This window comes from Stegodyphus dumicola, chromosome 10 (genome assembly GCF_044657685.1).
Source record: "Stegodyphus dumicola isolate Sdum_Otavi_A_Nest chromosome 10, ASM4465768v1".
Taxonomy (NCBI): domain Eukaryota; kingdom Metazoa; phylum Arthropoda; class Arachnida; order Araneae; family Eresidae; genus Stegodyphus; species Stegodyphus dumicola.
The window spans coordinates 4,775,869-4,898,414 of NC_140777.1; the positions used below are offsets into that span (position 1 = coordinate 4,775,869).

The 122,546-nt window shown below is 34.3% G+C and overlaps 1 protein-coding gene and 2 long non-coding RNA genes across 9 annotated transcripts; 2 read left to right on the forward strand and 1 right to left on the reverse strand.

The window, feature by feature from the left end:
• Positions 1 to 7,495: 7,495 nt before the first annotated feature.
• LOC146994854 (uncharacterized) lies at positions 7,496 to 83,493 on the reverse strand. Of its 5 annotated transcripts, XR_015043265.1 has the most exons (5): positions 83,274 to 83,493; positions 49,455 to 49,536; positions 11,581 to 11,690; positions 9,836 to 9,878; positions 7,496 to 7,720 (listed from the first exon to the last, which is right to left on the reverse strand). It is a non-coding gene; the product is annotated as an uncharacterized LOC146994854 (long non-coding RNA). The 5 variants fall into 5 exon arrangements; XR_015043266.1 differs by lacking the exons at positions 49,455 to 49,536; positions 83,274 to 83,493 and adding an exon at positions 24,464 to 24,609; XR_015043269.1 differs by lacking the exons at positions 49,455 to 49,536; positions 83,274 to 83,493 and adding an exon at positions 24,464 to 24,590 and having other exon boundaries at positions 11,581 to 11,677.
• Positions 19,119 to 19,594, forward strand: LOC146994855 (uncharacterized). The gene is made up of 2 exons (XM_085826070.1): positions 19,119 to 19,405; positions 19,482 to 19,594. Exons 1-2 carry the CDS (start codon positions 19,192 to 19,194, stop codon positions 19,592 to 19,594), a joined length of 327 nt encoding a protein of 108 aa, XP_085682196.1. The 5' UTR covers positions 19,119 to 19,191.
• On the forward strand, positions 19,719 to 20,574 carry LOC146994856 (uncharacterized). Of its 3 annotated transcripts, XR_015043271.1 has the most exons (5): positions 19,719 to 19,841; positions 19,960 to 20,017; positions 20,126 to 20,204; positions 20,305 to 20,341; positions 20,505 to 20,574. It is a non-coding gene; the product is annotated as an uncharacterized LOC146994856 (long non-coding RNA). The 3 variants fall into 3 exon arrangements; XR_015043272.1 differs by lacking the exon at positions 20,505 to 20,574 and having other exon boundaries at positions 20,305 to 20,352; XR_015043270.1 differs by lacking the exon at positions 20,505 to 20,574 and having other exon boundaries at positions 20,126 to 20,352.
• Positions 83,494 to 122,546: the final 39,053 nt, after the last annotated feature.

Below are 122,546 nucleotides of genomic sequence, written 5' to 3' on the forward strand. Positions count from 1 at the left end.
ACAAAGTTTAATATTTTGTGTTTATACCTTTTGCACTCATAACGGCTCGTAATCTATTTCTCATAGAGAAAACCGAAGTTCTGGTTGTTGAGAAGGTTCTATTGGGAAAAAACCAAAGTCCTGATGGAAATTCTGTGACACTCGTGCAGGAGTACCACTCCTCATTATACAAGTTCATTATTACGAAATTTATGATTACTGACTTCTAGGTCCAATTTGTGCCATAAATTTTAAATTGAATTTATGTCGGACGATTCAGGTGGTATCTTTAACTCGCGAGTAACGATTGCCAGGTTAAGTTCACTATACCTTTAGGGTCCCCCCCGGGGGTCGACGCAGAGAACTCTGCGAAGCTACTGGCTAGGATCTGTACCTAGGCAGTCTCGGCCACGGGGGTATATCATTTTTGAACTTGGCGGTTCCAGAACCCCTGAGGGAAGACTGTTTGTACGGTTGGACCAAAGGGGGGAAAGGCTATAGGCCACTGGGCAGGTGGCGTCGCTTGCGAGCCATGGTATTGGTAGCGGTAATGTGGTGGCTATTAGACTACGACTCTGGTATTCCATGTCAAACCTTCTGCTTAGTGGTCTGCCCGGTAGTACTGGTAGGGGCGCAAACGACCGGTAGAGCGGCCAAGATTATAGGACCACACCTCATGGTGGTCTCGGTTCGCGGGGAGTGGTGACCCCCGTTGACCCGTTCAGACGTGAGAAATGAGAGCAACTTTTTGATCCGTCGCCCGTAAGTGTGGGACGAGGGGGCGGTGTATCGTTACATTTCTAAGCTCTTCCTGGGCACTTTAGTCTGTTAAACCACCTCCCGCCTGATACGGAGACATTGAGGGTGACAGACCCGGTAGTACGGTTGGAAGGCGACTGTGGAACCGGTAAATTTAAATACCTTTAGGGTCACCATCCAAAATTCGTCTGATAAATTAACATGAATGAGGTTTAACAAAATCTAATCACTTTCTCCTATTTATTTCTGAAATGAAAGGTTTCTTTCTAGCTGCCCTTACGTAATAACTTCCTCCATGTCAGCCATTCCGTAGAGTCTGTACACTAAAAGTGTGATGTGAAGTATTAGCAACATCTTTGGCCAACTGCATATAATGAAAGAATTTCTTTCTTAACCTCTTTGATAATGCAAAGTTTTCCCTTGTAGAAAACATTTGGAAGTAGTCCACTTTTAATTTTATTTTCTGTCGACAATGTCTCTTTGAACTTTTTGACAACACTTCTAACAGTTCTAACACTTCTCACGTCCAGTTGTATTCTTGGTGAATCTTTACATTATGGTAACTTGGCGATTTTTTGGCGAAAATTTTGCGACCAACCCTGCTACAGCAATTTTCTAGTTTTTTTGACGCCATTTTGTTTTCACGAAGTAAAGGCATTTTTTTTAACTCAACATTTTTTTCCAACAATCTACTAGCCGAATTACGCTTATACTAGAACTTTTATGGAACAAAAATGCTTAATCATGACGAAGATTAGGTGCGAAATTGGGAGATAGTGAAGAATAGCAAACTGCTTGCCGCGTATTTAAGAATTGCACATACACAGTATCCATGTACACGTCGACCTAATTTCACTTAAAAAAACATCCCAGAATCGCACAAAAATGGCATTGCGCACACACTTGACTTTATCTATCGACATATTTTCACTTAAAACGTCAAAGAAAATTGACAAAAATCCAATTCTTCTTACTCTTGTAAAAAGCGCCAAACAAATCAGTGGGCGATCCTGCACTTTAGCAGCAAAATTGTTTCTAAGTATTATTAGCTAAAAAATCACGACCGGAATTTTCCGGAAAAAGTCACGTTACATGTCTCATGATCTTTCATTTCTCTGAGACAAAATAATGTGTGATTCGAACTGTGTAATCCTCAGATTATTGCTAAACTCCTAGCTAGTAAGCTTTATCGCCTTACCAAAATATAGCCAAACTACCTGTTACCATATTCTTAAGATTAGCCAAAAAATTGCCCCAACAGGATTGGGAATGGTAAAAAAATTGCCCCAACTGGGGTGGGAAAAAATTGACCCAACTCATGTGGGAAAAAATTGCCACAACTGGGGTGGGAAAAAAATTGCCCCAACTAGGGTGGGAAAAAATTTGATCCAACTCACGTGGGAAAAATTGCCACAACTGGGGTAGGAAAAAATTGCCCCAACTGGGGTGGGAAAAAAATTGCCCCAACTGGGGTGGGAAAAAAATTGCCCCAACTAGTGTGGGAAAAATTGCCCCAACTGGGGTGCGAAAAATTGCCCCAACTGGGGTGGGAAAAATTGCCCTAGCCGGGGTGGGAAAAAATCGCCCCAACTAGGATGGGAAAAATTGCCCCAACTAGGGTGGGAAAAAATAGCACCAACTGGGGTGGGAAAAAATTGCCCCAAATGGGTTGGGAAAAATTGCCACAACAAGGGTGGGAAAAAATTGCCCCAACTAGGGTGGGAAAAAATAGCCCCAACTGGGGTGGGAAAAAATTGCCCCAACTAAGGTGGGAAAATAATTGCCACAACTACTTTTCCCCCTTCGCAATAAAGGAAATGCTTCATAATTTTAGCTGGTCATAAGGAACACAAGAGATAATAAACATGCAAATCTAGTCAAACTTTCGTTTTAATATGCCTTTCACAAAATATACAACAAAATCGTAAATTTGGATGTCAAAAATGTATTGCCAAAGATCATACAGCAAAATGAGGAAACAAAATTTAATATTTTGTGTTTATACCTATTGCACTCATAACTTTCTCATAGAGAAAACCGAAGTTCTGGTTGTTGAAAAGGTTCTATTGGGAAAAAACCAAATTCCTGATGGAAATTCTGTGACACTCGTGCAGGAGTACCACTCCTCATTATACAAGTTCATTATTACGAAATTTATGATTACTGACTTCTAGGTCCAATTTGTGCCATAAATTTTAAATTGAATTTATGTCGGACGATTCAGGTGGTATCTTTAACTCGCGAGTAACGATTGCCAGGTTAAGTTCACTATACCTTTAGGGTCCCCCCGGGGGTCGACGTAAAGAACTCTGCGAAGCTACTGGCTAGGATCTGTACCTAGGCAGTCTCGGCCACGGGGGTATATCATTTTTGAACTTGGCGGTTCCAGAACCCCTGAGGGAAGACTGTTTGTACGGTTGGACCAAAGGGGGGAAAGGCTATAGGCCACTGGGCAGGTGGCGTCGCTTGGGAGCCATGGTATTGGTAGCGGTAATGTGGTGGCTATTCGACTACGACTCTGGTATTCCATGTCAAACCTTCTGCTTAGTGGACTGCCCGGTAGTACTGGTAGGGGCGCAAACGACCGGTAGAGCGGCCAAGATTATAGGACCACACCACATGGTGGTCTCGGTTCGCGGGGAGTGGTGACCCCCGTTGACCCGTTCAGACGTGAGAAATGAGAGCAACTTTTTGATCCGTCGCCCGTAAGTGTGGGACGAGGGGGCGGTGTATCATTACATTTCTAAGCTCTTCCTGGGCACTTTAGTTTGTTAAACCACCTCCCGCCTGATACGGAGACATTGAGGGTGACAGACCCGGTAGTACGGTTGGAAGGCGACTGTGGAACCGGTAAATTTAAATACCTTTAGGGTCACCATCCAAAATTCGTCTGATAAATTAACATGAATGAGGTTTAACAAAATCTAATAACTTTCTCCTATTTATTTCTGAAATGAAAGGTTTCTTTCTAGCTGCCCTTACGTAATAACTTCCTCCATGTCAGCCATTCCGTAGAGTCTGTACACTAAAAGTGTGATGTGAAGTATTAGCAACATCTTTGGCCAACTGCATATAATGAAAGAATTCCTTTCTTAACCTCTTTGATAATGCAAAGTTTTCCCTTGTAGAAAACATTTGGAAGTAGTCCACTTTTAATTTTATTTTCTGTCGACAATGTCTTTTTGAACTTTTTGACAACACTTCTAACAGTTCTAACACTTCTCACGTCCAGTTGTATTCTTGGTGAATCTTGACATTATGGTAGCTTGGCGATTTTTTGGCGAAAATTTTGCGACCAACCCTGCTACAGCAATTTTCTAGTTTTTTTGACGCCATTTTGTTTTCACGAAGTAAAGGCATTTTTTTTAACTCAACATTTTTTTCCAACAATCTACTAGCCGAATTACGCTTATACTAGAACTTTTATGGAACAAAAATGCTTAATCATGACGAAGATTAGGTGCGAAATTGGGAGATAGTGAAGAATAGCAAACTGCTTACCGCGTATTTAAGAATTGCACATACACAGTATCCATGTACACGTCGACCTAATTTCACTTAAAAAAACATCCCAGAATCGCACAAAAATGGCATTGCGCACACACTTGACTTTATCTATCGACCTATTTTCACTTAAAACGTCAAAGAAAATTGACAAAAATCCAATTCTTCTTACTCTTGTAAAAAGCGCCAAAACAAATCAGTGGGCGATCCTGCACTTTAGCAGCAAAATTGTTTCTAAGTATTATTAGCTAAAAAATCACGACCGGAATTTTCCGGAAAAAGTCACGTTACATGTCTCATGATCTTTCATTTCTTTGAGACAAAATAATCTGTGATTCGAACTGTGTAATCCTCAGATTATTGCTAAACTCCTAGCTAGTAAGCTTTATCGCCTTACCAAAATATAGCCCAACTACCTGTTACCATATTCTTAAGATTAGCCAAAAAATTGCCCCAACAGGATTGGGAATGGTAAAAAAATTGCCCCAACTGGGGTGGGAAAAAATTGACCCAACTCATGTGGGAAAAAATTGCCACAACTGGGGTGGGCAAGAAATTGCCCCAACTAGGGTGGGAAAAAATTTGATCCAACTCACGTGGGAAAAAATTGCCACAACTGGGGTAGGAAAAAATTGCCCCAACTGGGGTGGGAAAAAAATTGCCCCAACTAGGGTGGGGAAAAATTGCCCCAACTAGTGTGGGAAAAATTGCCCCAACTGGGGTGGGAAAAATTGCCCCAACTGGGGTGGGAAAAAAATTGCCCCAACTGGGGTGGGAAAAAATTGCCCCAACTAGGGTGGGAAAAAATAGCCCCAACTGCGGTGGGGAAAAAATTGCCCCAAATGGGGTGGGAAAAAAATTCCCCAACTGGCGTGGGGAAAAATTGCCCCAACTAAGGTGGGAAAATATTGCCCCAAATACTTTTTCCCCTTCGCAATAAAGGAAATGCTTGATAATTTTATCTGGTCATAACGAACACAAGAGATAATAAACATGCAAATCTAATAAAACTTTCGTTTTAATATGCCTTTCACAAAATATACAACAAAATCGTAAATTTGGAAGTCAAAAATGTATTGCCAAAGATCATACAACAAAATGAGGAAACAAAATTTAATATTTTGTGTTTATACCTTTTGCACTCATAACGGCTTGTATTCTATTTCTCATTGAGAAAACCGAAGTTCTGGTTGTTCTGAAGGTTCTATTGGGAAAAACCAAAGTCCTGATGGAAATTCTGTGACACTCCTCATTATACAAGTTCACTATTACGAAATTTTATGTTTACTGACTTCTACCCAGGCAGCATGCATTCGTAAATTGCACGAGAAAAATACGTGCAATTTACGAATGGCCTTTCGTATAAAAAACGTTCAAGTTGAACGTAAAAATATCATAAAAAGTGTCCAGTGGCAATTACTAAATATTTACGTATATTTTTACGTTTTACTATACGTAACTTTTACGTAAAATTTAGGTATATTTACGCGAGAGACTACTGTTCATTCGCATCTTTTACGTATAATATACGTAAATTTCAGGGATTTACGTATATTTTTAGTAAAAATTTACGTAAATTTCCCCGATTTTTTACTGTATATAAACGTATATATTAGGTAAAAATTAAGGTAGATATTCCCCGTAATTTCATAATTTTAAATTTAGTAAAAAACTGTAGCAAACAGTTGTTTACTAAATAACACTTTAAATAAATTATTTGCTTTTCTGAAGGACATTTTCTTATGCCATGTAAATGAACAATAGCATTAATTGATTTAAAACATAGAACTCAGGTTTACAAAATTTATTGCATATTTTGTAGTCACTTTAAAATGAAATATTAAAAGTGATTTTCAGCCTTTTAGTGTTATGTAATTTTTGAATAGAAATTAATTTTTTTGCATTTAAATTTTCTAGTTATATATATTCCATATTGCTGTACATACCTAAAAGGTGGATATGTAAAAATTTGATATTAATTTTATCTTTTAATCATAATATGCAGAACATTTTTGCATAGATTTATATAAAAAAATAAGAGATTAAAATAAGCACATTTTACGAAAAATGCAGTAAATAGGTAATTGGAGATTTATGCAAATTTTTTACCAAAAATGTGCACTTATACACAGTAAAGAGGAGAAGACATCGGACTAAATTTTTACCAAAGTCATTCGTATATGCAAAGAAAACAGGGAAGATTTAGGTCAATTATTATCAAATATATAAGTTTTTGTACCGTAAAATACAGGGAATATCTACGTTAATTTCTATCTAAAGTACAATATAGTTAATTAACAAATTCAGTAAACGAATGTAGCACAAAAGAAAACATCATACGTTTAGATTATTTGAATGAGTGTGCTAAATTTTAAAATTGTTAAATATAGACCAGGAAATTGTAGAAAACTTTTCCAATAGTTTACCAAGTTGACTTTGTTATTTTCCTTGAAGATGAATGTTTAATGTCACAAATATTTCATTCATATCTTCAGATAATACACAAATCTATACATATTTATTTATGAAAATTCAGTTTATCCCAAACATGTTAAAGAAAATATTAATTTGCATGCAAGTTAATCGAGTAACTTCTGTTTTAATTACACACATAATTATGATATGTAAAAATTTTGCATTTATCAGTCAATCTTGCAATGTATTGTAATCTATTATTGTTGTCTTTTTCAGTTTAAAATCTTATAAATATATTAGATCAGTACTAAAAGTTCACCTCTACAAAAGAAATGCTTTACTGAGGTATTTTTAAAAAGTTCCCTTTTACAATGTATCTGTTAATTTCATAAATAAGTTCATAAAATTATGCAAATTCAAAATTACCTAAATATGTTCTTTATTTTATCTTATATACCAGATAAAATTTTAAAAAGTTAATTTGTTTAGGAATATTTAAGTTTTTAAATATTTATCTCGTGACTTTTTCTATAACATCATTATAAATATACATGTTGATGTGCACATACCAATTATTTTTTTTTCATCAAATAACTTTATGGTATTAAATGATTTAAAAAGAGGTAACTGGATAAAAGAAAGCAATTAGAAGTTGGCTAATTTTTTATTAATTTGTTGTCAAATGCTGTGCATTTTAGATTATGCTCATATGATGACAATGAGTTATTTAAATTATAAATTTATTATGAACATATCCCACATAAATTAACAAGTCTAAAATTTCAAGTTGTTTGAAGTATTATGAACTGTAATACTTGCAAAAGAAATACACATGAAATTAATTTAAGAATTAGGTTTATTTTACAGGTATTCGAAAACTGCAATTACTGTTAAACAATAAAAACTAACATTAAATCTGAAGAGCATATTTTTTTCAATAATAAAATTCCACATAGACTTCATGTAGCTTCGCCATATTTTTTCCATAGTTCGCTGTCTTTAATATCCTGCTCGATTTTTGTAAAAGTGAATTCTTTGTCACCCAATGTTTTGAGAACAGCTCCTAAACAAGAAAAAGAAAAATCTGTAATAATTTCACACTTCAGATGTTTTCAGTTTTTAAATATAGTTGAAGTATTAAAAGATGCATATAAAATGCACTGAGTATTTCATATTTAAAAATTTACATTTCAGTAATTAAAAATTTAATTTCATACTATCACACAGTAAGCTTCAATTATATACCTTACACAATGCCTATAATTTCAAGTAAAAAATACTTAAGATTTGTTTAGAACTGCAAGGTTGAGAAAGTCTTTAGTATTTAAGTACATGACTTACTTAATTTTGTATTAATTATATTGCATTAGCCTTTTCAATTTTACTCCTACATATAGTAAAGAATATTTGTTTTCTTACAGATAACTTTTTCTTAAATAAAGAGTAAGCAGAAAACTAATCACAACACTATATACATATAACAGAATACTTCATAAACATATACATGTCATTAACATACGTATATGCATTAACAGGCTATTTTACACATTTCAATAAACCGGAAACCAATACGCAATCAAAAGTATTATCAGTAAATTCCTCCAAAATCAGAGCAAAAATCTTTATGATAACAATGGCATCTCAGTTTGCAATATAAAATATTTCAAGTCTACATTCATGTGCATTCTAAGCAAACAGAAAGCTGAATAACAATAAAATTATAAATACCATAAAAAAGTTAAGAGCCACGTAGAATGATAGCAAGACTAAATGAAGTCTTCCTTCAAAAATCAATTTAAATTCAAAAATTTGCCTTCCTGTTTAACATCTCAAAATAGAGTTACTGCTTACACTAACTAAATTTTGTCACTTCTGTTGCACTAAAAATTGTCACTTCTGTTGCAGGAAATATTTGCTGCAAACTTTGTATGCAAATAATCCAGTGAAAAACTTTTAACTGTGGCTTGAATATTTTCTTTATTAAATAAATGAAAAATTCCCACATATTAATTTATGATCCACATGAAGCTTTTTACCTCTACCATATCATGCAGCTATTTTAAGATATATACTCTCATATAAAAGCCACAGAATTTTTTTACCAATATTAATATAGTATAAATCATTAATAAATCTTCTAAAAACAGCCCCAAAATTTCTGAATTTGATACCCAAAACATAATTCTACGTAACTGTTAATGTATGCATTTGCTTGCACATACTTAAAATGAATTATACACACAAAAACTTAACATATTAACTTTAAATTCTTAATTAGCAGGATGACTCAATTAAGGCAAAATATGAAAGAAATCTACCTGATGGAATAGTTGTAAAAGATATATTAAAAAAAAGCTAATATTGTTTACCTTACACATGGCAGAAATTGAGTAAACTGTATGCAGATGGATTATTTATTAGGAATAGAAGTTAGATCAAAGTACCAAAGTCACACTAGGGCTTTAACCATTTGGGTGCAAAGAAGCATCTCAATTTAAAAAAGAATAATTTTAAAAAGCTAATAGAATTTTATAACTTTTACAATCTAGTACAAATATTAGACACATAAACCACACTAAATGCCATTATTTACTTGCATATTTTCCTTCGTGTACTTTACTCCTTAATTTTTCAGGATATGATTTAGAAACAGAGTTATGGTAAAAATGTATACTGGTAAAAAAAAATATTGCTGAAACTGATAAGTCCTTTGAATTATATACTATAGTGCAAAGAGGGATGGAATATGTGACTAAATATGATAAATCAGATTACAATAACATTAAACAAATAACATGAAAAACTGAAAAAAGAAATTTTATTTGAAATTATTTTTTAACTCATGGAAAGACAGACAGTATTTCCAACTTATTAAATTCAATTATATTTTACCTTCGTCAAACCAATATTGGTAAGAGAGTTGTTGTACTTAAAATCGGTGCTAAGCTAAAGCTGCTTTCTTGCCTAATTTTATACTATTGAAAATACCGGTAATTGTCAAAGTTATTCGTACTCAATATGTGTAAGATTATTAATGAGCTGCCAAACCGCAGTTAACCATCTAATATACTACATTCAACGTTATTATTTTTCTTTTTGAATGTCAGGTTTTCATTATTTCTGCCAATATATCTGTAACAGGACATAAAGATTGAGTTAATGTAGAATAGAAAATTACCTTGCAAGTTAGCACCTTTACCTTAGTGGCAGTACTTCATTCTCTAGAAAAAACATTTTAAATTATTATACTTAAACAAAAAATTCATATTTGTTACAGCAAAACATCATTAACACAATAAACCAGAGTTGAATGCAAATCTAGTTTAACTTCATTCTTGAAAACTAGTTTATTACTTTCAATTTAATTTAAAAATAATAAAAAGTAAGGTACGTATTATGATGACTACCTAGATATCTCGCCTAAACTGGCAATCCTTGTAGGTTATACAGGTTAACCCTAACATAGGTTATAGAGGGCACTAAGATAGAGAGTATTAATCCCACACTAGGGACTCTAACATTTGGTAGGAACAGTTTGAACAGTTATACGTGTTTGTGCACTTGTAAGTTAATTGTTTTGACATTTAACGTGAAAATAATTATTTCAAGATGCCTCGCAAGAAGATTGTTGCCTCAGATAGTGCTGCAAAGAAAAATAAGGAGGCCATGGCCGCTGATATCAAGAAAGAAATCATAGATAAACATAAGCATGGTGACGGAATTGGCAAAGACTTGCGGCCTTTCAACATCGAAAATCTATACTATTCTGAAGAAGCAGGAAGAAATTAAGAAACCTGATGCAGCCAAAGGAATTATCGTTTCTTCCAAGCACTATAAAAGTACTCCTAGATGTTGAGAAGCTGTTGTTGGTGTGGATTAATGAGAAGGAGTTAAAATGTTGGTAACAAAGTTAAACTATTGTTATATTATTTACCAGTGTTATTTATTAGGAAAAATTGACTTGATTTTAAAATGTTGATATTTTTTGGGGTGTGGAACGGGTTAACTGAATTTCCATTATTTTCAATGGGGAAGCTTGTTTCTAGATACGAGAAATTCGCCATACCAGTTGAATGCTGGAACGAATTAAACTCATATCTCGGGGTTCCACTGTAGATATGTAAGCATGTGTATATGCATGTATGCGCATATATGTGTAAAGTATACACATACATACATAAAGAATATATACATGCACACACGAGCACCTACATTTAAAAATGCATGCATATAAACACACATTTCTGAATCTGGTCCTGATAACAGAAGAATACCTACATGAATCATAGGATTTACATTAATCAGTTTTATTAGAATTCTTAAATGCAGAGGATTTACATTAATCAGTTTTATTAGAATTTTTAAATGCAGAGGATTTACATTAATCAGTTTTATTAAAATTCTTAAATGAAATCTTCACTATCCGAAAATTCAGTTTCATTTCCGGCTGAAACTGTATCAGGACAATCTCATTTATATTATTTCCCTCTAATAACTGAACATTTTGAAAACCTTTTCTATTCCATGGAAAACTAATGCTAAATTAAACATACATTTTCTAAATCTGAAAATTTTAAGTTAGCTTAGAAACTGTAATCATTCTTTAAAAAGTTTGATTTATGCAGATGTTAGATCAATAAAATTACTTTCCTGTGGAAAAGTAATATGGCATTGAACAACACGATTTTACACATCAAGATATACTGAGTGAAAATACCTGAAATGTTTTATTTCTTGGTATCTCTGCAAGAATTGTATAAATAAGACTACCTCCCTTTTAACAAAAAATTTTTTAGTAAATACTATGAAGAAAATTGGTTACATTATTTACAGTTCATAATTAATAGAAAATAAATCATTTCTTAGCTTATCAGAATTTATTTTTATCACATTCATAAACAGTACTAATTTAAACAAACATACCATTATGATTTCAATAACTATGAAATAGAAAATCCAAATCTGCATCTTTGATGGTCTAGTAGATTGGACGTCCCGTTTACTACAATTCAGCAGGGTGCTGACTCCCCAGACTGTAATATATATATATAATTAATTTACAAGGGAAAAAGCAACAAAAATATAAACAATTTCTTGGTTTTATATAAGCATTTCTGCACATTTACAATTTTAATTTTTTTAACTAGCTAGTTATATCAAAATACATGATTTAGTAAAATATAATTCAAATAATTTAAGGTATTTTAGATCAAATACTAATTTTTTCATGCAAGTCTAATAATCAACATAACTATCAAGTTTTTACTTCGAAAATTATGTTTAGAGCACCTTGAAGCTGCAGTAAATAGTAATAAATTTATTCAAAACTGAAAGTAAAGCATTCCTCCTACTTGATCGGAGCGTAGGTAAATAAATAATAGTGTTAAATGCGAATTAAAACCGATAATTATAAATAAATAATAATGTTAAATGCGAATTAAAACCGATAATTATAAATAAATAATAATGTTAAATGCGAATTAAAACCGATAATTATAAATAAATAATAATGTTAAATGCGAATTAAAACCGATAATTATAAATAAATAATAATGTTAAATGCGAATTAAAACCGATAATTATAAATAAATAATAATGTTAAATGCGAATTAAAACCGATAATTATAAATAAATAATAATGTTAAATGCGAATTAAAACCGATAATTATAAATAAATAATAATGTTAAATGCGAATTAAAACCGATAATTATATAATAATGCATAAATGCGAATTAATGCGAATTAAAACCGATAATTATAAATAAATAATAATGGTAAATATGAATTAAAACCGATAATTATAAATAAATAATAATGTTAAATGCGAATTAAAACCGATAATAATGTTAAATGCGAATTAAAACCGATAATAATGTTAAATGGGAATTAAAACCGATAATTATAAATAAATAATAATGTAATTAATTATTATTTTTATATGTTTTTTTCCCTTTTGCTTTTCATTTCTTACATATATACGGATAATTAAATATAATAAGAAGATTAATTATTATTTTTATGTTTTTCCCTTTTGCTTTTCATTTTTTACATATATTGTTCGTAATTGGAGTTTCAATAAAAAAAATTTAAATTCCCTTTTGCTTTTCATTTTTATTTTTAGAATTAAAACGGATAATTAAATAAATGATAAATTATTAATGTAAATAATAAATTAATGTATGTAAATTCGGTGTCTCCTACTTGATCGGAGCGTACGCAAATAAAAAGGCGACCCACCCTTTAAGGAAATGTTCCTCTTTTTGCAATCACAACTCGAAAATTATAAATCAGAGAAGTAACTAGGCAGGATTCTGATACTTAATTTGGAATGAACTTTGCAAGTCATTCCGTAGCGTTTAATTTTTTTCATATCTTGAATCTCTTACTATCATTAAATAAGGAAGAAATTGCAGGTTTAAATGTATAGTTCTCACAATGTAATAAACGACAGTACTTGCAACCTGTGCAGTCGCACGAAGAGGCATGGTTAGGGACAGAAAAAGTTTGGATTTAGAAGTACGATTGACATTACCAAACGGCAAAGTTAAAGGCAGATAGATTTTTTCTCTGTTATTTACACTAATAAGCGGGAGGGCAAGAACGCCTTTCTAATTGTTATTTGAAATTAAATTTTACAATTTACTTTACTTTTGCTTTTAATTTACTTTCTACAGCATTCAGTACGTGAAACCGTCAATAATAATATAATAATGATAATAAAAATGGTATCACACAACTAAAAGTATATACTACTTCGTAAATTTCGATAAATTAATTACTGAAAATATTAAGCATATCAATGGCAGCGTTGGACCTAATAGTTTTAAGTTGCATTTCAACATTTGAAAGAACGCGAATTACATTGCTATTTTCACCACACAAACGAATGGAATATTTCAGAAAAGAATTCTCCCCCGTTATTACAATATTTCAATAATTTTCGCAAATTAAAAAATTTATTTAATACGTTTTAATAATAAATGAAGCGATTTTCACTCATATAATCCCTTTGTACATTACTATCTTTCATTTCAGAACCACTGCATAACTTTTCTAAGACATAAATAGCTTCCGTTAATATATGTTCCCATACATTATATTTATTTTTTTTATATTTTTGTCTTTAATAAATTAATGATAGATAGATAAAAAAATTGATACTGCTTAATTTATAAGCAGCGTAAAAACTGGAAATCTGAGGTCATTAATTTCCGAGGCATTAACAGTTTTTCAAGATGCAAATAAAGCAGATAACAATAATCATAAATATTAATGCTCCTAAAATATATCCGCATTTCCTAACTGATTTTTGCTTTTTGATCCACCACAAACCTATTTTCATTAAATGAAGTTTTGCGCATTTCTCTGCAAAGTACGCAAAACTTGTTTCATACAACTTTATTTTAACTAAACGTTATACTTGTTTAGGAAAGTATAAAACAAGTATTTATGTGTACTACTTTTAAAATCCATGTGACAGAGTGTGAGTTCTCATCTTGAAATATACGTTGTGTCGATGAGCTTAACTACAAATTATTAAACATTTCTGGCAAAATGCCAAAAATTAAAAACAAAATTTTTTAAACACGTCCTGCGCTCTATCTGCAGGATCTATCAATCAATCAATCGACACGACAATCGAAAATCAATCGACTTGAATGGAGCTCACCAACATGTAAAAAGCCGTTCTATTAATATGCAAGATATGAGAAAGAAGTTTGAAGACATTATGAAAGAAGCAGAGTTTTGAATATACAATTCTTGTATATTCACAAAAATACAAATATACAAATTTTTGTGTATAAAATAAATGGGACATAGAAACTAAATTTGAAAAATAGAAGAAAATAAAAACAAGAAAATATTGATGAGTTATGTGAGGATAACAGGCTTGAAAATTCCGAAATGTCTTTTAAAGTAACAGTTTTTTATGCTGCTCTCGACATTTTAAATACTCAGTTAAAATACAGAATGACTGGAATAACAAAAATCGCAATGATGTTTTCATTTTTGGAACTTAAATTTCCGTATTTGTCATTGTTAACAAATACGGAAATTATTAATAACTAGCGGGCAAGCCCGCTTTTAATTGTTGACGTGTATAAGAGTTCCTATGTTAAATATCACCGTTATGCCATAGTTGGACCGAACTACCAGGGTTCAGCGGTTTTGCGCGGGTTCCCCCTGCTTTATTCCCGTGCGCATCCAGAAGATACTGCATACACGTCACACATGCGTAAAATCACGAAAACACCTAAGCAGGCAGCCCGCTCGCCGGGATTCGAACTTTGGACCGAACTACCTGTGTTCAGCGGATTTGCGCGCGCTTTATTCACTTGTGCATCCAGAAGATACTGCATTCCCAATACACATGCGGAAAATCACTGAAACACATATAGAGTCAGCCTGTTGGCCGGGATTCAAAAGTTGGACCGAACTACCAGCGTTTAACGGTTTTGACCGGGTTACGCCTGCTTTATTCACGTATTCACCCAGAAGATACTCCGCACACAATACACATGCGTAAAATCACGAAAACACCCATGCAGCCAACCCGCTAGCCGGTATTCGTAAGTTGGACCGAATAACCAGCGTTCAACGGTTTTTCGCGGGATTCATCCGCTTTATTCACCTATGCATCCAGAAGATACTGCATACACGGTACACATACGTAAAATCACCCAAACACCCATGGACCCAGTCTGTTTTCCGGGATTCGAAAGTTGGACCGAACTACCAGCGTTAAACGGTTTTGCGCGAGCTGCACCCGCTTTATTCACGCATGCATCCAGAAGATACTGCAAACATCATACACATGCGGAAAATCAAGAAAACACGCATTCAGCCAGCCCGTTAGCCGGGATTTGAACGTTGGACCGAATTACCAGTGTTCAGCGGTATAAGCGGGCTGTGCCCGCTTTATTCACATATGCATCCACAACATACTTCATAAACGTTACACATGCGGAAAATCACGAATATTTGTCATTGTTAACAAATACGGAAATTATTAATAATGTTTCAAAAATACAGAAAAAAATATAAAGAAGACTTTGCTAATGTACTGGAAGTACAACTTTTATTATTTATAAATACTTTCAGAACAGATATCCAAAATTTGAAATCCGTTAAGGATTTAGCTAAATTAGCAATGGTAAAATACTATGACATGACAAGCAGTTAATCGGGAGTGCAATTAACTTATATTGTATTTATCATTCATTATCTGTAACCAAAGCCACGAGCGAGAGGTCATTTTCAATAATAAAAACATATTTAAGAAACACTATGATACAAGATCGGTTGTTAAACCTATCACTATTGAGCGTTGAAGTTGACATGGCTGTGAAAATGGACGTCCAGGTATTGATAAATAATTTTGCGGAAATGAAGGTTAGGAGACGCAAATTTTAATAAAAAAGATTTTTGTCTTTATGATGAATTTCGGTCACCAGTGTTATAATTACACTTATTGAGGGGGGGGGAATTAGAGAAGAACAGCAGTACGGGCTGAGGGAAAATTAAAAAGAAACAGGAAAAATCTTTAGCATTCATGTTTTTTTATAAAAATGTATTCAAGTAATTAAGTGTACCAAAAGGATTTTTAAAAGGACAGCAAAAATATTACATATTTTCTACTAAAATTGTATATTCAAATAGTTTTCTTTATGAAGTTTATGATAAATATGTTTTATATTTAACAAATGTACTTGTATATTATTGCATAAATTATGTTCGTAAGTTGAGTAAAATCACAGAGTACTATCTATTGATGTAATATTTTTTCTGTAAGTTTATCAATTATCTTGTCTGTCAATATCAATTATCTATCACTCACACGCACGCACACAAAAAGTCTTAAATTACAGAATTAAAATCATCTGACGTCAAATACCCAGACTAAAGCAAATTTGCATTTCACCAGTTAGCAAAGGGGAAATATTTTCCTTTTTATTCTTTCTTCATATTACATAACTTTCAAATGGTTCCCTGAGAACGTGCTTTTATTTTTTAACAATTAATCCAGATGTGATAAAAATCATGAAAACATTGGCTCCAGGAATCCTTGATTTTTTTTTTTTTTTTACTTTTCACGTTTTTTTTCTTTAGTTTAATTTTTATTTTTAAGCACATTAAATTTATTGGTTTAGGGACCCAGGAAATTATTTTGCATACGGGACCAAGAATTCTAGTTACACCACTGTCTATAATGTATATATGCGTAGCTAGTATATGTGTAATGAGATGAACTACAAGTGCTCACACACTTTACCGCCAGGCCGCTGCTGAAATCTTCATTAATTAATTACATAATCACACAAAGCCACGCATTTACACACAACTCGTGAACATAACAAGCAACCGGCGCATTAGCGGGATTCGAACTTCGGACAGAACTACCAGTGCTCACACACTTTACCGCCAGGCCGCTGCTGAAATCTTCATTAATTAATTACATAATCACACAAAGCCACGCATTTACACACAACTCGTGAACATAACAACCAACCCAATTATTCTACACTTATATAATAATTATATAATTATTCACATTATTTAAGTGATATGATTCATTAGTGTAATTGTACTGGCTCGTATACACACGAGGAAAACCACGAAATTTCCAATGCAGCCAGGGCAATATGAAAGACAAAAAAATGTAACAAATAACCAACAATTAAAGGTTACCAATAATAGTGTACAACAGAGATGTATACCTCTCGCCAACTGAAAACAATTGTTAAATTCAATGGAAATGAATTTTCAAAATCAACAGACATGCGGTCTTTAAATTTTGTACATCCGAATTGTCTTCTCTCTTAAGCAGCAATATGACAAAACATTTAAAAGAAGAGCATATCTTTAGAATTTCCGATAGACAGTCTTGCGCCGAACAGTGTTGCCATTGCTCGCTTAGAAATCGTCGAGTTTCTTAATCAAAAACACATAAATGCTTTACAAAATGTTAAATAGTTAATAAAACAAATTACAAATTTGAGCTTTCAGATGCCCATATTCGGGTGGTGACGTACATATTCAAAATTTCATAGCTGTAGGTACCGTTGTTTTATCACAGTATCTGCATAAATGTTATGTACGTTAAACATACGTATATTTATGCTGATTCTTTATTATTAAATATCTTTAAATATAACACACAGCGATAATATTCGGTAGAAACAGTTCAACGCAAAATGCGAAAACGAAATTAATAGCCCTTCTGGGCTAACGCGCTTTGGGATAAAAACGCAAAAATAGAACATAACAGCTTTCATTGTCAGTGCTTAAAAAAAAAAAAAAAAAAAAAAAAAAAAAAAATCGATAGGCCTTATTTAATTCAATAAAATCGAAAAGTTGAGCAAGTTGCATATTTTTGAGAGGATAAATATGCCACGAAACCTTCAAAATCATTTTTTAGTTCATCACGCACGCATATCTGCACACAAAAATAACAATACCTATTATTCTTCTGCATCTCTGTTTAAAAATGTTTTAAAAAAACATATGTACCGAAAAACATTTATTTGTAAAGTAAAATATTTTTTTTTCCGAAAATATTTTAAATAAATTTAAAAAAGAAGATTTTTCGCGATCATATTTTGCCGCGGTTAAGCCCGTGCAGCTGTCTGTCTGGTACTGATTACTTACGTGAAAACGTGGTTTGGACTTTGCCAAAGCTAAGTTTACTTTTAATCTATTTTCATCCATTACATTTTTTAATATTATTTTTCACTTGAAATTTGTTTTAATACTTTGTTTTCATAGATACATATCATTACTATTATTTTTATTTTCCTTTTTTTTTTTTTTGTAACAGTACTTTCTAGTTTGAACTTTTCACTTCTCTATCTTCCTATAATGAACTAATATTGTTTAATTAAACTTATAATTACTTTTCATCTTTATTAAACTTTTTTATTTCTGATAATTTTGACTTTTGCATAATTGCCAAGTTTCTGAAATTTCTAACAATAAATTTCATTAAACTATTTCTGTCACTGTACTGACTTTTTTGAATATGGCTTCTTTGCATGAAAAACTGAAATATTTCTGTTTAATTACTGACATGCATTTAATTAATACAGAGGCAGCTGCACTCGAGTTTGCCACCGATGCTGGACTTCTTCCCAGAGAGGATGAGGCACCAACTTGCCCCAAGTGCCAGGCACCAATGAGAAGCAACAAGAGAAAGGAATCAAAGCTGGGATGGCGTTGGGTCTGCAGCCTGAGAAATCGCAACAACTGCTCTGGCATGATTAACCCCATTGAAAACACCTTTTTTGAAGGTACAAAAATCCCAATAAGGGAAGCTTTAGTCATAACTGTGTACTTTGTTCTAGATCACAGTTTTAGCTACATAAATCAGCAGCTAAAGCTATGGAGGGAAAAGCAAAAATTACCAGTAATTGCAAATGAGACTATTGTTGACTTTTTATCATATTGTCCTGAGGTATGCGAAATGAAAATCTATATTAATTGATGAAACATTTTTGACCCGCCGCAAGTACAACCGCGGCAGGGTAACCAAAAATATGACCATCGTAGTTTTAGGCATCTACTGTCGAGAAGACAAAGAAGGATTATTTTTCAAGGTTAAAGGAAAAAGCAAAAGGCATTTGTGGCCTTACATTAAACGTCATGTTCACCCAGAAACCACCTTCATATACACTGACTCTGCTCCACAATATAAAAGGATAGAAAATTTATTTCCGGCAGCAACACATAAAACTACCAATCACAAGAAAGGTAAATATGTGTCTTTTTTTTTAATGAGTGACATTTTGTTTTTCATCCTTAACATTCATTAATCCTTTATTTACAGGCGTATTCGTAGATCCCGATGATAAACAGAACACTATAAATGATCTTGAGGGTGAAAACAAACTTTTTAAGAGGTCTATAAAGAGCAAGAGAACAGATGATATTTGCACGTAGTACATGGCTGTACATTATTACAGGCGGTTCCGCTTGAAGCCCTTTACTTATGATGGAGAAAGACTTGCTCAGTTTCTACAGGACATTAAAGCTGTGTATCCAGGCCATGGAAAAGTCGGGCTTGAACTTAAAATGTTGGACGAACCAACATCAGAAAGCGAAGGAATTGAGGACCTGATGCCTCCAAAGAAATCAGCCCGACAAGATGATGATATACCATTCATTCAGGAAGATGATGATAAATGGGGTAAAACCAACAAATATAACTTTATTTTTGACATTATTTATTTACATATATATACATACAAAAATTGCATTTAAATATTAAATTACATACCATTATAATCTATGTGCTTATTTTTCAGAGTAAGGGAACACAGACCAAGTTTTAAAACTGGAATAAATGATAAGAAAAGCATACAAGTAAATTGTTTACTATAATTTGTGTAAATGTTCAGATGGTCCACAAATTTTGATTAATACCTTTTTGTTTTTCACTACATGAAATTGTTATTTTTTATTTCCTTTTAGAATTCAACCAAAAAACAGAGCCCAGAAAACAAAAGGATGGAAATGTTGCGAAAATGTTGCATATCTTTTACAGAAAGAGGTAAATGTGTATTTCAGTTATTCTCAACTTTTATTTTGACGTGAGAGCTATTCTTTATATATTTTGTTATTCCTTCATTAAAATAAACTTTCTTTCACAGCTGCAGATCCAAAATGTCATGAAATACTATGACAGAGGTAAGACAAAATTTTAACCATTCACAGCTTATGTTTCAAATTAGTGCTTCACTTTATTTTAATACTACTTCTTCAGTAAAAGCAACTGTAAAATTTATTTAGTTATTATTAGTATAAGTTTACCTACTTATTTTTCAGTAAAAAAAACTTTATTGCAAATTAGGTAATCCAAAAAAATAAATAAAAGAAAGAAGAAAATTAATTTTGACAGATAAATTGACAAACATAGAGGTGAGTTGATTAATTTAGAGGTTTCCAGCCTACTTCTTACCAGAAAACATTTTATTGTTAAGGATAATTTATCACCCCTTTCAGGTAAAGAATATTGCAGAAATGAGAAATGAATCATGGAAAGAAATGAATCTTCAGTCAGAAAATATACAGGTGAATTCATTACTTTTAATGTTTCCAGCCTGTTTATTTTAATTATGTATTTTCATACTACGTTTATTATTTTAATTTTACCGTTTATTTATTATTTTAAATATAAGGATTCAATCTTACATTATTAACTTCTTAAACTTGCCACCCTTTTGTGGTAATTCTGTATTTTTGTACTATGTTCAATTATTATTTTCTAGTTAAAAAGAGTATGTAGTTAACAAAAGATTAAAACTAAACAACAGAAAGAACACTTTTAGAAAAAATATTAAAACATTTAATAAAAGTGTTTATATATACGCTAACTTATGTTTTCATTATCGTAACCTTGTTTAGTTATCTTTTATTATGAATATGCATAATATGGATATTTTGTTTAGGGACTTCAAAAATAACATTTTGCTGCCACTTAGACGAGGGAAGAAGCAAATGGAGAAATCAACTCGGATGACAAACCCAGTGCCTGGGGGTATAACCAGGTTTTTCTTTCAAGAAACACATCCGAGTTGAAACGACTGATGCGGGCCACACCTGAAAGCGAAGGAACTGAGCAACTGCTGCCACCGCAGGAAATCTCGACGATCATGAAATTTAAAATCTTGTTTACTTATCTTGTATTTTGAATATGCATAATATGGATATTTTGTTTAGGGACTTCAAAAATAACATTTTGCTGCTACTTAGACGAGGGAAGAAGCAGATGGAGAAATCAACTCGGATGACAAACCCAGTGCCTGGGGGTATAGCCAGGTTTTTCTTTCAAGAAACACATCCGAGTTGAAACGACTGATGCGGGCCACACCTGAAAGCGAAGGAACTGAGCAACTGCTGCCACCACAGGAAATCTCGACGATCATGAAATTTAAAATCTTGTTTATTTATCTTGTATTCTGAACATATACAACATGGATATTTTCTCTACAAAAAACTCCAAATAGTGAACTGCCAAGTAATACTGCTGAAAACTGCAAAATGTGGTGCTGAATGGTAAGTAATATAAAATATATGTGTACACATTAAAATTAGAGGATTATGGCTCCTGGCGAAACCTCGTAAAAAAAAACGCATCAGGATTCCTACCTCCTAGTCTTACACATACTAGCTTAAAAATTGGGATTATTTGTAACTATTTTGTTTCACTAATATCATTAATCACATTTCTTACTGTTTCTATTTTTTTTATCAAATTTATATTTAATTAAAAATCACTTTAACCTGCATGTAACGTCATGTAATGTGAAAATAGTGCCTATTTTTTAAATGAAATTATATGATAATACCCGCATAAATATTTTTTATAAATAATTGATTTAAATATAATTATAAAAACTCTAATTTACAAAATTTGGTAATGATTCAATTAAAATGAATAGTCAAAAAGCAGAAGAAAAGATTTTTCTTTTTTTAAGTACGTGTAAGTCTTAAGGTGATGTGGAAATGGAATCATTTCTAATTTCAAAATGCAAAATGCTTGTAAAAATTGTTCTTTTTCAGATCTGATGAACAGGCCTCGATCTATAAGAGTGGAGTTCAGTGAAACGAAGTATTGGATTTTAACAAGGAATGAATCTATAACAGTTTTTCTTGTGAAAAAATGAAATTTTATAAGTTATCAGCAGAGTCATAGTTACTGTTTTCAGCGCCCAGGGAAAACTGAAGATTTTGTGCCCCTCCCGACTACTGGCCAAAAATGGAAAACATTCAACTCTAAAAATTCGTAACATCATTTTGGCCTTCCTTGGATGATGTGCCCACGGACATATGCCCCCTTTCTAGCCCTGGTTATCATATACACAGTTTCTTGTGAACTTGTTGACTGTGAGAACCTGGATACATATTTTCTTGCAAAACTGTGAGAAACTAGATAAAAATTTTCTTGTGAAAAGATGAAACTGTGAGAACCTGGATAAAAATATTCTTGTGAAAAGGTGAAACTGTGAGAACCTGGATAAAAATTTTCTTGTGAAAAAGTGAAATTTTTATATAAATATAAATAACATAATTTAAGAAGACAAAGATTGTACAAGCAATGTCATCTAGGGGTAAGTACCTTCATTTTGCAATATATGTTTACATTGATAAATTAAAAAATATGAAATTCTAGCATATTGAAACATAAGTTAAGAAATATTTGTTTAAATTTATTAATTAAAAAAGGTGAAATTCTTACATATTGAAACAAAAGTTAAGAAATATATGTTTAAATTGATTAATTAAAAAGAGTTGAAATTCTTGCATATTGAAAAATAAGTTAAGAAATGTATGTTTAAATTGATTAATTAAAAAAAAGTTGAAATTCTAACACAGGGAAAAATAGAAAATATATGTTCAAATTGATTAATTAATAAAAAAAAATGAGTGCTATATACTGAAAAATAAGTTTCTTAAAAAGAACTTAGCATATATTACAAATACCTTAATAAATGTTCTAATTTTTCATTTCTCATCCATATATATCATGTTTAACTATCATACACTTACCTGCATAACATAATTAATTTAAATATAAATTCATTATTAATTTAAATGTCAAATAATATAATGCCGAAATTACATGCAAGTCAAATTTTTAGGTTGGAAGCTTTCTTTTAAATCGATTGTTTACAGTTTGAGCGTAAGTACTTCTTCGCCCTATAGCGTTTCATGCAAAACATTTCACTCGTTAAAGTACACGTTAATTAAAATTTCTTGTTCTATTACTTTAGACTGAATTACAATTAGTAAGTTATCATATCATGCTTAGTAATATAACATTAACTATGTTGTACAACATTGAAGAAATAGGGAATGTCAGGCGTCATCATGTCAACATGAACAAGGGTAAGTTCAATTTTTCCTTTTGGCAGTTCAGAATTGTTTTCCCTGTCCACTTCCCTCGGATAGGGAAAACAATATTTGGCCGCCATCTTGGATTTCGAAATGCGCTTTTTGGCGCATTTCTGAAATCCAAGATGGCGGCCAAAAACTCGCCAAATTCAGCCAAGAGCCGGGTATCCGAAATGAGCCGCAAATCTTTTAAAACAACAAAATCAAACAAACAAAAAAGAAATGCATTCATGAAAGGACTTCGGACTTATTTATTATTCATGAAAGGATATATTTCAGTAATTACAAGTGCATAAAAATTCAGCGTATATATATAAAAAAAAAAAAAAATGAACACAGATTTGGAACAAAGTACCTGTGTTTCTATGGCATAAAATTTCCTTTTTTAATAGCACAATATCTTTGAGTTAAAGATTATATATTAAAGCAAATTTATAAAACTAAATTCAAAAATAAGAAATTAAATTATTTTTAGGGAAAACACTAAGCAAATAAAAAATTTTGAATTTCATAAATAAATGAAAGTTACATGCTTTATTTTTTGGCATAAGGTAGATAACATTTCCATAACAGATTTCTGAACAATTAGTCATGTTAATATTGCCTTTCTTTTTCCATTAAAAGCTATTTCCTGCTTAATTACAATATGCTTTAAGATAAAAATTAAAACGTTGGAGTATAAATAATATAACTATAAAAAGGTGAGACACATACAAAAAGGAGTGACACAAACAGTAAGAAACAGACTAGTGCAAAATTTAACAGTACCAAATCCTGAAAATGAATCATTAGGCACGTACACAAAAGAACAACACATGGAAAATCACATTTCCTACACAGACGTTATTTATAAAATTTTATATAGGTGAAGAAAGTACAAGTATTAAACACTGAAAATATAAAATATTCACTTACTTTCTTCAAATAATTAGTAACTTCGATGGATTCAGTCACAAACGCCAATCCACGAACAAACAGTATTCTTTGCGACTTTACCATTCTTTTCGACCGCCATTGCTGAGTGCTGACTTCACAAATATCCCGCCACAACCGGAAGTAGAAAGTGTCTGCTTTGCCATTGGTCAGTGAACAAGAATTGCAACGCTTTTTTTTTTTCTTTATAATTAAACATATTAAGAAAGCCTCTAAATTAGCATATGAAATAAACTTACTTTTGCATTATATAAATTTATATTCACAGCATCTCTGTATTAAGGTAATAATTAAATTTTTCTACGAAAAATAAAAATGTCTGTGTATGCGCATGCTCAGTGTATAATCGTAAATCCGGTTAATTTTTAAAAGTTAGCGTAAAATTAACTATGCAAATTTTGAGTTCATTTAACTGGACCCTTGTACTTATTCTGTAGATCTCCATATTAAGAATGTCTTTAACTGTTTCAGGAAAAATATAAAATATAATATAATTATTTATTTACATTATTTATTAATTTTTTCCTCATATAAAAATTACTAAAATCGCTATATCATTTTTTCCGTACATTAAACAAAATAAAAAAAAATTAGCCTCATATGATTTTTATAACAAAGATTAAAGGAACTGAAATATATGTAAAATATCAGGATTCAGCTTGCAATTTCGTAGAGTTATTATTATTATTATTAAATAAAAATATTAGTATATCTTTGATTATAATTAATAATCCTTTGGTCTACATTAAACTATTGTTCAAGAAGTTAAACGTTTTCGAGCATCTTCTGCTGTATTTATTATTCTATTCCTCGACATGAAAGATTTGCTAGTCTTATTCCAATTTAATTGCCCACATTTGCTAAATAAAATAAGGCGAGTATTATACCAAACTCAGTAAGTACACAAATTTAATATACAGCTTATTCCAGTTAAATGGTTAATAGGATTTTCATAAAAGAAATTAAATTGTGTAAATTAATGTAAGTGTTGATATGAAGAAAAATAACAAATTTGATATAAGAAAATAAATAAGTTATTTTGAAGATGTTTGAATTAAGAAAATATAATTTTTTGTAAAAATGCACGTAAAGATTTAGCTCACATGTTAAAATTTATAGAAAAATTTTAGCCTCATATATGAATGCCCCTTTTTTCATGTTCGTGGACAAGGAAAACAAAGTGAAATGCCAGAAATACACTAAATATTTTGAATTAATAAACTTCATTTTCAATCTTTTTAGACTTCGTATAATATCCGTAAAAGTGGCGAATGAAATATACCATAAAGGCAGTAGTTTCTTTCAGAACATTCGGATTCGTATAATATGCGTAAAAGTGAAGAATAAAATATACCATCATGGCGGTAGTTTTATCAGTACATTCGGATTCGTATAATTTTCGTAAAAATAACGTGTGGAAAATAACGATCAAGAGTCAACAGTAACTTCAGCCTTTTTCATTCGTATAAATTTCGTAAAAGTAACGTGCAAAAAATACCATACCCTTATTTCACCAAAATTATACGTATATTTTTGGAGACGTGCTGCCTGGGTAGGTCCAATTTGTGCCATAAATTTTAAATTGAATTTATGTCGGTCGATTCAAGTAGTATCTTTAACTCGCGAGTAACGATTGCCAGGTGAAGTTCACTATACCTTTAGATACACCATCCAAAATTCGTCTGATAAATTAACATGAATGAGGTTTAACAAAATCGAATCTCTTTCTCCTATTTATTTCTGAAATGAAAGGTTTCTTTCTAGCTGCCCTTACGTAATAACTTCCTCCATGTCAGCCATTCCGTAGAGTCTGTACACTAAAAGTTTGATGTGAAGTATTAGCAACATCTTTGGCCAACTGCATATAATGAAGAAATTAATTTCTTAACTTCTTTGATAATGTAACGTTTTCCTTTGGAGAAAACATTTGGAAGTCGTCCACTGGGGTGCGAAAAAAATTTTTATTTTCTGTCGATAATGTCTCTTTGAATTTTTTGACAACACTTCTAACAGTTCTAACACTTCTGACGTCCAGTTGTATCCCTGGTGAATCTTTCCATGATGGTAACTTGGCGATTTTTTGGCGAAAATTTGGCGATTAACCCTGCTACGGCAACCTCCTAGTTTTTCTTTGGACGGCATTTTGTTTTCACGAAGTAAAGGCATTTTTTTTAACTCAACATTTTTTCCAACAATCTACTAGCCGAATTACGCTTATACTAGAACTTTTATGGAACAAAAATGCTTAATCATGATAAAGATTACTAGCTAGGAGTTTAGCAATAATCTGAGAAGTGCACAATTCGAATCACAGATTATTTTGTCTCAGAGAAATGAAAGATCATGAGACATGTAATGTGACATTTTCCGGAAAATTCCGGTCGTGATTTTTTAACTAATAATACTTAGAAACAATTTTGCTGCTAAAGTGCAGGATCGCCCACATATTTGTTTGGCGCTTTTTAGAAGAGTAAGAAGAATTGGATTTTTGTCAATTTTCTTTGACGTTTTAAGTGAAAATAGGTCGATAGATAAAGTCAAGTGTGTGCGCAATGCCATTTTTGTGCGATTCTGGGATGTTTTTTTAAGTGAAAATAGGTCGACGTGTACATGGATACTGTGTATGTGCAATTCTTAAAAACGCGGCAAGCAGTTTGCGATTCTTCACTATCTCCCAATTTCGCACCTAATCTTCGTCATGATTAAGCATTTTTGTTCCATAAAAGTTTAAAAAGTCAAAGAAACTTGACAAAAATTCAATTCTTCTTACTCTTGTAAAAAGCGCCAAACAAATAAGTGGGCGATACTGCACTTTAGCAGCAAAATTGTTTCTAAGTATTATTAGCTAAAAAATCACGACCGGAATTTTCCTCAAAAAGTCACGTTACATGTCTCATGATCTTTCATTTCTCTGAGAGAAAATAATCTGTGATTCGAACTGTGTAATCCTCAGATTATTGCTAAAATCCTAGCTAGTAAGCTTTATCGCCTTACCAAAATATAGCCAAACTACCTGTTACCATATTCTTAAGATTAGCCAAAAAATTGCCGCAACAGAATTGGGAATGGTATAAAAATTGCCCCAACTGGGATGGGAAAAAAATGATCGAACCCACGTGGGGAAAAATTGCCACAACTGGGGTGGGAAAAAAATTGCCCCAACTAGGGTGGGGAAAAATTGCCCCAACTAGGGTGGGGAAAAATTGCCCCAACTAAGGTGGGAAAAAATTGCCTTAACTGGGTTGGGAAAAGTAGCCCTAACTGGGGTGGGAAAAAATTGCCCCAAATGGGGTGGGAAAAAATTGCCCCAACTAGGGTGGGAAAAACCCAACTGGGGTGGGAAAAAAATTGACCCAACTAAGGTGGGAAAAAATTGACCCAACTACGGTGGAAAAAAATTGCCCCAACTAAGGTGGGAAAAAATTGCCCCAAATGGAGTGGGAAAAAATTGCCCTAACTGGGGTGGCCCTAACTGGGGTGGCGGCTATTCGACTACGACTCTGGTATTCCATGTCAAACCTTCTGCTTAGTGGACTGCCCGGTAGTACTGGTAGGGGCGCAACCGACCGGTAGAGCGGCCAAGATTATAGGACCACACCTCATGGTGGTCTCGGTTCGCGGGGAGTGGTGACCCCCGTTTACCCGTTCAGACGTGAGGAATGAGAGCAACTTTTTGATCCGTCGCCCGTAAGTGTGGGACGAGGGGGCGGTGTATCGTTACATTTCTAAGCTCTTCGTGGGCACTTTAGTCTGTTAAACCTTTTCCCGCCTGATACGGAGACATTGAGGGTGACAGACCCGGTAGTACGGTTGGAAAGCGACTGTGGAACCGGTAAATTTAAATACCTTTAGGGTCACCATCCAAAATTCGTCTGATAAATTAACATGAATGAGGTTTAACAAAATCTAATCACTTTCTCCTATTTATTTCTGTAATGAAAGGTTTCTTTCTAGCTGCCCTTACGTAATAACTTCCTCCATGTCAGCCATTCCGTAGAGTCTGTACACTAAAAGTTTGATGTGAAGTATTAGCAACATCTTTGGCCAACTGCATATAATGAAAGAATTTCTTTCTTAACCTCTTTGATAATGCAAAGTTTTCCCTTGTAGAAAACATTTGGAAGTCGTCCACTTTTAATTTTATTTTCTGTCGATAATGTCTCTTTGAACTTTTTGACAACACTTCTAACAGTTCTAACACTTCTCACGTCCAGTTTTATTCTCGGTGAATCTTTACATTATGGTAACTTGGCGGTTTTTTGGCGAAAATTTGGCGACCAACCCTGCTACAGCAACCTTCTAGTTTATTGACGCCATTTTGTTTTCACGAAGTAAAGGCATTTTTTTAACTCAACATTTTTTTCCAACAATCTACTAACCGAATTACGCTTATACTAGAAGTTTTATGGAACAAAAATGCTTAATCATGACGAAGATTAGGTGCGAAATTGGGAGATAGTGAAGAATAGCAAACTACTTGCCGCGTATTTAAGAATTGCACATACACAGTATCCATGTACACGTCGACCTATTTTCACTTAAAAAAACATCCCAGAATCGCACAAAAATGGCATTGCGCACACACTTGACTTTATCTATCGACCTATTTTCACTTAAAAAGTCAAAGAAAATTGACAAAAATCCAATTCTTCTTACTCTTGTAAAAAGCGCCAAACAAATAAGTTGGCGATCCTGCACTTTAGCAGAAAAATTGTTTCTAAGTATTATTAGCTAAAAAATCACGACCGGAATTTTCCGGAAAAAGTCACGTTACATGTCTCATGATCTTTCATTTCTCTGAGACAAAATAATCTGTGATTCGAACTGTGTAATCCTCAGATTATTGCTAAACTCCAACTAGTAAGCTTTATCGCCTTACCAAAATATAGCCAAACTACCTGTTACCATATTCTTAAGATTAGCCAAAAAATTGCCGCAACAGAATTGGGAATGGTATAAAAATTGCCCCAACTGGGATGGGAAAAAAATGATCGAACCCACGTGGGTAAAAATTGCCACAACTGGGGTGGGAAAAAAATTGCCCCAACTAGGGTGGGGAAAAATTGCCCCAACTAAGGTGGGAAAAAATTGCCTTAACTGGGTTGGGAAAAGTAGCCGTAACTGGGATGGGAAAAAATTGCCCCAAATGGGGTGGGAAAAAAATTGCCCCAACTAGGGTGGGAAAAAACCCAACTGGGGTGGGAAAAAATTGACCCGAATGGGGTGGGAAAAAATTGATCCAACTCACGTGGAAAAGAATTGCCACAACTGGGGTGGGAAAAAAATTGCCCCATCTAGGGTGGGAAAAAAATAGCCCCAACTGGGGTGGGGAAAATTGCCCCAACTAAGGTGGGAAAAAAATTGCCCTAACTGGGGTGGGAAAAAATTGCCCCAACTAAGGTGGGAAAAAATTGCCCTAACTGGGGTGGCAAAAAATTGCCCCAAATACTTTTCCCCCTTCGCAATAAAGGAAATGCTTGATAATTTTAGCTGGTCATAACGAACACAAGAGATAATAAACATGCAAATCTAATAAAACTTTCGTTTTAATATGCCTTTCACAAAATATACAACAAAATCGTAAATTTGGATGTCAAAAATGTATTGCCAAAGATCATACAACAAAATGAGGAAACAAAATTTAATATTTTGTGTTTATACCTTTTTGCACTCATAACGGCTTGTAATCTATTTCTCATAGAGAAAACCGAAGTTCTGGTTGTTGTGAAGGTTCTATTGGGAAAAACCCCACCAGCGGCCGAGCGGTAAAGTCACTGAACACTGGTAGTTCGGTCCGAGGTTCGAATCCCGCGAACGGGCTGGCTGCATGGGCGTTTTCGTGGTTTTCCCCATGTGTAACGTGTATACGAGCCAGTTTCGCTTAGAAAGTCCTCCACGAAGGCATTCCTCCCCTTAGGCAGATAGCCCTCGAGGCTTTGTCATAATCACACACACCCACACTATTGGGAAAAACCAAAGTCCTGATGGAAATTCTGTGACACTCCTCATTATACAAGTTCATTATTACGAAATTTTATGTTTACTGACTTCTAGGTCCAATTTGTGCCATAAATTTTAGACTGAATTTATGTCGGACTATTCAGGTGGTATCTTTAACTCGCGAGTAACGATTGCCAGGTGAAGTTCACTATACCTTTAGAGTCACCATCCAAAATTCGTCTGATAAATTAACATGAATGAGGTTTAACAAAATCTAATCACTTTCTCATATTTATTTCTGAAATGAAAGGTTTCTTTCTAGCTGCCCTTACGTAATAACTTCCTCCATGTCAGCCATTCCGTAGAGTCTGTACACTAAAAGTTTGATGTGAAGTATTAGCAACATCTTTGGCCAAGTGCATATAATGAAGAAATTTATTTCTTAACCTCTTTGATAATGCAAAGTTTTCCCTTGTAGAAAACATTTGGAAGTCGTCCACCTTTAATTTTATTTTCTGTCGATAATGTCTCTTTGAACTTTTTGACAGCACTTCTAACAGTTCTAACACTTCTCACGTCGAGTTTTATTCTCGGTGAATCTTTACATTAAGGTAACTTGGCGATTTTTTGGCGAAAATTTGGCGACCAACCCTGCTACAGCAACCTTCTAGTTTTTTGACGCCATTTTGTTTTCACTAAGTAAAGGCATTTTTTTAACTCAACATTTTTTTCCAACAATCTACTAACCGAATTACGCTTATACTAGAACTTTTATGGAACAAAAATGCTTAATCATGACGAAGATTAGGTGCGAAATTGGGAGATAGTGAAGAACAGCAAACTGCTTGCCGCGTATTTAAGAATTGCACATACACAGTATCGATGTACACGTCGACCTATTTTCACTTAAAGAAACATCCCAGAATCGCACAAAAATGGCATTGCGCACACACTTGACTTTATCTATCGACTATTTTCACTTAAAAAGTCAAAGAAAATTGACAAAAATCCAATTCTTCTTACTCTTGTAAAAAGTGCCAAACAAATAAGTGGGCGATCCTGCACTTTAGCAGCAAAATTGTTTCTAAGTATTATTAGCTAAAAAATCACGACCGGAATTTTCCGGAAAAAGTCACGTTACATGTCTCATGATCTTTCATTTCTCTGAGACAAAATAATCTGTGATTCGAACTGTGTAATCCTCAGATTATTGCTAAACTCCTAGCTAGTAAGCTTTATCGCCTTACCAAAATATAGCCAAACTACCTGTTACCATATTCTTAAGATTAGCATAAAATTGCCCCAACAGAATTGGGAATGGTATAAAAATTGACCCAACTGGGGTGGGGAAAAAATTGATCCAACTCACGTGGGAAAAATTGCCACAACTGGGGTGGGAAAAAATTGCCCCAACTGTGGTGGGAAAAAATTGACCCAACTGGGGTGGGAAAAAATTGCCACAACTGGGGTGGGAAAAAAATTGACCCAACTAGGGTGGGAAAAAATTGCCCCAACTGGGGTGGGAAAAAATTGCGCTAACTGGGGTGGGAAAAAATTGCCCAACTGGGGTGGGAAAAATTGCCCTAACTGGGGTGGGAAAAAATTGCCCCAACTGGGGTGGGAGAAAAATTGCCCCAAGTGGGGTGGAAAAAATTGCCCCAACTAGTGTGGAAAAAAATTGCCCCAACTGGGGTGGGAAAAAATTGCCCCAAATGGATTGGGAAAAAATTGCCCCAACTGGGGTGGGAAAAATTGCCACAACTGGGGTGGGAAAAAAATTGCCCCAACTAAGATGGGGAAAACTTGCCCCGACTAGGGTGGGAAAAAATTGCCCACACTAAGGTGGGAAAAAAATTGCCTTAACTGGGTTGGGAAAAAATTGCTTTAACTGGGGTGGGAAAAAATTGCCCCAACTGGGGCGGAAAAAAATTGCCCCAACTAGGGTGGGAAAAAAATAGCCCCAACTGGGGCGCGAAAAAATTGCCCCAAATGGGGTGGGGAGAAAAATTTCCCCAACTGGGGTGGGAAAAAATTGCCCTAACTGGGGTGGCAAAAAATTGCCCCAAATACTTTTCCCCCTTCGCAATAAAGGAAATGCTTGATAATTTTAGCTGGTCATAACGAACACAAGAGATAATAAACATGCAAATATAATAAAACTTTCGTTTTAATATGCCTTTTACAAAATATACAACAAAATCGTAAATTTGGATGTCAAAAATGTATTGCCAAAGATCATACAACAAAATGAGGAAACAAAATTTAATATTTTGTGTTTATACCTTTTGCACTCATAACGGCTTGTAATCTATTTCTCATAGAGAAAACCGAAATTCTGGTTGTTCTGAAGGTTCTATTGGGAAAAACCAAAGTCCTGATGGAAATTCTGTGACACTCGTCCAGGAGTTCCAGTCCTCATTATACAAGTTCATTATTACGAAATTTTATGTTTACTGACTTCTAGGTCCAATTTGTGCCATAAATTTTAGATTGAATTTATGTCGGACGATTCAGGTGGTATCATTAACTCGCGAGTAACGATTGCCAGGTGAAGTTCACTATACATTTAGAGTCATCATCCAAAATTCGTCTGAAAAATTAACATGAATGAGGTTTAACAAAATCGAATCACTTTCTCCTATTTATTTCTGAAATGAAAGGTTTCTTTCTAGCTGCCCTTACGTAATAACTTCCTCCATGTCAGCCATTCCGTAGAGTCTGTACACTAAAAGTTTGATGTGAAGTATTAGCAACATCTTTGCCCAACTGCATATAATGAAGAAATTTATTTCTTAACCTCTTTGATAATGCAAAGTTTTCCCTTGTAGAAAACATTTGGAAGTCGTCCACTTTTAATTTTATTTTCTGTCGATAATGTCTCTTTGAACTTTTTCACAACACTTCTAACAGTTCTAACACTTCTCACGTCCAGTTGTATTCTTGGTGAATCTTTACATTATGGTAACTTGGCGATTTTTTGGCGAAAATTTGGCGACCAACCCTGCTACAGCAACCTTTTAGTTTTTTGACGCCATTTTGTTTTCACGAGGTAAATGCATTTTTTAAAACTCAACATTTTTTTCCGACAATCTACTAGCCGAATTACGCTTATACTAGAACTTTTATGGAACAAAAATGCTTAATCATGACGAAGATTAGGTGCGAAATTGGGAGATAGTGAAGAATAGCAAACTCCTTGCCGCGTATTTAAGAAGTGCACATACACAGTATCCATGTACACGTCGACCTATTTTCACTTAAAGAAACATCCCAGAATAGCACAAAAATGGCATTGCGCACACACTTGACTTTATCTATCGACCTATTTTCACTTAAAAAGTCAAAGAAAATTGACAAAAATCCAATTCTTCTTACTCTTGTAAAAAGCGCCAAACAAATAAGTGAGCGATCCTGCACTTTAGCAGCAAAATTGTTTCTAAGTATTATTAGCTAAAAAATCACGACCGGAATTTTCCGGAAAAAGTCACGTTACATGTCTCATGATCTTTCATTTCTCTGAGACAAAATAATCTGTGATTCGAATTGTGCACTTCTCAGATTATTGCTAAACTCCTAGCTAGTAAGCTTTATCGCCTCTTGTAAAAAGCGCCAAACAAATAAGTGGGCGATACTGCACTTTAGCAGCAAAATTGTTTCTAAGTATTATTAGCTAAAAAATCACGACCGGAATTTTCCGGAAAATGTCACATTACATGTCTTATGATCTTTCATTTCTCTGAGACAAAATAATCTGTGATTCGAACTGTGTAATTCTCAGATTATTGCTAAACTCCTAGCTAGTAAGCTTTATAGCCTTACCAAAATATAGCCAAGCTACCTGTTACCATATTCTTAAGATTAGCCAAAAAATTGCCCCAACTGGATTGGGAATGGGAAAAAAATTGCCCCAACTGGGGGTGGGAAAAAAAATTGCCCCAACTCACGTGGGAAAAATATTGCACCAACTAGGGTGGGAAAAAATTGCACCAACTAAGGTGGGAAAAAATTGCCCAAATACTTTTCCTCCTTCGCAATAAAGGAATGCTTGATAATTTTAGCTGGTCATAACGAACACAAGAGATACATGCAAATCTAATAAAACTTTCGTTTTAATATGCCTTTCACAAAATATACAACAAAATCGTAAATTTGGATGTCAAAAATGTATTGCCAAAGATCATACAACAAAATGAGGAAACGAAATTTAATATTTTGTGTTTATACCTTTTGCACTCATAACGGCTTGTAATCTATTTCTCATAGAGAAAACCGAAGTTCTGGTTGTTGTGAAGGTTCTATTGGGAAAAACCAAAGTCCAGATGGAAATTCTGTGACACTGGTGCAGGAGTACCACTCCTCATTATACAAGTTCATTATTACGAAATTTATGATTACTGACTTCTAGGTCCAATTGGTGCCATAAATTTTAAATTGAATTTATGTCGGACGATTCAGGTAAGTATCTTTAACTCGCGAGTAACGACTGCCAGGTGAAGTTCACTATACCTTTAGGGTCACCATCCAAAATTCGTCTGATAAATTAACATGAATGAGGTTTAACAAAATCGAATCTCTTTCTCCTATTTATTTCTGAAATGAAAGGTTTCTTTCTAGCTGCCCTTACGTAATAACTTCCTCCATGTCAGCCATTCCGTAGAGTCTGTACACTAAAAGTTTGATGTGAAGTATTAGCAACATCTTTGGCCAACTGCATATAATGAAGAAATTAATTTCTGAACCCATCAACGAGCCCGCCTCTCGGAACGACATGCTTCGAAAACGGTCGCGTTGTCAGACAACAAACCCATCCAAAAAAAATCGCTTTCGTTTTCTGAAATCTCTCTAAGATGGCCCAGCCTAAGGCTGTATGTTTGCTTCCCCTTAGTGTGATGGATAAGCCATAAAATTGCCTCCCCGCTATTGAATGCCAAGAAGAAGTTGTTCCGTTTAGTTTCGTCTCCCTCCTCTTTCTTTGTACTAGTAGCCTGTAGACTTGTTTCTTTTAACATGTGACTGCCGAATTTTCCGAAATCTTTTTAGAATTTTAGCTTCCAAGCTTGTGAACATTCAATTATTCGATATGTTTTATTGGGCAGTATTTTAAGAAAGATCATTATTTATTTTGTTACACAATTTTTTTTACTATTTACTTATCTATTTTATTTAGTTTTAGTAAACCAATTTATTTTGGGAAATTAAATTTTAACCCCCCGAGCGTTACGGGTTTTTTCAGGAAACGACGTAAAATAATCGTGTTTTCTTACCAGGTCTGTCGCAAAAGCGGCAAGCATTTTTACTCAAACTGCTTCAAAAGCGGGCCCCCCTTACCGTGTGGATATAATTAAGCTAATTCTCCCCTCCGTTGAATTTAGCGAGTGAAATTAGTTTTCTCCCTATGGTATCTTCGTCACGAGACTGGTTGCTAAAATACTATTTTATCTCCTATTTGGCTACTTTATAATTTGCGCACTAACACATATTACTCTACATTACTCGTACCTTAAAATCAAGATATGTGCCGAATACAGAAAGTTAGTCAATATACATCAGTAAGAGAAACTACGTAAAAGGCTTTAAATTTCCAGTTTCTTTAAGGAATTGCTTCGATAATGGTGAAAAATTAATCTTGCATTTTTTTATCCTTATTTTCTGAGGAAATATTTTTTAATATACAAAGGGAATTTGTGAGAATTTTTTTCTCTCGTGTTCCAATTTTTCGAATACAAATTATTCGCAACTTATTTTAGTATTATGTTTGTAATTAATTTTTAAATATTATAAGTTTATTCCAATTTAAAGTGTTAGATTTAAACAATTCTTTAGATTGCACCATAAATTTATTAGTAGTTAATTATTTATGACACCGTTTTGACTTGTGAAAAATAAATATTGTAATCGCGAAACATTTCGATTTTCATATTTCAAAGGAAATTTCCATTTTGAATAGTTCCATCATGATGTTTACACGTACGTATGTCGCATAACTAGCATCCGCTATCTATTTTTCTCAGTTCTTTCATTTTGTTAACTATGACGAGAAATGGAGCTGCCGAAAATTCTAAATTTATTGCTTCTTCCAAAAACTCTGATTTCAAGTTGTGTATTTGTCGTCTGTTAGTAATTTAAGGCTTTAAATTCAGAAACATCCTTTCATCAGTAATTACAGTACATATAAACACAATATCATTATTTAAATTCAGACTTTAAAAACTTCATTTATGTTAAACTATGGAAAGCGCAATATATATATATATATATATAAATTTAAGCAGTTTATTTCGTGAAAATTTATCACATTTTTCGTAGGAATTATTAAAACTGTTTTGCATGTAAACTATATATATATATATATGTAAACACACAATACAAAACACTGTGTATACATATGGTGATGTATGCTTGTGAGCATGTGTGCGCATGTATGTTATATTTCCCTATTATATATCATATCAGTATTTTATTGAAAGTAGTTGTAGACAACATTTAATAAAAAAAACTGAAAAGTATAGTAAATCTCAAAATGATAGTGCAATTATGAAACTGAATATTACATGAAATCGAAAATTTATGTGAAGCAACTATGGAATGAAAATAAATTCTAGTTAGGTTTCACAGCATACAAAATAACACTTTAATCTAACCACTTGAGTAAAACGAATGCCAAGAAAATATCCTGAAAATGTATATCGGGAAAAAAAAATCTGAATGAATGGAAAATGCCTCACGGAAAATATGCACCTGGTTAAAAATATCGCTAGAATAATAAACAATGTAAATATTTTTATCAGGTACATATATATACACATGCACCTTGAAAAATGTTTGTAATTTTTATACTTTGTAGAGATATATAGAGGATTCTTTAGTATTAAATATATTTTTCATTTATTTATTACAAAATATTCTTTCTTACTAAAAATATGCTTAATGATTACATCGTTTATATATCCTAATTAATTATGAATATTTTTTTAGTTTTTTGTTATTTGTGTTTCGTTTCTGAGAATTATTAAAATTCAAGCAATCTGAATTTTACACAAAAATAAATTCTTTCCTTAGTGACAAGTATAACTTTTGCATTAGAAATTATTCATGATAAATGCAATCTTGCTTTTTCGCCAACAGAATGTTTTGGCTTATTTGACTACATCAAAGCATACTAGAGCTGTCTGCCTAAGAGGAGGGTCTCTTCGTGGAGGACTTTTTAAAGGTTAGGTTATTTAATTACGGCAAAGCCTCGAGGGCTATCTGCCTAAGGGGAGGGATGGCGTCGTGGAGGACTTTCTAAGGGAAACTGGCTCGTATACACGTTACACATGATGAAAACCACGAAAACACCCATGCAGCCAGCCCGTTCGCGGGATTCGAACCTCGGACCGAACTACCAGTGTTCAGCGACTTTACCGCTCGGCCGCTGGTGGGCCCCAGGACTTTTTAAAGAAACTGCTCGTATATATGTTATATATGCGGAAAACTATGAAAACGCCCATGCAGCCAGCCCGTTCTCTTAGAATCGAACTTAAGTAGGAACACGGTATTCTGCGACTATTCAGCGACTTTACCGCTCGGCTGACAGTGACAGAATGTCTGCTACCTATACATTAATATACTACATAGGTAGATTTGTTTCCGAGAAAGAGATGCGAAACAGAAAAGATATGCGAATCATATCCATCTCACTGAGATGAATATGATCATTTTCAATGTGCCATTTGGTAGTGCTCTATTTAAATGATCAACTTGTAAGTTAAGTGGGTGGCCAAATACCAGACAAGACATTTTTTAAAGCATAAAGATAATTAAATGTATTTTAAAAATTGAGTTTGTAATCAAGCTTTGCTATCTAGGAATAAGACATAGCTTGCAGTTAAGTTATATTCTTTCTTAAAAAAAATATTTCTTTTGTTCACCTATTAAAAATAACAATCAGCAGCGTGTGTTTTTGAAAATATCCCTAAATGCAACATAAATACACGGCAGATTTCTTTAGGGAATTCTTTACGAAGACATTTTACCACTTAGGTGGAAAACGTTTTGCTAAATTAAACTCTAAATTTACAAAGGCGATTTTATGAGAAAACAGAAGGAGGACTCTACATTGGACTAATAATTAGCCAGTTGCTCATCAGTGAAACATGATGACAATCTTGTATAAAATGAAAATCAGAACGATATTATTGCAAATTCTTCAATAAAGCATCTAACGTATTGCAAATTAAAAATTTAAAAAAGCGTTCTTTATTTTGGGAGTTTATTTGTGAAACTATTTGAGAAATAACCTCATTTTATCTTGTAATATTGGAAAATATTTTCAGCTGTCATTATCTATCACAAATTAAATACTTTGAAAGTAGATTCATTTTAAGCTGTTTAAAATATTATTTGTGTTCGTGCTTAGGGTGAAGAAATGTTTGTGTACTGTGTTCATTCATAAGTATATGTATTTCGCCAGGATTTTGATTTTGCACTTCCCAGTTTTTATCAAATAACATAAAATTAGCATTTCAAGGGGAAAAAAACAACATTTTTTGTTTATCTTTAATTTAAACGACAAAGGGATTAGAATTTTTGTTACTTTGCAAAAAGTACTTAATGAAAAGATGGATTTCGAATTTGAAATGTTTTTGCTATTTGGTTAGTAAATTAATTAATATAATGTAGTATACTACTTAGTTAACTATGTTTTTATTGGGGGAACCATTTAAGGACATATTATAACGGTGGAAATTACTTTTTTTCTTTTTGAAGTTCGTCTATACATTATAAAATTAACCAATTGATCAAAATTTGCATTATACAATAAAATAAATACTGTAACACAACAACAACGATAAATAGCCTTCTTATATAACAGCTCCAATTAAAATTGCTAACTAACTAAAAACAACGAACGTGGAGACATTTCTATTATGTAGTAAAGTAAGCTTTAAAATATTTTGGAAGAACTGGTCAGAAATTATGTGAAAGAAAGTGAATCCAATTTTCATTTAAAAAAATTTTCTTATAATGTGTGAGCTTATTTTAAGCCATTTTACCTAGTAATAACAACTTGATATTGTTTTAGATTAAAAATAATGAATGCAATATCATCCATATTTCGAAATGGGCTTATTTAGTTATGCTGTTATAACTACTAATAACTGTTGATGAAACATTTCCACAGCAACATAATTTTGATCTGCTATGCAAGTTTATTTATGTGTTTATTTTTTAAACAAATATTGAATCGTCGAATGTAAAAAAAAAGCATTAATAAAATCTTTAAATGCCCGTCTTTGAATTTGAGTTCGAATACAGCATATTTAAAACAAGAGACTATTACAAGACTTTGCTAGGATCCTGCTAACCGCCCAAGACGCTTTGTTAGAAGGAAACAACTGATTGAAAGCATGTGTTCAAATTATCACATCTGTCATTTATCTGTCGAACAAAAGGTAGGACTTTTGTATGAGTACGTTTCAAAACTTGTTTTTCCGTTCCGTAAGTACGCCAATCCCCAGGGGTGTAATTAGTCTTTTACGACAAATCTGAACTACTGCAGTTCTTCCGAAACGTGAAGAGAATATACTTACGATGACCTTACTGAATGATCTGAAAACCATCTGCTATTCTGAACTATTTTGTACTTTCTTTAAAAATGCAGAAGGTTATAAGTACAGGTTTTTTGCGCATCACCCGCACTTGAAATACGAGGGCAAACAAGATAGTTTGCAGCATTTTATATTTTATCCTGTTCTTGATGTTGTAGTCAACTTTTAATACATTGTATAATATATGGTTTATTAAAAAGTACGTCTTACGTTACAATTGTTACTTTTTCCTGTTTCTTCTAAATTTAGGTAATGTATTATAACAACGAGCGATTCTGTTTAACTTTCATTTGTATAAATAACCACACGGCAAACTTGTAAAACGATTTATCTTCATTCACAAGCTTGCAGGCGTTGGAAAGATAATGCACACCTGCTCTCTGACAATGATTCTTCATTCTCAGGACCCATCCGTAAAGTGTTCTTTTCAAACAGACTTCACACCCTATTAAGACTTTTGTGTCAACTGACAGCCACCTGCAGAAAGGTAGGGGAAGGAAGACCAGATCGCGTCGTCTAAACACGTCTTAACCAATCTTCGCGACATTCGGGTTTCGTGTATACACGTCTTAAGCATTTTTCGTGCGATTTGAAATTCGTGTAAAGACGTCTTAAGTATTTTTAAAGAAACTCCAAAAACATTTAAATACGTCTTATGCAGTTAAAGGGTTAATATGCCTTTCACAAAATATACAACAAAATCGTAAATTTGGATGTCAAAAATATATTGCCGAAAATCATACAACAAAATGAGGAAACAAAATTTAATATTTTGTGTTTATACCTTTTGCACTCATAACGGCTTTTCTCATAGAGAAAACCGAAGTTCTGGTTGTTGAGAAGGTTCTATTTGGAAAAACCAAAGTCCTGATGGAAATTCTGTGACACTCGTGCAGGAGTACCACTCCTCATTATACAAGTTCATTATTACGAAATTTATGATTACTGACTTCTAGGTCCAATTTGTGCCATAAATTTTAGATTGAATTTATGTCGGACGATTCAGGTGGTATCTTTAACTCGCGAGTAACGATTGCCAGGTGAACTTCACTATAACTTTAGGGTCACTATCCAAAATTCGTCTGATAAATTAACATGAATGAGGTTTAACAAAATCTAATCACTTTCTCCTATTTATTTCTGAAATGAAAGGTTTCTTTCTAGCTGCCCTTACGTAATAACTTCCTCCATGTCAGCCATTCCGTAGAGTCTGTACACTAAAAGTTTGATGTGAAGTATTAGCAACACCTTTGGCCAACTGCATATAATGAAGAAATTTATTTCGTAACCTCTTTGATAATGCAACGCTTTCCCTTGTAGAAAACATTTGGAAGTAGTCCACTTTTAATTTTATTTTCTGTCGACAATGTCCCTTTGAACTTTTTGACAACACTTCTAACAGTTCTAACACTTCTCACGTCCAGTTGTATTCTTGGTGAATCTTTACATTATGGTAACTTGGCGATTTCTTTGCGAAAATTTGGCGACCAACCCTGCTACAGCAACCTTCTAGTTTTTTGACGCGATTTTGTTTTCACGAAGTAAAGGCATTTTTTTTAACTCAACATTCTTTTCCGACAATCTACTAGCCGAATTACGCTTATACTAGAACTTTTATGGAACAAAAATGCTTAATCATGACGAAGATTAGGTGCGAAATTGGGAGATAGTGAAGAATAGCAAACTGCTTGCCGCGTATTTAAGAATTGCACATACACAGTATCCATGTACACGTCGGGGAAAAACGTTGTTGGGGAAAAAATTGCCCCAACAAACGTGGGAAAAAATTGCCCCAACTGGGGTGGGAAAAAATTGCCCCAACTAGGGTGGGAAAAAATTGCCCCAACTAGGGTGGGGAAAAAAGTGCCAAAAACTAAGGAAGGGAAAATAATTGCCCCAACTAAGGAAGGAAAAAAATTGCCCCAAGGAAGGAAAAAAATTGCCCCAACTGGGGTGGGAAAAAATTCCCCCACTGGGGTGGGAAAAAATTGGCCCAATTAAGGTGGGAAGAAAATTGCCCCAACTGGGGTGGGAAAAAATTGCCCCAACTGGGGTGGGAAAAAATTGCCCCAAATGGATTGGGAAAAAATTGCCCCAACTGGGGTGGGAAAAAATTGCCCCAACTAAGGTGGGGAAAATATTGCCCCAACTGGGGTGGGAAAAAATTGCCCCAAATGGAGTGGGAAAAATTGCCCTAACTGGGGTGGGAACTGGAGTGGCCCTAACTGGCGTGGTGGCTATTCGACAACGACTCTGGTATTCTATGTCAAACCTTCTGCTTAGTGGACTGCCCGGTAGTACTGGTAGGGGCGCAACCGAACGGTAGAGCGGCCAAGATTATAGGACAACTCATGGTGGTCTCGGTTCGCGGGGAGTGGTGAACCCCGTTGACCCGTTCAGACGTGAGGAATGAGAGCAACTTTTTGATCCGTCGCCCGTAAGTGTGGGACGAGGGGGCGGTGTATCATTACATTTCTAAGCTCTTCGTGGGCACTTTAGTCTGTTAAACCACCTCCCGCCTGATACGGAGACATTGAGGGTGACAGACCCGGTAGTACGGTTGGAAGGCGACTGTGGAACCGGTAAATTTAAATACCTTTAGGGTCACCATCCAAAATTCGTCTGATAAATTAACATGAATGAGGTTTAACAAAATCGAATCACTTTCTCCTATTTATTTCTGAAATGAAATGTTTCTTTCTAGCAGCCCTTACGTAATAACTTCCTCCATGTCAGCCATTCCGTAGAGTCTGTACACTAAAAGTTTGATGTGAAGTATTAGCAACATCTTTGCCCAACTGCATATAATGAAGAAATTTATTTCTTAACCTCTTTGATAATGCAAAGTTTTCCCTTGTAGAAAACATTTGGAAGTCGTCCACTTTTAATTTTATTTTCTGTCGATAATGTCTCTTTGAACTTTTTGACAACACTTCTAACAGTTCTAACACTTCTCACGTCCAGTTGTATTCTTGGTGAATCTTTACATTATGGTAACTTGGCGATTTTTTGGCGAAAATTTGGCGACCAACCCTGCTACAGCAACCTTTTAGTTTTTTGACGCCATTTTGTTTTCACGAGGTAAAGGCATTTTTTTTAACTCAACATTTTTTTCCGACAATCTACTAGCCGAATTACGCTTATACTAGAACTTTTATGGATCAAAAATGCTTAATCATGACGAAGATTAGGTGCGAAATTGGGAGATAGTGAAGAATAGCAAACTCCTTGCCGCGTATTTAAGAAGTGCACATACACAGTATCCATGTACACGTCGACCTATTTTCACTTAAAAAACATCCCAGAATAGCACAAAAATGGCATTGCGCACACACTTGACTTTATCTATCGACCTATTTTCACTTAAAAAGTCAAAGAAAATTGACAAAAATCCAATTCTTCTTACTCTTGTAAAAAGCGCCAAACAAATAAGTGGGCGATCCTGCACTTTAGCAGCAAAATTGTTTCTTAGTATTATTAGCTAAAAAATCACGACAGGAATTTTCCGGAAAAAGTCACGTTACATGTCTGATGATCTTTCATTTCTCTGAGACAAAATAATCTGTGATTCGAACTGTGTAATCCTCAGATTATTGCTAAACTCCTAGCTAGTAAGCTTTATCGCCTTACCAAAATATAACCCAACTACCTGTTACCATATTCTTAAGATTAGCCAAAAAATTGCCCCAACTGGATTGGGAATGGGAAAAAATTTGCCCCAACTGGGGTGGGAAAAAATTGACCCAACTGGGGTGGGAAAAAATTGATCCAACTCACGTGGGAAAAAATTGCCACAACTGGGGTGAGAAAAAAATTGCCCCAACAGGAGTGGGAACAAATTGCTCCAACTGGGGTGGAAAAAAAATTGCCCCAACTGGGGTGGGAAGAAATTGCCCCAATTCACGTGGGGAAAAAATTGCCCCAACTGGGGTGGGAAAAAATTTCATCAACTGGGGTGGGAAAAAAATTGCCCCAACTAGGGTGGGAAAAAATTGCCCCAACTGGAGTGGGAAAAATTTGTCCCAACTAAGGTGGGAAAAAAATTGTCCCAACTGGGTGGAAAAAAATTGCCCCAACTGGGTGCAAAAAAAAATTGCCCATTCGCCATTATGGTGAAGAGTCGCTAATCGTAAAAATAGTTTAATCCTAATGAAGCATCAAAGTAAGCACACGGATATAAAATGTACAGTAATTTTAAAAAGTCTTTAAATTTATGTTTTTTCAGTTTTTTCATGTCATCCAATATTTCGACGAGAATAGAAATAGCAATTTTTTAAAAATTAAAGATATTCGATATGGTTGCTCTGTACAAGCATTAGTTCTTTTGAAGCAGAATTGAAAATGCTTTTAGTCTTCTAAGCAATTTTGAGACTGGGCTCAAAAATACATGCAGAACTCGACTTATTGTTGCTTGAGTCATTTTCTCGATGTCAAAAGCGATAATATGCCGTGAAATTCAATCCAAATATTAATGCGTGATAAAAATGGCGAAAGTGAAATGTCAGCCATTCATTGAACTCAGAAAATGAAAGCACTACGAGATTTTCTGCTATTACTCAATATATTTATAACTGCGAAATAAATGCAAATTAAAATATAAGCAACATCTACGCTCACATGCACGAATATTTAGTGTCACAAATTAGCTCAATAGAATCTCATTGGTCCATTTTCGAAACCCCTCCCTCAGTGGCTACGCTGATGTGCACTTGTTAAATATGCTAACGGTTATCACACGGCGCTTATTCGAGAGGTCCAGGTGCGAACCCCGGCGACGGCATTTCTCATCGTTCATGTACGTCGTTCATTGCAAAATATTTCATGTACGTACTCTTGCTTCAAAAACACCTGATTTCCCTACAAGCTTAATAATAAATTTAAAAGTACAAAAATAAATGGATTAGCAGGAGTGAGTAGGACACAGATTGGAAGACTGCAAGCTCAAAGATAGCGTAGAAAAACCTTAACAAACCCTTTGGGCAAGATTTCTTCTGCCTTTCTTTCATGTTAAGAAAGAAGAAATTCCATTTATTAAGGAGTGAATGAAACAGTTAAAAAGGTGAGAAATATGTGTTGATTTGAGTAGTTCTGCTGCCTGCGGCATAGCCGAAATTTCTCCTATTTGAGATATCAAAACCGGTACAGGTCAGTTCGACGCCAACGTTTCGACGCCAGCGGTTCGACGCCAGCGTTTCGACGCGTGGTCAATTCGACACGAGGTCGTTTCGACGCGAGGTCAGTTCGACGCCATACTTTTTTTGCTTTTGTTTGACGCCATACTTTTCGTATTTTTATTTATTTTTAGAATAAGTTTGCATCATCATTCAAATAAACTTGCTGTCATCACCATTTGGTGTTTCACACCCCACATTATGGGAATTCATAGATGGTCTCAGGCGTGTTCAAAAATCAATTGATCAATGTTATGAACAATTTGTACGTGGAGATGAACCGCCGCACAAGCGGAATAGGTATCTGCGAGCTGATATGAGAATTAAAGTATAGTTGAAGATTTTGAAAATCGAGAAATAATGGAATACCTGAAAGGTGTGGCGCATAATTTTGCAATGGATTAGTATAATAACAGTTCTATGATGTAATCTTATTTATCTCTAATCTTATTTATGTGTAATCTTATTTATCTGTAATTATATTTGTCTGCAATATAATATAACTACTTTGTAACCATATGTTTATTTACCATTTGTGTATTTTTCCTTTTTGATGCTGTTTTGTGAAATAAATTTAAAAAAAACCCTCCCACATATCCGGGGGCCTTGACGTTGGCGAGGGGGCTTCTCACTAATCTGGGACACAAACAAAAATCTAGAACACTTTCACACATATATTTATTTCAAATATGCATGCAAACAATCGCTAATTCAATAAATAAAAATCAGTCATATTACTTATTTATATTACTTCATATTTATTCTAAAAATAAATAAAAATACAAAAAAAAAAAAAATATGGCGTCGAACTGCCCCTGCGTCGAAACGTACGGCGTCGAACTGCGCCGGTGTCCAAACGTTAGAGTCGAACCGTTGGCGTCGAAACGACCTGCTTCGATCAAAACATCCATATCTCAACTAGATCAGGTAAGACTAAACACTATGACCATCCCCAAACAATATTGCCAAATTTTAAATTTAAAATTACAAATCAGAATTGCACGTTCGTTAAATAATTTAACGTTAATTACGAAATTTTTTAAAAATATTTTATATAAAGTACTTACGAAAGGTATTCTTGAAGTTAGTTAGAAATCATTTAATGTGGAAATTTCCAAGTACCGCGTAATTATAGCTCTGGAGATTTTTTGAATACCTCGTAAATTATAAGTCACTTTAATAGATGCTTAAAAACGCGATGTATTTTTTAATTACAAACTATTGTCGTGTAAAGAATGTAGAGCAGTGAAAATTTGCTAGACTTATGCTAAAACACATTTAAATTTCTTTATCTTATTCTGCATCGAAGTTAGTAGAACCTAGGAATTTAAATCTTTTGATTCATAGACTTCTTTCGCGTTGTAAAGTGGAAACACAGACATATTTATCTTTATTGTTGTGAGAATACTGTAAAGTAGTTTCGTTTGCAACAACGTCAATACTGCAGAAAACACTACAAACTTCTAATGTTCTCAATTCATATTTGGTATACAACAGTAAATTTATCTCGAATTTCTGTGATAATTTTTTATTATATTTTGTTTATTTAATTATACCTGGTTATAAATAAAATTTCTTTGTTAATTTTTTAATTGAATAAAATTTATTTTTATTTTGTTTATTTTATTTTTGGTTGCATTTGGTTTTGTATACAGCAGTAAATTTGTTTCGAATTTCTGCGATTATTTTTTCAAAATTGAGTCCATTTTTTCCACGTTTACGCGGATATCAAACAAGCCAACTGTTTTTATTTATTTATTTTTCCAATTATTTTTATACCTTTTTTAATTACTTTTTTTTAACCAATTTGTGCTACATTTCTTCAGAATTCCCGCAAAAACGCACGAACTGCAACTATCCGAATCGCTTTCAGAATTTCAGTTCTTTTCAGAATCAACTGAAGAAGAGCAGAAAAAGGAGAAAAAAGGAAAAGGAAGCTGAAGAAAAGGAAAGGGAAGAGACAGGAGGAGAGTGAGGATGACGTGTCACCTTGAGAAATTAAAAAACATTCTTTTGCAAATTCCTCGATGTTCAGAAGTGAATGCTGAGGATACGGCAGAATGGATGGTATGCGATGCGACAGTCCCTAATTCTAAGTGATGAACTTATTGAAAGTGTGAGAGAAGAAATTGTCGAGAAGATAACCTTGATGAAGTTGAAGCAGACACGGGACCTTCAGCTAGTGAAGCGTTTGCCGGCCCTGAAACTGCACTGAAATGGATGGAGGGTCAGCCTGAGTGTGACCCCATGCAACTTCTCATTGTCAAGCTCGACTTGGTTGCCGGAAAACCGATGAAATCAGTGAAACAGTTTACTTAGAACAAGATGTTCAGCAAGCAATGACTTTCAAGCACTTGCACGTACTGTACGGGAATCCTCCCGTTTGAACCAGTGCTAGCAGAATCTCCTTTCTCAGAAAAGTCGCGTCTAGCAGGGACTGTGATAACCTTAACCTCTTTAGCCGCAACAGAGCTTTTATCTCGAAGCTTTACAGCCCTACTGGTAAACCCATGGAGGTAGGAAGTAAGATGGAGTGGCCCTAAAGAGGTTTCTCCCGTAGTCTGATCTGAAGCACCGGCGATCCCTACGTGGTGACCAAAACATTGGGTCATTTACCATTCAGATCAATGGGTTTCGACGCGATCGGATATAAATATTTTGTAATTACGTCGTAAATATACATATAAATGTATATATTTTCTTTTTCTACAACACTTTAGAGTCTTAAGTATATGAAAACAACATATTTTTAAACAGCATTTCATTCTGAACGGAATTAAATGCTGTACTTTTCACAGAATAGTTTTGTCAGAATGGTTTAATTTGAATAAAATATTTTCACAAGTTTTTGTTTATTACATTAGAAAAAAAATTTAAGGTAATTCGATTTGATTCGGCTAAGGTACAAAAATTAAGATCAAAGTTTATTGTATTATTAATATTAAAATTATGCATTATTTCTTTTCTATTTACAGAGCTTCTTCCTAAAATACTTTCTTAAATATGACATGATTTTTTGGCTTCTGAGGCATCTTTTAAATCGAAAAATGTATTCGCTACTTTTATTGTACTTGCATTAATTTATAATTACATTGCACTTGCATTAATTTATAATTAATGCTCTATTCGGTTCATTTTAAATTAGAGAATTATTAGAAATTAGCGAAATAATTTAAATAGTACTTAATTTTCTCTGAACATTTCTGGAAAGGAATAAAATAAGGATTTTATTTTTAATTAACCCAAATAAGTAAAACGTGTAAGCCCAAAGTGATTATTTTTCAGATATATAAAATTAAAACGATGAGTTTAAAATGAGCAGCAGTAAAGCCTCTCCTCTAAAAAATTTTAAAAGGTACACGTTACAATAATATATGGATGTGAAAAAAATTATTTTATTTAAAACAGTTTGGCATTTGGAACATACAATAAAAGTATCAAATACTCTATCAAGGGTATCTAAAGGTACCGTAAGGTATTTTTCATTCTTTAAGCATAACATTTTTGTTAAAATCTATAGTTTTGTAGTTTAACAGCTTAGAATTTTATAAAAACAAATTCATAATCAAAATCGCTGTTGTTAGTTATCGAAAAATAACCAAGATGTGATATTTTACGTAAATGGGACTAAACTATACATATCCATCTCACTATGAATGTTTCTTTCATGCGAAAGTGTCCCTTTTCCGATTTGTATGGAATTGTCGTGTGTCGAAATACTATCAGAACACTGTCAAGCGAGCTTCTGAATGTAAACAAAGAACACCCATCTGGTGACCGAAACTTCGAAGTAGTGCTTCACTTCTAGTGCCGGTTGGCCACTCCTTCCTTCCTTACCTCCATGGGTAAACCTAGCGTCTGCTCATCCATCTTCTTGGTGGGCAGACTCTTTTCTTCCGCGCAGCCATAGGCGTAAGAAAGTAGCGGGAATAAACATGACGACAACATCCAATCCTGCATTCGGCGTTTCATTCCCTGTTATTTCACTCTTACGAGTATATGTTAGACTTGTACAAGTAGAGATAGACCCCCGAAGTACGAGACAACAACACGGAAGTGAGCGGCACTTAACCCCAATTTAAGCGAATCGAAATATCATTAATGGAACATTCGTTGAGACGAATTTCACTGAGAAGCATTTCGATATAAAACTATCATTATTATTTACTTGGCAATAGTGGAATTGTATGCATTCCTACCTTACAATCTTACATTGTTTGATATTGCACTGAATTTCTAGTCATAGTAAGAGAAAAGAGGTAAAATCCTTACCTGAAATCGCCGCATGTGTCTGGGATTCCCTGCGTTTTTTAGACAGTTCTGATTGCACTTCCAGAAGAACTTCAGAAAAAACCTGAAAAATATGGCAGGGTATATTATTTCTTAGATTTAAGTTTTACACTCATTATACAAATGACATTCTTCAATTTGTCTTTATTGAATGAATGCGAGATAAGTTTGTCACTTGCGTTACTAAAATAATTTTAGTTCACTAAAAAACAATTGCTCAAAATAAAGTAATTTTACAAGACATAGTGGAAAAAGTCAGCGTACGAACGATAAAAACATTTACCATAAATAAAAAAATCTAATGTGTACACCACATGAATTCTTTGTACGGAATATTAAATTATACGCATTTTTTCTTGCATTTTATTTAAACTTATTAGATTGAATTAAACCTACTTCGCCGACAGCGCATAAACCACAATAGAATAAATGCATTCTTTAAAATTCACTTTTTACCATAGCGACACTCTGGCGCTAGGTTTACTTAACAGTCTTATATTTCATTCATATTATACACCAGCGGCCGAGCGGTAAAGTCGCTGAACACTGGTAATTCGGTCTGAGGTTCGAATCCCGCGAACGGGCTGGCTGCATGGGCGTTTTCGTGGTTTTCCCCATGTGTAACGTGTATACGAGCCAGTTTCCCTTAGAAAGTCCTCCACGAAGGCATCCCTCCCCTTAGGCAGATAGCCCTCGAGGCTTTGCCATAATCACACACACACACATTCATATTATAACTCAGAATGCACAAAATTCATTCATATTATAACTCTGTAGGGTTTATATTTATTTTAACTAACATTTATTTTAAGTTTAAACTATCTTTCCTGTCAAGCCTTACTTTCCCCTGGAACTGCCAATGCCAGAATATGTAAATTTTAGTAGAACGCGCAAGGATTCAAATTATCAGCGGAAGTATTATGATTTAAATAGAAAGGAAACAGATTCGTTCGGAAGGTGATATTCTTACTTCACGAGCGCGGAGGTAGTTAGCGAAAAATTGAAGAACCCCGCGTTTCGGCCTATGTGCTTGGCGGGAAGTAGTGTTAATCGTCCAAGTGAGCTTCAAGTCTGCTGAATTAGCAGCGGTATTGTAAAACGCGGTGAGTTAGTTATTTTAGAGAGCCTCGTAGTTAGAGTCTTGTCTTTAGTTTCTTTTCAGGTTATTATTTTTATTTGACCGCCGAGTTGGCGCAGTCTGTGAGCGTCAAGAGCACGTAATTGTAATTTTTACGTTGAATAAAAAGGGACTTAAACCCTTTACAAGACTCTGTGTTTTATCCAGTTTTCACAGTCACCCCTTGGTTGCGTGCAAGTTGGAGGCGCGCAACGTTACATTGGCGCCCGAACACTTATCGAACTGAAATGGCCGAAAATTGGATGGAAGCCGCTGGACAACACCAAGAAATGACAACTCAGTTAGAAGGATTTGGATACCTGGTCCAGACGTTGAGAGCGTCAATCAAGCCAAACGTCCATTTCGACGGAAAAAATTCGGTGGCGGTATTTCTAGAAGGTCTAGAAAACCACTTTCAGCTCTACCCTGTTCCTGAAAGACAAAAAGTTGCCATCGCCACATCAGCACTAAGAGGACAGGCCGCGCTATGGTGGAAAAATATAGGCAAATTTTTATTAGGGGAATTTGGAAGCCAGACATATACATTTGAAAATTTCAAAAAATCACTAGTAAAGGCCTTCCCCATAGTGAAAGATCGCGCACGGCTGGAAGCCGAACTATATAGTTTCTATCAACGGGATATAGCAGAATTGACGGACTTTATTCTACGAAAAATCAAGCTAACGGATATGCTGTATGGAAAGAAACCCGATGCGGAGATTATTGAAATAATATTACCAAGATTGTTACCCGCTGTTCAAGACTACTTTTAAATTAGAAACCCAAGCACATTGCAGGAACTCTTCGAATTGGCGGTGAAGTTTCAAAATCGCAGAATAGCGGAAAAAGCGAGAGGAGAAACATATTCTCAAAGTACCCGAAGGAAATCTTCAAAGGAGGAAACCAGAAATGGAAATCGCTCTTATGGGGGAAAAAGCTATCAAGCTAACGCATCGAAACTCGAAGGTCAAGGCCCAAAAAGAAAATTTGAAAATAAACATCTGCGTACCCAGAAGACACAGATTGAAAGGAAAGCTTTAAACGAGTAGAGGGGCCTGTGAAAGGGAGGGTCTAGACCCCGGAAGTTTTAAAAAAACCCTCAAATAGACATTTAAATACGGTCATCGTAAAAAACTCACAGCTACCAATTATACAAGTCCTGGTTGGCGATGTACCAGTAGAAGCCCTCATCGATACAGGAGCAGAAGGAAATTTTATGAGTGAAAATTTCTTCAAAAAGAATTTTTATAGGGTACGATTATTTAAAACCAAAAATACGGAAATTATAGCGGCGCAAGGAAAAACATGTCACTGCATCGGGAAATTATCATTAAATTTACAGGTAAAAGAGGAAAGTCTCAAAGTATTAATTTTTGTGGTGAAAGATCTGCAACATTCTCTTATTTTAGGTATGGAGTTTTTAAGGGCCGCGAGGGCCAAATTAAATTTTCAAGATAGTTCCGTGGTGTTGGAGATGGACCAGAGGGTGGTGGAACCTGTGGAGACACCGCAAGTGGACCTTAGCCATCTGAATGACCATGAAAGGAAAGCAATACAGCAAGTGGTGAGTAATTTTTCTCGTTTGTTTTCAGAAAAACCAGGAAACTGCGAAATAGTGACGCACAAGATTCAATTAAATGCCGAAAAACCTTGTAGGACTAAACCTTATCGGTATGACAAACAAAAAGACGTAATCATCGAAGAACATATTCAGGAGATGTTAAAGAATAAAATAATAACGCTCATAAATAGTGAGTACGCGAGTCCAGTCGTACTATGTAGGAAAAAGAACGAGTTTCCTCCTTCGGATAAAAGGACTTGGAGGTTTGCTATCGATTACAGAAAACTAAATATTATTACTAAATTTCCAGTTTACCCTTTGCCGGTTATAGACGAGATCATTATAGATCAAATCGACAAGATATATGTCTACTTTGGACTTAACGTCTGGCTACTATCAAATAGCTATGAGACCCGAAGATATACATAAAACCGCGTTTATAACAAAATCGGGCACTTATGCATTTTTACGCATGCCTTTTGGGTTGTGTGGGGCCCCATCAACATTCCAGAGAGCTATGGACATTGTTCTAAAGCCTGTCCTAGGAAAGTCAACTTTAATTTATCTAGATGATATAATTATAACGAGTAGTACGTTGGAACAACACATTAATGATCTAGGACAAGTTTTTAAATTATTAAAAGAGGCCGGTCTTACAATTAACGCCTCAAAATGCAAGTTCGCAACTAAAGAACTTAAATATCTCGGTTATAAAATTTCGCAAAAGGGAATAGAAACGCAAGATTCAAAAATAAAAGCTATTAAGAATTTCCCACCTCCCAACACCGCCAAGAAACTTTCTTCTTTCCTTGGGTTATGTTCTTACTATCGATCTTTCATAAAAGATTTCGCTAATATTGTTGAACCACTCTTAGTAATCAAAAGAAAAAGGGCTAAATTTACGTGGACAGCGGAAGCTAACACAGCTTTTGAAAGATTAAAAGAAGCGCTCATTAATGCCCCTGTTTTAAAATTCCCGGAGGGGGACGAAAACCTGGAAATTGCAGCAGATGCGTCAGACTATGCGGTGGGTGCGGTTCTTATGCAAAATAACCATCCTCTGGCATTTTTTAGTAAAACGTTGAATCAGACACAAAGGAATTATACAGCTACAGAAAGAGAAACATTAGCCGTATTAATGGCTGTACACAAATTTCGAGTTTATTTCGGCAAATCGCCAGTAACAGTCTTTTCGGATCATGCGGCTGTTGGTAGACTTTACTCGGGGAAAAACCTAACGCCCAGGTTAATAAGGTGGGCTTTAAAACTCCAAGAATATAATATCACAATAAAATATAAACCGGGTAAGGAAAACAATGTAGCTGACGCACTTTCTCGTATAAAACTGGACGATGAAGGAAATGAACTTAAATGCGCTGTGTTGACTTCAAAAATTTTAGATTCTAGAGATACGATTATTACTGAACTGAAAGCTGATCCTGAATTTGGAAATATCTATGCATATTTGAAAGACCCCGAAAGCTTTGAGCACACAGATATCGATGCGATAAGAAATAGAGCAGAAAACTATGAAATAATAGATAATTTATTATTTTATACGAAAACAACAAACGAAAATCTTGAGTATAAACCAGTCATCCCAGCCTCGCTTCGATTAAGCATTTTGAAGGAATTACACGACGCGAAAACAGCGGGCCATTTAGGGGTCAGAAAGACTTTAAAAAGGGTACGCGAGGCGGTATATTTCCCGCAATTATACAAAATAGTAACGGCGTATGTCAGGTCCTGCAATCAATGTCAGTTAATAAATGATATTAATTACAGCCCGGCCGGGTACTTAAATAGCATTCGCGCTACATTTCCGAATGAAATTTTAGGCATAGATCTTCTTGGTCCCTTCCCCCAGAGCGAGTTAAATAAAAATCGTTTTCTTTTAGTAATAGTAGATCATTTTTCAAAATGGACAGAAATTGTTCCACTTAAACGCGCGTCAGCCAAAACAGTCGCAGATGCATTCTTACACAGATACATTTTAAAATACGGTGCACCGATAAAAGTCATTAGCGATAACGGAAAACAATTCATTAGTCAAATATTTGAAAACATATGCAATGGAGTTGGCATACGCCATATCAAAATGGTTCCATATAGACCACAGGCTAACATAGCAGAAAGAGTTAATAAAAACATAGTAAAAATAATTCGCAGTTACGTGAGCACACATCACAAGCGCTGGGATGGCTACATAAATGAATTAGCTTATGCTTTAAGAACGGCAAATCATGATACTACGGGAAATACCCCAGCAGAATTATTCTTAGGCCGAAAATTAATTACGCCTTTAGATAAATTATTCTTTGTGCAACAAAGAGAGCAGGAGTTTAAACAAAAAGATGTGCAAAAGCTGATTGATCAGGCGCTTAAAAGCTCGGATACGGCAAGAAATAGGCAGAAAATATATTATGATAGAAAACGCCGTGAAGCAGATTTTAAAGTTGGGGATAAAGTATTGAAGCGGAAATTTTCTTTATCAAGTGCCCCAGACAATTTTACTGCAAAGCTAGCTCCAAAGCTTGAAGGCCCCTATGTAATTCAGGAAATCAAAGGAGTAGTATTATATCTTAAGAACCAGAGAGGGGAAATCTGTAAAGGAAGTCCCGACCAGGTGAAAAAATACTATAATCCAAATGATTTTGAAATCCTTAAAAGTTTCTTGCAGGACTCAAGTCTAAACGAAATAGAAGGTCCAGAGATAACAACTATTCCACCACCCAAGAAAGAGAGAACTGAAGAGAGACCTAGCCCTTCTACAACCCGGACGTCGGTATCAAAAAGAAAAAATAATTTTCAAACTCCAGCGTTTAAGAAAAACAAAAATACAGATGCACCGGGTAAAGAAACCGTGGTAAAGAGAAAATCACCACCTACAAAAGATTGCAGGAGAAATTATATATCAAGGAGAACGCGCACACGGCCACAGAGTCAGGTGCCAGCAAGGCCGCCGTTCCGGAAACTGAAACGGCAACAGGAGGCACAAAAATACGACGAACAGAAGAAATTCAAGAAGGACTCCAGACCGGAGGACGTCAAGACCAGTCGTCCCAGGGAAAAACGGAAATGCCAACAACCAGACGATTACTCCGCCAAGAGGCCAGCATATAGAGGACGCAAAAGAAAAAGCAATGTGGACGACACTCGGAGATCAATAAGGAGAAGATTGACATCCATGAAACCTCTAACTTGGGAGCAATATTGCCAAAAACGAATGACGGAGTTTCAAGCATCGAAAACTCAAAGATAAGTTAAAACCTTCTATAAATTGTTTTTCTCTTTTGTTCCGAAATGTTATGCATAAGTACGAAGTTCTATGTTTTGACGAAAGTCAATATGTCTCGGTTGAGACTTAGTTTTGTTTTACTTTATTTAGCTAAGGCAAAAGTATTATTTTCTTTAAGTGTAAAAGCTAAAAACAAGCATTTTCTGTTGGTCGAAAGACTAATTCTGTTATGTTAAAGCCAAAATTTGGCAGAAGATAAAAATAACTTCGTATTCTTGTACTAATAAGAATTTTAGTTTCAGTGCCGCCAGCTTGGCGAAGAATGAGTAAAGTAAAAATTTATTTTCTCTTATTCATTTTATGGTAAATTGTAAAAATCATATGTATTAAAATTTTGTAAATGTACGTAAATACTTGAATGTTATGTAAAAGTAGAATTTAGTCTAGAAGCATAAAATTGTAGATGCTAAAAGTGAATGCTTAAAAGCAATGAAGTCAAAATTTAAGTATTAAATTGTAGATAAAGTCATGCTTTAGAGCGAAAGCCTGCATGTTTAAAGATGAATGAGGGGGAAGTTAGAATGAATGTGTTTTGTAGGGTTCTCCACCTACATTTGAATTTTTAAGAATATTAAAGTAGCTCATTGAGTTGTAGAATGTCGAGTAAGGTGTGTCTATTTGGTCGTTGAATTCTAACAAATCATGGTGGTTAGGGGAAGTGTTGTAAGACTAAAACACGAATATTCCCGTTTGACACCACACACGGTGGAGAGCCAGGGTAAAGTTAAATTAATGCTTGAAAAATTGAATGAATGTGAAGTAAGCAATAACTAAGAAAAACGAATCGTTAAAAACAAAAATTTATTGTGTCAAGAAAGTGTAAATTATAATGTATTTAGAAAGATACTGATACTTATTCCTTCCAGATGCTGGAAGGAAAGACCAAGATTGATTGATGAAGTCCAGGAAAAATTGCTGTAAGAAGAGAGCTTTATAACGATCAACAGAATTTTAGTATACAATTTGTTACATAAGATTTTTGTTGTGTAAACGAGGTTCTCGCCAGTTAGTTCAGAATTAGAGAAACTTACAACAGGTCGTTTGTAGGACCTGCTTCCAAGTTTTCCAAATTCTGGCAGCGGCAAATGTAGGGTTTATATTTATTTTAACTAACATTTATTTTAAGTTTAAACTATCTTTCCTGTCAAGCCTTACTTTCCCCTGGAACTGCCAATGCCAGAATATGTAAATTTTAGTAGAACGCGCAAGGATTCAAATTATCAGCGGAAGTATTATGATTTAAATAGAAAGGAAACAGATTCGTTCGGGAGGTGATATTCTTACTTCACGAGCGCGGAGGTAGTTAGCGAAAAATTGAAGAACCCCGCGTTTCGGCCTATGTGCTTGGCGGGAAGTAGTGTTAATCGTCCAAGTGAGCTTCAAGTCTGCTGAATTAGCAGCGGTATTGTAAAACGCGGTGAGTTAGTTATTTTAGAGAGCCTCGTAGTTAGAGTCTTGTCTTTAGTTTCTTTTCAGGTTATTATTTTTATTTGACCGCCGAGTTGGCGCAGTCTGTGAGCGTCAAGAGCACGTAATTGTAATTTTTACGTTGAATAAAAAGGGACTTAAACCCTTTACAAGACTCTGTGTTTTATCCAGTTTTCACAGTCACCCCTTGGTTGCGTGCAAGTTGGAGGCGCGCAACGTTACAACTCAGAATGCACAAAATAAACCTAGAACTATGTATAAAAGAAATTAAGCAAACAAAAGAAAAGAGAACAGTTTTTCACAGACGATTGAGTATTTCTCATTCAATTAATTCAGTTCTCACTTCGCGACAAGGCAAAAATGCATAAAAACTCAAAATATCTATATTAAAAATTACGAAGTAAATGTCAAACGCTTATTTTCTCGAAAAAATTCCAGAAAGAACTAAGCGTGATTTAATTGGCAATAATAAATGAATGCGTTATCTTTGTTGTTGCGCTGCTAAGTTTCTCTAGATTGGCAACAAATCCACTAGTCTCCTGTTTCAAATGTAAACATCAATGGCCGCCATTAAAAACAGGCTTAGCGGCAATTAAAAAACTTTAAAATTGCTGATAATTCTAAACGTATTGCACACAGATTTACCAAAGGCATAAAATACTAATCCTTAAAAACAACATAATTCAATCATATTTAAATCAAAAAATGTACAATTTACAAACATGTAAGAGTAAAGAAACTGAGATCACTGAGCCGGGTAATAGAGTGGATATATATATAAATATATTTATATACGTTTGGTGCGGCCGGTTGCAACCAAAATACGAGGTGCATATCTACATGTTATAGCAGTCCTATATACAAAATTTCAACGTTCTGAGGATACTCGTTTTTGAGTTATGCGAGATACGTACGTACGCACGCACGTACGTACATACGTTCGTACAGACGCCACGAAAAATTCTCTTCAGAATTAATTTTAAAGCAGTTTTATAATTTTTTTTGAAGGAAGAGTCTTTTATTCTGTTCTTACGTACAGACATCTCGCAAAAACATCGTTAAATTGCATTCGATAGCGGTCAAAATGGATATTTTCGTTGAAATATGCTGCCTGAAATTTTTCGCGATTACAATACTTCCTTTTTACTTCGTACAAGGAAGTCAAAATAAATACACAGAGAGAGAAGTATAGTCATTTAATCAATATTAGTCTTGCGCTCTTAATATCAAGATTATCATTTCCAGAAGCATAGCCTAAAATAAGTAAAATTATAGCAAAATATGCAGTTTTTATTGCTAATGTAGTCTAGAGTTGTTTGTCATTAGTTAAACAGTCATTAAACTAATTTTAATGTTATTGTATTATCACTGGGGACCCTTTCACTTTCTTAATTAACCTCCTCATTAATAAAGCCTCCCCCCACACATACACACATACTTGATGGAGCAACTGAAGCTACCCAGCACTTGCTACCATGTCCTAGTGTCAAATTCCGATTACAGAAAAAGCAGTGGGTTGCATCTGGAGCTTACAACTCGGGTTTGCCGTGGGTAAACGTATATTCGAGTTTCTTTTGTAAGAAACTTCTAGAAAACTCTCAACGCAGGCTGGCAGCATGAAAGTTTGCGTGATTTTCCTCACAAGTGACGTATCAAAAAATCTTCCATGAAGGCATATTCTTCCTCTAGGGAGCATATTTTGCCGCAATTCTAATAATAATTTTTTTATTGCACTGTGTTTACATTTTTAGCCTTCTGTACAATTAAATCTGATGATGAAAGCATCTTTTTAAATTAAGGCATACCAGCTCTAATTAAACTAACTTTTATTTTTGAATTTAAAATTTCATACAAAGATCCTTTTTCGGATCTCTATCGTTAAATGTCTGTACATGCATCAACTTCATTATTTCCGAGCGGAAACATTCTTTTGAACTTAGTAAGGAACGAAAAACTAAAATGGCACATCTTCTAAAAACTTCTTATTCAAAGTAAGCTATTCTAAGCAATAAGAACAATGCATTTAATTTAATGTGGCCACTAGACTACGCTGGGGCATATACAAGATGATCCACAGGTCGCGCATTTATCTTTACATATAATAAAAGAAAGAGTCTGTCTGTGTGTGTGTGTCTTTCGTTCGCGCTGCGCGTAAGCTAATAGACCCACGGCTACGACATTTGGTACATAGGTGCATCTAGACAAGAGCCAGTGCACCTCGAAGCGATTTTTTTCGAAATTCGAATTAGAATTTTTTTATTTTATGTTTTGTGACGAAATCGCATCATTTTGAGACATAATGGGCTATAGGGAAGCGAGATTTTATTCTACGCACACCATTTTCACATGGTCATGAAACGTAAGCACTTAGCTATTTTACGAGCTTAAAATAAATTTCGTGTTTCAGTAAATCGATTCAATACGAATTTATTTAACAAAGGGAGCTTAATACCTTTCGAACGGGATTTTTTCTAAAAAAGGCTTATTTTTAAAAATGTATAGTTTATTTTTCTTTGATTTTTGGACACGTTAAACTTTCAAACTTTCATCCTTGCGACTGCTTTTACAAAAAGAATTTTGGAAAAATGATAATATTTATATTTTAAAAAAATGTTTTAAATGAAGCCTCCGAGTACACTTCTCACACCTCACATCTTTAAAACTGTGATTTTGGCAACAATTTTCCCGTCTTATTGTTGTTGATAGATTTTTGATGAAATCGCGTCATTTTGAATAGTTTCATTCTTTTAGAAATATGGGTTTGGCAACAATTTTTCATCGTATTTCTTATGTCACTGTTTTTAAGAGATTGGCATATTTCATTGTCATTTATATATATATATAATACATTTTTATTGTTTTTTTTTTTTTTTTTTTTTTTTTTTTTTTTTTTTGATAAAGTAGTTCTGCAGAGTAAAGTTCTGCGCGGAATTTTATGTTTTTTGAGTTGCTTTCATGTTATTTTTTGCTTATTTCACTGTTTGTAAGATATTGAAAAGTTTTGCATGATTTTTGTTCTGCAACGGAAAGTTGGTCAATTTTTTTATTAGGATAATTAATATTTGTATTAAAGGATATAGCTTAATTCAGTATGGGTTTCGGCTTCCCTGTTCCGAGTAACTAAATCTCACTACAGGTCGACTCTGCCTTCGGGCACGTCGTGGAGGTTCAACCTCCACTATTACCCTCCAGCAGAGCCGCGCACCACCTGGATACGTCACCAGGGAGCACCGGTCGTCAATTGCTCCTGCCAGTCGCTCGGACGAGCCCGTCGCAGCGGGACATTACCCAGCGACCCCGGGGGAAAACCCCACGGGTTACTAGCACCACGCCGCGCTAGGACGTGCCAGACTCCGAGGCCGGCCAATAAGTGACCTTTCCCAGAGCCTTCAGAACCACCAAGTTCATAAATTTTATACCCCCGTGGCCGAGACTGCCTAGGTACAGATCCTAGCCAGTAGCTTCGCAGAGTTCTCTACGGCGACCCCCGGGGGGGAGCTTAATTCACTGTAATTTTGTTATACGTAAGAACTTTTTTTTATGAAGTTGTTCTGCAGAGTAAAATTCTACGCAGTTTTTAAATTTAACGTTTGGTGTTCCCTTCAGCCATTTTTCCGATACAATTAAAAAAGCCAGACGAAGGCTGGCAGCGAAACTGCTAGTAATTTCAAAAATTTCTAAACTCCGAAATGGCTATTAAAGGCAAAACGTTTCAATGAATGAAACTTCTGTATTCTTAAAAAAAACAAATCACATGAAACTTCAGTTGTACATTATGCCATTACTTTGTAGAGATAATGAGGTTGTTTCGAAGCAGATGTCGTGAACGATGTGCAATGCAATGCCTTCGCTGGGAATCGAACTTCGGACCCCTCGAATACTCGTCGAACGTGCTGACGAAGTGTGAACGTACCACGAAGGCATGCTAAGAAGGTGGAAGAAATACCTTATAATCTTTAAAAATCCAGTGATTTGCTGCAAGACAAATTTTTATGATTGAGCTTTACTTCAACAACGCATTCCTAGAGAAAAACTGTTGAAGCTTTTAAAGATTACCTCCCCAAATGTTCGTCAACTTAACAAGACAATAAGTTTCCGATTGGTAACTTGATTTCGAGAAACTAAAGTAAGCGTTCACCATAAGAAACGAAGTAGCCGCTAGTCTCCTCTGAGTTCAGACAAAATGGACTCTCAATCAAATCTATGCGTTGCGAAATAATGCTCAATCATAAAAATTCTTCGGTAAATCTTGGGCATCTGATACCAAATAAAACAGTTATAGGGGGTCATTGAATGAAATGATTTGCCATTTATATCCATTTTGTAATTTGACAATTTTTGAGAGTTTGATGACAGCGAATTTTGGAACACCCTGTACCTTTCTACAGAAAACAAGGGTAAAGATTCTATAATGTATTTTAAGCAACATCGTAAAACTCAAGAATAAAATAATTTTAATAATAAAGAAGAGTAAATACATTTTTTGACACCATTTGCCGTCACTAATGATACATCAAGAATTTTTCTTCCCCTTTTTAGCTCAAAAGCAGTTAGCCCAGAAGTGTTGGTTCACTATAAAAGTCCGAATCTCTTTTCAAATTGTTGCCACCCAATATTAGAGCCCTGCATTATATTAAAAAAATAAAGAATGAAGAATCTGCACTAATGTATGTATGTTTCTGGCAACGCAAAATTCTGTTTTGATTCAAAATTGGATGACTCTGGGTACCGTCGTTTTTTCACAAAGCGAGAAACATACATACGTTCATGTAGGGCGATAATATTGGGTGGCAACAATTTAAATAGTAATTCAGTCTTTTGCTATGATTCAACAGAAAAACCTGTTTTGAGACTGATAGCCCTTCTTAGCTAAGGCCATTTGGGCTAATATTTCATATTTTTTAAAGAAAAGTGTAAAATATAAGAGAAAAAGACCATTTTAAAATGCTTTCTTTTATATTTTCAGAGAAATCGGCATGGAACAGAGCAGTTATAAGCAAATGAACCTTAAAATATCTTTTGAAGATTATTTCAGCCGCGAAGTATCTTCATCATTTTGTCTCTTCCACCACGATTCTCGAGATTCGTATCTAGTTAGCTATAGGGCATTTTCTCCCTGCTTCCTGCATGCCTTCGTGGTGTAGCGCTACGAGGTCCTGGTTCGAGTCCTGGCGAGGGCACTGCTTATTTTTCATGTCTTCTGATTCTAAACAACCTAATGTCTCTACAGTGGCGCCCGAACTAAAAGGTGGAGGATGACGATTCTTTACCAACAGAATTTGGCGATTGAGTACGCTAATCACCAGTCACTCTTTAAAAGGAGATTATATAAGTTATTTTCTTCCTCGTTCCTGTATGCCTTTGTTGTGTAACTGTAGCATACTCGGCGCTTATTGGAGAGAGTCCAGGTACCAGTATGTTGCTAAAGAAATCATATTTTGAATAACATTCTCCTCCACCCGAGTATGAGCACTTGAAAGCACAGATCAGGATTTTTTTTTGTTTATGTCATATTTTGCGAAGCTTTAACGAATTTTTGATTAAAAAAACTCAACGATTCCTAAGTGAGCAGTGGTAACACTGTACGAAAAAAAAAAAAAAAATCTGATGTGTACACCACATGACTTCCTTGTACGGAATATTAAATTATACGCATTTGTTTCTCGCACTTCTTTTAAACTTATTGGATTTAATTAAATCTACTTCGCCAACAGCGCATAAACCACAATAGAATAAAGGCATTCTTTAAAATTCACTCTATTTGTTTAACATAGCGACACTCTGGCACTAGGTTCACTTAACAGTATTATATTTCACTCATATTATAACTCAGAATGCACAAAATGTATATCATTTAAAGAATTATCTAATCGATGCGACATGTTCTTTTCAAATACTATAATAAAGCTAGAACGATGTAAAAAAGAAATTAAGCAAAAAAAGTAAAAAAAGAAACCATTTTTCACAGACGATTGAGTATTTCTCATTCAATTAATTCAGTTTTCACTTCCCGACAAGACAAAAATACATAAAAGCTCAAAATATCTGTATTACTAATTATTAAAAATTAAGTAAATCTTAAACACTCAATCTTATTTCCTTGAAAAAATTCCAGAAAGGATTAAGCATGATTTAACTCGCTATAATAAATGAAGGCGTTATTTTTGTTGTTGCGAAGCTTAGTGTCTCTAGATTGGCAACAAATCTACAATTCTGCTGTTTCAAATGTAAACAACTATGTCCGCCATGTTATTTAAAACTTAACCGCACTTAAACAGCTTTTAAATTGTTGATAATTGTACAAATATTGCTTCCACAATTACGAAAGGTATAAAAACCTCAACCGGAAGATAAGAACAACATAATGCAATCATTTTTAAAGCAAAAAATGTACAATTTACAAACATATAAGAGTAAAGAACCTGAGATCACCGTGCCGAGTAACAGAGTGTATATATATATAAATATAGTATTTATATACGTTCGGTGCGGCCGATTGCAACCAAAATGCGAGGTGCACATCTACATGTTATAGCAGTCCTATATACAAAATTTCAACGTTCTGAGGCTACTCGTTTTTCAGTTATGCGAGATACGTACGTACATACGTTCGTACAGACGCCACGAAAAATTCTCTTCAGAATTAATTTTAAAGCAGTTTTATAATTTTTTTGAAGGAAAAGATTATTTTATTCTGTCCTTACGTACAGATATCACGGAAAAACATCGTTAAATTGCATTCGATAGCGGTCAAAATGGATATTTTCGTTGAAATATGCTGCCTGAACCTTTTCGAGATTACAATACTTCCTTTTTACTTCGTACAAGGAAGTAACAAAAGAAATATATCTCTAGTGTGAGAGACCATCTATCGGAAATTATCAAGATATGCTGTTTTTAAACATTTTCAACCCAAACGGACATTACCGCAAATGCTCTCGATGTTATGTATGAGAGTGTAAATGAAAGACATGCCTAAATACCACTAACAAATTACGAAAATGATCATGTAAAATCACGCAAAAAAAAAAAAAAATCACTAAAAGCGTTTTGTCACTTTTAAAACAGCTGTCACCATGTTTTTCTCTCATTATGAAAAACCAACAGTACCTCTAAAGCCAGCAAATGTTCAAAAAAATAGTCCTCCACCCGAATATGAGCAATTGAAAGCCCGAATTTACAATTTGATTTATAGTCCATTTAATATTTGGAAAGCTGAAAGTAAATGAGTTTGAAAATTTTGGAAGTGGGGCATAACTTGGAAAAAAAAAAACAATTACAATCTAGCCTGTTTCTGTTAACTATTAAAATTTGTTCGAAGCATAAATAAAAATACAAATGTTTGTATGCAGACGTCTATATCTTCAGATCTTTGGTTTGGGATCTATTTATGCCTTTGGTGACACTGGAAAAAGTAAACCTTAATAATTTCGCTAACGCATCTAAACTTTTAATCTAGCATGCTGCGACCCAGTAGCAACCCCTTTTCTCCACTGAGATTTTTTCGCAACCCCAGAACCCCATAAGCATTACGCAAATCCTATTGCACTTTTAGGTCATTAACTTTATTTCTAATTTTAAGACGCAGAACAATGTGAACATTTTAAACAAGTAACAGACGAAATGACAGCGTCACGTGCAAAGCAAGTAAAATGAAAGTTTATATTGTAAAAAGAATGCGTCAAAACGTTTTCGTTTTTCGATTTTGTCTGAATGGTCTTATCTTTATCCATCTTCAGATATATTGTGTAAAAATATTTGTTAATTGTAAAATTATTTTTACAAGTTAAAGCAATATTAAAACTGTTACTGCAGGTTGCAACCTACAGTTCAAAAGACACTGCTCTAAATACACTGAAAATGCGGCTAATCTTTGGAATATGGTAACAGGTAGTTTGGCGACATTTTGGTAAGGCGATAAAGGTTACTAGCTAGGACATTAGCAGTGTACATGGATAAAGTCAAGAGTGTGCGCAATGCTATTTTTGTGCAATTCTAGGATGTGTTAAGTGAATATAGGTCGAAGGGTATATGGATGATACCGTGTATGTGCAATTCTTAAAAACGAGGCAAGCAGTGAGCGATTCTGCACTTTCTCCCAATTTCGTACCTAATCTTCGTCATGATTAAGCACTTTTGTTCCATAAAAGTTCTAGCATAAGCGTAATTCGGCTAGCAGATTGTTCGAAAAAAATTTTGAGTAAAAAAAAAAAAAAAAAAAAAAAATGCCTTTACTTCGTGAAAACAAAATGGCGTCAAAAAATAAATAAATAAAAGTTTCTGTAGCAGTATTGGTCGCCAAATTTCGCCAAAAAATCGCCAAGTTACCATAATCCGAAGATTAACCGAAAATGCTCGTAGAAAGTGTATGCCAATTACACAGTATTCTAATTCAGCTCTGCCTCACAATTTCAATGCAGTATATATAAGTAATATTCAATATATAAATCCGTGCATAGGATGTGAAAATACTCCAACACATATCTGTTTCTAAATTTCAAAACAATATAAAATAATATAATAACAAAACAATATAACAATACACAGTGTAAATCTGTGTATAGGGTGTAAAAATAAGTTTAAGCACTGTTAAAACACAAATAAATATTCGTTCTTTAAAAGCACGGTAATAATTTCAGTACTCAATCGTACTCAGGTATACATATCAGATATAAGCAATTATCATGTTTTCCTCTAAATAACGCACATAAATAGACAGAAAGTTGTTCAAGAAAGATTTGCCAATACAGTTTACACACGCATTCATCGATATCACTTCAAAGTATTGAGTAATGTGCAATTTCTCACTATCATATGCTAGGAAACAAAATGATTCCCAAATTCCTGTAAAATTTATATAAATCAGTTTAATGTGTAAAATAACGAAGCAAAACCAAATACATACCGAATCGCTTCGAGGTGAACGAACACTTACATCTTTTAGTCCAAATAACTTCAAATCAAAACTTAAACAATCCATTCCGCTTATGCTAAACCCGCTGAATATGCTTATAGCTCTCCAAATAAGTGTTATAAATACACACTACATCTCTGAAACAACTTCAGATCGCATTTTAATGTAAAATATAACGCAAAATTTCAGATACACTATGTATTTACCAAAAAATAATGATAAATTGAAGAGCTCGCAGAACCAGAGACAGCAATGGCGCCGAGCATGCGCAGAACCAAACATTAATGCGGTAATCCAGTACCCAATGACTCGCCAGTGGCCGAGTGGTAAAGTCACCGAACGCTGGTAGTTCGGTCCGAGGTTCGAATCCCGAGAACGGGCTGTTTGCATGAGCGTTTTCGTGGTGTTCCCAATGTGTAACGTGTATACGAGTCGGTTTGCCTTAGAAGTTTCTGTCTGATTGCTGTCTCATCTAGAAGGCTTCCCTCTAGAAGGCAGACAGCACTGGAGGCTTTGCCGTAATCATATAAGCAAACAAACGAACGAATACTTCATGCTCTTGTAGGGACGAGTCGAAAATAAAAAACAAATTCGAGATTGATTATGTTATTCTAATTTCAGAACAGGAAGAGAAAATATTGAAAAGCCACCTGTATGAATATAACAGTGTGTTTGGAGGCGAGCTTATGCTATAAAACGAGCAATTAGCTGGGCAACATAGCGAAAAGAGAACCTAATCAGCATTTACTCAAAGAATGAGGCATCAATTTAAGCAACTACAGATTTCAGAAATAAATCTCCAATTGTACAAAAGATTCCCGAACTTTTTGTCTTGTTTCTGTTTGCTACTTATAAGAAAAGCTTCTCATCGTGTTACAATGATAAAATAATGATGATTGATAAAATTGAATAAAAATAAAATAAATAATCGCAGATTACTTTTTCTTTATAGATTCTGCAATCTAACGGTTTAAGAGAATAGAGTTAAAAAAGTGCAGTAAGTGTTTTCTAAAGGAAGGTAAATAAAATTAAATAAAAAAAATCGCTAATTTTTAAAATACAATCCACTATATTTCTTGTAAAAGCGTCTATAATCGCTAACAAAATTATTCCAAAGGGGTAATTTGCCAGAAGAAATATTAATTTTGTTTTGGAATTTCACTTTTCAAATTGTAACCATCCAATATTAGAGCCCTGCACACCTAATGACTCTACAAGCGGTCATTAATTTGGTCTCATTATTAAGCCAAGCGGTCTAATTATTTTGCCTTTATTTGTTCTTGGAAAAATTCCTTTGGTATACACACAAAGTTTTTTTTTGTTTGGTTTATTAGGTTGCAGCAAGGAACTGGAGGGCTATCTGCCTCAGGGGAAGGATGCCTTCGTGGAGGACTTTCCAAAGGAAAATGGCTCGTTTACACGTTACGCAAGGTGAAAACCCCGAAAACGACCATGCAGTTAGCATGTTCACGGGATTCAGACCTGAGACCAAACTACCAGTGTTCAGCGACTTCACCGCTCAGCCGCTAGTTGGCCGTATACACCCCAAATTGAATAATGAAGTATACCGAGGTACTACTGTATGAGGATAATGTGACCAGCTTGTGTTTCTCGCATTGTGAAAATACAACGATTGCTAAAGTCATCAAATTTTGAATATCGTATATCGCCGTCCAGCTCGGCTGTGCAATTTTATTTATTGTGTATTTCATATTTTGTAAAGCTTTAACGAATTTTTGATTGACAGACTCAAGGATTCAAAAGCGGGCGGAGTATCTCTATCCGAAATTGTGAATATATGCTGTTTTTGAATGTTTTTAGCCTAAAGGGACGTTAGCCCAAATGCTCTGAAATGCTTATGTTTGCGTAAATTAAAAACACGCCTAAAAATTCACTAAAAAATGTAAAATCGCTAAAACAGTTTGTTTAGTATTTTTTGTTAGCACACAAATTTCTAGTGTATCTTGGCAACAATAGTTGACTACCTCTCATGATTCAATTACGGTTGCTGTGGTAGCCCGAATTTGGAATTTGTTTTACAATCTATTTAATATTTTGTAAAAGTTTAATGAATTTTGGATTAAGAAACTCAATGCTTCCAAAGCGAGCAGTGGTAACACTGTACGAAAAACAAATCTCCAACTGGGTGGCTGTCTATCGAATATTTTAAAGATATGCTGTTTTTAAATGTCTCAACACAAAGGAACATTTGCCCAAATGCTCTCAGAACATGTATGTGTCTGTAAATTAAATAAAAAGGGCTTAAAATTCGCGTAAAATCACGAACAAAATCACTAAATGTGTTTTACATTTTTAAAATTGTTTCCACCACGTGTTTCTGGCATTCAGAAAAAACAACGGTATCTAAAGGCATCAAATTTTGAATAACGTAGTCCTCCACCGGAAGCTTATCACCTGAAAGCCCGGATGTGGAATTTGGTTTATTGGAAACTGATGGTAAATACGTGAGTTTATATTTATATGTAAAAACTAAAGGCTTACCTGAGTGCAGGCCATTTTAGCCAGTTTCAAATACTGCAAATTGCCATTCAAATTTCTCTATGAAGAGAATACATAAAAACAGCATATCTAAGTTTTCTGATAGAGTGTTAGCACTATATTATATTCGCACTATGCAGTTTATTATATTCGCTAGATCATTTCTTTAAAAACTAACCACTCATGTAACCAGCAGCCTAAAACAGTAATCATAAAAAAGTATATGATGATTGAATCGGTGAAGTGTAATTTTATAAAAATATTGAATATTTCTAATTAGAAATGTCGATTTTTACACGTGTTTATTTAATTCAATCACATTAAAAAGTACACAAAAATATTCTTAAGAACTCAGTTCATTGTTTTTTAAACCGCTTAATTTATTACTCGACAACCTTCCTGAACAAATTTGAAAGTATCTTAAGCTTTAGTGAATGGCAACACGCTGGCACGTGGAAGATAAAAATATTTAATTCCGGCCGCTGCAACACTTTGCTTTCATAGAGTCGAATTTGTTAGCACAGATCGAAAGATAATTATCTTAAAAATCTTTATTTGGAATAGTGTTGCGCTGAGTGTGTTAATCAAATCAATCTTTACGTGTGTTAATCAAAAATCCATTAAAGTGTTAAATTATAAATAAATTATCAGTTGTTGCCTAGCAATTAAAAGCGAGAGAGCGGTAAAGTCGTTTTCACCGAGGAATTCGCCCACAAGCTCCTTCTGGGGTTCTCCCGGCTGAATGTCTTTCAGGACCCTGGAAATTTATAGCCATGGGGGGGGGAGGGATAAACATGTGTTGCATCGTTTGTGAGAGGGCGGAAGGCTTCATTGGTAAAAGAAAGGTTTCCGAGTAGAGGATAGGGGTCTGAAATGTTAAACTTGTTCCATTTCGTGCTAGAAATACTGATAAAATTTACACTTTTTTTTTTTTTCCCCCAAATTTTTCATAGTTTATTCGCAAGAAAATAATGCGCAGATGCAAAAATTTATAAAACGTATGCACGATTTTTGCTTATTCGAACTTCCCCTTGATTAAGGAGTCCACACCAATTTTAGCATCAAGTGATATGTCTCTTTTTATAACATAAATATTAATAGTAAAAAATTCAGCATGTTTTAGACTATCAGTTGTAAAACAGGCTATCGGCCTTAATTTCTCAATATCGAATTACTTCGCAATACACTTTATGTATGAGAATGTTTTGTTAAGTAACTTAATAATAATCATAGCTTTAAACAGTAAATAGTACCATAAAAGATGCCATATCATTAATTTGAATTACTTTATGCATTCAATTTGGTACGTCACACACAGTGTCAATATTTTCAGCGTTGGTCTAATGTCTTGTTACCATATATTATCGCCCTGTGTTATATTTAAAGAAATTAAATAATAAGGTACCGACATGAACGCATGTATGTTTCTCGCATTGTGAAAAAAACGACGGTACCCAGAGCCATCCAATTTTGAATAACGTAATTCTCGAACCGAACAATGGGCACTTGGAAGCTTAATTCGGAATTTGTTTTATCGTCTATTTCTTATTTTTTAAAACTTAACAAATTTTGATTAACAAACTCAATGATTTCAATACGAGCAATGGCAGCACTATAAAGAATAAAACATTTTTATCTTCAGCGTGCGAGACTGTGTATCGGAAATTTTAAAGTAGGCCGTTAGCCTAAATGCTCTCGAAACATGTATGCGTCTGTAAACTAAACATATAAAAACCTGAAATCTTTCAGATTTTTTTTGTTACTTCTGGCAATGTTTATTATTCTTTCATTTCAAATTTACCTCAAGTAGTACCTTTTCATTCTACATACTTTTTTGGGGAGGCTACCAGCGGACGAGCTGCAAAATCGCTGAACGCTGGTAGTTCGGTCCGGAGTACGAATGTCGGCTAACGGGCTGGCTGCCTGTTTGTTTTTTGTGGTTTTCCCCATGTGTAACTTGTATAAGAGCAAGTTTTCCTTAGAAAGACCTCCCTCATGCAGACAGCCCTTGTATATTTTGCAGTAACCAAACAAACCAAATTATTCTACATTTTATTAATACTGTATTATAAGAGGCATATAATTGTGGCAACGGTTTTATAGATAGGTAGGTTGTTTTGTCTTTAGAATTTTATATATATATATGTCATAATAAAAGCAAAGGAAATAACGGAGCAGTGTAGATGCGTGATTAGATCCATATTGAAGAAGAATTTTGATTGCGTAGTATTTAAAGAACTTGGCAGTCGAGGCAGTTTTAATTCCATTTTTATTTGCAACTGATATTTGTGGCCACAATCACTTGGCACTCTAGTCGTGCAGAGATTTACATTTTTGATATTGTTGGGATAGAAAGCAAGCCAGCGAAATTACATCTTAGGACAGCAGAGAGCAAAAGCTGAAGTGCGTCGTTATAAAAGATGGAAGCACGCGAAGAGAAAAGTTTTGGTTTACAATTCGGTGATTGGTCGTCAAGAGGCATCTGGTATTAACGGTTACGTAAGATCGCATGATTAATTTGAATGACGCAATGCAGATAAGTTATTACGATTTTAGAATAGAGAGGAAGAATTAATGTTTATAGTTATATTATAATTCTGATTCATACATTGTTATCTTACATATATATATATATATGGATGTTGACCATTTTTGTTGCAAAGAAATATATCATTCTCTGCTAACCCAGGCTTTAAAGTCTGAACTAAAAATGTACCGATGTTCTAGAGGGCAGTAAACCACAATAGTGATAGAAATGTGATAGGCAAACAAAATACGCTTTGGCCCAAAATTATATCTCATACATAAAACTAATACTATTTATGATTCATACAGAAAACTAATACTATTTATGAAATCAATATGAATAATGTTTCATGCAATTAGAAGAAAGCTAAAGTAAAAATTCGTATACAGTAGAACTTGGTCAATCTGTTCCGAAGAGTCTGAATAAAATGATGAGGTATTGAGAAATGGAATGACAAATGCTCTAAGCCAAGCTTAAAGTTTCAGAGTTTAACTTCAGTGTTCGTTCAGTCAAAACGTTTTCTGGTAGCAAATTAAACCCTTGTTTAGAAGAAGATATCTGTGTGCCATTATGGCAAAGCCTAGAAGGCTATCTGCCTAAAAGGAGGGATGCCTTCGTGGAGGAATTTCTAAGGGAAACTGGCTCGTATACACGTTACACATGGAAATAACCTCGAAAACGCTCATGCAGCCAGCCCGTTCGCGGGATTCGAACCTCGGATCGAACTACCAGTGTTCAGCGATTTTACCGCTCAGCCGCTGGTGGGCTAGAAGATATGAAACTGAGAAATGTCGGCCGTGAAATGGAACACCGTATTTCCTTACGCACTTCCCCCCCCCTTTTTGTAGTAAATGTTTCGTAAGTAAATCGAGAGGGAAAAATTATGCGAATACCTTAATTTCCAAAGGACGTGGTTACAGCAAGAACATGAGAAATGAAAAGTATTCTTTGAATGACCTACATGTAACTATTACAATATTACTTTTTTTAAGTAATCTTTATTCCAACAAGAATGAGTAGTAATATTAACATTAGTTTAACTAATATGTCTTCATGTCTACATCCCTGTAACATGGATCTCGCCGTTGTTATTCCTCAAAATATCTATGCAGCTGGCTCAGCGAAATGGTAAACTGAATGTCAGTTGGTGTTTGCTTCGCTCTGACTTGTCGGTTATTGAATTAGACTAACATAAAATTCAACAGTTAGATAGGAACGTTTCGGAGGTATCTTCGCAAGTATTTTGCGAGAGTTTGTCTGTTAGTAAGATGAAAACAATCACCTATATGAACAAATTCATTTTAGAATTTAAGGGAGTTCGTTTTCTGAACGCATTGAGAAAGGAGAAAAATCACGCGAATATTTTTAAAACTTTCAGAACCTGGCGCTTAAGATCAAAGAGGAAATACGCAAGGGAGAAAAGGGATTTACGCGAGGAAATACGCTAATTGTTTTGCATGCAAGACGTAAGAAAAAATGGTATTATAAGCTGAATATATAAAAGCAGGTTGTCTTACATTATAACTCTTTTATTGTACATTTTATAAGAGATCTAAATTGTATAGTTTAAACAGTGTGGGATTTTTATTTTCCTGGGAAACTGACATTCCGTCTACAACTTCGCCGTGGGAGATGCACATTCACCTTCTCTAATTATTTATGATTGAATTGAGGTTTAAGGAGTACCATGGACAACAATAAAACTGTCAAGATTCATTTGCAGGGAACTAGAAATGAAGACATAACAAAGATGTGTGGTTTAAGAATCTGTATTTTTAAAGTATGGAATAAAATATATTTATTCCCAGCCATTGAGACTGTATACAGGGAATTCTAAACATGTGCTACTTTTAACTGTTTAGCTATTTTGCTGTTCAAATGGGTTTCCCAACTAGTCCGTTTGTGAATCCCAGCTAGCCCGTTTGCCTGCAATAGAATCCAGTCTAAATCGAACTACGAGTTTTCACCCGAGTCTACACTAATTATACCATCAAGTGATGTGTCTCTTTTTATAACATAAATATTAGTGGTAAAAAATTCAGCATGAGTTAGAATATGAGTTATAAAACAGGCTGTTGGCCTTAATTTCTCATTATCAAAACTAGTCGAATTACACTTAATGAGTGAGAATTCTTTGATAAGTAAGTTAATAATAATCATAGTTTTAAATAGTAAATAGGGCCGTAAACGGCGCCATATCATTAATTTGAATTACTTTATGCATTCAGTTCGGTATGTTACACTTAATTATGCACTGATATTTTCATCATAAGTCTGAGTTATTGCCACCAAATATTATCGCCCTGTATTATATTTAAAGAAATTAATGCATGTTTACTGCATGTTTCTCGCATTGTGAAAAAACAACGGTACCTAGAACCATCCCCTTTTGAGTAACGTAGTCCTCCATCCGAATATGGACACCTGGAGGCCCAAAATCTAAATGTCTTAATTTGTTTCATTATCTAGTATTTCATACTGTGTAAAACTTTAATAATAAATTATTTATTAACAATGACCATTCTGTTTTGCCCAATAAAGTGGGGTCCAACCACAATTGTTTATTGTATTTGCCTGAATATTGGAATCATCATAGTTTAACTATTCCTGCATGACTCTTACTTACCTCGTTGGCATCAAACGGATTCATTCTTAGACTTATTACAAGCAAAAGTAATGAACACAATATAAAAACATATTATTGAAATTGAATGCTATACAGAGTTCGTACACACGGAAATTAAGTACTTTTAAGGACCATTCATGAAAAAAATTAAGGATCTGTAAGCAAATGGGAACAGAATAAATTCAATTAAAAATATTATTCTATGCCTAAATTTCATTCTTGTAATATCATCCTAAAGATAAAATAGATTCCTAAGTAATATGCATTATTACTAAACATGAATTAATTAACATAATTATTAATAAGTTTGAGAATAAAATAAACTTCAGTAAATATTTTAGCATTAAATATTTTACACTTATAATAGGTAGGACATATTTGAAAAAAGATGAGTGACATTTACGTTTTACTAATAGTTAGCTTTTTGTAAATTTTTTTTGTCTCATTTTGTCACATACTTGGTCAGTCTAGAGCAGAGTTTCTCAACCGGTAGTATGCGTACCACTGGTGGTACGTAACAAGAAAATAGGTCGTACACAAAGAAGCAAAGTATTTTTAACTATTTATTTCAAAAATTAAAACCCCAACATCCTCATTGAGTTTTTTCTCTAACACTCGTAAATTTATGCGATCTGAGCTTTGTTCGAGAGTGGTGGTAGTAGTAGTAGTACTTTGTGGTGGTGGTACTAAAGGGTTTTCAATTTTTGTTTAGATGGTACACGTTAGTCAAAAGGTTGAGAATCGCTGGTCCAGAGGTTTAGTAAATAGCCAGAAGATTTTATGTCAAACGGCATAGGTTAAAATGAGAAGTAAGATCATAATCAGCATGATTCATAACAAAAGACTGATGTTATCACCGCAGCTGCTTGTTTAGAGAGAGACCTGCTGATTAGAACAAACCTGAAAGGCATGATGCAGGCACGGTTGGCAAGTTTAAAAGTTAGTCAAGCTCTGTTTGATGCAGTTAGTGTCATAGCTTTGTGTAGAGTTCCAGGGGTTGTAACCCAGTTAATATACTTTCAGGTTCCAATTGCCATTAAAGCACCAGAGATGTAAGTTGTTTTCTACTATTTTAAGTCTCAGTAGATGCAAATAATATGTTTTACTTGAATTTCTACATTTTTGTGTTTTAACTTGCGACTACAGTGAGTATAAATGAAAGGCAATAACTCGCTTTAATATGTAGAGATAATTTTTAAGGGTAAGCAGTTACTTATAAATTATTAAATTAGGTGAATAGGTAACCTTAGTCATTATGGATCCTATTAAAATCTAAATCTAATAAAATTTCACAGTTTAAAATACATGTAATTTATGACACTGATTCTTAAAGGATATTAGAATAATTACATATTAAAAGCTACAAAACATTTATGTTTTGTAACAACAACACTCAACAAAATATTTATCCGTCATTTTAATTTGAAGCCTTACAAAACATTTTGGCTAGTTTATATCGATTTCCTTCTCTTTAAGCATCTTTCCTAACAATAATTAGAGATTTGTCTCAATATGCAAACCAGTGCTCTCGCTAGTTTCTGCGTGCTTTATCTCCTAACTTGTAAACTTCTCCACAATGTACCTATGAGGGTTTACTTGATCTTGTAAAAGTTAAATAGTTAAATAACTGGTTTTTAATAGTCCAAAACCCCCAACAGACGTGAAGCAAATTATCACTATGTCTGAAAGTAACTACAATATCAGACAAAGGTTTAAATAAACCTTTTATTTAAAAAGAACTGGGAACAAACATAAAGGCATGTTCTGATGCTAACAAAGTCAATTACATCTCAGGGTGGCGTAATTAAACAAGAACATTCAAATTCAAACTAAAAATGTGGACGAGTGGTCAAAGATTATACAATTTAATTTTAATTTAATCTGGCTCAGTAACTCTATCATATGAGGAAACAGAAATGGAAAATTATAGTAATGGCTAAAATCATAAACAATTGGGTAATTTACATAATAATAACTGCACATATCTTTGACATAAAAAGATTTTTAATTAATTACCTGTTTAATTAAATGTTTTAATTAACATTTTAACATAGAAAGATTTTTAATTAACTACCTGTTTAACTAACTGTTTTAATTAACATTTTAACACAGAAAGATTTTTAATTAACTACCTGTTTAATTAACTGTTTTAATTAACTGATTTTTAACTAAAATTTTAACATAAAAAGATTTTTAATTAACTGAGAGTTGGTAAAGAACTTAGTGGGTATAAAATGTCAGCCATTAACTTGAAATTATTTTTAAATTTTTTGAAATTATTTTAAACTTGAAATTATTTTAATAAATAAATTTAAACTGGCTCAGTAACTCTTATCATATTAGGAAACAGAAATGGAAAATTATAGTAAAGGCTGAAATCATAAACAATTGGGTACAACAATATAATAATAACTGCACATATCTTTGAAGAATAATTTTCTTTATTTATTCAGTTTCTTTCTTCAGCACGTTTCCTTTTCATTTTAGAATTTTTGGATTTAATTAAGGATTTCCGTTTATCTAAAAAACACTAAATGCATTTAGAATGTATAGAAAAAGTGACTAATTTAATTTATTTACTAATATGGAATTCAAAAGAAATATGAAATATGTATAGTAAAGGCCGGTTACAGAGCTGGTGTGGCAGAGTTTTTAGAATTTAGTGACACACCAAACAATAACATCTAGAAATGCCAAAACCTTTAGAATTTAGACAGGCACTGCAAGCAGAATTTAGATAGGCACCATGCAGTCGAATTTAGGATCCACAGAGATTTCATCAGATGTCAAAATGCCTCTGTGTATGATGCATTAAGACATATTAGATGGATCTTTTAAATTGTAAGTTTTCAATTTCTTTCTTAATAAAAAAAAATCCCTTTCTATAATGCCTGCCCAAGTAATAAGATTAGAAGCATTTTTGATATTTTCCATGCTTGTATATAGTGAAAAGTAGAGAATATAAAGGGAAGATAAACATGTTAAAAAAAATTCTAGTATCAGGAGTAAAACATTCAAATATTATGTCTTCATTGTTCTTCCAGACGTTCTCCAAAAAGTAAGAAATTCATCTCAAACTTTCTGTAAAGTACATCCATTACGCGCTGATACCATGGAGACATTTTTCATTTTGTCACATATTTCTCGAATCTTCTAGAATCGTGGGTCTATAAATCTTGCCTTCAAATCCTTCTAAATTTTCCAAGCTGAAATGTCAAAAATTCTAAAGAAAAATTATCTCAACCAAATCTGTAACAGCAAAACAACAGAAATATTTTGGAAAAAAAAAAAGGGAGAGAAAAGTGTAAAATTAATTTTATAGAGAAAACTGATGCATATTCTCAGAATTTTGAATATTTTGAGACTATTACATGGACTGCAATGTCAAAAATACTAAAGAAAAATTACCCTTACCAATTCTGTAGCAGCAAAAAGTCAGAAATATTTTTGGGGGAAAAAAGGGAGGGATAAAATTAATTTTATAGAGAAAACTGACACATATTCTGAGACAATTACACGGGAAAAATTCTTACTATGAAAAAATTAAAAAGACATTTTTAATTAATTGCAAAGCTAATTTTGCTTTTAACGTTTAACTGTTACAGCACAAAATAGCCTCTTTTGTAGGATTAAAAATTTGCTTTACAAAGTCCAAAATCTCCCCAAGAAATATAATTTTACAATGTAAAACCAATAGACTTCTATAAACATAAACTAGTCTTTAAAAGAAGAAAATTGCCTTTTATTTATGAAAAGAATTTTACATTTAAACCTTATCTTCGAACAGTCATAAAGGACCTTTAAATTTATTGCAAACGTTTAACTGTTACAGGACAAAATAGCCTCTTTTGTAGGAATAAAAATTTGCTTTACAAAGTCCAAAATCACCCCAAGAAATATAATTTTACAATGTAAAACCCAATAGATTTCTATAAATATAAACTAGTTTTTAAAAGAAGAAAATTACCTTTTATTTATGAAAAGGATTTCATATTTAAAGGTCGAAAACTCCTTTTTGTCTGATATGAAACTTTAATTTTAAACGAGAAAAACTGCATCTATATTTATATTTAAAACTTAAATTTCATAAAATGAAAAATGACCTTATATTTTACTTGATATCGTTGTGCAATTCATACATGTCAGGACGATCTTTTTTCTCTTAAACAAAGTTGTAACCAATATATATGTTATCGAACAAGATTTTGGAAATCATAATTTTTAATTAATGAATCAGATATGCAGATATTACATGCAGAAATGCAGTTTATCAGGAATGCAGATATTCATAATGAACTTAAAGTTCTAGAAATTAAAACGTTTATGGCCAAAATTGCCAGAAAATTCTTTAAGAACATCCGCAAGGTTGAGAATGAAAGGATTCCTTTACTTAGCTACGATTATAATGAAATTAATAACGCCAGAAGGCCAGGAGCAATTATAACGGCATTAAACTAATGATTATGAAGAATTTTATTTAATTTTACTTTATTTAACATTCTCTGGAAACATATTTTCATAATATGCCTTACAGCTTTCATTTTTTAACAGTAATTTCTTATTATTGATTCTATTTTAAATTTAAACTCTTAGTTAGAAAAAATTGTAATTCCTAGCAGTAGAAAATCATGGACCTTATAAGAAATAGACTAACCCAAACGGATTTTCTTCCTGGTCTGAGGCGTTGCCGGCTGTCACTTTGATCACATCCGGAGGAGTAGGGACGACTTGCAGAAATTTAACATTGGTTGCCTATTGCAGCCTGTATAATTGTCAAGAAAAAGCTGGTTGTAGCGCCTCATTTCACAAATTAGAATTTCTACATATTTTTATTTTTTAAATTGAGATTGATTTTTAAAAATTTAGCATATTTATCAAGAATAATAACCGTTCCAAATAATTATAAAGCTATTGCACGCTTTCAGGGCTGGATATTTTTTTACCTATAAGGAAATTTGTAACTACTTCTTTTAGAAAATAATATTTTTAATCTGAACTAATAGAAAATTTCAAACAAGCCTTTTTCTCTTGCAATTTTTATGCTTTTTATTGGTGTAAATAAGTAAAAATTACTAAAATATTTAAAAACGAAATTTGAAAGTTTTGTTTAAAATTCTAAATTGTGCTGCTTTTTTTAAATTATAGATGAGTATTATAGCACAATTTCTATAAAGGAATTTTATTTCAATTATATTTCATACTACGTCATTAGTGATAAACACTTTTGACTCCTTAAAAATGTTTATACATTTAATTCTAATATTAAAATTGTATTTAACCGTAATAATTAATTTTGCTTGTATTTTACAGTGATTATTTCTTTTAATTTACCTTTAGCTCTGCATAAGACTTTTTTTATTTACTGTTAAATTAATTTATTAGCCCAAAGCGGCAGTAGCTTAGAAAGGCTGTTAGTTTCGAAGCGGTATTTTGCACTGTTTTACCATAAATGTCCGTGTCTCCTTGCAAATTGTTAATATTATCGCCCTGTATTATATGTAAAGAAATTAAATAATGAAGAATCTGCATGAATACATGTATGTTTCTCGCACTGTGACGAAAACGACAGTATCTAGAGCCATCAGATTTTGAATAATGTAATCCTCCACCCAAACATGGGCATCTGGACGGCCGAATTTCGTTTTAATCTATTTCATATTTTGTAAAACTTTAACGAATTTTTGATTAACAAACTCAACGAGTTCAGAGCGAGCACTGTACGGAAAAGAACAGTTTTATCTCCAGTGCGGAAATTCTAAACATATGCTGTTTTCAAATGTATGTGGTTTACGGGCGAAGAACATGATATTCAATAATTATAGGTAACACTCAAATCTTTAAAAAAAGGTTCCTTTTGGGCGTAATATAAAATGTGAGTGCTTCTAGATTTTATTTTTTTTTTTTTCTCTTCATTACGCTCAGAAAATTTTGAAGCTCGCGAGGGGTATTTTCCTAAGGGGAAGGATGCCTTCATGAAGGACTTTTTAAGGGTTGGTTGGGTTATTTTGGCACAAAGCCCATGGGGGTTATGTTGTAAGGATCTTAAGTTTTACTAACGTTTATTTTATTTTAAATCTTTACTATCACTTCTTATTTTCTACTTCCGGCCAGAATTAAAAGCTTTAACTTATTTATGCAAATTTGTCTTGCGAACGCCAAGTACTTAAGTTGTGGCTTTTTGCCAAGCAAGAGAGAGGAAGGAGTGATTAGGAGCAGGCCGCTTGCCATAGCAGTTTTACTCGGTTGCTGGTTGCCTTCAAGGCCAGAGGTTTAATCCTCTTGATAATTTTAAACGTATCGTAGTGTTAACAGTTCTCTGTACTACATACGGCCTTTCTGTTAATATTCGGCCAATCTTCAAGTAGGCACTTGTTTATTAATCCAAAGTTAGTTTAGTTAGAGTTTAGTTAATATTTTTATATTCCTACGTTCAGACCACAAGTGGTTGGTCTCTGTATTCCGAAGTCCGGAGATCATTGTAAAGAGAGAAAAATAAAGGGTTTCGTATACCCTTCCTGTGTATCTTGTCTACTTCCCACATTTATTGAACATAGCTTTAGTAAGCTCCCTGTTCCGAGTCAGGTCATTTAATGTTCCCAAAGCAAGTAAGGAGGAACACTGAACCTGATAATGTTGCGCCAAACAAAAGGTTGTGTATTTCCAAAACTTAAAAATAAAGACAAGAAACCATGCACTATTCAATGCACACTGCATGGAAATTTAAGACAACGTTACATTCAAGTATAAAATAGCAAGTGTATAATAAAACCTGCAAAAACATCAAACACATAAAATTCTTTTACAAAGAACTAGGATATGAAAGCACTAAGACCATGAAATGCAAATAGAAAAACTCTATAGTCAAAGGATAAATTTTCATTATACGAATATAACTAGATCCCGGTGGACTTTCGAAGGAAAACTGGTTCTTATACAAGTTACACATTGGGGAAGCCACGAAGACGTCCCTGCAGCCAGCCGATTTGACTGGAATGGAACACAGGTCAAAGCTACCAGTGTTCAGCAACTTTACCGCTCAGCCGCTAATGAAACTTTCAAATCATATCCATTGCACTTAGGTCAATGCAGATATTGGAAGTTCTGACCGTGGAAATCCATGCAGATATCGGAATTTCTGACTATTTAGTAAATATAATGCTACTTATATAGACGTTACTCACAGACAGGAAAGAACGAAACACATGAGAGATTTTTCTCTGCATTAAGTAAGAAAATACAATCATGACAGCAAAAATCATTTATAATTGAAGTTAAACTATTACGAGAAAACTATTAATTATGTCTATTATAAGAACGCTTTCTCTTCCGCAGAAGTGAAGGGCTGCAGCACCCGATCAGTGCTTGAAAAAGATGGTGCAATACTAAGGTTATTGTTAGAAAAGAGTGTTTACTGTTAGAAAAGAGTGTTAAATTGTTAAAAACTAAGGCTCTGGTGTAGAACTGGGTGCCCCTTCGATTAGCGATAAATTTTGGGAATGAAATCTCATTTCTGGTTACTACAGTTGGGGAAAAAAATTGCCCCGACTGGGGTGGGAAAAAATTGCCCCAAATAGGGTGGAAAAAAATTGACCCAACTGGGGTGGAAAAAAAATTGCCCCAACTGGGGTGGGAAAAAAATTGCTCCAACTGGGGTGGGGAAAAATTGCCCCAATTGGGGTGGGGGAAAATTGCCACAACTAGGGTGGGAAAAAATTGCCACAACTGGGGTGAGAAAAAATTGCCCCAAGCTGTGAACGTCCAAGCCTCTAGCAATAAAACGGTCAATCAAACGGGATGCAGATGGCCGTTTAGATAATTTTATAAAGAACTACCGTATTTTTCTCATTAAATTCATCCTTCTTCTTTAATAATTACTTTATACTAAATGCGATAAAATGTTTCATCATCAAATTTTTTAATGTATCTCAGGTTTCTAGCAGCGAGGTTCAAAATTAAACTCTCGACCATCACTTTACTGAATGACGGTTATGTTATGAAATTCTGCACAAATAGGTAATCTAAAATTTTTATTTCCCTAACAGGACAAAATTCTATCCATGCTTCGTGTTATAGTTATAAACTAACTTCTGCTGTGCCACTAATTGCTATTGTAATCTACTTTACAAGTATTATTTAATTTGCTATTTTTTAATTTATTAAGATGAATATGATTCCCTCGCAGTGTAGAGACATTAGGATATTTGGAAGCAGGAAACGTGAAACATGAGCAATGCCCTTGCTGGGACTCGAACCTCAGACCTCTTAATACGCACCGAGTGTGTTGACCATTATACCACGAAAGCACGGTAGGAAGGCGAGAGAAATACTTTCTCCATCAATTGTGGCAACAGTTTGAAAAGTGAAACGAACATTACTGAACCAACGCAAAATCGCAAAGCAAAAACAATAGTCCTTCAAGGACAAAACCCCTTTGGACTAAAACGTAATTGGGAATAGGACATTTAGTAATTAAATATTCAATTATTACTTTACTCTGTAGATAAATACTGTAATAAATCTATTACGGTGGATGAAATTAAATAAAAGGAACTGCAAACCTACGTATTCATCTGATATATATCCCCTAGATACGAACAGCATTTATATGCTTATCTTATATTTAAAATGTATCCTTTTTACCCAAACTCATTACATGCGAGGATGACATCTTATAAAAGTTGCATGTTACCTTCCAGTAGAGAAAATATAGTAAAGTAACATATATGCTTTGCTTTGTTTCTTTCATTGGCGAGTTGACGCGCTTGCTTTAGTGTTTCTGTGCAAATCGTGTGTGAAAATACTCCAGAACACTCTAAATCAGGGCTTCTTAGACTTCTTTCAGTCGCGACCCCTTTTTTCCACTGAGATTTTTTCGCGGCACCATAAGCATTGCCCAAACTTTTGCAATTTTAAGTCATTAATTTTATTTCTAATTTTAAAACATAGAACAATGTGAACATTTTCAACGAGTAACAGACGAAATGACAGTGTCACGTGCAAAGCAAGTAAAATGAACGTTTATATTGTAAAAAGAATGCGTCAAAACGTTTTCGTTTTTCGATTTTGTCTGTATGGTCTTATCTTTATCCATCTTCAGATTTATTGTGTAAAACTATTTGTTAATTGTAAAATTATTATTATAAGTCAAAGAAATATCAAAGCTCATAAAATGTTTGGCGACACTCTGCTGCAGGTGACCTACAGTTTAAGAGACTCTGCTCTAAATACACTGAGAATACTCGTAGAAAGTCTATGTACAATGACACAGTATTCATATCCAGCTTCGCCTCACTATTTCAGTGAAGTATATATAAGTAATATTCAATACAAAAATCCGTGCAAAAGATGTGAAAATACTCCAATACATTCCTAATATACAGAAACTACTCATAAAAAGCTTACCCACAATGAAGCACAGTTTTCAGATGTATGTCTGTTTCTTAATTTCAAAACAATATAATAAGGTAATAACAGAATAGGGTGTGCATACGGTGTGAAAATAAGTTTAAGCACTGATAAAACACAAATAAATATTTGTTCTTTAAAAGTACGGTAATAATTTCAGTACTCAATCGTACTCATGTATACATATCAGATATAAATAATTATCACGTTTTCCTCCAAATAACACAAATAAATAGACAGAAAGTTATTCAAGAAAGATTTGCCAATACAGTTTACACACGCATTCATCGATATCACTTCAAAGTATTGAGTAATGTGCAATTTCTCACTATCATATGCTACGAAACAAAATGATTCCCAAATTCCTGTAAAATTTATAAAAATCTGTTTAATGTGTAAAATAACGAAGCAAAACGAAATACATACCGAATCGCTTCGAGGTGAACCAACTCGCACAGCTTTTAGGCCAAACGACTTCAAATCAAAATTCAGCAAACATAAACAATCCATTCTGCTACCCGCTGAATATGCTTGTAGCTCTCCAAATAAATGTTATAAATGTACACTACATCTCAAACAACTTCAGATCACATTTTAATGTAAAATAAAACGCGAAATTTCATATACACGATGTAATTACCAAAAAATAATGATAAATTGAAGAGCTCGCATAACCACAGACAGCAATGGCGCCGAGCATGCGCAGAACCAAACATTAATGCCGTAATCGAGTACCCAATGACTCGCCAGCGGCCAAGCGGTAAAGTCGCCGAACGCTGGTAGTTCGGTTCGAGGTTCGAATCCCGAGAACGGGCTGTCTGCATGAGCGTTTTCGCGGTGTTCCCAAAGTATTCCATTAATAAATCTTAAATGTGTCCATCATTAATACGAAGTTTTCGTTTTCAAACTGCTAATTTTAATGCGGAAAATTGTATTTTAAAAATGGTTAAACAAACTGTATTATGAAAGAGTTGAGTTTCAAGACATAATCAGCAGTGTTTTCTTACGCACAATTGTAGTACAGGTTAGCACACTGGGCGCGTATTCGAGAAATCCGGGTTCGGGTCCCGGCGAGAGCATTGCTCATTTTTCATGTACTGTTGCTTCAGAAATATACAATATCTTTATGAGAGAACTAATCTTTATTTGTCTTATGCACGATCGATAAAGAAAAACAAATTGAAATTTATGTCAAATATATTCTTATTTTAATTTTCAGTCCCTCTTCCAGAGAAAGGCAATCTAAATAAAATATATTACTTTGTAGAAAAGACATTAGGAATTTTTCGAAAGCAGGAGAAGCGAAAAATGAGCAGTGCCCTCACCAGGACTCGAACCACGGACATCTCGAAAACGCGTCGAGCGTGGTGACCACTACACATGGCATGCTAAGACGGAAGAAATACTTTATATACTCCCCCTTTTAAAGTGCGACTACGGATTAGGGGACCCAATTGTTGTTACACATATAATGCATGCATGAACACATGTATCTGTCCATACATACATTTCTGGATCGGGTCCTGGTAACAGAACAGTACACTCGTTTAAAAATTAAATTTACGCCCAAAATTCAAAAGAAAAAAAAGCAGCATTTTATCTCATATTTTTGTCACCAATCTAGTATACAACTGTATGAAAACCTGTTACCAAAACTACATTTCTAAAAGAATAAAACTATTCAAAATAATGCGATAAAATCAAAAAGATAAAAAAATCCGATTCGAATTTCGAAAAGAAATCGCTTTCAAGGTACACTGTTCTAGATGCACCTATGTACCAAAGTTCGTAGCCCTGGGTCTATTATTTTAAGCGCAGCACGAACAAAAGACACACAGACACTTTCTTTTATTATATGTAGAGATTAGTTAAAAAATTAAATCTATTTTAGAATTTTTTATTTCGTAACCTTGCATTAGCAACAGAAGTTCAATTTAAAAAGGTTATATAATTGCCTATGTTAAGTTTCGCTTAAGTGTTCGTTTAGAAAGTCCTCCACGAAGGCGTCCCTTCCCTTAGGCAGATAGCCCTCGTGTGCTTTGCCATAATTAAATTAAATACACCAGCTTAAGTGTTCGAAATGGCTTTTTGTCTATTAAAATCATGTTACTCATCATTAACTCCGTTCTACTTCCTATGCTATGTTATGCTTGCTTTCCTTCGACGCAGAACTAATCGGAAAGTCTTGCAGACTGTACAGAAATGTGTAGTTGGTGTTCTTGCAAACTGCACACAAATCTAAGTGCAAAACTCCCCTTCCTATATACGAAATTAAGAGGATTCCTGAAGAATTAAATATTGTGCAGCTCTGAACCTTTTATTTTCACTCATTTTAAACGTTTCACAACAATCCACACACTGTCAGCAGTAAAACAAAAAAAATATACAACTGTGATGTTATTTAACGGTAAAAGACCTAAATATATTTTAAGTGCCACTTGCTCCATCAATTACTATAATTATTATCTGAAAAATGCATATATATATGCATATATATAAAATATAAAATACCTACCATTTTAATAATAAATTACAAATAGCCTTTTACATTTGATATGCATTGGGCTGTGGACAGTTCACGGGAGGGTGACTCCCACGTGACTACCACTGTCCAATCTGTGTTTTACAGAAAGGATGAATTTGAATATTTTGTTTAGCTAATCTGTTGCACTTAGTTGTGCCATTTGTCTTCATTTAGATCGCGATATTAGTTTAATTATTCCAATCTAGGTAACCTGTTTCAAAACTTGATAATTATTAATATTTCCAATATTTCTCATTGTACGCGTAAGCTGGTGACCACCCACGTGACAGGCTCCTGCCAATCATCTCCCTTACTCCACCTACATTTCACAAAATTTGACAAGTTTCGCCTAGTTGGCGCGGCGTAAATCGCCTTAATTAAAAACTTAAGTACCAACGCCTTAGGGCAATTTACCAACAGAGAAGGTTAAAGTAGCGGTTGGCTACTAATTGCCGCCTAGCCATTGACTCGATTTCGATTTCATTTGATCATGCTTAGCCGGATGATCATGTCACACATAGCCACGCCCACAAGATATAACTATTATACTTTTTGGAATCGTATTTTATTTTCTGCATTTATGACTGCAACACACACCTTTCATGAACTGATTTAGTACTATTTTATGTATAACTATTGCAAAACTTCAGATTTACAGCGCTACGATGCCTGGATACCTCATCGCCAACTAGATATCTTATCGCTCATCAAGTGACATTCGTCACACCCCCTGCATCTGCTATCCTGTCTCCACGAGAACTACGTTCGGCATTTCCTTACCTGCAGCGCTCCTAGAAGCACCAAAGTTCGATAGCCGGAACACAACCTACAATTTCGCAGGTTAATAGCGGCAAATAAAGCAAGTTGGAGTTTTGATCATGCTCCCCTTTTCATGCCAAAAATAGCAAAGCAGTAACTTTTCTGATATAATCTCTACTTCTTGTAATTCTGAAAAAAGATGCGTCATCTGACCTCAGTCGCGAAATGACTCCTGGAATGCGATGAAATCTTAACCCATCATCCTAATATTAAACTGTTACGTGTCTGAAATTTAATTTGCTTAATGTAAACATTCTTGCAATAGGATCCCGAACTATCATCTGTTTAATGTATTCGTACTTTGGCTCGCTTGTCATTCGCCCTTCTTTTGTTCCACTACAATAATTTACTCGTTTACAAAACTAACATCCTCTGTCCTTGTTTTTAGTCCAAAGGGATTTGAATCCCGAAGGACTATTAGTTTCGTTTTGGCATTTTGCGTCGGACTCATAAATGTCGGTTTACTTTTCAAACTGTTGCCACAAAATGTTAGAGTCCTGCATTATATTTGAAGAAATTAAATAATGAAAAATCTGCATAAATGTATGTATATTTCTCGTATTGTGATAAAACAACGGTACATAGAGTCATCGAATTTTGAATAACGTAATCCTCCAACGAATATGAGCATGTGGAAGACCAAATTTGAAATTTGAAATTTGTTTTATGATCGATTTCCTATTTTTTAAAACTTTGACGAATTTTTGATTAACAAACTCAAGGATTTCAAAGCGAGCAATGGCAACGTTGTGCAGAAAAAACATTTTTATCTCCAGCGCGTGAGTCTCTGTATTGGAAATTCTAAAGATAGGCTCGTTTTAAAACTATTTTGCGATATTGCTGTTGCACTGGATCTTATGGTTTAAGTGCGAGGAACATGATATTTAATAAAGAAAGGTAACACACAAAATGTTAAAAAACGCCCCTTTGGACGTAATTTAAAATCTGAAACATTTCAGATTTTTTTTTTTTTTTTTGTATTGTATTGTTTCAGAAATGTATTACGTCGTAGATAAATTCCGGTTTGCTTATTCGAGTCCGTAATGTAGCGATGTGGAAAACCTTTGAAGAATGTTTAAAAATAAATTACATGTTTTTCTTTTAAAATAATATAGAGTGATAACACTTGGTCGCTACAGTTTCAAAAGTGATTCAGTGTTTTACAGTGATTGAACGCAAAATCCAGTTTCGAGACTAATAACACTTCTGAGCAAACTCTCCTGTGGTCTAATAAAGAAAATAAGGTACAAAAAAAATCAGAGAGGTTTCAGATTTTATATTACGCCCAAAGGGGCGTTTTCTTAACGTTTTGTGAGTTACCTTTTTTATTTCACGTTCTTCGCTCTTAAACCTGTAGGGTTTATATTTATTTTAACTAACATTTATCTTTCCTGTCAAGCCTTACTTTCCCCTGGAACTGCCAATGCCAGAACATGTAAATTTTAGTAGAACTCGCAAGGATTCAAATTATCAGCGGAATTATTCTGAGTTAAATAGAAAGGAGACGAGTTCGAAGTGTGCTTTCTTGCTTCACGAGTGTGGAGGTGGCTAGTTAGAAATTGAAGAACCACGCGTTTCGGCCTGTGTGCTTGCCTCGGCAAATTGTTAATCTTTCAACGCAATATTCAGAGTTTACTTTAGAACGCGGTGAGGTTGAGGTTTAGAGAGCCTCGTAGTTAGTCTCTTGTTATTATCTCTTTTTTAGTTTCGTATTTTTATTTTACCGCCGGGTCGGCGTAGTTTGTGAGCGTCAAGAGCACGCATTTGTAACTTCTAAAGTTGAATAAAAAGGGACTTAAACCCTTCTCAAGACTCTGTCTACTTTCCAGTTTCAGCAGTCACCAGTTGTTGCGTGCAGGTTGGAGGCGCGCAACTTTACAAACCATAAAATTAAATTCAACAGCAATATCTAAAAATAATTTTAACAAAAAGAGCATATCTTTAGAATTTCTGATACACAGTCTCGAGCGCTAAAGATTACTCAACGATTTCAAAGCGAGTCGAGGCAACACTGTACAGAATAAAATATTTCAATCTCCACCTCGTAGGGTAGTCGATTTCTAAACTATGCTGTTTTTAAATATTTTAGCCCAAACGGCTTTAGCCAGAATGCTCTTGAAAGGACTGTCATATAAATTTCAAAAGCACCATAGTTGTACATGCTTGAATTCACGATGCGCCGTAAGTATTGGCATACATTTTTTTGTTCTTTTCAGTCTTTTCTCAGTTAATCGTATGAATTCGGCTTCACGAAACACTTTTTTGTATTTTAATTATTAACGTTCTGTGTGTTCATTTTATTTATTAAATCTCACGCACCTAGCGGTCAAGCCGCATAAAATTCCATTCAACACTAAATTCACAAAATATTTAAAAACAGCACATCTTTATTATTTTCGATAGACAGACTAGTGAGTTGCAGATAAAAATGTTGTATTCCATACAGTGTTGCACAGCTCGCTTTGAAATCGTTGAGTTTGTAAATGAAAAATTCATTATTCAAGGTTTACACAACATGAAATAGATCATAAAACAAATTGGACATTCAAAGTTTGTGCTTCCAGGTGTCCATGTTCGGATGGAGGCCTACGTTACTCAGAATTGGATGGCTCTAGGTACCGTTGTTTTCTCACAATGCGAGAAACATGCAGATTCTTTGTTAATTAATTTCTTTAAATATAATACTTTAAATAGTATCGGGTGACAACAGCTCAGATGAATGCTGAAAATATTGGCAATGTCAGTTATCAGTCAATTAAGTGTAACGTACCGAATTGAATGCATAAAGTAATTAAAATTAATGATATGCCGTCTTTTATGACACTATTTACTAATTAAAGATATGATTATTAAAATTCACATTCATTAAGTGTATTTCATTAAGTAATTCGACTGGTTTAGATAATGAGAAATTAAGGTCAATAGCCTGTTTTACAATTTGAAAAGTGAGCCGACATTTATAGTTAATCGGCTCAAAATGCTGAAACGAAAGTATTAGTTCTTGTGGGCAAATTGTTCCTTTGGACTGAAAATAACATGTCGTCTGCAATTTCCATGGCAACTGATATCGTTTTCTTTTTCTCGGTAGCGCTGCCACAACAGAAAAGTACAACTAAAATATGTCACAAAATGGCATATTTTTGCGAAAATGTGTTTGTTTGTTTTCCTATTTATATACGATTTTCGTTGCAAATTTTCGACTTAATTCTATCATCACCGATACCTATTTAGAGCAGAAACCGAGCTTTTAGTTGTTCGTTAAAAGACTTGAGAGATCAACGTAGTTCCCTTGCTAGATAATTACAATTATCCTGCCCCAATTGAATAATTTCCCATTATTGTCTGCAATAATGAACTCTGTACTATTCCGGCACTAATGAAATTATGTTCTACAATTCGTTAAAATGTTTTGCGCGAGAAAACCTGGGGAAAGTGCAGAATCGCCGACTGCTTGACGCGTTTTTAAGAATTGCACATACTCGGCATCCACATCGGTATCACATCGACCTATTTTCACTTAAAAAAAATCATCCCAGAATTGCACAAAAATGGCATCCCGCACTCTCTTGACTTTATCCATGTACACATCGACCTATTTTCACTTAAAAAGTCAAAGAAAATTGACAAAAATCCAATTCTTCTTACTCTTAAAGAAGCGCCAAACGAACGCCAATCAATTAAGTGGGCGATTCTGCACTTTAGCCGAAAATTTTTTTTTTCCAACATCCACCATTTCTTAAAATATTCTTATATCCGTGATTCTACTCAAGCAATAGTTTTCACTTTTTTTTCCCCGCCCTGCACCGTCTGCCTACCAGCGGCCGAGCGGTAAAATCGCGGAACACTGGTAGTTCGGTCCGAGGTTCGAATCCTGCGAACGGGCTGTCTGCATTGACGTTTTTGTGGTTTTCCCCATGTGTAACGTGTATACGAGGTAGTTTCCATTAGAAAGTCCTCTGCGAAGGCGTATAGATAGACCTAGGCAGATGGCCCTGAGGCGTTGCCGTTATCACATATGCCAAATACCCAATGCGCCTCTTTCACCAATACTAGACGATTTCCCTTTCCCATCCTTTCATAAACTCGAAAAATACATAAATTTAGATTCTTTTTATTGTGTTTTATAAACTAAACAAAGAAAAGTGGAAAAGTCTTCATAAATATCAAAACTTGAATAAAAGTAATTTTTTTATATTTATAAATTAAAATAGGTAATTAAAAAGCTCACCGCATTCCCCCTGAAACTATCAAACTTATCTCCCCCAAGGAATATTTCCTTTGTGGTTGAGAACCCCTACATTGAAGTTTTAAACTCATTACCAGAATACAGGTAGAAATAAAAGAAACATAAAGAGCTTCGTAAAATTCTTTGAGAGATATAAGTATATTTTAAAGCAGGGTTTCTTAAACTGCGAGTCGCCAAAAATTTTAGCAGTTTTGATATTTCTTTAACTTATAATAATTTTAGTTACCAAATACTTTTAAGCAATGTAACTGAAAATAGATAAAGATAAGACAATACAGACAAAAAAGAAAAAACGAAAACCTTTCGACGTATTCTTTAAACTGCTTTAAAATATACCCTGCTTTAAAATATAGTTTCATAATATAAATATTCATTTTCTTTGCTTTGCACGTGACGCTGTCATTTCGTCTGTTACTTATTTAAAAATTTCACATTGTTTTATGTCTTAAAGTTAATGACCTGAAACTGCAATAGTATATTACAGTGCAAGTGAAAAAATTCACAGTTTCACTCACGCGCGTGTCGGATTTGTGCAGTACTTATGGGGTCCCACAAAACTATTGTGAATATTATGGGGTCCTGGGGGTCGCGAAGAAATCTCAGTGATAAAAGGGAGGTCGCAACTGCAAAAAGTTTAAGAAACCCTGTTTTAATGTAAAGGTAAAGAAGTAGATTTCTACAAATTATTGCAAAATTCAAAGAACAAATGTAGATGTTTTAAGTTACCTATTTATTCTTTTTTTGTGTAAAACACAAGTAATTGGTAAACTATCATATTAACGAGTAAAAATGACGGTGAATCTTCGGATTATGGTAACTTGGCAAATTTTCGGCGAAACTTTGGCGACCAGCCCTGCTACAGCAACCTGCTAGTTTTTTTTTTTTTTTTTTTTTTTTTTTTTTAATGAACATTTTTTTCCAACAATCTGCTAGCCGAATGACGCTTATGCTAGAACTTTTATTGAACATAAGTGCTTAAACATGACGAAGATTAGGTGCGAAATTGGGAGAAAGTGTAGAATCTCCCACTGCATGCCGCGTTTTTAAGAATTGCATATACACGGTATCCATGTACACGTCGACCTATTTTCACTTAAACAACATCCCAGAATTGCACAAAAATGGCATTGCGCACACTCTTGACTTTATCCATGTACACATCGACCTATTTTCACTTAAAAAGTCAAAGAAAATTGACAAAAATCCAATTCTTCTTACTCTTGTAAAAAGCGCCAAACAAATAAGTGGGCGATTCTGCACTTTAGCAGCGAAATTGTTTTTAAGTGCTTATTAGCTAAAATCCCGATTGGAATTTTCCGTAAAATGTCACATTACATGTCTCATGATCCCTCATTTCTCTGAGATAAAATAATCTGTGTTTCGAACTGCGTACTTCTCAGATTATTGCTAAAGTCCTAGCTAGTAACGTTTATCGCCTTACTAAAATATTGACAAACTACCTGTTACCATATTCCAAAGATTATCCAAAATGACTTTCAGTGAAAAGAGGACACGCTGTGGAACGAAACACAATTAAATCTCGCACATTCAAATCTATGCGTACATGGGGAGAGGGGGTGATCCAGAGCATTACCTCTTCACACGCATCATAGCAACACGTCTGCACCTGAGAAAACCAAGACTAGAACAAGATGCGATTTCGTGCGTCCAATGCGCAATCAGTAATAACCATGTGAAGAAGCGCATAGCCCAAATAATGGATATTCTGGCACCAAGGGGTCTAAAAACTCTGCAACGAGTGATACTACTCAAATCATTTTGCAAACAGCAGCATCTCCGCACCAGAATGGTACCATGGGCCCTAGGAAGGCGTTGCAACTCTGGATAACTAGTATAAGGGGCATGCTTAGTGTAAGTAATAATAGGTGATCCTTACTCTTATACTTAACCTAACATCGAGTTTCAAGTATCCTATAGTTATCTATCAATCTATAAAAGAAAATAAGAATTCACTTCCTAAATTCCGGTTTAAAGATTCTAAATCAGCTGTCAGGGTAATTTGCCCTGAAATTAATAACTCTGGATAACTAGTATAAGGGGTATACTTAGTGTAAGTAATAACAGGTGGTCCTTACTCTTATACTTAACCTAACATCGAGTTTCAAGTATCCTATAGTTATCTATCAATCTATAAAAGAAAATAAGAATTCACTTCCTAAATTCCGGTTTAAAGATTCTAAATCAGCTGTCAGGGTAATTTGCCCTGAAATTAATAACTCTGGATAACTAGTATAAGGGGCATACTTAGTGTAAGTAATAACAGGTGGTCCTTACTCTTATACTTAACCTAACATCGAGTTTCAAGTATCCTATAGTTATCTATCAATCTATAAAAGAAAGTAAGAATTCACTTCCTAAATTCCGGTTTAAAGATTCTAAATCAGCTGTCAGGGTAATTTGCCCTGAAATTAATAACTCTGGATAACTAGTATAAGGGGCATACTTAGTGTAAGTAATAACAGGTGGTCCTTACTCTTATACTTAACCTAACATCGAGTTTCAAGTATCCTATAGTTATCTATCAATCTATAAAAGAAAATAAGAATTCACTTCCTAAATTCCGGTTTAAAGATTCTAAATCAGCTGTCAGCGTAATTTGCCTTGAAATTACTCTTGACGTAGCCTAAAGGAAAGAGGCACTCATAAAGCTTCTCAGCAACAAGGATTTTAATAGCGTGGCTGAAATACTTACGCATTAGAGTATGTGGGCTCACCAGCGACCGAGCGATAAAGTCTCTGAACACTGGTAGTTCGGTTCGAGATTAGGCCTATGGAATTACACCCTCAGTTCGTGTAGCAAAGCAATCACGCAATTCATATTACCCATTCTTCGCATCTGACATATCTTAGACACCAATTTGTAGTAGCAACTGTTCCCCCTCTCTTTATTTTTTAGCTTGTAATAGCTACAGTATTTTCGTTAAGAGTTCTTTCAACTATGTCTTGGAGAAAAGGAGTACCTAAAAATCTTGAAGGGCTAAAGTAGCCTAAGGTATGAAGACAGACCTTTTAGACTGAAACATAACTATAAAAAGGAAATAAGCAGTATGTTTGATGATGAAACGGTTCCAGGGAAAATATTCTTCCAGAAAAATCCCCCGATTCTTTCATAATGATGAGAACTGTAAATAAATGTACAGGACAGGACTAAGTGTGGGAAGCACCAACACATCGCCATTGGCAGAACTGGTGTCGCTCCTTCACACTAACCGTCTTAAGAAGAACACCTCCACAGGGTATACTTACGCCACGCATCGGTGTTAATTGAAACGTTATCATTAAGGCATAGAGAACTTGTGGGCCGAAAGATACAGTTGCTGGTGGCAATAACATTACAATACCATACCTTACAGTCTTTGATGGTGAAATATAACTATCAGTATACGTACACAAATAAACAAATAGAACTGAATGGAAAAACATTAAACATAATTAACTTGGTTAAGTTATTGTGATATTAATGGGATGTTTTGGGGACATTGTAGCAGTTCATAGATGGTTCACAGTTCATTGGCAGTTCATGAAAAGTTCATGGATTGAGTCAGAGTTCATATATACAGTATAGTACACCAGTTCCAGTTATGCGATTTTTGATGTGCATAACTGTGGTCGTATTGTCTAGGTACTAAATCCTTGCTACACTAAGATAATCTATCGCGACAGAGAACGCGACGAATAGATACGAAAACAGAATGTGATTTGGTGATGGAACTTTTCAAGTTTGGTTTATTTAACAATGGCAAAGCTCGCGAGGGGTATTTTCCTAAGGGGAGGGATGTCTTCATGAAGGACTTTTTAAGTGTTGGTTGGGTTATTTTGGCACAAAGCCCATGGGGGTTATGTTGCGCCAAACAAAAGGTTGTGTATTTCCAAAACTTATAAATAAAGACAAGAAACCATGCACTATTCAATGCACACTGCATGGAAATTTAAGACAACATTACATGCAAGTATAAAATAGCAAGTGTATAATAAAACCTGCAAAAACATCAAACACATAAAATTCTTTTACAAAGAACTAGGATATGAAAGAACTAAGACCATGAAATGCAAATAGAAAAACTCTATAGTCAAAGGATAAATTTTCATTATATGAATATAACTAGATCCCGGTGGACTTTCGAAGGAAAACTGGTTCTTATACAAGTTACACATTGAGGAAGCCACGAAGACGTCCCTGCAGCCAGCCGATTTGACTGGAATGGAACACAGGTCAAAGCTACCAGTGTTCAGCAACTTTACCGCTCAGCCGCTAATGAAACTTTCAAATCATATCCATTGCACTTAGGTCAATGCAGATATTGGAAGTTCTGACCGTGGAAATCCATGCAGATATCGGAATTTCTGACTATTTAGTAAATATAATGCTACTTATATAGACGTTACTCACAGACAGGAAAGAACGAAACACAGGAGAGATTTTTCTCTGCATTAAGTAAGAAAATACAATCGTGACAGCAAAAATCATTTATAATTGAAGTTAAACTATTAAGAGAAAACTATTAATTATGTCTATTATAAGAACGCTTTCTCTTCCGCAGAAGTGAAGGGCTGCAGCACCCGATCAGTGCTTGAAAAAGATGGTGCAATACTAAGGTTATTGTTAGAAAAGAGTGTTAAAAATATTGTTAGAAAAGAGTGTTTACTGTTAGAAAAGAGTGTTAAATTGTTAAAAACTAAGGCTATGGTGTAGAACTGGGTGCCCCTTCGATTAGCGATAAATTTTGGGTATGAAATCTCATTTCTGGTTACCACTGGCAAAAAATGTGCCCCAATTCGGGTGGGGAAAAAATTGCCCCAACCGGGGTGGGAAATAATTGCCCCAACCGGGGTGGGAAATAATTGCCCCAACCGGGGTGGGGAAAAATTGCCCCAACCGGGGTGGGAAATAATTGCCCCAACCGGGGTGGGGAAAAATTGCCCCAACTGGGGTGGGGAAAAATTGCCCCAACTGGGGTGGGGAAAAATTGCCCCAACTGGGGTGGGGGAAAAATTGCCCCAACTAGGGTGGGGAAAAAATTGCCCCAACTGGGGTGGGGAAAAAATTGCCCCAACTGGGGTGGGAAAAAATTGCCCCAATCGGGGGTGGGAAAAAATTCCCGCTGCCAGTTCCTATTAAAACATTTATCAGAACTACTATTTCGCCTAATTGATTTGGCATACATGTGAGTGTTCCGAGTAGAACAATGAGTTTACTTTAAACTATGTTCTTTGAAATTGTAGAAGATAAGACACAGATAGGAAGGGTATAATTACCCTTTATTTTCCCCAGTTTACTGCTATTCCGGCATTTCGGGATACACATAATTGACTGCAATGCCTATTCCAGGAGACCAAGCGAGTTTAGTTGTTATAATACTTAATTTTATGGTTTAAATGCGAAGAACATGATATTTAATAAATAAAGGTAACATACAAAACGTTAAAAGAGCGCCTCTTTAAGCGTGATGTAAAATCTGAAAGACTTCAGATTTTTTTTTTTAATATTTATTTGATTTTTTTTCTTTTACAATTATTATTTGAAAATTGTGCTACTAGTTAGTAATTTTCTTTCAAATAATAAACAAAAGCAAAAGATCAGATTTTCACTTTGAAGGTAGGCAGTTAAAAATATGACACACAAATTTTGCAATCGGCCTTTTTTACAGCTTGCTAGAAAGAAACCTTCCTTAGGAATGATACTCATAGGATAAAATAACACTCACTATAAATGTTAAATGATAGTACACAGATAAAATGAATTTTAAACCATCAATTTACGCTAACACACTTTTTTAATAGCACATATAAGTAAAAGATATTTTTTTGCCGTTATAACATAGAAAAGAGATTTTTCTTCAAGATTTTTTTAATGTTTTCCAATTTGATTCTTTATAGCGAAAGCGTATGAACCGTATCCTAAATGATCTAGTTTTCGAAAGATTTCTGTTAATTCCCAACAAATCAAGTGAACTGTTGATTAAACGTAATCGCCTTGAATGAGAAGGAATTAATACATTTCAGTCGAACATATCAAAGAATTATTTGCAATTTCTAATTAACCTCGAGGCATCAAATTTTGAATATTGAACATTTCCACCCGAATATGGACATTTGGAAGCCCAAATTTGAAATTTGATTTATTATCGATTTTACATTTTGTAAAACTTTAACGAATTTTTGATTAACAAAGTCAACGATTTCAAAGCGAGCAATGGCAAGACTGTACGGAAGAAACAATGACACTCCACACCGTGAGACTGGGTTTTAAAATTTTTAGCCCAAAATGAAATTAATAGCCATTTTTGTCATTTTGCGTTGATTTACTATAAACGGCGAATCACTTTTTAAATTGTTGCCACCCAATATTAGAGCCCTGTATTATATTTAAAATATTAAATAATGAAGAATCTGCATATAAATGTATGCATGTTTCTCGCGTTGTAATAAAACAACGGTATCTAGAGCCATCCAATTCTGAATAACGTAAGTCACCACCCGAACATCGGCATCTATCTGAAAACCCAAATTTGGAATTTCTTTTATTATCTATTTCATACTTCGTAAAACTTTAACGAATTTTTGATTAAGAAACTCAACGATTTCAAAGCGAAGAATGGCAAAACTGTACAGAAAAAATCTCCAGCGTGCGAGGCTGTATATCGGAAATTCTAAAGATATGCTCTTTTTAATAATAACCTTATCAGGAACTTTTTTTTTTCAAACTTTGCCTAAAAAGCATTTGTCATTCTATAGAATGCCTAGATATTATACGCAATGCCTAGGGAAAGTATGTAATTATTCTCATATTTCATACTTTGCCTAAAAACGTCTTGCATTATATACAGTGCCTAAGCATTCTATAGAACACCGGCGTTTCATACTTTGCCAGTAACATATATAATACGAAAATGTAAGAATCGAGTTTCATTTTCGTGTTACTATGGAATTTATATTTCATCAATCATCTTCAAGAATTAGATATAAAATATACAAACTAAAATAATATGTATTTGTAAGCCAATGCACATGCGTAATATGATGCGATATAAGGTTTACGTAAAAAGATACTGAATAATTTTTTCGAACAACTTTAAAAGAAAACTAATAGAATATAAAAAAATCTGATGTGTGCACGACATGACTTGCTTGTACGGAATATTAAATTATACGCAGTTTTCTTGCATTTCATTTAAACTTATTGGATTAAATTAAATCTACTTCGTCGATAGCGCATAAACCACAATAGAATAATAGCCTTTTAAAATTCAGTGCATTTGTTTACTACAGAGACACTCTGTCCCTAGGTTCACTTAACAGCGTTACATTTCGTTCATTCTTTAACTCAGAATGCACAAAATTCATATCATCTTAAGAATTATCTAATCGCTTCCACATGTTCTATTCAAATACCATAATAAATCTAAAACGATGTATAAAAGAAATTAAGCAAAGAACAGCAGCAACAAAAAGAAACAGTTTTTCACAGACGATTCAGTATTTCTCATTCAATTAATTCAGTTCTCACTTCGCGACAAGGCAAAAATACATTAAAACTCAAAATGTCTATTGAAAATTATTAAGCAAATTTTAAACACTTATTTCCTCGAATAAATTTCAGAATGGATTAAGCATGATTTAATTCGCAATAATAAAAGAAAGCGTTATCTTTGTTATTGCGAAGGTTACTTTCTCTAGATTGGCAACAAATCTACTATTCTGCTGTTTCAAATGTAAACAAGCAATGGCTGCCATGGAAAAATTATTAGGCTTAGCGGCACTTAAGCAACTTTTAAATTGTTGATAATTCTAAACATATTGCATACAGATATACTAAATGCATAAAAGACCTTAACCCGAAGATAAGAACAACATAATTCAATCATTTTTAAAGCAAAAAATGCACAATTTACAAACATATAAGAGTAAAAACCTGAGATCACTGAGCCGAGTAACAGAGTGGATATATATATACATATATTTATATACTTCGGGTGCGGCCGATTGCAACCAAAATACGAGGTGCACATCTACATGTTATAGTAGTCCTATATACAAAATTTCAACGTTCTGAGGCTACTCGTTTTTGAGTTATGCGATATACGTACGCACAGACGCCGCGAAAAATTCTCTTCAGAATTAATTTTAAAATAGTTTTACAGTTTTTTTGGAGGAAAAAGAGTCCTTTATCCTGCTCTTACGTGCAGATTTCACGCAAAAACATCGTTAAACTGCATTGGATAGCGGTGAAAATGGATATTTGCCTTGAAATATGATGCCTGAAATTTTTCGCGATTACAATACTTCCTTTTTACTTAAAGGTGCTGTGGCATTCACTTGAGTGGCTCTACATTCAAAGAAGCATTAGTCTGCTGCAAATAACAAGAAATATTAAACGTTCAACAATACAATTGAGATAATCAATTCAACAATACATTAATAATAGTGAGCAGGGTACGTGCACAATTGCTTACTCATCTAATGGAGGCAAGCCTCCAAATACATTGCTCACTCCTGAATGATGCACAAAAAGATGAGAAGTGAAGAAACATATTAAGAAAGCAGGCATATTACGATTAGCAGAATGAATGCAAATTACATAGCTTAGCACAAGAATATGCAATAAGAGGTACCTTTTCTGTTAGTATTTCTATTGGGAATAAGTAAAATTGGTGTGTAATGTACTGAACAAAAATTTTTAAAGTTAAATGTATCTATGACATCTAAAGATAGATTGCAATAACTGATAGCGCTTAATTCGTGGAAATGAATGTAAATTTATTTTATGTTATGAGAAAAATTTGAACTTGATAAAGAAGTACTGACAACGTAAAACAAGTATGTCGTGTGTGATTATGGCAAAGCCTCGAGGGATATTTGCCTAAGGGTAGGGATGCCTTCGTGGAGGACTTTCTAAGGGAAACTGGCTCGTATAGACGTTACACATGGGGAAAACCACGAAAACACCCTTGCAGCCAGCCCGTTCGCGAGATTCGAACCTCCGACCGAACTACCAGTGTATAGCGACTTTTACCGCTCGGCGCTGATGGGCCCGAAGTTTAAATAAAGCCAAAGAGAATCATTATTGGACAGCAGAGATATTTCAACAGTAATCTAAAACACAGAGTAAACATTTGTGTGTTTAATAATTGCTTAAAATTTAAAATGGGAAAATTAACTGACACTACATCTCTGAGAAAACGGAAGATCAGTGCCAGTTTTGATGGAGAACACCCAATTTTTCTTTCTCTACCATCCTCCCCTCGACTGGACATTCGGCTTGCCAGTAATATAAGTGCCACATTTCGGAGAGACACTATCCACTTACAAACATTTAAGTTTCCTCCGGGTTTTGAGCCCAAGAGATTCCCAAATTAAGAAGGCACTGGATAATGCAGTACTTTGTTAAAGGTTTGTAATGAATCCTTTAAAGGTAAATAATTTATTTTTTGCTTATCTCATGCAATGGTCTTTCTTTCCTCTATTTCGTTTTTAATATTTCATCATTTATTTATCCATAATAACAGACTAAGGACTGCCATTGAAACCTTGGCAATAGGCAAATCCGTGCCGATTTTCTCTATAGTAAGTCCGCCCTTTATTAGAAATAATAGAAACTCGGGTCACAAACATTATCTGAGCAAAAGACGCCACCATGATGAACGGTGTCTCAAGTTACGAACACTCAAGTTATGATCTTCAAAGGTGTTTTAATGAATGCATGCTGCTTAATGCTTAAATATTTTTTTTTTTTAGTCCAAAGGGATTTGAATCCCGAAGGACTATTAGTTTCGTTTTGGCATTTTGCGTCGGACGGATAAATGTCGGTTCACTTTTCAAACTGTTGCCATAAAATGTTAGAGTCCTGCATTATATTTGAAGAAATTAAATAATGAAAATCTGCATAAATGTATGTATATTTCTCGTATTGTGATAAAACAACGGTACATAGAGTCATCGAATTTTGAATAACGTAATCCTCCAACGAATATGAGCATGTGGAAGACCAAATTTGAAATTTGAAATTTGTTTTATGATCGATTTCCTATTTCTTAAAACTTTGACGAACTTTTGATTAACAAACTCAAGGATTTCAAAGCGAGCAATGGCAACGTTGTGCAGAAAAAACATTTTTATCTCCAGCGCGTGAGTCTCTGTATCGGAAATTCTAAAGATATGCTCGTTTTAAAACTATTTTGCGATATTGCTGTTGCACTGGATTTTATGGTTTAAGTGCGAGGAACATGATAGTTAATAAATAAAGGTAACACACAAAATGTTAAAAAACGCCCCTTTGGACGTAATTTAAAATCTGAAACATTTCATATTTTTTTTTTTTTATTTTTTTTTTTTATTTTTATTTATTTTTTTTTTTTTTTCAGGCAGACACTGACGCTTGGGTCTTTCCTGTGATCAACGATATTATGTTAATGTATTATGTGAAGGCAAAATGGCAGATGACATTAAAGATTTAAAATTTTATTTGATCCAGTTTAAAATAGTCTTCCCGGGTCGTAGAAGTTCGAATGCACCAGAGAGTTCCCCTACAGTGTTGCCACTGTTTGCTTTGAAATTGTAGTGTTTTTTTTTAACAAAAATTCGTTAAAGGTTTGCAAAATATGAAATAGACAATAAAACAAATTCTAAATTCGGGTTTCCAGATGCCCATATTCGAGTGGAGGACTACGTAATTCAAAATTGGATGACTCTAGGTATCGATGTTTTTTCACAATGCGAAAAACATGCATACATTCATGCAAATTCTGCATTATTTATTTTCTTTAAATATAATACAAGGCGATAATATTTTGTGGCAACAATCTTAAAAGCCATATATCGCATAAGTGATACAACTGAAAATGCCGTTTCGGGACTATTAATCTGGGCTAACTCCCATTTGGACTAAACATTCTCTAGAATTTAGTGTGATAATTAAGTGAATCAAATATTTTAAAATTCTATTTAATAAAAGAACTTAAAGGAAAGCAGAAAACTTTAAATTATGTACGATTATGTAAAAATGGGAAATTTTCCTTTATGAAGCATTCTCTCTATTAAGATATAAGCGCCAACTAGACACTTCCAGCGAAAAAATATACTCCAATCCTCACTTCGATTGAAGTAAAAGTTTTGTAGAAGTAAGAAATATAGGACTGTTATTTCAATAAATAGAGATGAAACTGAATGACATATCTAAAAACTCTTTTTATACACTTATTTGAAATCAAGAACACTGTTATAAGAGGTTAAAAACAACGTATTTCGTTTAACGTTGGCTTATGAACAGCGTTGCTGCCGCAGGTGTCTTGTTGTAGATAATTGTTTGGTAAGTGTTGTGCTTTAATGTATAGATACAAAAGTTTAACTAAAACAGATTTTTAAATGGTAAATAACCTTTAAAGATAGGTGAATTAAAAAACTTAGTTTGGAACAAAGTATATATAGGAAACCTATTTAAAATCTCTATACACAAAGGCGTCCCTTTCCTTAGACAGATGGTTCTCATGTGCTTTGCTGTGTTTAAATAACCTCACCATTAGAATTTAACGATTCGTTTATTTATTTTACAAGTATCTGTACTGCACTTCCTCCCTCCTCCCCATTTCAGACAGTATTAAAAAAATTCAATTGCGGACTTATAGCCCCCCCCCCCCTCAATGGCAAAGTGATTAAAACCGGCGAATGTTGAGAGTTGGACCTGACTTGATTTCAGGGAAGAGAGTTGGTTGCATGTTTACTTTCCACATGAGTAACGTTAATACCAGTTAGTTTCCTCTTGGTAGGTCCTCCACAAAGGCGTCCCTTCCCTTAGACAGATGACTCTCGTGTGCTTTGCTGTATTTAAATAACCTCACCATTAGAATTTAACGATTCGTTTATTTATTTTGCAAGGTGTGTCCTGCACTTGCTCCCTCCCCCCTATTTCAGACTTGGGAAAATAGTAAAAAAAATTGTATCTCATTTAAGAAATTCAAATAATAATAATAATAATAATAATTAAGGTAGGTTATTTGTGGACGTCAGAGTTACAAGAGCTATCTGCCTAAGAGGTGGAATGCCTTCGTGGAAGATATTCGGAGGGAAACCGGCTCATATTCACCCTACACATGACGAAAACCCACAAAAACTTGAAATCCAGGATCAAATCGAAACCAAGTCGAAACCAACTACCAGTATTCAGAATCCTTAACCACTCTGTACCTGGTGAGGAAACTTACGAGTTAAGAAGAATAAAACAGCACAGCTTACTGCGACCGGCAATGAGAGTTCTTTAAGATGCCAGTCTGGCATTTCAGTACTTCAGAAATCAGATCAAAAGTGGACCAAAGTCAGAACCTACATTTCGCGTAAATGCTGCGAGATTATTTCAATATACAATTTTAGTTAGTTTAACAAATTGTGCCAAAGCATACTAGGGCTATCTGCTTAAAGAAAGAAATGTCTCCGTGGAGGACTTTCTAAGGAAAATTGGCTCGTAAGCACATTACACATGGGGAAAACCACGAAAACGCCCATGCAGCTCGCCGGAATCGAAGCAGAGTAGAACTACCAGTGTTCACCAGCGGTTTTTCCCAGGACTTAGAAGAGAAGGGCTAGCTCATAGAGCTTTTCCCCCTGAAGCAGAAAGTGAGAAGTGATGACGTAGCCATGATGACACTGAGCGCGCCAATATAATTCACAGCTTGGAAATTAGCGTTTTTGAACCAGCGTTTAAAATGAGCTGTGTGTGAAACATAGCTATAATTTGGAAGAGGCAATGTTACTGCTTTATGCATTTTAGACTGAACGATTAAAAAATTTAATAATGCTTACTCAATTTTAAAATGATAGATAAAATGTGCTACTCTTTTAACATAAAGTTCCGTGGTTTTTTTTTAATTTTTATTTGCAGGTTTTTTTATTTAATGCACGTTTATTTCTAATCATTTCTTTATTTGCATGCTAACTGAGAGAATTTTTATACTGCTTCTAAGATAACTATAATAGCAGCTATTTAAATTTACTCAAAAAACAACTTTACATTGACATAGGTTTAAACATATATGACATATATGGCAACATTTCTGCTAACCTACGTTTGATTTTTTGCCTAATTGTAAATTTTACATTGTTATAATTCTCTTCCGATTCAATATAATAGATATTTTTTAAATAATTTTGTAATTTATACTTATATCTATATTACAATTAAATAAATGTATATAAGATTGTTACCTTAATTTTGACAAAATAGCTTTATTCAGAGTACCTAAAACAGAATTTAATTTTTCAAAAGTGTGAGTAAAGGAAGCAGGTCTTTTTATACCAATTACTTTGATGTTTTATACTATTATATTTTATCTAGAATGCTAATCTAGCACAAAATCTAATCAATAATTAGTTACAAAGGATACAATAAGAATAACTTTAACAAGTACTTAGCAAAAATTAGTTTGTTAAATACTTGTTATTCTTGTTGGTACTATTTTAGTACTATTCATAATACCGAAGATATTATCGATTAACTCATAGAAGTCAGATGCTTTCTGATTTCCTGTGGGGGTAGAGTATACCTTTTGCGGTATTTTTTGAAAATAATGTTTTCTCTGGAGCGACTTTTTGTTTTTCGTTTCCCTTGACCATTAAATAATTTGGTTTTAGTTTGTGACACAATTTGATTTCTTCTCAATCTCTATTTAAAACCTCTTTAATAATATCAAAATTTAAAACAGTTACATCTTCTAAAACAAATCCTCTATCTAAAACGCGGTTTCTCAGTAATTTGAGGCAGAGCGCGAAATGAGACCTCTGATTAAAACAAACTGCACATTTTGAAAAGAACCAACTTAGTCCAGTTTAGAGTCATAGCAGAGTTTTCAATCTATATGCATTTCGTAGAAACTGAGAACGCATATTTTTTCTACAGAATACAAATATTCGCCTCTTTCCTTCTTTAGAGTAAGAACATTACTTTGAATTCTTGGACTACACTAAAATTTAGAAAACACTAAAAAATGAAATAAACACCATTTCTTTAATTTGATAATACTAGGTAAAGATATTCCAATTTTTTTTTTAAATTTTTTTTATTTCCAAATATCATAGCTTTAAGATGACAGAGCTCTTATGACAATGCAACGTGAAATATTTTCACTAGTCCACCTGATTTTTTTCTTCTTTTTCAGTAATGCATTAATCTGCGTCTTTATAAAAATATACTTTAGACATTTTTCCAAATTCTCCGATTTGTGAGTTTTATTTCAAAATCATTAAAATTTGATTTATTATTGTCATCATCAATTTCGATTTATCATTGTCATCATAATTTACTTTCGGCACAGCATTCCATTTCAACAGTTTCTTTTTGTGGCTATCCAAACAAGCGATTTTTCATATCATCTTCATAAACAATGCATAGAAAATGTTCGCTGCAGATTTTTCCGCTCTTCACATTAATAGAATCTTCTCTTTGACATTTGTGTATCCATTCTTTCGTCAAAAGCAAACTCTCATTTGGATCCTTTGGTTCCATGAAATAAAATATCTCATCCTTTCATACTTTTGTAAGTGCTACGGCACGTTACTGTTGCTCAAAAAGACATATTACGTAAACGATACTTTACAATATAGAATTTAAAATAAAACTGACTAAAATTGCATATATATAAATTATTTTACATATATACATTATTAGAAAACAGATATATATATTATTAAAATTAATTTGGGATATGTAACCTCTAGAAAATCGTCTCGCAGCTCAATGAAACTACTGTTTTAAACGCGGGAAATCAGGACAGGTGGCATCACAGCGACGTCAGATTATTGCCTGTTACGTCCCCCCCATCAGGCTCGCGTCGGCGAGGAGTCAAACAAAGAAATGAGCTAGCCCTTCTATTTATCCCTGGGTTTTTCCGTCCGTCGGCTTGTAGTCCCCTGCTTTCAAAGCGAAGCTGTCTTATAGTAATCCAACCATGCAGCCCATTCGCCTCTGTTCGAATCGCATTCCCTTGTTACTCTAAGTATATTTGTTACCGTGAAAGACCGAAATTGGAGAATGTCGACTTTCACCGGAGAATATCAACATTCACCAAATACGTCGGTGAAAGACCGAATATTTCACTACATTCTTGTATATTCGGACCCTCACCGGTGTATGTCGACAATCACAGATATGTTCTGGTGAAAGTCGAAAAGAGAGGTCATAAAGTGCCATAATAGTTTAAGTTGTTGCAATATATAAGATTTGAATCACATAATTTAGTAAGTTTTTTATTACCGTTATTTTATTTTCTCATTTAGAACGCACTGTATAATTAAGTAAGTTTTTAACTTCTATTATTTTCCTTTCTCATTTTGAATGTATTGTGTGTTTTAGGTTCTCATGTTCTTAAGTTCTTATTTCAAGTCTCAAGTGCTTTTATTCGCGACTGAATTGCGGAGAAGAAAATATAATATTGTTATATATTCAACATTCACCATTAGTACGTGGTGAATATCGACATTGACCGGTGTAAGTCAGAAATAAGAGTATTTGGAAAATATTTCGGACGTACACCAAGAGACTGTGTGAATGTTGACATTCACCGGTGAAAGTCAACATTCTCCAGATTTCGGTGTTTCACCGTAACATATTCATCAGACGCATGTAGATAGCCGCATTCAGATAGAAGTATGTAACTACGGCAAAATTCAGCAGGGCAATTAATAATGCTAATATTATTTCCACTATACATTTCCCACACGGTCACATGGTACGCTTCATATTGAGGACTTTGGCGTCTTCCTGTGCAGAGCTAATGCTCTCAAGACACTGTATTAACGTCTTAGTTGTATGTACGAAATATGTTTTTGTAACTCAACGTGTATTTTAGTGTATCATCATGAGTGATATAACTTAGGGCTTCGACTACTCTCATGTATATAATGTTTTTAAATGCAGGTATATTTCTGTTTACCTGAGGGCATCAACACCTCTCCAAACGAACGGTTTGGTTTGGTTTTATGAGATTACGGCTAGTCTCGAGGGCTAGCTGCCTAAGGGATGGGATGCCTTCGTGGAGGATTTTCTAAGGGAAACTGGCTCGTGTACACGTTACACATGGGGGAAAAACACGAAAACGCCCATATAGCCGTTTTGTCCAACAGAACGAATCAGTATAATTCAGTGAATCAACTCTTGGAGAATCAGGAGTTGCTTATGCTAGACACTTGTTGGCTCCGGAAAATACCCGAATAGTCTACGAAAGCCGCCCGGGTCTCCGGACCCGCATTCACCTGTCACCTGTGTTTGAATCCGGAAAAACTACCAGTATTCAGCAGGCTTTAACCACTTGCGCTACGATTAAACTTCACGGTTGCGGTGCCGTGCGCTACGATATAACAAGCGGTAAAGTGTCTCATTTACGCCGCTCCGCGTCTGCGAGTGCAATCCAGAGCTGTAACTCGAGAAATAAACTGTTTGAAATTATTCATTTCTTGACTTATTTAATAACTTCGGACGAATGGTAATATGTTTCGCAGAGAAAACCTTTTTAACTAACAATGAACTTATTTACTTAGCATTCTAAACATTACAAAAAGAATAACATTCCGTGATTTATCAACCTCAAAGCAATATATAAAAAAATAACTGTTGCCACAAAAATCTACATTATAATGCCCCAAAAAATCTACATTATTAAATTATTGTGTATTAACCGAGTTCATGCACGTTCCTAAACATAAACAATCTCGTTGTTAGGCGACGTGTGCACCACGTTATTTTCATTTTTGCGATAAATGCCTATCGACGTGGTGTTCACGTCGCTCGCGGTTTGAGACAAAAGCGTCTCGACGTGCGTGGTAAGTCTTTTTAGCGCAAGTGGTTAACGCTCGGCCACCGATAAGGCGAAAAGGTTTATAAAAATTGAGGTTAATTTGAAAAAAAAATTAGAATGACAAATGATTATTAACTGAGGCATTAAATGAAACAAAAGTTATAACTTCATTAAAATTGTTACTCAATCTACAGTTTAAAAAAAAAAAAAAAAAAAAAAAAAAAATTGAATAACGCAAATACTAATTTATAAATGCTTTGCATATTGATTTAAAAATAGTAATAAATCTCCCGGATTAAGACATTTAGAGGTGCTTAAAACATTCTGGTGTCCCCTTATATATTTACGCTTGTGGTCTTAATTTAAATGTACTTGCTCATTTCGTGATAAAACTGGCAATGAAAAATTTTACGAAAATATGAATACAGTACATTTTTGTTGGTCTAATAAAAAAGCGAAGCACAATTTTAGCAACTCCAAGAGATTCAGGCGCATAACTTTGTCAAGTCCGTCAAAGATGAAATATTTTGGTGTTCTCGAGTCCTTTTTGGAATGCCCCTTTTGCTCGATGTTCTAAGCACCTACTTATTTTGCTTAATGGTTAATCGATCAAGAAACCATCTAATAAAAATTTTTGCTTGAAAATACAATGCTGAAAAAAATAGGCAGAGAAAATTTATGTAATTTTAAATGTTACAATTACTTCTAAAGGTTTACCTATTCGTTTCACTTGCCCCAGTGTGACTACTTTGTTAAAATATATTAAAATTCTCTTCTGCATCTCTTGTACATTCGTATTTCAAGGACTAGGCATTCAATCTGCATAACTGCATTTTAATTCATTTCACTTCCACTTTCTTGTTGGCCCACCAGCGGCCGAGCGGTAAAATCGCTGAACACAGAAGTTCGGTCCGAGGTTCGAATCCCGCAACCGGGCTGGCTGCATGGCGTTAACGTGTATGCGAGCTAGTTCCCTTAGGAAGTCTCCACGAAGGCTTCCCTCCTCTTAGGCATATAGCTCTCGAGTGCTTTGCCATAAGCAAAAGCATCCTCTTCCTCTTAAGCTTTCTTAACATCTCTCTTCCTTTGGTCCTTTATTTCAGATTGAAAACCAGTTCCCTGCACACTCTAGGAGGATCTTGTAGATTTTCCGAACCGATTTTCAGTCGCAACCGTTGGAATTCACATTCTGAGTCGAATTCTAAACAGCCTTCTGTATTAGTTTCTAATGAGCATTTCTGATGTTCACTTCCCCGGTCAACTCGTGGTTAAGTTTTCATTAATTCACTTTACGAGTTCTTGTCAAGCTTCGTTTTCTGCACCGACAATATCGAGACAATTTCTTTAAAATTTATTCTTTAACTGCTCACCGTACTGAACTGTGTTGAAGACTGGAAGAAAAGAAATGCTTAATCTTTCAAAATTAAGCATTTTCATGACTTTAAATGAGTCGTTTTTAAGTAATGAATTTTTAAGTAAGAAGTAAGATTTTTTTTAAGTCATTAGAATTTTTAAGTAATTAAAGTGCGTCATTCATTAGCGAACCCACACTTGCCTAGTCTTTTTCTGCTTTTACTTGAAATTCTAGTTTTTATTATTAATTGTTCACATTTCCTATAAAACTGTACTGAAATATCAGGCAATTTTAAGCAATTCGCATTAAACAATTTTTCGTAGAAATACAAGGGTGGATCCAAAAAAAAAAAAAAAAAAAAAAAAAATGTTACAAGGGTAATAAAAATTATTTATTAAAAATAGATACAAAATACAAAAGGAAATTAAGAGGCACACTTGTCTATCATTTTCCCACATAATCACCAAACCTATTTAGGCATTTATATGACCACAGCACCACTTGTTTAACCCGGATTTGCAGAAATCATGTACCTGCCCATTGGTGTATTTGGTGTATATAATTATGGCAAAGCACACGAGGGCTATCTGCCTAAGGGTAGGGATGCCTTCGTGGAGGACTTTCTAAGGAAAACTGGCTCGTATACACGTTACACATGGTGAAAACCACGAAAACACCCATGCAGCCAGCCCGTTCGCGGGATTCGAGCCTCGGACCGAACTACCAGTGTTTAGCGACTTTACCGCTCTGCCGCTGGTGGGCCCCTGCCCATTGAGCCACTTCAGGGTGGTTATTTTCACATCACTGAAGAGAATCTCATTTCAGATAGATGCTTCTTCTATTCTAAGGAAAGAAACTAACTTGGGCTAAACCTAGGCTATATGGAGGCAGACTCCCGACTTCCCATTTAAACTTTTGCAGCAATTCTTGAGTATGGGGTATCGAGATTGGCGAGCATTGTTCTACAGGTTTGGTTTGGTTTATTAGATTATGGCAAAGCACTCGAGCTGCCTTAAGGGAACTGATACACCTTATAACCCATAAGATCTTCGAATATGTGACTGTTGCAAGAATTGGGATAACTTATTTATTTTAAGAGCAATTACTTCCAACTTTTTACCGGATGACAACATAATATAGCTGCTTTCTGAAATAGTAATCATAAAAATATTTGTGGCATAATGATCTTTCTAATTTAATCCGCTTTGTAACAAACGTTTTCGTCGTGTTTCCACCTTGCTCGCACAGTTTAAAACATTGTGTTGCATAATTTAATTCCATACTTAATATATAGCTCTTATAACATTTGGAAACTACTGTGAACCAAAAATTCTAAGAATTTCATGTTAAATTTTTATTTTATTTGGAGTTCAGTTTATAAAATGTATTTTATTAAAAAAATCTGTAATGTTTTTGTGCGTAAAATTTTTAATATTAAAATATTCGTCAAATTTTGGGTTCAGTTAGAAAATAGTGCCCATATAAAGAATTCCAACAAATTTCAAGTATGTACCATTAGCCATTTTTAAAATATCATGCGCGGCAAAACATGACGAAAAATTTTGTCACAAAGTGGAGTAAATTACAATAATATGTGTGGCAACACAAACTTTCTGGTTACTAGTTCCCAAAGCAGCTATATTATGCAGTCATCTGTAAAAAGTTGGAAGTAATTGCTTTAAAAATAAATGAAATATCTCAATTCTTCCAACAATCACATATTTGAATATCATAAGGAGTTTAAGGTGTATGAGACCCCCTTAACGAAGGGATGCCTTCATGGAGGATTTTTTAAGGGAAACTGGCTCGTATACATGTTACACATGTGGAAAACCACGAAAACACCCATGCAGCCAGTCCGTTCGCGGTATTCGAGCCTCGGACCGAACTACCAGTGTTCAACGACGTTACCGCTCGGCCGCTATTGGGCCCATTATTCTACAGGATGCGTTTACGTTGGATGACTTTACGTAATCTTGTCTGAGAGGCACAGTAACGATCGACAGTCATAATATGTCCACCCTCCAGATACTGAATCAGAACAACGAATTGCGGCTAGCACCTGCAAGCGAAACCACTTTTCTAAAAGTCTTGCGATTTAAATTGCTCTGAAGCTTCTGCGAACTTACTTCACCTACCCCAACAACCGCTGCTAAACAACTAGTTCCATCTGTCTACACTCTGGAAAAAAGTAATAGCTCAAATGCTAGTATTTCAAATGCTGAATGAAAGAAAAGAAAATGCTGAATGAAAAAAAGAAATGTAGCATTTCAAATGCTGACACTCGGCCCACCAGCGGCAAAAGCCGCTGAACACTGGTAGCTTGGTCCGGGGTTCGAGTTCCGAAGAGCGGGCTGGCTACATGGGCGTTTTCGGGGTTTTCCCCTTGTAATGTGCATACTTTGATACATTCGTCTGTATACTGGCTAACAGCAAGAGATATTTTGCCCTACCCTTACCAGTACCTTAGAGATTCCAGTTTAGGGCCTGCATCTGTGAAATCTGTAATTAAATATATCCTTTAAATGAGGTGAATTTGTCGGGGAAGAAGTTTTGAACGCTTTGTTTCTTGAAAGCATACTGAAGGCTCGAGAGCTAGTCAGGTAAGTTTTGTAACTTGGATAGGAGGCGGTTTTCCTTAAAAAGGCCTCCACGGGGCATTCCTCCCTTTTCGTGTAGTGTATTCCTAACGGCGGAGCACGTAATAAGTAAAAAAAAAATGCCGATGATTGTAACCTCTTTTTTGGGGGGGGCTGATTCATATGCGTCTATAAGTAGCGAAGTCATCACAACGTATTACTCTTATCTCTCACAAGCGTATTCTTGTTTTCTAATTAATATTTTTAATAGTGCCATTCTGTTTCACCCCATTTTATTGAAACAATACCCTAAAAAGTGTGTTTGTCATGCTTATGAAAATTATATCACAATCCAAATGAGCTAATGACGAAATTATACTTAATCACAGAAATGGTGATCTCAGGGCCTATATTTTTCTGGAGGAAATTGTTTGGTATGTGTTCGATAAAGGTGATACATTTACAATTCCTTATCTCAATAAACAAAATTGAAATAAAATGATACATTTGCAAACTTTTATATGTACATTCTGAAAACAAAAACGTTGTTGTTCCCCTTAGAAACTGTTAAGAATTAAAAATATTCAGTTTAAAAGATGCGAGCAAGATATGCAATTTAAAATCCTATTTTTTTCTTTCATGGTTATAACTGCAGTCAGTCCTATACTGTTAAATTCGCAGTACGTAACTGAATGTATTGTCAAAAATACAGCCAATCTTTGCTTAAACATTTTAGAATTTTTATATCAAAAACCCAAATATAGTTGTTGAATTATATTGAACTACTGAATTGTAATTAATTGCAGAAGCTGAAAATAGTGTTATTGAGCATTAAGTTAAAACATTTAAACAGTCAGTTAGTTCAGTGTGTAACTCTACCAAATAGTTCAAGACTAATCTTGCATCGAATCTCCGAGAACGCATCGACTGCAGAATTGTTCTCATGATTTTCCCCTTGCATAACGAAATTTTTGGCTCGATTGCCTTAAAATGTTCTACACGGAGTTTTCCATAACATGAATCCTCTCGCAAATTCCCCATAGTTATATAACATATTTTGAGTATTGGACAAACACAAACGTTCAGATAAAGAACATTAAGCAGGTTTATTTATATAACGATGGATTCTTAATATACTGTTCGGTGGGTTATGCATTAGGATTATTCAGATCATGGTACCAATTTTTTTTTTTTTTTTTTTTTAATTTAAAGAAAAAGAAATCCTCGTGCACCACAAAGTATCGCACGAGACTTACAAATCGTAAGTGAAAAAGGCAGAATAGTAAGTAATATCATCAGTTTTCAACAATACAATGAAATCATAACAAGGAAAAAAAAAACACAAGTAAATACAAAAGTATAAAAATGTATAAAGAAATCATTAACAGTGTTTAAAATAAAAGTCAACAAAATCATTGAAAGCTCGGTAGGCCGAAATCGAGGATACAAAATCATAACATTTCGGCGGCCAATGAATTTCAATCTACATTTCAAAAGATTTCTTGCTTTATCAAGCAGTGGGCAATCAAAAAGGAAGTGGAAAACACTCTGCTCAACGCTAAGATTGCAATTACACAAATTGGAAGATATCAGCTTAAATCGTTCAAGATAAACATTAAACTTACCATGTCCAGACAAAAATTGCGTAACTTTAAAATTGAGCAACAAGTCCTTACTTTTCAGTCTTTCAAAAATAGTTTGGAAGAATGCTTTTGTAACAGATCCCTTATCAGAAGAGATATAATCACAGTTCCACCGCTCACTCGTTTTAGCTTTGAATGTTTTTTTAAATAAGATTTTGGAATATTTACATCAACGTTAATATCATTTTTAGTTGCATTCTTAGCAAGCCAATCAGCTCTCTCGTTTCCATAATTACCCGAATGACCACGGACAAATGTAAAAAACACTGAAATACCCCTCTTCTCCAGATCTCCGAGAGACTGCTGTATATTGACAATAATATCATTACATAAAGAGGTATTTTTAAGAGATTCCAGGGAAGAGAGTGAATCCGTTCAGATTAAGTAGCTGGAACCACTTCCATTCTGGCTAATTATCCACTTGATTGCAAAATTAATACACAGAAGTTCAGAAATATATACAGTACATTCATTTCTAATGCGAAATTGGTGACACTCAATTTCAATATCATCTTCAAAAATAACATAAGCAAAACCAACTTTATCATCAATCCTACTACCATCCGTATACAGCACAAATGAGAATGAATTAACATCAGTGTCCGTACTATCCAGAATCTGTACTGGTTGTCTTACAGAAGGATGTGGTAGAACAGACAAGGGCAATAAACGATCAAAGTGAGAATTGGAGTAATTTGCAAGACTATTCTTATAATCTATAAAAGTCAGAATAAACAAATCCAGTGGTGGAAATCCGGCAAGAGAGAAAACAGCATTGTAACTAATAGTTCGGTAACCGCTTATAACTCGCAGCAAAATTCGTCTTTGAACTCGAAGCAGGCGTTTAGAGTTAATTTTCTTTTTTAGAGACAATCCCCAAGCTCTACATCCATATGAAATAAGGGGTACGATGCCTTGTTTATAAATAATTGCGCTAACATTCGATTTAACACCAAAACTATTACAAGCAATTCGATTCAGCCCACGCTGAAGTCTCTCACATTTATTAGAAATGGTACCATAAAAGCCATGTTTGCTATGGTACCAGTTTTAAAATGTGCATAAACGTATGTATGAAAATGTATATAGATTTACACTTAATATCGTTTGTTAAAAAGAATCTGTAATAAGTAAATAACCGCAGATAATCAAATTGTAAGAAAACTAATGTGCTTATATTCGATACAATTTTAAATGTATTTAAAAACCTTGCTTGCTATACTTATCTTGAGGTATAAAAGCCTTGCTTGCTATAATTATCTTGAGGTATATGTGCAAGAACGGTATTAGAAAAGTGAGATATCCAAGAATATCCTGACATCAGATTGAAAGGTTTCGTTTGATAAGGTACAGCAAAACCTCGAGGACTAAGCTAACCCTGAGGGCTAAACCAAGTTAAGCTTAAGGAAAGTGTTGCTTTCGTGCATGTAATGCCGGGAAAGATTGGTTTGGTTTCTGTGATTACGGCAAAGTCTCGACTGTATCTGCCTGAGGGGCGGGAAGCCTTCGTGGTGGACTTTCTAAGGGTTAGGTTAGGTTATTTAATTATGGCAAAGCCTCGAGGGCTATCTGCCTAAGGGGAGGAATGCCTTCGTGGAGGGTTTTCTAAGGGAAACTGGCTCGTTACACATAGAGAAACCACGAAAACGCCCATACAGTCAGCCCGTTGGCGGATTGGATCCTTGGACGAACTACGAGTGTTCAGCGATTTTAAAGCGCTGCTGAGCACAAATTGGAAGGAATGACATAATTTTAAAGGACTTGAATATGCAACATTTATACTTTAGTCACATAGGCTAACTAGGATCATTATGTAGGTTTAATTAGCGGTGTTGAGCACGGTGGCTGATGGAATGATTCTGATGACAGGAATAGAAGAAATTCACAGTTCGTTTCACGATTACCTTTTCCAAATGAACACTATTTCGATACTGATGATCACTAAAATTTGTTCAAATGCGCAACAAATATTTGAGTTCATTATTACTGCAAACATTATTTCTAGATACAAGAAATAAATTTTTCTCAAAATAAGAATATTTTATCTGCTACTAAGTATTTCAGACTTCGGCTTAATACCCAGAATAAAATTAAGATTGCAAGATTTATAGGTAGTGGATGTTATTTTATGGTTAATTAATGCCAAGAATTCTAATTTTCGAGCTTGGCATATAATCGACCAACTAAATGTTTTACATCAGAACATCAGGTACATCTAAATCCATTTAAATTGGATTAAGGTGATAGATTTTTGCTAAAGTTCTATTTCTGTATGAAACTGCGAACTGTTTTTAAACCCATCAGGAACTGAAATTTCTTATTCAGCAAAAATTTTGCAAGTTGAGGTTACTTGAAAAATACTTACCAACTTTATTATTGCAAACATTATTTCTAGTTAAAAGAAATATATTTTCCTGAAAATATTTCATCTGCTACTAAGCATTTCAGACTTCGGTTAATGACCAGAAAATTAAGATTGCAAAATTTAGAGGCAGTGGTTGCTATTTTATGGTTATTTAATGAAAGGAATTATAATTTTCGAGTATGGTATATAATCTACCAACTAAATGTTTTACATCAGAACATCAGGTACATCTAAATCCATTTAAATTGGATTAAGGTGATAGATTTTTTCTAAAGTTCTATTTCTGTATGAAACTGCGAACTGTTTTTAAACCCATCAGGAACTGAAATTTCTTATTCAGCGAAAATTTTGCAAGTTGAGGTTACTTGAAAAATACTTACCAACTTTATTATTGCAAACATTATTTCTAGTTAAAAGAAATATATTTTCCTGAAAATATTTCATCTGCTACTAAGCATTTCAGACTTCGGTTAATGACCAGAAAATTAAGATTGCAAAATTTAGAGGCAGTGGTTGCTATTTTATGGTTATTTAATGAAAGGAATTATAATTTTCGAGTATGGTATATAATCTACCAACTAAATGTTTTACATCAGAACATCGGGCACGTCAAAATCCATTTAAATTGGATAAAGGTGATAGATTTTTGCTAGAGAAGTTCTGTTTCTGTATGAAACTGCAAAGTATAACTTTTTTTTAACCCTATCAGGAACTGAAATTTCTTATTCAACGAAATTATTTGAGATTATTTGAAAATATGTACAATCTTTTTGCTAGAGGTTTTATTATTGTATGAAACTGCCATGTATAATCTTTCAAAGCTATTGAAAAGTGAAATTTCTTATTCAGCGAAAATATTTGAAAGTCGAGGTTACTTAAAAATGCTTATAAACTTAAAACAATTGAATAAACGAGAAACAAATTACAAGTTGTTCAAAGGAAAATGTGTCCCAGATCTTTTGAATTTATAATTGCTTATTTTTACAGGACTTAACAGTGTTCTTTACTGAACTTACTTACTTTCTTACTGTTCCAAAAGCAATACCTAGCCACATAGACACTGTTTAGTTAATAAAGGAAGTGTTTTTAACTAAGCAAATTATCTGATGAAAATATGTTTATTTTATATTTTCATCAGATAATTATTTTTGTTCATTTCATTCGAATGGTTTTATCACATTATTGGTATTTTATTTCCGACTATTAAATCAAATAATTTATTTGTTTAAATTACTTCCATAGGGACTCTTTTAACATTTTGTGCGTTACTTTAAAACTACATTATAATTTTCACCTACCTGTAATTTTAAAGATCTTGGATTAATTAAATGGGTAAAATCCTAGTATACGGTGCAGCCTTGGCGCGACTTTGAAAATTATCGCCAACACCAAAAATGATCCAAAGAAAGTCTGTATATATATATATATATATACTATACACTATATGCTATGTGTGTATATACATAGTATATATACTATATACCTAGTATATACTATGTTTAACTATATATTTTCTTTGAATGACCCGTTAACTATTCATCGTGTATGTCCCGTTTTTACTGATCATAAAGTAGCCAAATCCCGTGTGCACCGGATACTAGGATTAAACCATTAAATGCTAACTTAAAATATCTTGCATATATTTTTTAAATGATAATGCTGTCCACAAGTACACCGCTAAACACTTAAAATGTTAATATATACCAGGTCTAAATGGTTTAAAAGAAACTCTAAAAAGTGAAGTTATAAGGTTAAAACTTAAAAACATTCAAAAATCATACATCAAAATTTCACTTAAAAATACAATGTTAAGAAAAATGGTAAAAATTAATATGGATTTAATGATTGCAGTCTTTCATTAAGATATGGCCATTAGTTTCTGTTAGTTTCACTGCTATTGAACATACCTCTTTAAACATTAAAGTTCCACGAGCTGGTCACATTGCTTCAGAACTGTAATTAAGTTTCACCCTCATTCAGCCTTTTGTAGACTTTCAGAGTCAGCTTTTAGTTGCTTTTGTTTTTCGCCAAAGTCAATTTTTGATTCTGCTGCACTTCACTTTGCCAAGTGTACTTCTGTGACTGACTTTCCGAATTGGTCTTTTTTTCGGTTCCACTTTACTTTCTTGAGCGAACTTTTGACTGGCTTTACGAATCGGTCTTTCTTTCTGCTGAAATTTACATTCCTAGTCAAGTTTCAGTAGCTTCTGCGGTGTTTCGCTTTCAGAGTCCTCATCTGATCAAGATTGTGGTTCAGACTTTAGTACCTCTTGCTGCAATTCACTTTCTGCGTCATCTTCTAATCGAGATTCACACCCAGACCATCAGTTTTTGCTCCGATTCACTTTCAGAGTCCTCTTCTGACTGATTTTTCGGTCCAGGCTTTGTTTCTTCTTGCTGCGATTCACTTTCTGAGTCATCTTCTGACGATTTCTTGATTCGGACCTTAGTTGTTCTTGTTACGATTCACTTTCCGAGACATCCTTTGATTGATTTTCTGATGCAGGCGTCCCTTTTTGAGCCAGTTCACTTTCCGAGTCAGCTTCTAATTGACTTTCTGAGTCGGTTTGCTGAGAACTTTCCTGCAGATTCATTTCTAATTGAGTTTTCTGCACCGAAAATACTCTACATCGTTTGAGCCCGAAATCTTTATTCTGAAATTGCTTACCGTGCATAGACCTTATTAAAGAGTTGTTCAAATTAGTAGATTTGTCGTCGCTTTCAGGATTAAGCATTCTCATGAATTCAGCTTGATTCACTTTATAAGGATATTTAAGTAGGGAAAGTGATCTAGTTTCACGTACCAATTTGCGAACTCATTTTTTGCTCTTCTTTGGAACTCCTCAAAGCCTTCCTTTTCGTTAAAGGATTTGCTAAAATGTTCAACGAAGAATTTAGACCACAAACTTGGTGCTAAACGCAGAACTTGCTTTTGGTTCACATCGCAGTGACTGTACTGATACAAAGTTAATTCAGCGTAAAAGGCTCACGAAGCCGCAATTTGATGAAAAATATCTCGTTTGTTTATAAGAAAATTTACCGAAAATTCATCGTAAACCTTAGCGAAATTGACTCCACCCCCCCCGATTTAAGCGATTCTTCAAATCGCAATTTGGCACCTTTCCTGGCAGCTAGCTGAAAGATGACAACCCACCTTCCAATAGGTTCGGTAAATTTAGATTTTGTGGTTTTTATCTCTATGATATATTTCCTGAAGCTGCACTTCCGGTACCTTGAATTTTCTCCACACAAAATCGAATAGATCTTCAGCGCAACAACACTCAACATTTCGCGACGCCATTCTAATGCAGATCAGGATATCGCCGACTGCACAGTTGACCAAAATACTTGTAGTGCTTCCCTTTTAAAAGGTTAGACACTATTTAAAATACCCGGATATGCTTAATTCACTGGTCAAACAGAATGTTCCAAATGGTGTCATGTTCAAATTGCTGGCCTTCATTGATACATTTCTCAGTACGAATCAAGACTCATTCCGTATTTGTCACCAAAATGTGCAATGGGATTTCTTCGCCCTCCGCTTTAATCTGATCCCAAAATGTATCATGGTGACGTGGTTTACGAACGGTACATCTTATCTTCTATCCACCTTATCTCCTATCACCTATCCTCATAAGAAACAAGTAGTATTAAAAAAAAAAAAAAAAAAAATTCCTACTTAGGTCAACAAAGAAAGATTTTTTAAATACAAAAATAATAATAATAATAATAGGTGAAAAAACTGTATTAACATCAAGTGTCATCCACTACAAGCAGAGTCGTAGCTAGGGTTTTCAGCGCCCAGGGACAACTGAAGATTTCGCGCGCCCTACTGCTTGCCAAGGATGGAAAACATTTAATTCTAAAATGTGGTAACATCAGTTTGGCGCCCCTTGGATTCTGCGCCCGGGGACAGATGCCCCCCTTGCCCCCCTCTAGCTACGCCCCTGACTACAAGTCTAAAAAAATGTATTTGAACTTGTGTGGATAAACAAGAAGTATTTTATTAACGATTGAAAATTAATTAATTAATAATTAATTAAATAAAAAGATTTTTAAAGTCAATTCCTACTTAGGTCAACAAAGAAAAATTTTAAAAATACAAAAAAAAAAAAAATAAAATAAAATAAAAAATAAAATAAAATAAAATAAAATAAAATTAATAAATAAATAAATAAAGTAAAAATTTTTAATATATGAAAAAAAAAACCCGTGTATTAACATCAAGTATCATCATTCACTACAAGTTTAAAAAAATGTATTTGAACTTGAGTAGACGAATAAAATGTATTTTATTAACGACTGAAAATTTGAACAAGATATAGGGAAAGTGTGAGTAGGCATTTAAAAATCGAACGGCGTAAGAAGCATGGGAAACTCGATTGGTCCCCTGCGTCCTATCCACTGTCCTGGTACCTTATCACTCACCACTAGCACTTACAATACATTCATATGACATTGCCTTTAATATTTTTGTGGTGAACATTGAAACGCTTAGAGCATTGGAGCTGAGGATTCACCACATGCAACCGCGTAAGGTCGGCCTTACTGTAAATCAGACATTGCTCTGTGAACCTCGGATTTTTCTCGTAGACGTATAATTGTTAACCTTGAAGGCGGATCCGTCCCATTATCACATCTCTGTACCTAAGCGTCAACAACATTCTCAAACTTCCAGTACCATTTAATAACCCGCTTCCGCTCTTGGAAGCGCAAACATACCACCCGCCATGTCAACGTTACTCTCTTGGCACTACCTGGATTGCACAGCTCGATCGACGACTCTGCTGCCATATGTGGAGAAAACATAACATTACGTTTCCTTATAAATTTAACCCTGTAGCTAAGAAAATACATTTTATATGATAGTTCAAAGTGTGCATACATTTTTATGACGCACCCTGTATATGACACCAGGAAGGGTCAATCTGGTTCCTACCGTCCACTAATGGGCTATTTAAGCTTTAACGCTTTCGCATCGAAGTCGTCCCAAACGCCCGAGGATTGAGATATCGGCAGGCCGCCCGAATGTCTGAATAAATTTCTACCTAGTGCTTTCCCCCATCTCGTTAGTGCATTGCTTTCGGGAGTTCATCCTAATCATCGACGACCTAACCATTCTTTTGAAGAGAATAAAAGTAAATCTGTTATTTTAATGTACCATCTTTTTCCATTGTTTACTGTCAGTGTTTAGCTGTTGATTCCCAAAGTTGCAATCCTGTCCCAAGGGGAAACTGCACACTGTGGTGAAAGCATCCAAGAAAGAAGTTGTCGCTTTACGTAAGTAAGTTATAGTTAGTTCTGTAGCATTCTACTTGTCATGGGGGAAGGAAAACCATTCCAAGAGATATTTGCCCACACGGGCCTTTCCGATGTTTGACGAAAATAGATTGGATCCTCTTTCGATGCGAAAGAATTAATGGTGGGCGGTAGAGGCTTTTGTGCATCTGGTTCTAAAGTCCGTTCCCCCGCGAGCTGCTCTTTTCTGTTTCCATATTTCTGTTTCCATATTTTCTGTTCCATTTCTGTTCCATTCCTTCGCCATTTCACTTAGGTGTTGTTCTGTGACTATAGCGCGATGATGGGATTATCACATCTTAACAAAGAGTGACGCTAGGAGAAATCTTTTCTAGAAACGAGTTTCTTCTTTTCCTACCATCGAAAGGCTCCTAGCGAAATATTTTCGCTGGAACCGATGTCCCAGCTAGCTACGCGGAACGTAACTTTCTATCTCATAAAAATATGAGCACATATTAATATATAAAGTGTTCTCCCGCCTTCTTAGCGTTCCTTCGTGGTGTAATGGGCAGCACACTCGGTGCGTATCGAGAGGACAGTGGTCCGAGCCCCGGCGAGGGTATAGCTCATTTGTGTCCTCTCCTGCTTTCAAAAAGTATCTAATCTCTCTACACCGGCGCCTGAACTAAAAACGTTGGTGGATGATTATTCTCCACCACCAGGATTTGGCGATTGAGTCCGCTAATCCCCGTTAGCCTTTTAAAACGGGGAGTATATAAGGTTTTTCTCCCACCTTCTTAGCGTGCCTTCGTGGTGTTATGGCCAGTACATTTGGCGTATATCGAGAGGTCTGTGGTTCGAGTCCCGGCGAGGGCATTGCTCATTTTACATGTCTCCTGCTTCAGAATGACCTAATGTTTCTACAAATAAATGGATAAATTTAACTTTATGTATTTTAGTAAAGCTGCACTCAAACATTTACTTTGAATTGACGCTAAATTAGGTTACTGCGAAACCGGTGAGCGGTAAGGGCATTTTACTACCTACAAAGTGGGTGGTAGGTATAGAAAGGTTGACTACCGCTGATATACACGATGTCCATAAGCAACCTTACGCTATCTTCATTTTAGCAATCATTTATTTAGTTCCTTATAATTATGGTTAGTAAAATTTTATGCTCATTCTAAAAAGTGAAACGCAGGTAGTTTAACTCATGTATGATAAATTTGAATAAAATATGTTGTAGAGACATTAGGTTGTTTGGAAGCAGGAGAAAAGGAAAAGTGGCAATGCCTTGCCGGAAATCGAACCGCGGACCTCTCAATTACGCGCTGAGCGTGCACACTACTACACCACGAAGTCTCGCTAAGAAGGTGGAAAAAATACCTTATAATGTAATCATAATACCTTATAATGTAACACCTTATAATGTAATAATAATCTGACAGATACTGACCTTCAGAAAAGAAAACTTATCACTCTCCTCGGACGGTCGATTAAAAAATAAATTAAGATAGTATGAAGTTGATTTTTCTTCCATTTAATAAAAAACAAATGTATGAAATTGATTTTTGTAATGATAACGATGCATGAAGTTGATTACTTTTTTTCTATTTCTATTTTGGGATTTACTTTCATACGTGCTTTTGTGATTTAGTGTTCTTTAATATAAAATTTTCTTGCGTTTGTGTACAGAAAGCACTTTCACACAAGTAGTTTATAAGCATTTTTTTTTTTTTTTTTTTTTTTTTTTTTTACGAATGCTTAAAATACTTGAAAAGTCAACTAATTTCCGATCAATGGCAATAATTACTTGCTTTTAATTTAATTTCTTTTTCCAATTGAAATTTTGTTATTCATGATTTTATTCAAGTCCCCGTAAAACATTTTTAACAATTTACATTCAAGTTACTTTAAAACAATTTTCAGAATTAAACTGTGGGTTCTACCTGTGGGTTCACTCTTTTTAGATACTTCTACTAAAATTAATATTAGGAGATAATATAGTCAATATTTCTTTAGTAAATAAACTATTATTATCTTACTTTGCAGCTATTGCGCAAGTATTAGAATAACTTGTTTTCGAACTAAATGAATTTGAGATCATACAACAATATATATATATATATGTG

What these genes read in the sequence shown, in the direction of transcription:
- LOC146994855 (XM_085826070.1), top strand. Translation starts at nt 19,192, where the DNA reads ATGACCATCGTAGTTTTAGGCATCTACTGTCGAGAAGACAAAGAAGGA. An exon ending in AACTACCAATCACAAGAAAG is followed by an intron (nt 19,406 to 19,481) that starts GTAAATATGTGT and finishes CTTTATTTACAG; the next exon opens with GCGTATTCGTAGATCCCGAT.